At 40.0% G+C, this 144,179-nt stretch overlaps 5 protein-coding genes across 5 annotated transcripts in view; 3 read left to right on the forward strand and 2 right to left on the reverse strand.

The window, feature by feature from the left end:
- LOC149274120 (RNA polymerase II subunit A C-terminal domain phosphatase SSU72-like) overlaps window positions 1-2,073 on the forward strand; it is a gene marked incomplete at its 5' end in the record, with an annotated part of 2,124 nt that extends 51 nt beyond the window's left edge. Inside the window, 3 exons of the mRNA XM_089505798.1 lie at window positions 1-112; window positions 1,110-1,228; window positions 1,972-2,073. The exon at window positions 1-112 is cut by the window's left edge and continues 51 nt beyond it. Of these exons, the coding sequence (XP_089361924.1) occupies window positions 1-112; window positions 1,110-1,228; window positions 1,972-2,073 (333 nt within the window). The remainder of the gene's footprint in view (window positions 113-1,109; window positions 1,229-1,971) is intronic.
- A 6,132-nt stretch (window positions 2,074-8,205) lies between these two features.
- Window positions 8,206-35,556, forward strand: LOC149274121 (transmembrane protein 240). The gene is made up of 4 exons (XM_089505771.1): window positions 8,206-8,262; window positions 8,529-8,635; window positions 27,496-27,704; window positions 35,408-35,556. Exons 1-4 carry the CDS (start codon window positions 8,206-8,208, stop codon window positions 35,554-35,556), a joined length of 522 nt encoding a protein of 173 aa, XP_089361897.1.
- Window positions 35,557-47,029: 11,473 nt separating this feature from the next.
- Window positions 47,030-67,890, reverse strand: LOC149274122 (ATPase family AAA domain-containing protein 3-B). The gene is made up of 16 exons (XM_089505797.1): window positions 67,701-67,890; window positions 65,566-65,642; window positions 65,143-65,244; window positions 64,980-65,039; window positions 64,398-64,467; window positions 63,388-63,553; window positions 63,237-63,306; window positions 58,739-58,894; window positions 58,131-58,187; window positions 57,126-57,251; window positions 55,945-56,069; window positions 55,246-55,297; window positions 54,597-54,667; window positions 52,104-52,271; window positions 51,581-51,689; window positions 47,030-47,209 (listed from the first exon to the last, which is right to left on the reverse strand). The coding sequence occupies exons 1-16, from the start codon at window positions 67,888-67,890 to the stop codon at window positions 47,030-47,032; spliced, it is 1,779 nt and encodes a 592-aa protein (XP_089361923.1).
- A 365-nt stretch (window positions 67,891-68,255) lies between these two features.
- LOC149274123 (uncharacterized) lies at window positions 68,256-73,250 on the forward strand. The gene is made up of 5 exons (XM_089505772.1): window positions 68,256-68,311; window positions 70,622-70,755; window positions 71,382-72,240; window positions 72,515-72,688; window positions 73,085-73,250. The coding sequence occupies exons 1-5, from the start codon at window positions 68,256-68,258 to the stop codon at window positions 73,248-73,250; spliced, it is 1,389 nt and encodes a 462-aa protein (XP_089361898.1).
- A 1,437-nt stretch (window positions 73,251-74,687) lies between these two features.
- LOC149274124 (von Willebrand factor A domain-containing protein 1-like) lies at window positions 74,688-92,302 on the reverse strand. Its single transcript, XM_089505773.1, has 6 exons — window positions 92,197-92,302; window positions 84,471-85,034; window positions 81,224-81,505; window positions 77,473-77,745; window positions 76,846-77,115; window positions 74,688-74,698 (listed from the first exon to the last, which is right to left on the reverse strand). Exons 1-6 carry the CDS (start codon window positions 92,300-92,302, stop codon window positions 74,688-74,690), a joined length of 1,506 nt encoding a protein of 501 aa, XP_089361899.1.
- Window positions 92,303-144,179: the final 51,877 nt, after the last annotated feature.

Below are 144,179 nucleotides of genomic sequence, written 5' to 3' on the forward strand. Positions count from 1 at the left end.
CTCGACAGAAACAAAAGAATCAAGCCACGACCAGAGAGGTTCCAGAACTGCAAAGATTATTTTGACCTAGTAATTACCTGCGAGGAAAGAGTATATGATCAAGTAGTCGAAGGTAAGAATCTACTCCTTTTTTTTTTTCTTTTTTCTTTACGTAAAACAAAAAGATGGTATGATATTTTGTGATTCTTTTAATCTGACAACGCGGTCAATTCTACGGGGCTCTCCCCACCAGGCTTTAGTACAGGGTGTTACCGTTTCCAAATTAAGGCTCCATTCAGAATTTAATGGGTGCCCTTCATTATGGGAACTTCTAAGATGATCTGTATGTGGTCCTCAAATACTACACCTTGATATTTTCGGGATAGTATATGTCAACTGTGCTAGTGCGAGGAAACCCCAGAGCTTGCACCATTTAGATGTGCTGTAGGTAAGTTGCAGCATAAAGGCCTTATGTGACATTGACATAAAATATCCTGGAACTGCATAACATTTTCAAAGAAGGCATTTTTCTTTATTTGCATTTAAGATGCACATCTTTATAATCAATCTTCTCTTTTGTAACTACTGTGGTGGCCCGACTGCTCTTCATTGGTTGATGCCAGACAAGACCCCTACCGGCGACCAATAGAGTCCATCATAAAGACCTTTTAAAATCCTGGTACCAATGGTCTCCCCAGGCCAAGTTGCTCAGAGGTGTACCCTCTGCCCTTTCCCAGGGAGACTAAAATCCCCATTCCTCCCAGGCCAAGTTGCTCAGAGCGGTTGTCTGAGTTTTAAAGGTCTGTAAAAGCGACTCTGTTGGTCGCCTGCAGGGGGCAGCTGCCCTTCATTGGTTGATGTCAGAGTAGCCCCCTGACAGCGACCAATAGTCACTCTTACGAACCTTTAGAATCCTGGTGCCAAAGCTCCTGGTAACTGTTAGTGTTACAGAGAACTAAGAGAAAAATAAATACGAAGAACATACATGAATATTCGAAGTGCCCCCCCCCAAGACAAACATGAAGACTTGGCAGGCGACCAAGTCCAGTTTTAAGATGTTGAGCATATGTTATGCTTTAAGTATAAAAATGTTCCTCTAAAATGAATTTCCTTTTTTCCACATCTGGCAGATTTAAATTCTAGAGAACAAGAAACATGTCAGCCTGTTCATGTGATAAATGTTGATATTCAGGATAACCATGAAGAAGCCACCCTAGGAGCATTCTTGATTTGTGAACTTTGCCAATGTGTAAGTATTTTTGATCCACAAATAAAATTGCATTAAGGGAGTTTGTCAAGGTTTTGACAGTTCTGGTTACCGTAAAAAGAATAGTCTTTTTTTTGGTAAGGTTACTAGCTGACGTTACAAATTACTGAAGTTATATATTTTTAAAAAGAGATGAACGGTTGTAATTACATTTTAATAACAAAATTCCTCATAATGCATTATGGTTAATTTGTACTTTCTGCTGTTGGAGGTTTGAAGATGCTGTGGCCGAGTTCTTGGTGGCATTTTTAAATATATTGCCTATTTGATGTAGTAGGTGTTAGACTGCCACCAGCTGGAGCATTGAAGGTATCACAAATACTTTCTCCAATTATTATTTTAAGAAACTACGTTTACCAGAAAAAAATTGAATTATATTTTCAATTTATTTGTGTACTTTTCCCCCTTTGGCTCTTACTTGGAATTACTCTGGGGAAGCTTCCAGGTCAAAACATGTAGTTTTTCAAAGTTGGATAACTGACGCCTGCAACTATTACCCCGTTTATGCTTTACAGTTAAAAGCATGCATTTATGGTCTCTTAAGGTGTCATCATAAGGACCACAGAGTAAAAGCTGCCTGCATTGTTAATGTAGAAACCTAAAGGATGGGGCATCAGTCACCCCATCTAGGTTTTAGAAATGCAATAGGAATGTCAAGAGACCGCGTTAAATTACTTTTGTGGCATTTTAAAATCTATCTTGTACTCCTTTTTTTATACCCCTAGATACAGCGAACAGAAGACATGGAAAATGAGATTGATGAACTGTTACAAGAGTTTGAGGATAAGAGCGGTCGGACCTTTCTTCACACTATCTGCTTTTATTGATGGAAGCCCTCTCTGGCCTTATGGAATGCGACTATTATTTTCATTTACAAGAGGGGAAAACTTTTTTTTTTTTCATCCACAAAGTGTTTCTTTCCTTCAGGTATTTTGTCCAAAAGGCAGAGATGTAAAAAAAGAAAATATGTATATATGGCAAAGGAGACCTAGACTTCTACAGATACATAAATCAGGATTGCTTAAAATTGTGGAGGATAATGCCTTTGTCCCCCCCCCCCCCCTCTTTTTACTTTTCTTTATGTATGAGGAATTTATGTTGTGGTTCAATTTACTTTTTTTTTTTTTTAACCCCTTTTTGCTGTCAGAAGAGCTAGCAATATGTTGATGGACCCATTTAACGGTCAGTGTATGGGTTAACACTGACTCAAAAGGCTGTAAGGCAGATCAGAATATGAATATTAATATCTGTAAAATAATAGGTAATAAAATGGAAATATATCCAATAAAGAGGTGTCTTTCTTTTTTTATGATATTGGTATTCCCTTTCTGCTCTTAGGTTTACCACTTGTAGATCAAAGAGCCTCTGATATATAACCTGCAGTGTTTAATACATTTGCATTGTTCTACATTTAAACTCTGTCCTCACTATACTTTAATGTAGCCTCTCAGCATGGACACAACTCCTGGTCAAGACGTTTTTTGGTCTAGTTGAGTTTGTAAACTTCACTTTGCTATGCATTATAAAATACCAGGCCTGTTGAGTGTCGAGTATCCAAATGCAGAGCTGGCCCTGTATAACGCATAGTTAAAAAGATGTTAGAAGGTTGTAGCTATAGCTATGCATGATGCAAGGCCAAGTCAGCCATTCTTGCAGGGGAAATTCAACAGTGCTGGTTCTTCATACCCATTGAAATGTTTCAACAACCCAGTATCCGCGCTCTGTGTTTACACCCCACGGTTTGCTTTCATTCATTACCCTTTTAACTTTGATAAATTACACTGTTGTGGCTGTTAGCAAAATTCAAGCAGGTGAATATGTTTAAGCAACCAGTAAGCAGGGTGGAATGGCAAGGTGGAAATGGGGATAGCCTGGAGATGCTTTGAAGATTTGTTTAGACCCCAACTCATTTTGTTTTTTCTGTGACCACCACATGTAGACTGGCAACCAGGATTTTTTTTGAAATAATGTACCTTCTGGTAGAATAACTTACAAATTGATTTTTTATTTTTTTTTTATCAGACTTTTTTGTGTATTATAGTTTTGGCTCCTTTTGTAAGCTTGTCTTTTGTTTTCAAATATCTGTTCTAAAGCAATTAGACCAGATGAACCTAAAGTAAATGGCTGAATTCCATTAAGGTAGAGAGGAAGAAATTGGGTCATCATATTGCAATTTAGAGAAGACTATTACACTTGAGGGATTACTAAAGCAAAGATTCGTCTCTAGATTGTAAGCTTGTTCGAGCCGGGCCCTCCTCACCCGTTTCTGTAAGTCAAATTGTTACATACTACTTGTTATGGCCTCTACGCATTGTACATCACTACGGGATATGATGGTGCTATATAAAGCAAATTACTATTATGATGAAACAAGGGGATACAAGTTTTTACGAAGGCTTAATATTTGTATTTAACCTCCCTCGTATCCCCCACTTATTCTATACTAAGAACATGACCTTACAACAGGTCGGTAGTGCAAAGTTATGGGATAAGTACACAAACCGCGTGCAATCTAATGCCATTTCTTTAATAGCCAGGCAAGAAAGCATGGTTATCTCTAATGAACATCGAACAGGGGAGGGCTGGCAATATTGAATACGGGGGGTCAGGCCCAGCCACGTGACTGGAAATACATTATCGATACATTACAAACATTTCTGTGGAATCTTGTATCAAGCTATTGTATGGATTTAAATTGCCGCAGGTTTCAGATCTTTAAAAGGCTCGTCTCCATCATGCCGCTCTCCAAAATAGTCATCTGTGAAAATTGCTGTAAGTACAAAAAGCTTTATGCCTGAGAAAAGTAGCCGCTGATTGTGTATATAAACTGCAAACAACTATTTTATAAATTGTTAGTCCTGTTTCTGTGTGTTCATAACCTAAAAAGTCGCAACTATCGGCTCTATTACTTTACAGCAGGTATTTTGGCTGTCCAAAAATAATCTCGAGAGAAGACGCACAAAAAGTGTTTTTTTTTCTAAAATTGTTGAAAAAGTGATGTGTTAGTGATAACTTTTTATTAAATAGATGGATTGAAAAGAAAAACTTTACGGAGGCTATATTGTAGGAAGATGAAAGGCTTAAGAGTCTTTAAACTCCAAATCTTTTAAGGCTGTTTGGATCTAATTTGGTTCAGTAGAAACCTGCGTCAGTTTGCGGACTAAATTCCACTGTTAGAATTTTTAAAGCAAAAAGTGCTGTTTGCAGGAGCACTTAAAATTTTGTGGAAAAGAAAAATCAGTACATAAGTAAATGCTAGTGCTTCACCCTAGTCTACTGCTTAAGGACCCCCCCCCCCATGTGATTCCATGTACGTTTTAAGGTTGTATAATTGAATGGAGTTGCCTTCCAAAGAGGGGGGGGGGGAAATATTCCCACAAAACATTATTAAAAAATATAAAATTCAAAGAACATGACCAAAAAGGACATACAGTCATATGTGGCAGAGGAGCGGAAAATGTGGCTGAGATTCCCAACGATTTGACGTAAAGTCTTTCTCAAAGGGACAACACTTTACTCATGACCACCTGAAGGAGTTGACACGTTTAACAGAGATGCTTTGTCTTCATCGTTTTGTGTTAGTTTTTTTTCTTCCTCTGGCTAAGTAATTGATGTCGCCTCTGTTTACGGAGTTGGACATGTTATCATATATATATATATATATATATATATATATATATATATATATATATTTATTTAAATGCCTATACTTGGTTTCTGGGTGCCTAGGCTGGATCATCATATTCAATGTGTCAACTGATCATCTCAACATCTGATTCATTTTCATGTAAGACAAACAAATGGGTCAGACAGAAATGGCACCTTTCCATTTGAGCCTCAGAGTTTCTGTGGACAACAAAGGATAAGAAATTAAGGTAACTTGTCAACAAGAGACAAACCTGAAGCCACGTTGCCAGACATATAAGTAGGGGTATGGATATCCAGCTGAATTCACAATATGTTGTCACCAACGCAACTGTCAGTCTTCACCACAATGGGACCAAAATGTCTGAGCTCTCATGGAGGCCATGGCAGTTTTTTTTTTATCTTATTTTATATATAAGACATTTGGCACCAAACGCACAGCATACTGTGTGTGTACATTGTATCTACATGTTAGCTCGTGACAACGTTTCTCCCCTGAAGCAATACCTTCGTGCGTGTGTGATGTCGCCAATAAATCCAACACTACCATGACATAAAAGCATACATACATGATTTTACAGCTCAGACACTTGGTACGTTGCTTTCTGGAAAATAAACGTATCTGCCTTATTACTTCTATGGCCAATTTTCTCCTTCGCCCATGTTAGCTTTCTCAGTTTCATGAGTCCCGTTATATTCAGTATCCATTTCAAGCTGCATGTTAGTCGTTTTCTTCTGTGACCCCCCACAGCTCTTTGTAGAGTAGTTAATGTAGCAATTCAATGTTTTCCAAGCTTTTTTCAGTTTGAGGCTAATTGATTCATGATGCCTCTGAAGAAAACATTGTTGGCCTCCCACTGACTTGTTTTAGATGTGTCTGGTGTTTCACCGGTGCTCAAATAATTTTGCAGCTCCTGGTCAGTTTTGAAGGAGAACTTTAGTGGGTTTAGAGAATTCATCAGCACTACATCTCGGCTTTTTTGGCTAAGGTCAAGTGAGTATCTGTGGGAGAGGTCCTCGGTCCTCCGTCCTCAAGGCCGAGATAGCTTGGAGCCCTGATCTTCTTAGATCCCCCTATCCTTGGTCCAGGTCAGGGCACCAGAATGGAAGGAGGGCTTGATCCAGGACTGGAATATCCAACAGGCAAATGAGCAGCTACCAAGGACCCACTCTTCCACATACACTAAGCCCTTTACTCATTGAGTGAGTGTCAAGAAAAATGAAGGCATTCAAAATAAGGAATAATGTCAATTCCCCCACAGTGAGGGAATTTAAACATGCATGGGATAGGGATATGGCTCCTGATTCTGTGACGAGACCAACGCCTGATTAAGGTTTCAGTGTTTATAACAAAAAACATGGGCGTACTAGACGGGCCGAATGGAGACAATTTGAAGTTGCTAAATGGAAGGGCCACATGACTAAAACATTTCAGCTTGACAAATTAAAGTTGATAAAGCTTACCCCTCTGGCATTGAATGGGTTACTAAGAGTAAAACTTGCCATATTGTTCTTACATTGCAACATTGAATGCAAAGTCACCTCTAAAGAAGGGATGTATCACATGAACTTAATAGGGTTACTTCACACTCATAGGGACAAAAGTAATAAGAACTGCTTGGCCCATCTAGTCTCATCCTAAATCCAGGAGTCATACTGTAATAGAGGTAGAAGGAATTAATATATTTTATTATTAATTTGCTTTTGTTATTGGAGAGAATTGTGCAGCAATATCATGGAATTCTGTCCATCAATAAAATGCAGCTGCAATACTACTTTACAGCACAGGGGTCAGTAGAGGGCAATAAACTGCACCATTTACTGAGCTGAAGTCAATCACCTTTCATCATAACAAGAGGCAGGAATGGCAAATTCAGAATCTGCTTCCTTTGGGAGTTTTCTGACATGTTCACAGACTGATAATTCTTCTCTGTACCCCACTGTTCACTCACACAATCTTACTCACCCTTTTCCCATGTACATTGTTATTAACCTCCTACATGCCAGAGATACCAACAAGACAAGGTGCAGAAGTAATTTAACAAGCCCATGTGAATTTAACTCTTAGTGATCAGAAATGTAAAATATCTTTCCAATAAAACACTGCTGCCATATGTACAGAGGACACTGCTAAATGTCTATACATTATTGTTAATAAAAGCACACTCAAAGATTCCATGCTTGCATTAAATAAGCTAATACATCTGTCAGCTCAATTGGTCATTTGTACTAAAATGTTAGTTGCTTATGTTGAATCACCCCCTACCAACCCCTATCATACACACCCCCCACCACCACTCTGTGCACCAGCCAGGCTTACACTCCTGCCTATACAGGTACCTATTGCAGCTTGTTTTTTTAAGGGTCTGTGTCTAGTGGGGGAGTGATGGGAGTTGTGCTCTGCCAATTTTGCTTTCTAGAGAGGATTGTCCAGATGCTCTGCATGCACTTAAAAGAATGGCTGGGTTTTATTAGCATTGTTGAGTCAGTGGAAGCCCAGGAAGAGCTGCATGGTGCAGAATATAAATGCAGAGGCTGCAATGTCAGAGAGTGAGCAGGGCGTGCATTCTCCCCACATCACGTTTAGCTCTCTAGAGGGGACACAGGACTTCCATCTCATCTCTGTGCAGACACCCTATATATGCCTTTAGGATTTTTTTTGGGCTGGGGTTGGAGGGGGGAGAGAGGCTATTAGGAAGTGATCAGTCGTCATGACGCCATGGGAGAGAGATGCCCCACTGCTTAACAACCTCTGCTTTGCTGGTATACAGATAAAAACCTCGTGTTTTGCAAAGAAAATCGTTGCATTGTTGATTGCTCATTTTTAAATAATATTTATGTTTTTTTTTTCAATTAGCAATTGATGCAGAGAAGGAGTGTTTGCAAGAAAAGCAATGTGACAGTCCTAAAATTGAAAGAGAGAGAGAGAGGAGAGAAGGAGAGAAGGAGAGACAGAGGGGAGGGCTATAGTTGTCACATTATTTTATAAGGGGGGTTCGATGAAGAAGGGCAATCAAGACCTATGAGACCCCCATACTCCCCTAAGACCATAACAAAAAAAAGAAAAGGGAGGGTGGTCTATATTAAATCTTAAGGGGAAAAAGGATATAGGAGTCTAGGGCTATATACATCCATATGTACATATAGATACCTGGAGCCTGTGGTCCTGCTTCAACATCAAGGATTGCAGCTTTTTGGGGGGGAGGGAGTGGGGAGATGACCAATTCTGACCTTTGCGGAGAAGAGGGAGGCAATAGAAGAAGAGAGACTGCTTTTGGGGGGAGAATAGACACAAGCCTGACAATCTCATATAAATGCACATGAGCGCAAACACCATGATATTTATGATTCTGGGGGCGTCCGTTGTTATGGTAAGAGACCATCTCACCTCCCTGGCATGTTCTGTATTATTTGTAGCAATGTCTATGTGTGCGTGTCCTATCTGTATGTGTGTCTGTGTATGAGCGTGTGTCTGTGTGAGTGTGTGTCTGTGTGTGTGAGTGTGGGCTTTGTGTGTGCTTTAGTCGAAGTGGCAGCATACTGAAGATTGTTCCAGTCTTTTAGCAAGCAAACTAGAGTCAATGTTTTATTCCATCATCTAGAGCTGACCAGATGCCTTGGTTATGGGCTCTTACAGGCAATAGCTTGCTTGATGGACATGAACGCTCTTTTGGATCGTTTTCACAATTACATCTTACCGCATCTGAGAGGAGAAGACCGGGTCTGTCACTGCAACTGTGGGAGGTGAGTGCCCCGATTTTCTTTCACCCCTATTTTTTTTAATTGTGATTATACTTAGAATGTTACCGGAGATCTCACATTCCAATAGAACGTTCACACTTCAGCACCATGGACAGCTCAGGCTGCAAACCTCCCTATCCCTGCAGAAGGCTTGGGCTCGTCATACACCGTGAATATTGTAAAAACCCCAACAAACCTCATCTCCTATGATTTTTACATTTGGTTTTAATGATTTTAGTCCAATTGATTGCTTTTACATGTCGGGGTTGACTCCCAGAGACCATATGAAAGGGGCCTGCAGGGAAACTGAAAGGGTTAATGTTGATGCGTATTTCTCCCACTCCTTGATTAACATGTATTAACATAGGGTCCATGGCAAACCCAAAACAATAGTGGTGTAATAAATGAGGGAGCACATAGTCAAGGGGATGCATGTCCTTAGCAGCTTGCTCTATAACAGCTATAGCCAGGGATAATGTCATAAGCCAAAAGAGAATGTGAGATGCCATCATATAGTAAACCATTCACTTTGAAGGCTAGATACAAACAGTGGCAGCTTTTGGGCAACAGGGCAAGTGTCATGTTTCAGGATTCAAAAGCCTTAACACACTGATTAGGTGGTGAATGCTGGAAACCCTTCTGGTTCATCTAATATATCTTCTCAAGGGAATGTAGACATCCCAGTAGAATGTCCTCTCCATAAAGTTGTATTCTTTACTAGAATACAACTTCAAAAATGGAAACAAGGACTGGCACCATCCCAAGAGACCAAAAGAACAATTACAGAACTGTATAGAGAGGCAGACCGCTAATAAAAGCCAACAGTGCTAAGATGATTGCTTTGACCCATCAAATGAGGCTACTTAGGGCTCTCCCATGGTGAACCTTACATTATTCTAGAATGCAGAATAGATGTTACTTGTATTCTCTATTCTGTGGACATGTTCAATGTGAAGTACAAATAGTACTTGTATTTCTCCAACATTTTGTACATTGCTATGGCTTCTGGATTGCTGAAAACAATTAATTCCCATTTTCTAATGTGAGAGAGATATGGGTCAGATTTTTCTTGAGAGGAGAATATCAGGGTCATATCAGAACTCCAGAATTATATTAGGAAATAGTTTATTGGTAGAAGGAGAGATATATGTTATGTTTTAACTGTAATAATGGAGTTTAGGGAAGAACGACAGTTACCGGGTTTAATGAAGTCATCGGCACTATACAGTCTATACGTTACATTTTACTTAAGGAGCAGTGAAAATCAGCAGGAACATTAAATTATTTACAATATATACATTTAACAATAACACATCATACGATCTATGGGTACTAAAAGACAAGAGGGACCTGTACTTGTGAGCTTACAGTCTATTTGGTGGTGGAGGGGAATGAGTCAGAAGGTGAGGGGTAATTTAGAAGCTGGGAACTTTACATTGAATAGGAATAAAGCCATTTTGTATAATAAGTAAGAAGAGTAATTCTGGTGCAAAATGTAAAGATAAAAGATATGGCCACCAGCGTAAACAGTTTTTTGGTTGTTATGGTGATTTCACTACAGCTACCACTTTACATTAGATTGCAGAATGAAACATACATTCTGTTTTTATCTGTAGATTAATATATATATATATATATATATATATATATATAAGAAAGGGAAGAAAGAGGACATTCCAGGACTAATTATATTATATTATATATTATATTAGGATGCATTAAGGAACTCAATGTTTCAGTCCCACCCTGGTCTTTTGGCAAGAGACATATATATCTATATATCTATATATATCTATATGTATATATATATATATATATATTCAGTATATTCAGCTCGCATACACGTTATGTTTTAAATTTAGTCCAGATATTTCTTGTTCATACCAACTTAACCCTGACGGTAGAAAACATGCAATTTGATATTTTTAGCCTCAGATCCAAAGCTTAAGCAGTCGTTGGTCTCGTCTTAGATTCAGGAGCCATATGTCTATCCCATGCACATTTAAATTTCCTAGTATTAGCCACTGGTACTTCTGCTGGGTGGTTGTTCCACTTATCTACCACCCTCTTAGTAAAATGTCCCTCTAGCTTTAGAATCTGACCTCTTGTGTTAATTACTAGTGAAGTTTTTCTAATGAACTTGTGGTTTACCCCCTTTGGTGTTTTTGTAAAGTGTTCCTTCATACAAATCGTGTTCCTGCCTTGCAAGGGTTTTATTTAGAAGTCCGTGAATTGAGATAATCAGAAGCTTAAATCCCAGGAAACGACAGAGTGCAACTCAGGTGCATTTGGACTGAACCCAGCAGCGAGTCAGTCCTGATGACTCCAGATGACTTCTGTCCGGACTCAGTAGCTCAACCCAGAACTCAATGCAGGTGATTTAGGGCAACTCTTAGCACCTTGTATTAAATCAGCGGTTATCCCGCATGCAGCAGAGTCCTCCGAGATAACACTCGGTTTCAGTTTAAAAAATAGACAATAAAACATAGAATTTGACGACACATAAGAATCATTCGGCCCGTCTAGTCTGCCCCTGATGTAAAGACTGAGACCTTAATCAGTCCTTGGTTTGGTCTTACATTCAGAAGCCATATCCGTATTCCATGCAACCCCTCACTGTATTAGGCTCAACCACATATGCTGGAGGGTTGCTCCACCTATCTACCACCTCTCAGTAAAGAAAAACACAATACATAAATTTACCATTATCACCATTATCATAAATTTACCATTATGATTAAAAACTTATTTCTTGGAAGGGTGTAAGTATTAAATAGTAATAGGAATGATGTTACAAATGTTGCATTTTATCAAAAAAGGGCCATGCAAATGGACCAAAAACGTATCAGACAATTTTTCATTTCATTTTTGGGCCATTTGTTTTTGGACAACAAATTTCATTGCCCTTTTTGTTCAGATAAATTCATTGTTACTCACCTTCATTCACTCCCCCACACTCTCTCACACTCTCATTCATATTCTCTCACACTGTTATTCACTCACTCTCACAATGTCTCCCTTTCTTCTCTGCCGACTATTTCCATGTCCCTGTCTCCTTTCCAGCAGCTCTGCTTCTTCTCTTGCCTATTCTCGTTTTCCTGCCTTCTTTCTTCCCCTGCTTCTCCGCGTGTCTTCTTTCTTCGTCCACTTTTCCGTAAACCAGGCCTCCTGGAGCACTCCTGCAAAAGTCCTTCTGATTTGAAGGAACAAGGGAGAGACAGTTCCCGTGGCTCCGCCCTTTAGCGGAAGTACTCCGAGAGGCTAGAATAATGAAGACGGATTCACGGAGAAAGAAAAGCGTTTCTGCACATTTCTGTTTGGTTGGGGTCCCTCCTCGTTCTCAGACATTCGTACCAATTGACAAAATTGGCAAATTTCGCTACGATTAAAATTCGTACAAATCCGAATGAACACGTCTACCTTTTTTCGGAAGGGTTAGTGCTTGTTACCAGTTCTGATGTGTTCATCTCAGTGCATGCGGTAGTAAAGCCAGCTTACTATGGTACCGGGGTAGGCAATAGCTCCTTTCTAGAGCCCTGCCGTCAAATTCCGATTGTGATCTCTTTTGTCTTTAAATATTTAAATTTATTTGATTAATATATTTAATCTATTGATACATTTTATTTATTTGATTGGATGGGATATGAGTCATACCTCAGTTTATACATCATTTTCAAGCATAATTGTCTCAAAAGCATCTTTATGTGCAGCCAGACTGGTTCTTTATATACCAAGTAATGTATGGCAGATGGAATTATACTGTTTTAATGGTAGTTATGGTGTTTTATTGTTTGATTATCCTTTTCCCTATAACATTTGGGATCACTATATAAATAGGCATTTGAACTTGCGAGTGCTCTTAGAAGTCAACACGGAATAGATTGCGACTTTTTTCAGAGCCGCCATGAAACCCCACGTAAAACTAGGTAATCTGTTTGTAATTGCCAGGTCCTTGAAAGATGCATAGTGAATATAACATCAGAGGAGTTAGATAATGAGTAAAGATAGTAACGATGTTGGCTTTCCATCAACTGAATCTGGATCACACCAACATCTGCAGGGGAAGAAAAACTCATTTTTCTAATGGCGTTATAATGTAGGACACTTAAAAATAACCACTTTACAATAAGAAAAGCCTGAAACTCGCAGCACAGTGATCTATAGAAGACGAGGAGATAATTGCTGGCTTCAAACATCTGTTACAAGGCAATAGTAATAGAGACTTTTATGAAAAGCACTCACCCATTCACCTTTATCCAAAGCTGACTCATAATTATTTTCTAATCCCAAATCTTTCTGTAGGCAAATCATGCAAGCTGAAAGGTCCCTTTAAATGGATGTGGGGTACCCCTTACAAATGCATTGGTCCCACCCCGCAATAATTGCCGCGCAGGAGATGTGTTTGGCCAAATGCATCCCCTGACGCATTGCGTACTTACCGCCAGAGAGAGAGCGTTCCGAGGGGGGCTAATGAAACCTCAAGTGCGCAGGTACAGAAAGTGCTCCCATTAATTATGATAGGAGTGCATTCCTGCGTCTGATTGGCTGTTCGATGCTGAATATGCCCGGCCGAACGCTACACCAGCATAAAATATCCAGTCGTCAGCCGCACTTACATCATTGGGTGGCCGCTGGCCTTAAAGTGCCTGGGCCGCCTTGTCATTGCCAGTCTGGCCCTGTCCGTAAGGTAAGTATTTTTTTTTTTTTAAATATAATTTTTTTAAAAAGTACATATTGAAGTACTCACAAAGTACCTTAGTATGCATTGATTTTGCTGAGGCTGCCTGGGACATTAAACTGCCCCTTTAAAGATTTAGATTGGAACTCATTTAACCCCTGATTGTCAAATTAAATTACAAAATATTGATAAAAATGCAGTGATGCATCTCTGTATTTATTGTTAATAATCATCGATTTGACGTGTGTCTTAACTTTAAATTATGAGATCAGCTTGCTTTGGGCTTTATATATTTAAATTAGTTTAAGGAGTAAGGGATGCTGTTATATTGCAGACCTTTCCAGTTTATGAACATAAAGGCAATTTACATATAAGAGCTTTTTACATTAATAAGATACACTTAAATATAGCAATATTTTGAAGTAAGGTGGGGGTCTGGTAAAAAACAAGAAACCTTTTGGCTCAGAGACTGTGTGTAATTTGTTAACATTCAGCTTCTGTATGAAGTTGTGACAAAATTCTGTATATAAAGTCTTTGAATTTTTTGTTCCGTGCCTATACCGGAGACCACCTTGCTTGCACACAGGTGGGAGTGCTCACTGGCAAAGCAGTTTGTCACAGGTATTATTCCATGAACACTCATATTGTTTTGATCTGGTGAATGATTTTTAATAATATCACGTTATAGGGATAGGATCTGAAACAAGTAGTCCCATACAAGCCCGCAGGTTAAGTGATTAAATGCCCCCGTCTCGGTGGCCCCCTGTCCATCTGCCCTGTTTGCCGTGGGCCAGTCCAGTCATATTTTTATATTGATCCAAAAGACCTCTGCTGCCTTACACTGAGAAAACAAGATACAAGTCCTCGTCTTTGGTAAAATGGACAGCCGCCATATTGAATTTGAAGTAGGCCGGGGTTACATGTGACAATGTAGAGTACATATAGAGAGGTTAACCTATTTGTTACCTTTGAAAAATAAACCATTTCACTTAGTTTCTAATGTTAATAAGATCAACATATTTTACAATATTAAAAACGAGGTAAAATTACATAAGCTTGCGGTACCTCAGAGGTCTCTGCTTCAGACTGGGTTGCGAAATGAAATATTATTTACGCCCATCTGTTTATTCGTGTGTGCTAATAGAGTTCCCAAAAGTGCAGCTGCTCTATTGATAAATGTCAAGTTTTCTGACATTTAGATAACCTCTAAAAGTTACCGGAGATGATACAGTAGAGCCTTGCCTGGTATTTCATGTGTGTACAATTCGTTCTGGCGCAAACGTGGTCTTATCACCATAGCAACCAGTAGAATGGTCTGAAGAGCCATGAACATTCCACTGGTTATGGTGTTAAGAAGACTTAAAGCATTGCCCCATAATCGTTAGATTATACATAGCCCCCTGAGAGGTGTTATGGGTGATTTATGAATTGGCTCGGGAGAGCTGTTTGATTGTGGCCAGTTATTCTTGGCATCTGTCTACGACGAATTATTGGTCCATGGGGCCACATAATAACAAGGGGCTGCCATAATTATATTCATTTAATGGCACACGCTAAAATAACGGGCTTAAACTGTGATACTTAAAATGGCTTTCTGGATGTTCTGCTGGGAAACATATCTTGTACCAACTAACTCTGGGGCCACCACCTCTGAGATCTACCCCACAAAGACTTCTGTAGCAAAAGAAGGGTTAATAAAGGATGGTGCGCCTATTGGATGTTTATTCTGCACACTGGTACCCACATTTATACACTAGCCTCTAATAGGATGAACCGGAGGTGCTGCACACTACATGCTTTTTGATTGGCTGGCCCTTTAGATGCTGCTCTTGCATGAGTCAGCTTTTCAATTCCATTTAAATTAAGACCTGGTTTCTGGGTTCTGAAAGGCCATCGACCAGTCCTCCATTTTTAATGAGGGGTCTTTAAAAACAACACATACAGTAGGGCTATAATGTGATCAGCCTAGCCATGCATTTCTTTCTTATGTGTAATATGTTTTCATTTCTGTTTTTTATCCACGTACACTATAAGGACAAAAGTATTGGGACACCTGACCGTTACACCAAAAATGACTTTTATGACATCACATTCTAATTACATAGAGATTAATATTCCCTTTGCAGCTATAACAGCTTCCACGGGAAGCAGCAGCCAATTACTGTAGTTTTAGTTAATTTACAGATTCTGATTGGCCCTAATCTACCGAACGTGTACGTCACAGGGCCAATCTTCGATCTTAGATTTTGGTGGTGGCACCAGGCATGGGTCCTTGGTTTGAGAGCAACACTAAAACTGGAGAACACAGTTGAGGTCTCCAGGTATACTAACAGGAGCTCAGGTTCAGCAAACAATCGAGGCCTCAGCTTTATCATTACCTTTGTTTTTACCCCGCGAGTGTCCGTGTCACTTTGACTGACATGCCTGCAGCGAAACTGAAGACCAGTTCTATCGGCAAACCTCAGAATTGTACGTTATTGGCAAATGTGACAGCCCTAAACTGATTGAGGACAGCAGTGGGCAGCCTATCTTCTCTTTTACATACAGTATTTGTTAATATGTCATTTTGATTGATTTGCCTATTTAGAAGCAGGGCTTCGCTGTACATAAAACCATAGCAACTCTTTCATACACTATTGTATAAAAATACAATATAAATACAAATTTAAAATGACCCATTCCAATTAAAAACATAGCTTTCCATTTAAAATCGGGGGGATTGAGATTATCGCAATTTACTGAAATGTTATCACTGTTCCCAGGGCCGGAATAAGAGTATCATGGGCCTGGTGCTGAGGATTTTGTGGGCCTTTTATGGAAATAAATAAAATAGGCAGAACAGACAGAATCTTAACTCCTCGGCTCCTCAAGGGGCAGCTGCCCCTTTCGCCCTGCGTTAAATATTTGGATATATTTGGACACCAGCCCCATGTATTGTATCACGTGGTCGAGCTTTTGTGCCCACAAGCCAAACTATCTGAGCCGCACTATTTACCATCCAAATAGCTATAAATCATTCTTTTTATTAAATTGTTTCTTTACGATAACAGGATAACAGAATCTTAACTCGTCTGCATCCATGTGTGCTGGATAAAGATGACATCAGAGCTTGGCAGATGTATGAGATAGAATTTTATGTGATGGTATTGGGAGTATATCCATACACTAAAAAAAGTCATGAAACACCTGAAGCCGCAATTTAGTGCCACTAATCCTTTTTTTGATAAAATATGTAGATTGAAATAGAGTAAATAACACAAAACCTTTACTTTTCCTCTCGCTGATTTCTGGGACTAGAATGTTTTGTCCTCTGAAGGACAAAGTCAGGAGGGCGTTTCATCTTTGGATAAGTAAAAATTCAATAGTTCTATTTATTTCTACAGTATAAAGATGGATAAAGATGACATCAGAGCTCTGCAGATGTGTGAGATAGAATTTTATGTGATGGGATTGGGAGCTCTGCCACACCGACACCCAAACACACACGCCAGGACAGGTTCTGCCACACCAACACCCAAACACACACACCAGGACAGGCTCTGCCACACTGACACCCAAACACACACACTAGGACAAGCTCTACCGCACCTTGTCACGAGGAACTCTTCTGTGAACCCGCCCCCTCAAACGTCACATCAAACGTTCAAAGCGGCAGCCCGGCAATGAATCTCAAAGCAGCCAACGTGTCTAATGAAGCCACACGAAGGCTCCTTTGAACTTCGCGGCCGGGCGGCAGCTTTGAATGTTGGTCTGACGGCCCACCGGACGGCCCACCGGACGGCCCACCGGGAAGGGGCCTGGAGCTGGGGCTGCAGCTTCATCAGCCCTGACTGTTCCAGAAAACAGGGTTAGGGTCTAAAGTCACATTATCATCCTACGTTAGAGGTATGACCTGAATGGACCAGAACAATGTACTTTACCTAATTAGTAACCACCTTTCTCATCCTGGTAAAGACAAATGTTATTGATGTCCCATTGCCTGATTGAATTGAGTTCTATTTTTGGACTATCCATACTATGTTCCTTTGCAATCTAATTAGTTGAAGAACAGAATAAAATGTATATTTACCAAACATCAAATAATATTCTGGAATCGAATGGCATAAAGATACAACCATGGCCATTTTTTCTATATAAAAGCACAATGTTTCTATGAATGTCCTGCATAACTTGGTTCTTTCACACTTCATTTACATGATACTAGCACAGCTATGATAAGGATAGCATACCTCCTAACAGTGCAAATGGCCAGAAGGATGGTTGGAAGCGTGGCCGAGGTCTTACAAAGAGTTTGTATGATGTATAACAAACAGGACTAGTGTATTATATTATTTTTTAAATTATTTTTTATACACATTATTGTGAATGTTAGGACTGTAGAACCCTCATACCCTGCAAACATTTTGACCTCCAAGAAAAGAGAAAGGATATGGGGTTGGGTACTGGGTTCATTACCAAAAAAGCTGAATAGGGTGAAGAGGTGCATGTTCTCCTGTGTATTGTTTCTATCTAAGGAGAGATAATGTGATGAAAGTCTGTCTTAGACAGTTGTATTATAATACATGTTATATAATTAGCTTTGCGATCACGTAAAAGCTCTTCATTAGTCTTAGTGCCTATTTATACTTACAGAACTCCCTGGTTACGTATATTTCCTTTCTATCTATACTTCTCTGATTTACATATAATAACCATAATGTACCAGATATTCGTTGTGTGATGTTGAGTTTTTTGATTGCTGTTTAATCGTCAGCATTATTTTATAAAGCATGAAACAAAGATGTAAGGAGAAGTGCCCCTGAGCTCTAACTTAACTTAAGATATCTAATATGAATTTAAGAAAAATATTTAAAAAAATTAATGCTTTAAAATAAATAATAATTTAATAATAAAAGAATAAACACTGCTGCATCCACCGAGGTCCACTGTTGAGGTTCTGCAAAAGAATAATTGACGCCTTCCCCGGCTCTTTGGTAACTAATCAAGTTACTGTACATATACATCAATGCAATGTTTGGTGTTGTAGGCGTCATTAATACCTTTACGTTCCATTGCTGTTAAAAAAGGGGAACTATGAAATATTGATCAGGTATTTACGTTATATTTAAGAGGTGTGAGCACATGTACGTAGCAGAACTTCATTTTAATTTAAGGGGTTTTATCCCTCAACTGCCCATTTAAAGATCTATTCGGGTTTAGCACCATAACATTTGATTCTGTAAATGGCATTATGGCACCCAAAGAGTTAAACAGCTAAGTAATATTTCATATTAATATTAAATGTAGTGCATGTCGGAATAAAGACAGTGGTTTCGAGTTCGACCACACACACACACACACACACACATGGCATTGGTCTCCGGGGACCGAACAAATTAAAAGCAAGTATTAACCTCATAGTATTTAAATAACAGATCAATAGTTTGTCTACGTGTTGCGTGTGTTTGAGTATTTTTAGAACTTCATCATCAGCTTTGCTTGGACTCGATGTAGCTCGTTGAATTTTTCCCAAGCACACAGAGAGACCGCTTACATATTTATAGTCTTTAATAAGAGGGGCTTGGTTTCCGAAATGGTTCTTGGATGATGTTCTTGGATTGACTAACGCTAAAAACATGAACTGAGCAACATAAGCGCAAGGAGAATGCATGTAATAATGTCCTGCAAAATTCTTATAAAAAATATGTTGCTTCTTCATTAAGAAAAGATATTGGTCAAAGAAAAGATGGAGTTTTTAGCCGAGGCTGATACCTTTTTTTGGGGACGACATGAAAAAAAGGTATCACGTTATCTTCTGTGACCTCATCAGAAGAAATCATCTCTTAGGTTCCATAGCCTTTTGTGAAATTTTTTTCTACAATGTATTCCGAAGATGAACATGCAGAAGGTATTAGAAGGTTCATGTTTGTTACTGTGTCATAGAGAAAAGTAGAGACCGATTAGAACCTTTTTTGGAAGTAACAATTGATTTATTAATTAATGCTTTATTCTTCCATTGTATCCAGTTTGATAATTGGATGATTGGCATTCATTCCTGCTGTTTCTGCCCGACCCCCTGTAGCTCCATCTCCACCCTCTACATTCCATGAAGATTGCCTAAAGAAAAGCGGCCAATGATTTACTGCAATGTCAGAGTCATTCTTCCTCCTTCCCTATCTGTCTTCTGGCTCTAATGTCATCAATCATCCTCTTCTCTCGTACACTTTTCACAATATTGATCTCAAACACAGACCTCTAATAGATCTAACTACTGTCACTATCTCTTGAGTTCTTTTGCTTTCCAGTCCCACTTTTTGAGTATCTTCAATGTTCGGTTCTTTGTGCCAACCTTTGCCTGGTTGTGTTTGTGTATAAGATTAAGGTCTCCTGATACAGCCAATGGACTTTCAGTATTAGCTCTAGAATTGGTGATGCCAATGTCGCATCACCAATGTTATCTGAACCATGATGGGACTAAATTTATCATTAAACTATTAATGATATAGCTACTCAGGACTTTTCATGTGAAAGTAAGCACTAAGAAGACCATTGTGAGAACATTTTTTGAACCATGATGGCAACCACAGCTGGAATTATGACCCGTGAATTTCTGATCAAGCTGGTAGAATTGAACCTATCTGTCCGGACACAAAGTATCCCTCTGTCTTCATAACAAAAAAACAAAATGTGGAATCCACAAAGTAAAAACATGTAAAAGATATTGACAATATTAAAAGCAAACCATCATAGGGCGTTTTTGGTTATTGGTTTGTGGTCGTAGAACCTGGTGAAATAGTTTGCAGTAGGGGAATTTAACTAAGAAGAGTATATGTCATGGAGTAAGGAGACGTAAGAGAAAAAAAGAGATTTTTTTGTTTCTACTGATATCTTCAATCTGATACTCCCATTTCCTTGTATATTTCATAACTTAACCATATTTGTTGGTTGCAGACTGGGGTAGACTTTCCAACATCTAGGAGACCATGTAAGTATGTTGTTGAATCAAGTTTAAAATGGTTAGAAAGTCAACACCAGTTGGAACATCTGGAATTTTAATAATTTTTTTGCCTTTCCGTTATCCAATTTATCTAAAATTGTGTTTAGCGAGCACTCGGAAACATTCACTCATCTGGCTAAGATGCAACTTATACTGTGAAAATTCAATTGTGAAAATTGGCACAAAGAAGTCATTTTCCTGATTTAACGCCAAAATCTTCTTCTGGGGGGAAGTTGATCTTTTTTGAGAGACATTTAGAGAGGTGAACAGAATTATGTTTACCGGCTTGGATGCTGCTTTACTGATTCAAAGAGCAGCCAGTTTACAAAACTAATTGATTTCAGAAAAAAAAATATGTTGAGTAATGTAGTCAGTGTTTGAAAATGACTAAAACGATATCCAAAGCAATGAATTCAGCTTTAGAATCTATAATTCTAGATTCAGGAACTATTACTTGACTTTTGCAAAATACTTTAGATGAAGCAAAAGTAACATAGTATCTTAGCCTCCAGCTGGACATTTCGCTATCCCCACCGTGATTCTTTAAAGCTCCGAGGGGTGTTAAAACAGGGAGAAAGGGAGCAAAAGGGCCATACAGGAATTGTGAAGGCTAAATGATCCATGGCAATGTACAGTATAAGTTTCATATATCAGTGAGGAGTAATCAATAATCATAGTGTGAGAAATACAATAAGGCGTAGGAAAGGGGAAAGAACCCACAGGCACAACTGGTCAGAAGGGGCGATCTACACAATTGTATTCCAATTTAAAGGGACTATCTAATCAGTCTACTGCGGTCAGGTATTGCAGAATATTTTAAAAGTGTCATCAGAGTAAGTTTTTGGTAGGAAGGGTGTCCTTAGAGATAGCAAATGTTCCTTAAATGAATAAGTATGTTATGATGGTTGACGTTAGACCCTAATGTTTTTCTGTAAAATTTGTCATATGAGCTAGGTATGAACTTCAGCCCAAACTTGACAGATCCTTTGACACGGCCATCACGCATGTTTGTAAGAAGCAGCTAAGCATCCATTATGGGAGCAAAACATGTGTTTTATCTTCATGGACAGGACCTTGTATGTATTTAGACTTCTTATTTCATGACACATCCTTTACTACTTATTAGGAGAGGTTAGAGAGGAGGACACCTATTTGGGAGACCATCTACTTGTAACTGTATAGGTTTATTATGAATTTGAGATACTAGGTTTTATGGTCAGGGGTCAGAGGTGAGGTGCCATATAAAGAAATTGATTGTGGATAACATAATGTATAATTAAAAACATTGATAAAAACTGCATTTAAAAAAATACAAAAACAAAATATTGTTGTGAAAATATCAATAGGTGAGGATTTTGTCATTTTTTTGCCGATATTTCGGCTGTTAACTCCGACATGGGTTGAGCAATGCCTTTCAGAGCAAATTCGCTAGGTTTCCAACCCCTCAGGCTCTGAAAGTGTTAACACAATTTCCATCTATTTAATGCTGTTAAGCACAGGACCTGTTCTATTGCTGAAGGTGAAATCTTCTTTCTTCGAGTATCAAGGAGATGACCTTGGCTCTTTCTGCAATCCTATTGATGAACGTGTCTCCGGAGGCGGTATTCTATTGACCTTGTATATATTTATATGCCCTTGAATTGGTCGTCATTCAAAATCAAGATACATGATTTTGCCTTACTTACCAAATAATAACAATTTCCCATTCATTTTGTTTTTGACGCCCATCCGAATTTCAATCTTCAGTTCCCGCGTTGGTGCAGTTTTATTTTAAATTTTTTATGTGAAATATTTATAAAAAATGCACGTTTACACTCTTTGATTGTAAGGCTATGAGACATATCTATTCATAAAGATCAACTTAAGGACAAAGTAAGAATTTTTAAATAATCAGCGAGAACAGTCATTTGGTTACCATGGTAATTACTCAATATTTACTACTCTAGTCCAAAGATCTCCCATTATAAGATTGTATAAGGTTGCACAGTTTCATGCACAGTATATATATATATCCTTCCCCCTTATGAAAGTGAGGAAAGGGGGCACAGTCATATCCGAGAGGGTGCTAGCTGTGCATGAGAATGGGGCTGGCCCCATGTAAATGCAGTCATGGGGGTATTTATTGAGTACAGCTGGGGCAGCAGTGGCAAAAGAAAATACCATTCACCCCACCCAAAGATCAAAGGACCAATACTGACTCCTGGTCTCACTTAGCCAGACTCGAAGAGTTATCGGGCGTGCTGATCAACACTGAAATATCTATTTTACAACCCAAAAATCAGTTCTGTCTCTAAATCAGTTATCCACTCCCCGAGCCTGCAAGATTTAATTATCAAAATATTCAGCAAAATCTGAAATTCACTCTGGCCCCCTTTGCTGATTCTTGAGGCATTTATGGATCAAGATTTAAGTTAAAACGTTTGGTTGTTTTGTAGAGACGTGGATGTCACAGAGTACTACAAACACTGTTTAACCTTCATAATGTTATAGCTTATAAAACCACCATTCAAGCTCTCCGCCATGAATGATAATATTGGATAATGCAGACAAGTTTGTACAATGTTTCTTGAAAGACACAACCTGGCTTCTAACATGAACGAGACGAAATTAATCTGAACATCCTCGGCCTCTAGGAAAGAATCGGAGGATGCTATAGCTTGCCTGTAATGTGATGTTTTAATTTTTTTCTGTCGCTTTATGATGGCACAAATCTTTTGTAATGGGGTGTTTTGTTATGCGGTATGGAAACTCTCAGGGACAGAACGAGGGTTTTGTGAAGCACACTGTTGGCTCTGTTCTCAGAGGGTCAAATCCCCGATTGCCCCCCTGGATCCGCCTAAGCTAGAGGCAGCTCAGCCAGGCACTGTCGCCATCTGTTCCTGTAGACCATCAAGGAATGGTGGATGGCTCAAGGTGATATTATTCCCAACCGACATCAGTTTCCTTCTGTGGCTTCCACTCCTGGATGCTCTGAACTGACTCTGGAACCTTTACAGCATTGAACATCAACTTAAAATCGCACATTCAAAATATAAGCCTGGATAAAAAAAACCTTGTGATCTCTCTACTCCCTTTGCTGACATGCCAGGTAGCTAAAGATTAATCTTTTATCCAAAAACATATGACTTCCAGATCTTAGCTCCATTGTTACAATTACACAGTTCACAAAAGAACCACCTTGTAATGCAGTTTCATTTAATGCTATTTACTTCATTAGCCAACCTTAAACTTAATATTCACGCCTCCTACGAATCTCGCAAGCGGTGTTGATCAATGCACATGTGTGGTTGTGGTATCCGGAACGTGGAAGCGTTCCTTCTTCTGGAACACCTGCTGATGACACAGATTTTAAATTAGTGTGGAAGTCCAATTTATTTTGTGTCAAGAAAGGCTGGATTTTCTTGAAATCAAATAAGACAGTTTCAAGGGGAATTCCAGCAGAATAAGGGACAGGAAAAAGTATTTGGCGGCACATTGACAGCATTCCCACCAGGAAATGTTATAATTAATATAGTGAGGGAATTTAAACATGCATGGGATATGGCTCCTGAGACTAGATGGCCGAATGGTATCTTTACATGCCAGACATCAATAAAAATCAAAAGGAAAAAACACAGTCGAGGTACAAAAAAAGTATAGGAGACCTCACAAGGTTCCTAAATGGTCAAATAAGTATAGGCCAAATTAATCCCATACACACTCAAGATTAAATATAAAAAAATCTAATATTTAGTTTGCCAATGTTTTGGCCACACAGGGCCTTCATCAGGGCAAGGACAAAAAAAATCTAGGCTTTGGCAAATTAACAAAATACTGAATTTTTCCATATTTAATCTTGAGTGTGCATGGTATTTATCCTGCCTATATTTAGATGGCCGAATGAGTCCGATCTGCCGGCAAATTCTATGTTAATATTAAAAACATTTTATCCAGATCAGTGACTTGCATTTTTAGAGAAGTAGTTATCCGGTTTCTCCCACATTTTAGACCATAAAACGTATATTTTGTCGATCCACGCCATCTTTAAAGCCTTTTTATAAAAGGTCAAACCCAGTAATATTTTACTACAGGAAGTGTTCATTTGATAATTATACTGTATCAGTTAATTGAAACATTCCAACATACCCGCAGCTTAACAAATATCCCCAAAAATGGTAAAGATTATATTTTTGAGCCAACATATTATGGGAATCCTAGAATTTGGAATGCAATTTAGCCAAGTATATTTTATTATTATTATAAATTTTACATAGCATTGATATATGTAGGATATATAGGATACAATATAGTTTGAAAGGGCAACTGATATACACATTTATTTTTACACCCATTGCTTTCCAATTAGGCTATTCTACACCTGAAATGGTCACGGTGGAGCATTATGAAGAGCAAACTGAACACTTTGTGTAGTAAAATATTACTGGAGTTGACCTTTTATAAAAGGCTTTAAAAATCCCCATAAGATTCTACTTTTCTGTTGGGGGAAGTGTGGTAGCCCTTGCTGGTTGCCCCCTCCCTCAGACAACATTTCTAGTGGTGTTTCCTTCTGTAGACTTATACAAAAGGCCCTTAGGCCCGGGGAGGAATGGTGTGGGTTGTACATACCTTTGGGGCATATGGCCCCTAGATGATGAAGATCGGGGGATCCGGTTACAGGCATGTTTGGTGTCACTTTTTTTAAATTTTCACAGCAAAGCACTGAATCTCGAGGCTCAAAACAATTCCACATTGAACTAGTTGAGTTTGATGGTTTCATAATAATATTTATCCCATTACTCTCGGACCGCTTACATGTTCAGTGTAGGCTTCTGGTGTTGAGTCTGCCCCACTGCTTCACCCCTTGAAAGCTTTGCAATGTGTCGAAGAGGTTTATGGCAGAAGACCTTATTTGAGTACATTCCTAGGGACATCTTGACTATGGCCTATTTTGTGGTATGTGTCCCCCTTCCACAAGCTTATGGGGTCAGGGGTAACAAGACCAGTGAGGCATTGTCCTGCCACCAAAAGAGATCTCTGTTTTCTGGCTCCCTCCTGTATCAGTTTACACAATTACCCAGATATTAGATTGTGCTATAACACCCACGCTGTATTTTTTAGAAGCAGAAAGCACAGGGTCACCAGGATATGGTCCTTAGGAACCCCATCATGGTCACAGTTGGATCTCCCCCCTATTGTTAGTGCCGTGATGATAGACCCAGTGGTCTCTGCCGCAGTAGGAGATATACCTCCTGAAGGGGGGGATTCTGTCACCTGTTTCTGTGCATTGCAGACAGGCTCCTTCTGTATTCTATCATCCTCCTCATTGCATTCATCTCATCCGTCTCATGTTAAATAGCTGGTACTGCAGGTGTGCCAGATTAAATTATCTCTAAATCTATGTATGCTTGAAAATGCTCTTTATTTATAGAAAATATTTGCGTGTTTCTGATATGTGTTTATGCGAAGGCTTGAGCTTCATCCATATTCAGGCAGGTGTCGTCACAGCCTATGCCATAGGAATCCTGCCGCGTAGAGGTATCACATGCTCCGCATCACCCCGTCTACCTGTGCATTCTGCTGCATTGTGTCTGCGATGCTGCAGTCATGGATACAGCACTTTATGCCATTAATCCCCTGGTAAGCAAATACAGAGATACAAAAAACAGTCCTGGATTCACAGGAAGCAGACAGTCTGCTGTAACACATGCACACCGGACCATTTACATTAATGGTGGATAATTTAATTGTATCCCTTTGGGCACTACAGAAACATTCTAATCTGATGGGACTGTCACAATCTGGAATCTATAGAGAAAATAGATAAAAAGTGTATTATGTGCACAAATGCTTGCAATGTTTAGTGCAGGGTAATATGGCGCATGCATAGAGCTGGTGGACACTGATCCATAACAAAAGTCACATAGTGTTTCAGGTGGCTAAGAGATCTACTATCACTCCTAAGGGCCAATAAGATCATCTACTAATAGATTTTGAGACCATTATTTTACTTTGTAGAGCAGGTGAAAATGAATCCCTCCAAACACTAAATGATTTTAGCACTTGAGTTGTCAAATTATCTAGTAGACTTATACAAATATACCAAAATGGACAAATTTTTTGTTTTGTTTTTGGTCCATTCCTTTATGGACAATTAATTCAGTTTCCTTCCCTTTCAGTTCAAACAAAATTTAGAGGGCTTTTTCAATTCAGAAACAAAATTCATTGTCATTCACACCCTCACACAGAGTGTGTCTTTCACTCTCCCTCACGCTCTCTTTCAATGTCTCCACCAACCACTTCCATGTCCCTGTCTCCTTTTCTGCAGCTCAGCTTCTTGTCTTGCCTCTAGTTGTTATTGCTTTCTTCTTTCTTCTTTCCTCTGCACACACCCTCTCCTCCGATTGGAGGAACAGGGGAGAGGCTGTCCCCATGTGTGCTGTGGCTCCACCCATTTCCAAGTTTACTCCAAGATGCCAGAATAATGATGGCGGATTTGCGGAGAAAGAGGAACCTTCCCTTCCTCTGCGGATCTGTCTGCTTTATTTTGGCCTCATGTAGTACTATTTCTACCTGTAAACGTATCTACATGTTTAGCCTGTAAGGAGTAGTTACCCATCTCCATGTTGCTACGTATTTACATTAACGTTTACTTGTCCAGACTTTTTGATGTATTCAATATCGAAATGTTCTATCTCTGTTTATCACAAAACAACCATGTCAGCTGTAGACCAGATATGGTTTTACTGCATCCCTTTAGCATACATTTACCACGAACATCTCAAGTACTATCCAACAGCCTAAATTGAAGAACTGAAATCTATGCCCCCTGCGTTAAATGAGAAAGATTTCAAGAACCAAACAACAACTGCACTTAATTGGATGCAAAATGGACTCTGAAATACTAACGACATAAAAATACGGCGGAGAACTTCCTGCACGTGATGCAAGGAAAACTGATCCTTGTATGCTTACGGTTTATGTTTTCTGCTATAGGTAACAGTTTTACAAAAATATTCTAGCTGGTCTACTTACCTGGTGATAAATTTCCCATAATGATGACTAGAAATACAATGGAAAATGTATCATTGATTACTGTCAGCGCAGTTCCTAAAAAAATTGTTTGAAATAATAATTGATGGTAATTGCAGGTGTTAATCTTTTCTTATCTGAACTAAGAACCTTCCTTTTCTAACATTGTTTTCTTTTGTCTCTGGTCTCCACCTTTCACAGGTACCATGTTCATTATGTTATCCCGTACGACGGAGACCAGTCAGTTGTGGATTCGTCAGAAAATTACTTTGTCACCGACAATGTAACCAAGCAAGAGATTGATCTGATGCTGGGACTCTTGTTGGGGTTTTGTATAAGCTGGTTCCTGGTCTGGATGGATGGGGTTCTGCATTACGCAGTTAGGGCATGGCGGACCAGCAGACGATACGGTAAGTCATTATCAATGATACTGGAATGTTGGCGCGCAGTGCTTGTACAAAGAAGACATTCAAAGGTGGCAAAGTTGGTAGCTCCCATTGTGCAATGGCGAAATGGTAAGAATGTAAAAACTCACAAATACTTTGAACATTGAGCGTTAAAGAACAAGAATTCTAGAAAAAACAAACACATGGAATCTGTCTCAGACTCCCTCCTCTGCAAGTCTTCAAGATCTAGTATGAGTGCAGGTGGACCAATTAGTGTCTGGAGTAATCAAGGTGCACCTGGGCCAATGAGTTGAAACATTGTGGACTCCTGAATAATAGATTGTAATAGATAGCCATAGATTGTTGGCAGAAGATCATTTAGAGACTGGGTAAAATGTGAGAAAAGCTATGCTAGTCAGCAGGTGTGTAGATTATCATATGGTTCGTTTTAAATACTTCATATTTGAACACAGTTGTATTGGTTTTATTCAAACTTTGAATGCCAGAGGAATATGTCTTATATGTTAAGAAGTCTATAATATCTTCCTAATCAACCAAAGCCAATGTAAAAAGGGTTTATACACAAACAATGCTTTTTATCCTAATCTGACATTGGTATACTGCGTCGGCAGCTGATATGCCAGATACTGCGGCTTTCCCTGCCAACTCCACTTCCTATTGAGGTCTCCAGGATCCTCGGGGAAGAACTTGGAGTGAGTCAGGAATAGCTAGAGAGAGTTGTGTTTGTTAGAAGGAATCTTGTTGAGAAGGGCCGATGGGCACGTCTGGAACATACAAAAATCAAGACACTGCCAATTTCAAGGGCATGTTGACATTTATTAATGTTGATAGCTAAAGGTCTCCGATATGAATTGGTATTACAGATTTTGTTTTACTGAATATATTGTTTTTTCAAGCGGTGACATGCAATGTGGTCTAATGCTTTTGCATCGCACCATATTAAAAGTACTGGCGCCTCCTTCTAGTTAATGATTCAAGAACATGGAGTCGTGACTCGCTAGTAGCCTTTTATTGGGCCAACATAGGAAGATAATGTAAGTTTTCTTAAATTTATGGTCCCTTCTTCAGATTTCCATCCACCTTTGAGCCTCTGAAAGCTATTGCAACTCCACATCTTTTCTGTATTGAGCAAATAGAAGGCACCACCTTCAATCATTTTTTCTAGAAAAAAATATAACTATGTTTCTCATTCTAGAAGCAGGGCCGGACTGGGACTGAAAAGCAGCCCTGGAAAAATTTGGAGACCAGCCCCATATAGTTTATCTCACGGTGAAGCTCTTATACCCACACGCACCCCTTATACACACCCGAGTCACACTATGTGCAATTCTTTTTATCTCATTATTTGTATTAAAATGCCAGAAAGCAAAAGTGTTAAAAGGCCCTAATAAATTAAATACATTACACATAATAGGATCAAAACATTTACTACTGCGAACATTGTTAGATGAAAGAGTTCCATTTTATTTAGTGGAACAAAACACTGATCACATTATTCTTCACGATATTCTGGTAAGAAACTTTTATTTCTTTATTAATTCATGTAGACTATTTTTTTCCATATTTAATAAAAGCTATGATTGAGACATATTTGGTTTTTATTTCCTTTCATTTGACAACCTACCCCCGAGTTATGCACCTCTGCCCCCAGGCTTGCCACTCTGCCCCCCTGATATGCCTTCTAACCCCCTATATGCCACTCTGCCTCCAGAAATGCCTTCTAACCCCCTATATGCCACTCTGCCATATAGGGGGTTAAAAGGCATATCATGGGGCACTCTGCCTCCAGAAAAGCCTTATGCCCCACTATATGCCACTCTGCCTCCCTGATATGCTTTATACCCTCTCTTTATACCCTCACTCTGCATCCAGAAATGCCTTATACCCCTATATGCCACTCTGTCCCATGATATGCCTTCTAACCCCCTATATGCCACTCTGCCATATAGGGGGTTAAAAGGCATATCATGGGACAGAGTGGCATATAGGGGGGTATAAGGCATTTCTGGAGGCAGAGTGGCATAAAGGGGGTTAAAAGGCATATCATGGGGCACTCTGCCTACAGAAAAGCCTTATGCCCCCTATATGCCACTCTGCCTCCCCAATATGCTTTATACCCTCCTATATGCCCCTCTGCCCCATGACATCCCTTTTAACTCCCTTTATGCCACTCTGCCTCCAGATATGCCGTTGACCCCCTATATGTCACTCTGCATCCAAAAATGCCTTATACCCCTATATGCCACTCTGGCATATAGGGGGTTAAAAGGCATATCATGGGACAGAGTGGCATATAGGGGGGTATAAGGCATTTCTGGAGGCAGAGTTGCATAAAGGGGGTTAAAAGGAATATCATGGGGCACTCTGCCTCCAGAAAAGCCTTATACCCCCCTATATGCCACTCTGCCTCCCTGATATGCCTCAACCCTCCTATATGCCACTCTGTCCCATGATATGCCTTCTAACCCCCTATATGCCACTCTGCCATATAGGAGGTTAAAAGGCATATCATGGGACATTTTTGTTTACTTTATATGGCAAGCCGATCCAGCTTGCCATATTAAATAAAAAATAATATATGCCACTCTGTCCCATGATATGCCTTCTAACCCCCTATATGCCACTCTGCCATATAGGGGGTTAAAAGGCATATCATGGGACAGAGTGGCATATAGGGGGTATAAGGCATTTCTGGAGGCAGAGTGGCATGAAGAGGGTTAAAAGGCATATCATGGGGCACTCTGCCTACAGAAAAGCCTTATGCCCCCTATATGCCACTCTGCCTCCCCGATATGCTTTATACCCTCCTAAATGCTCCTCTGCCCCATGATATACCTTTTAACCCCCTTTATGCCACTCTGCCTCCAGATATGCCTTTTGACCCCCTACATGTCACTCTGCATCCAGAAATGCCTTATACCCCTATATGCCACTCTGGCATATAGGGGGTTAAAAGGCATATCATGGGACAGAGTGGCATATAGGGGGGTATAAGGCATTTCTGGAGGCAGAGTGGCATATAGGGGGACACACTTACATACACACACATGCCGATTTTTTTTGTTTTTAACAAATACAAAAAACATTATACAGTACAAAAAATACATTATTTTACTCACCTTCTACTTCTCTTGACTTCCTGGTAGCTGCACACTGTTCTCCTCTATGCTGACAGGATGCCACTGACCTGACATCCGGTGCTGCAGCAGTCTGAGTGCGAGGGGGCGGAGCTTCCACCTCACGCTGCTCCCATCACTATGCAGCCATCAGACTGCTGGGAAAGTAATCTAAACGGCCGGTGCGTGCTGATGCCGCCGGCCGGAGCTACTTTAACACTTTTTTTTTAATTTATATGGTAAGCTGGATCGGCTTGCCATATAAAGTAAAAAAAAAGTATTAAAGCAGAGCCGGCCGGCGGCATCAGCACGCACCGGCCGTTCAGATTACATTCCCAGCAATCTGATGGCCGCATAGTGATGGGAGCAGCGTGAGGGGTGAAAGGTCAGTGCGAGGGGGCGGAGCTTTCACCCCTCACACTGCTCCCATCACTAGACGGCCATCGCACAAGGCTGCTGGGTGCTGATGCCGGCCGGCCGCATCAGCACCCAGCGGCCGCTTTGATTAGATTTCGGGAAGCCTGGGGGGCAATTGCCCCCCTGCCCAGCCCGCCCCTGGCACCGAGGGAGGCGTTCATTGCCATTTGCAGCCGCTCAGCGGCTGTCTTCATGGTAAGTCTGCCGGCCGCCCAGCCCACGGACCTTCCGGCCCACCGGGAAACCAGTCCGGCCCTGTCTAGAAGACACATTCTCGAAAAGCCAGCACAGTTGGCCATTCAAACCTGCAATTAGACATGTTGAGGGCCAGCCTTCACCATCTATAATCCGATAACACTGAGCATTTGCACATTAGTATTCTTGTATTCATTGTGTGCATTATGCATACTGATGGGTTGTTCTTGTAGAAGACTATTCTTCTTTATGAACGATCGTCCAGTTTTAAACGGCAGACCTAGAAATTCAGTTTCACCTAAAAGAAACCAATACAAACCAGGTGGTTCTAACACTAAAAATAAGCCACATGCACACCGCAGGGATAGCTCTACTATTTTCACCTTCCTGGGGCAATGTATTGTCACAATACAAAACTATGCTTAAAGGAGGCAAAGTTGGATTCAGGCTCTGGAAATATAGAACACGATGTAATTAACCCATGTGTTTTAATTCTCCCTGAGTGAGTTATTATGGCCAGAAAAAGTAAAAGTGCTAATATATCTCATTTAACACTACATCTTGTCTTACTTTTCACAAGTACTTAAATATGCAATTTATCACCGTGCCGAAGCTCAGAGCTAGAAGTGAGATAGAGTTGCCCTCTATTTACATTGTTAAAGGCACTTACGTGCTTTTAACCTGCTAGCAGAAGAGAATTCCATTTTAAGCGCATTGACGATAATTTTATACTGAAAGCAACAAACGACAAATGCTATAACATTTGCTTGATTTCGATAGGCATTACAAATGTGGATCTGTGTCAATGGACAGTAACTTGGCTATGTCTGTGAGCTGTTGGGACTCTGCCGGAGTTGACTAGGGCACTTTGGGCACTTTGGCCAACTTGACTACCTCAACTTTTTAGATGCTGTCGAATAAAATATTTGTTGCGCTCCAACACCAGAAATGTAACTATGCCCAGCCTGTGTTCACATGTTTTTAACAGTTATGTAGCATGTTGGTTGATTAATGCTACATGGGCATTACATAGATCAATTGAGATCCTAAGAATTTGATGAAACTCAATGTTATAGTCCCAGACTTTTTTTTAGAACCGTATCAGTGCTAAATTGCTACATGTAATCTCAATATTGCTGTGGCTAGACATGGTATAATGCCTGGAATGTTTATCATGGAGAGCCGCATCGGAGTTCTCTCTGCAGCATGCAGATTAGTTAGCGACCTTCATAATTCCATGTTACTAGGATGTGATCTGAAATTTCTCCCAGGCTTGAAAATCGCCGGCAACGTTGTTTTTGTATAGACCCGTCCATGCGCACATTTTTCAACATAAATCTAAAGACGGCATAAAATATAAAGCAAAGACTTGGTCTACAGATAAGTTTGCCAGATGGAAAAAAAATAAATATATAGGGTGAACGGAAGCCGTGCTTGATAAAGGGTTCAATTTAAGTAGCAATATTCTGTAGGTGTCTTTATCAGTGAACAGTTTAATAGGTAGAATTCATCAAAAAAGCACCAAGGTTGTCAAAGGACAGAATCCCCACTGATAGTATCTGGCCTATTAACACTTTCCAGCTTACTGATATCTGGTTAGAAAACATATAATTGATGGTGCTGAGAAATGTGTGTATTTGTTTTGTTTCATTTTAGTCTAAAACGTCTTGAAATCTGTATTTATGTTGATACTTTTTCTTTGTTGTGCAGTAGTTTGCATGTGCAGGTTTGTACTGCCTATCTTATATGTAGTGCATATCCCTGTTTGCAGTTTTCCCACTGATACAATTCACGCATGGAATAGCACAAAGAGGCACAAAACAATTTTCAATGGTGTAACATGGTGTTACTGACCTCATCAGCACCAGTGGCATCTCTGTAGATCATATAGAGGAGGAGCACATGAGATCAAGGGCTAAAGTAGGGGGCCACCTATAATAAGTACTATCCATGATGCACTATACTTAACTTTATTTGTTGGATCATCGTTGATGGGCAAGCATCATGTAAGGGAGCTTTTACCCAAGACCATTCTCCTTGGGTTCTTATATGAGGGTAAAAAGAAAGAAAAATAATATAATGTAGGTGGTAGCCAATTGGTCAGTATTGTACAAATCTTCTTCTATAACAGCCGAAGTATTATGAAAAATGCAGCTCAGTTCAGAGCATGGGCTCTTGGCAACACCAACCACTTCCACATGTGTGCCCCACATGTGTGTTACACCAATGGAACACATCAAGTTTGGACCTCACTTTGGAGCTCCAAAGCACCACTGGTCTCAAGCTGCCTCAACCTCAAGCCCGGAGGAGCAAGCTTTACATGTCACATTATTGAATGCAAAGCCTTAGCTCAATTTGTGCCTTTAGGAATGTGTTGGAATGGGTCACATTCATATTAAAGCTAAGTCATCCCTAGCCTTGCACAGAAACAATGTATAAAGATCCACACGCTGTGCAAGCCATATATTTTTGTTTTAGAGAGCCATGAACTATCCACCCTCCAACTCACCTGCCTGGGAGCTAACAGCCATTCACCAAAGGGTTAAACATATTTCACTTAGCCATAATAATTCAAGTAGTAAAAAAATTTTTTTTTAAAAACTCTAAACGTCAAGGCCATTAACCTTGGGGTTTTCCAAAGAGAAACCTCCATTATTTAGTCTTCCTTCAGGTATAGCTTTAAACCTTGGAGAAGGACGTCCATTCTTATTACTATAGAAGTAAACCATTGATCACAAGATCTTCAGATCTGTAGACCGATGTCTTTGAGGGACTAAATCTTGCATATCATATTAAACGATTTTGTAGGAATTTAGAGTAAATGTAGACATTTAGACTGTAGTCTGTTCCCTATTGCTCCGCTCTGATCGTTGAACCTCATGCAAGAAAACACTATCCTGCTCACCGGATACTAGAAGCGCTCGCATGCATATAGATGGACTATAGGACTATATGCAGGGTGCGCTCGCACGCATATATTAAAATGGCTATTTTTTCTAGTTTACAATTAAAACAAAAATACACAATCCATGCTCACACTGATGATATAATTGATCAGACATATTTCATGTTTTACCATTAAGATCAGAACTTAATTTTTTGCTTGCTTTTTTGGCTTTGCGTATTCCGAACATCAACGTTAAGTCAACTTTTCCATTAAAAAAAGACACCAATTTTTTGTTGATTTGGCCCATTTGTATGAATACTAGCACGTCCGTATGTTAATTGTAATATCACTTTAATGATAGCCATAGGCACAGGGCAGTTCTTTGTCGCAGTCACATAAACTACATTAAAGCGTATATGTTCCCCTCTTCGTTCCTGTATATATAATGGCAGTTACTGATTGTCCGATAGCTGTAAATGCCATCGCACTGAACAAGAGGACAAAACATCCCTGAATGTTTCGACAAAAGGGAGGGCGACGCAACACTATAATTACCTCCTTTGTTGATTTAGGTCCAGTGTACAGCTTTTGTTATATCCTCCCACCTTGTTTTCTGAGCACCTCATCTGCAGACAGCTAGAACAGACAATAGTCTATTTACGAACAGAACGGACAACTGAACAAAGGGGGAGTGAATATATTGAGGATTTTTATGATAGCTCCTGACAGCGATATGCACGAAAGGCCTTTTTTTTTAACATATACATTACATGTATTACATGTATGACTTAAAGGAGCAGTTTAATGTACTTGACAGCCTCCCCAAAGAAAAATGCATATCGACGAATGGTATGAGTTCTTTAATATGCATTCTTTAAAAGTTACAAAAAAAAGTTACTTCCCTTAAAGAGAAGCTGCAGCTCCCTACCTCATCCATCCTCGCCACTGATCGGCGGTAAGTTCATCACCTAGTTAAATGGGATTTTTTTTTACTCTGTCAAACGAGTTTAATAAGAAGGATTTATTTGATGTAGGAAACGTGATTTTACAAATACATCCCTTTCTAAAATGATTGTCCTTCCTTTCTGCAGACAATTCCTGGTCCTGGATTCCAAAGTTCTGTAACTTGAGGCATTTTCGGAAACGGCACCCGCGGCAATATGACGACACCAGTGGGAATATGGTTCACATTAAGCAGAAGCTGTATCATAATGGCCACCCGAGTCCTAGGCATCTCTGAGGTGCCCTCCACAGACAATATCCTCTAAAATAAAAGGGGATATGGGACTGTTCTTTCCTTTTGAGGAAAAAAACAAACAAACGAAAGACAGTGAATTCATTTTCCGAAATGGGAAGACAGTAGGAAAACAGTTTTCTTCCTTCATATCCTTGTTCTCCTACCTTTATAGGGTAGGGAAAGGACTCCATATAGAAAGTTGAAGGGATTCCAACTTTGGACCTTCATTCATGCCATCAGGCATCTGATTTTAGTTTCGAACTTCTGTAAATATGTAAAAGAAAAAAAAAATATAAAAAAGTGTCATTAACACTTCAAAAAGTGCAAGGTGTGGAAACCTCAAAATTTATTCTGCGTTTTGTGTGTATGTAGTGGTGGGGGAATGGGCAGTTGAGTGTCTTTTGTTGCATAATGCTGTAAAATTTGGTAGCACACTACTTTAAAAGAGAAACATGACTTTCTTAGTTGCTGACAAGTCTGTAATATAATTAAATTGTCTCCTTTCTGCCAAATAGAGAAGAATACACTGTACATCTTAGCAGGACTGCTAAAACATCTGGAATGATGGTCTTTAATGGACCATACCATCTTCCGTCCCACCTCCTCTTTGTGTTTGTCTAAGGGATCTCCAGCAATATTTTAAAGTGCAGTATCACTTTTTTTTTTTTTAACACAGAGAGGGATTTATAAGTAATAATACATTTTCTTGCTTAGCACATATTTTGGAGTTGCAGAAATATTGTTATAAAAAGTATCCTTTTCTTTGTGGGAGTCCTTTAATATCTCCCAGTGCCCGGTGGTACCTATGGTGCAGGTTGACCCTAAAGGCAAATTTTGATGCTGGAATTATCCTAAAAAAAACATTTACTTTGTTGCAGTCTTATTATATGTTGTTGAGTGACACTGCACCTTAAAATTGTCTGCTGTAACAATTTGTAGCAGATGTTTGCACTAAAACATAGGCCGTTGACCTCACTGCTACTTTTGATCTGGTTAAAAGAGAATTAGAGGAGGGAATATTCATGATCAACAAGTGTTTTTTTTTTTAAACTTACAGTTCTGCTAAAAACATAACCCTTGACGAATTTATTTAAGTATTTATTTAAATGGGTTTCTTGCATTCACTTCCTGTGAGGTCATGAAGTGGCTTGATGTCGACGATGACGATGATGATGGTATAGCTGCATGGGAATTTGGCAGATTTCCGTAGGACTTTGCATGAAGGTTCTCTGCCGTTCCATACACCCCTTTTAGGGTTTTTGTCTTTGATTTTAATATATATCATGATTTCAGTGGGGTTGTCTTGGATGTTTTGGTATGTATAATAGTACTCAGATGTTTGAAGGCCTGTCTGTGGTTGCATCTAACAGGGTTTCTGTGTACATCTACTTTATTTTCAATTCTTCCGTCAGTTTTTTGTTAATCACGTATGTGTGTCTGTCACAGAAAAAAACCAAAACATTGGATGAAAGCGGAGCTATATTTAAAAAAGTAGTGTTCTTGATTAAGTCATAAAATTTACCCCCCATGACCCCCATGGCATTGGGCCCTAGGCACTCGCCTCAGTTGCCTACAGAATATCTTGCCCATGACTGCACTTCTGAATATTCAGGCCATTAACCCTCATCATCCTGGACCACTTGTTTTGTGAAACAGCAACCAATTGCGATTGGCTGCCTCGCTCATTAAAGATGTTTGTGACCCATGGCGTTTCATACGTTTCATAGGAAATGGGGCGTATGAATTTCTGCAGATGAATGAGATCATTCTAAGAATATATGTTGACAAGTTAGCCACAATACAATTGCAGTGTAACCATGGAAACAATCTCAGCCTACCACTGCTTATATCTTATATGAGAAGAACATCAGCTTACTTGAGCAATTTGATTTAATTCATGGACCCTATAAACCGAAACATTCTACTGCATCCCTGTGATATTCTAATTGTTATATCATCGCCTTAATGTCTGCGGCCAATTCCTTTGTTGTCTTTTATCTAGCGTCATGTCCATTTAGTGCTAAACGTCAGGATTTAGGAAGTTTTAGCAGGCTAAAAGGGGGGTCGTTGTGAGATAGGATGATGTATAACAGGACAAAAAAACCTCCAGGTTTTTTCGTATAACTTGGAAGTGTAGGAGGTGACCAAATGGAGATACGTCTACGTGTAAACAAAGGGCCTGCATTGCCAAAATCTCCTGTTCCTATTATCCGCCGAAGAGTCAAAAAAGGCTGCATTGTGCCGTGTTTATCACCGCGCAGGCATGAGGTCGAAATCATTCAGCACATGCGCAGAGACATGTATGTGAGGTGGAAACATTTCACGCAAGGAGTGTTAGCTATAGCCATACATTTTAAAAATAGGATTTCTGGCCTATTTTATTTCCATTTAGTTTACTGAATTTGCATTAAAAGCGGATAAAGGCAATGATTAATTAATTGTTTAAGATAAGGAGATATCGGCAAATTCGAAATATAGACGACTACTCTGCTAAAATGAAAAAGTCCCATCCCATAATTTTTTATTTAGCATCTGAGGTACCTTTACATGCGACATGACAGATAAACTCTAATGTTAGTCGTTAGTGAGTACTTAGTGCCAGAATGCCGAGCACAGCTCCTTGTAGTATACAAATAGTATTGTTTCATCTCAGGGATCATGTGAGGTATTTCACGCGTAATATTGTTGAATTGCTCGCTTTAGGATTTTACACCAAGATCTGAATTTTTTTAAGGGTCAAGTTGCAGTGTAGTAAAAATGGAACCAGCGTTATCATTCCTGGGAACTTCCCAACGTGGACTCTTCCTCTCCTGGAGGTGTGGCTGCAATCAGGGGTGGGGCTAGCTGCATATACTGGGTGGGGCTAGACCCATTTAAATTTGAAAGGGTGGGGAGTGAGTGGGAAGTGGGCAGGACCTGGGCGGAGGAAGGGGCATTGTGGAGATCCTCGGCAAGTTCCCAGGTATGCTCATTGATTACACAGACTCTGGCTAGTATGACTTTATGGCCGCTTACCTGAGTAATGGCTAACGGTGCCAAGAACGTTTTCATCACGCTGCAACCATAAGTTCTCTCCATCCATGGAGTGCATCACTGCACCTGTACTTGTCCCGGTTGGTAATTTCTGTATTTTGTGCATATCTGTCCCGACTAAAGGTAGTGTTGCTGTAAGGAATCTGTACCTGCAAACGTGAATCAGTTTGTGTGTTAAAAGTGTGTCCGTGTTCGTTTGTGATGAGTTGTTCCTTCCTTGCAGAATCGTTTTGTTCATTTCATTTAATATTGGAAGGTCTTGTAAACCAATATATTTCCATCCTCCATTAAAAAAAAAAATAATTTGCACCTTAACTTTGTTACATGTTGCTACAGTTTACATAAATTGATGTTTGTAGTCATTGGAAAATTATCTACATTAGTTACATTATACTATTTTTTTAAAATATTGGTGGTTGAAGTGGGATTCTTTATTTTGTTTCCAACCTGTAGACTGTTGATTGCACATTAATGAACATGATAACTATTTATTCAATGCCAAAGGTTGCTTTAGCATGCGATCATGTAATTATATGAATACAGACTCTTCTTACAATCATTGATCCGATTTTCACTACAGGTGATTCCACATAAAAATCTTCAGCATATTGGGGACATGATAGTTTTAAGGGCAGCTGAACGCTCTTAAAATCCGAGTACATATCAACATACCGTATGCTACAGTAATGACGTTTATGGTCAGTGGTTATGACGGTGATTTTTTGTCTTGTGACATTAAATCCTTGACATCCCAAGGTGTTTTATATGTTTTGCAACAGAACATGTAAAAAAGAAAGTGTGATGTTTTTTTGTTCAAATAGCCAAATGGAATAGAGCACTGTGATTCAAATATTAACAAACCCTTCCTCTAGTAGGGGGGATACCCAACCAAGATATCGAGCAATCTGGCAGAGGAGAAGTTTAAAGAGAATGTATGCAACTTTTGTCTTCCAAATCCAAATATGCATATTGTGGGAGCTTGATGTTGGCTTCTCATAGGGCCTCAAACACCTACTCCATTACCATTAGCTACTGAAGGAGAAATTATTAATAATAATAAAATAAGTGAACCAAGTCTTCAGGAATTGTAGAAATGTAATAGACTTAAGTTGTATGTAAACTCAGTTGACAAGTGTTTGCTGGAGAAGTCTTGTATGAACTGCTTCAAAAAAGGTTATTTCCCAGATATCATATTCCACTCAAACATGATATGGTGGCCAAGCAGTAAATACTGTACATGACCCCTGTATCCCAAAAAGAATAATCTGTCAGCTCAGCCACCTGTTGAAATCGCAATTATATATATATATATTATTCTACCTCCTCTTAGTTTCTTGGATACGAGGTGGGCTGCGTGCGCATGCATCTCATCTCACTGGGCAGCCATAGTTATTGTTTCTCTGCTGTCAGAGATTTAATAGGAATATATATATATATATATTCAAAATATATACTAATATAATGAACAAGGGATTCATTCCCATCCCCAATGTGACATCTTGACATTTTATAATGATACCTGCATTTTAAGAAAAAAACAGGGTCTTTGGGCACCCCAATTACAGGGATCCCCTCCAATATAGACACCAAGATGAAATAATGGCTAATATTCTTTAAAATAAAAGTTTTGCTTGTATTCATACATGATGGGCCCTGTGGAGGTTGTATCAGAGTTGCAAGTGGATTGGTGACTACCGGCCACAGCAAGCAGTTAGGGGGGGGCTCTGCCATAAACTCTTCTTAGATTAAATAGAACCACGCATTTAAAGCAAACAATTCTAGAAGAGTTCCAGGTGAGGAAACTAAAGGCACATGCTCATGATGGGGTTTCTGGTGGCTTTCGGTAAAAGTACCTAGGAGACTATTAAATTCGAATGTATTGAGCTGTTCAGCTCATACAAAAGATCATAGACTGCAAAATGTTACATAGTGTTCATATGGATACAAAATGTTCATACAGAGCACAGACTGTAAGTGTATTAAGCAAATCTAGTAACATGCGGTCTCTGGCACACCATCTGCTGTGGACTACAGCTTCCACGAGAACCATCTAGCTGGCTCAGCATAATGGAAATCATAGTCTAGAGCAGCTGGAAGGCCAGAAGAAGCCTTTCTCCTCTAAGCCGACTGAGTGGGTTAGAATTCAATGAAACACTTGCCTAAAGAACAGTTGTGTTCCTTTCACAAGTGCTGTATGCATTTTTCATCACAAGAGGTGATGACCTTTCATGGAGCAATAGAAGTCTCTATCCATGTAACCTATTTCCCCCCCATTCTGGGGCATACAATTGCTTTGATAGACATAAATAAATTATGTTAGGTGGCACCTAGTATTTATTGTCTTGAATTGTAACCACCAGAATGTTTGAAGGTTCTATACTTAATAATGTAGTCACTCACTTAAGGAAAAACAATCTAACATAACATACTAAGGAACTCTGGAAACTGAAGTCCAACCAAGGACACCTGAAGGGTAGCTCTACCCATTTCCCACATGGATCTGACAACATCACCTAGGTCCATCTACTTCAGACTCACCCCGTTGTCCTCATGTCACTGACCGTGGCAATGTTTCCAGGTTTGGTTTCTGCCATCAAACGTACATGAGATCCTTTGTAATGATGGCCACGTGGATGTTGATGAAAGCGCAACTTCTAATTTTCTAAATATATTTATTTTCATAGAAAGAGGCTAACGAAGAGTTGAGTTTTGAAACCATTGTGCCTCAGTTTGGGTAATGGTAATGGACATAGTTTTTTTTACCCCAAAAGAATTAGAAAATCAGGTGTCGCTCAGTCTTTGAGCTATTAAAAAAAATACAGAGGTTTGAGAAAAATTGGTCAAAGATACATCACGTAGGAGAAAAAAAATATTCTTGATAGAAGACAATTCCTTCTTGATAACTCTGGTGCATTATTATTATTGAGCCACTGTTTTTCTTTTTTTATGCATCTTGATGATTTCAATGCTTTATCTCGTAGTGTTTACAAATGAAATACAATTTTGGTTTTTTTTCTGAATATATCATGAGCTTGTTAATAAAGTCCTTGAGGATGTGGGTTTCCTTCCCGTTGTCAGACTGCTTTCTTTACCTTTAACCATTTCAGTTATAGGTGAACTCCGATCATGAAATGAGACACTATATAAAGTAATATGTGTAATGCATGTATGATATGTATTTGGGGGAACAATAACACAACCACTGGGCTATGTGTTTTTAACCATGCTTTTTCCATAACTTCCCCTCCGACTCAAGGTTGCCATATTAACATTTTTTCCCCCCATATCTAATTTTTACACGTTGTCGACCAACATCTATAAGGTGCTTTCATGCATTATGGAGATTTATAAACTTGAGTTCCTTCTGAGTTTATACATTCCACATACTGCAGGGCGAAAGTAACACGTCCAGTGCAGGCTCCATGTAGACCGTGGCGAATGATGAGGCTTCTAAAAATGTACCTGGAGGGTAGCGCTGCATACAGCCCTATAATATCCATAAGGGTCCCTGGTTCAAGGCACCATCTGGTTGCCCTGGTGTAGATTGCCGCTGTGCTCAAACGGATATTAACGCTAATGTTGATTGCCGATACGCTCAGATATTTACCATCCTCAGCAGCAAAAACATTTCCAGACACATCCATATTTAAATTCAGACATGTGTGGGCATTTGTGGAGCTTGGAGGGTTAAAGGGTGCATCTGTTCCTCTCACTTCACTAGAGAATGGGCCAGTAGCCATTGGCACAATTTGCGTTGCTTGTCCTTCATATTTTCTTTGATTTATCCCTCCTTTTCATCTGTAAATGTGCCTGCCATAGTGTAACGCAGCTGGCCTCTAGTCAGATAATTACTTACTAATGAGCTGCTTTGGATGGCTAATTATATAATTGTCTTTATTACTAAATGCAATCCCTACTTGATTGGCGTTGGGAAATTAAAGACCAGCAAACAAACTCCAACTTAAGCTCATTTCCAAAATACTTTTCGGTGACTTCTTTAAAGTCCTCGTTACTTTCTTTTATTAACCTTTGCGCTACCGGAAAGTTGATAGGTGCCATTATTTAGCGGCTCTTTTTTGTAATTCACTGGGACCAGATGTAGGCCTGTTAAAGGGGGCAATGGTGCCTACTGCCCCCGCTTGGCTTCAGGCCCACTTTGCTTTATTTTTTTATTTCGGAATTATTTTAAAGGGAAAGACTACATTTCAAACTTGGCACCGGAAGTACATCTCCCCTTAATATTATGCTATAAGCGAAGGTATGGGGGCATCAATTCCAGTGGCATTACAATAAAATGGAAGCGATGCCACAATAACAGAATTTATTCTTTGTGTAGATGTGCATTCAGGGCCGCGCTTCCTAATCATAGGGGGCACGAGACCCCCCCCAACGACAATTATTCACAATTTCTTAAAAACAGCGTACATTACAATCTTGATATCTGTATGTTCATTTGGCAGAGCTGTGAAATCCTCTTTTACACAGATTTGGAGGATTTCCGAGTCCGCTAGCACTTGCGTCCACATTTGCCCCCCCACTTGCGATAGTCGTCCCGATTCAGACAGCATCGCCAAATGAAGACAAATCTCTTTATTAACACCGGTATCACTCCTGGAAGCCTGGCCTTCAAGAAGCATTGCTCATCTAACCCCTGCGCAAGCTTCTTTGGCATGTCATTTCATGCCCCAATGGCTACTGAACGACAGATCTAGCTGGCCGGTGTGACAACACAAATGAGTCTGGCTCCCGTTTCCTGCAAAATTCATACCTTCCATATCTCTTTATAGCAACCCAATAATGAATTACTGCAAGGGGATCGTTTAACTCTTACAGGGCCGAATTTTACAGAAATGCAGTAAATGCACAAAAAAAGTGTTTTAATATAAATTAACAGTGTCTCATTTTTTATATAAACGTAGATGTTATTTCTCGGTTTTAGACATGAAGCCGCATTTTTGTGCACATGCTCAGGTTCAGTGAATCAGTAACGGGCCCGCACTGGCCATCTGGCACGGCGGGCTAATGACGGTGGGCCACTGGCCAGCATTGCCCCCTACTCACCCGATCTGCCATGGGTAACTGGCTGCGTGGGCATAAAGACGCATAAACCTGCGGCCCCTCATATCCTACAGCGAAGATTTTTATAAGAATTGAAAAATTATTCTGGTGCAAAGTTGTAAAAAAAAATGGCCTTATCGCTATAGCAACCCATAAAATGGCCCAATTAGTGGCAAAATAAAGGCCTTTTGGATTAAAAGGGCAAGTCATTGCTAGACGAGGAAGGTGCAGATGTGAGATAAAGCGTCTTTAAGACATTGCATGAAATGGAGGACTGCAATATATAAATAATAAATGGCGAGTTATAGGAGAGAGGGCCGTCAGACTCCAGACACACAGATATCTGCGAGACAAAATGTTAATTGTTTGGAACACTTGCGGATTAAAGAAAAAAACTGGCAGAATTATGGTCCGTGACAGCGTTTTACGCCCCCTAGACGAGAACAATTTACACAATGTTGGTTAATGCTATGACATCATATGATTTAAAGGCTGCTCTATAACCCTTTGAAGGCATTTCATCTCCTTACCTTTCCCCTGTAGTAAATTAAAGAAGATATTGATCGGTAGTTTAGCTTCGTCTGGTTGAACGGAAGGTGAAAATGTTGAAATCTAAGGCACTTTCTGACCCTGGCGGTCTCTACGACAACGTACGACAATCAGTTGTCTAATCTGTCCCATGATTAAATTCTTTCCATTAGCACGCATGAGTTGTTTGCATCACATAGAAAATATACATCAGGGTGTTTATCAGATTATAACATAATTGCCATTATAATATATTGCAGATCAAAGGAGTTTTCAGTCTTCCATTTGGTTTGTTTGCGATATGAATCCAGTTCTGTTCATGAATTTGTAAATGCCTGAAACGTCTGCCGTCCGCTCCGCGCGTATTACCCTGCGGTAATATAGATAAATGGGCTCTGCCGTTATCCATGCAGTTTTTATTTTTCTAGAATATTGACTTCTACGTTGTAATCAAATATGTTTACATTTGACAATCAATTATCCTGCAGTAACCCAAAAAGCAGATATCTACCAGACATGAATTTGTTGTTTCCCACCTTATTTGCGATAAACCGACCCCACTGAGTCTTAAAGCAGTGTAGCCCAACTTACGTTGGATAGCCTTAAACATTTTATACTCGAGAACCTGTATAATTATATTAAGCCGGAGTAGGGGGTCAAATGAAAGATCTTAAGTATGGCATCTGGCCCATAAGGACAGTAGGTGCATTGGGGTAAAGAGAGTGAAGAGAAAGCATGGAGTGGGGTCTCAGGAGACACCATGTCAATAGAAGAACCTTTTCAGAAGAAGACAGAAGACCAAGATCTTGAGCACTGTATACTTTTGTAAAATAGGCAAGTTACTTCTAGATGTAGAAGGCCCAGACGCTAAAGTAAAACAATTTATACATATATGGTGACAACTAGATGGTGAAACTTGAACAATGGAACCCTGTAGACGAGACACCACCCATGCCATTTTATGAAGCATTGCCTTAAAGCTGAATTGGTATTATTTTTAAACTTGGTGATTTGTGTGTCAATTAAAAAAAAATTTCAGTCTACATCTCAGAAGATAGAATAAAAGAAAGAATGAATTTAAGTCCTAGTCACATGAGCCTCCATATTCATCTCATCTCCTGTACGATAAACCCATGGATGTCCATCTCCATAACCGAAGGGTCACAAACACAGTTGGTTCAGGAGATGATACATATCACACCGCAACACCGCGATGTCTAGAATCCCACATTTCAGGGTTCAGTGAGTAGGATTTATGAAGATTCCAAGAGGAGTAAAACTAATTTCAGTAATACTTTAATAGAAGAAAATGTATTCCTTATGATTAAGTCTTAAAACCCTGGATTTAAAATCAGTCATACAGATAAAATGGGGGAAAATCTCAGCAAATACGAAGCTCCCGCAGTCCGCTCAAAACGTATGAGTCATGTTTCCATTCACTTTTTACAAAAGGAACACATGCGTTAATTTGTAAGTGGTGATCGCACTGAACTCCGTGCAAAATGGTGAAGATTAAAGACCGCGAAAGTAACGAGTTCAAAGAACTAAGTGTAGGGGCCCAAATCCCGATTACCATGGGCTGAAGCGTAAAGTGGAACACGGCCCGTAACCTTGAGTATTCTGTCCCAAGTGCTACGGCCATTTGCATTTCTGAATTTAAGGGCTGCAAGGGAGAGCTTCGCTCATTACCAACCATATTTCAGTCCTCACGCTGTGCCAATGGCTTCAGCCTTCATGAAAGATGGAGGCCATAAATCTCTCAATTTCTAATGTTTGTAAGGAGGTTTATGGCTTTTCCGGAGCGGTTGTATATTAGCTCCGCATTCAAACAGCCTGTAGTGTTTTATTTATTGGCAACCCTAATTTTAAAGATAACTTGTCAACCTTTTTTTCAACCCCTGTTGTAGACAGTAATAAATAAATAACTATATATATTTATAGCAATCGAGCACCATTTGATTAAACTTTTTTTTGATGAATGTAGTTGATTTTGGGAACACCATACAGGACGTGCGGACAAAAATAAATCATAAAGTCCGGATTGCAGTGGAAATAACCAGTACCGATTTTTATTGGAATAGTGTTTCTGGTTACTTCTCATATGACCGAAGCCTGCTTGATGCAAACACTCATCTATACTTTGGATATTGTATACAATCCCCATGTCACACTTTGCTTGATGCATCATATTGTATGCAATTTATAACAGATTTGTACCAGAAGCTTATTGTTAGACCAGCAAGCCATTTATTTGAGCCATACACAAGCAGCGCTGGCACGTCCTCAACATACGCCATTAAGGGCTTGGCTCTTGTTGCGCTGAAGTGGACGTTTTGCATCCGTGTACGGCACACAACATATTAAAGGTGTAGTGTCATTTAAATATTAACTGTTCTCTCTAGAATGTGTTTCTGGTGGCATTGGGGACACCAGCTGGATAACCAACATGGAACGATTTCCATGAGCAAGCTAATAATACCAAAAAAAAAGTCATGAAAAGAAACCAAATTCTTTCTGCTCCTCCAGGGTTCATTTTATTTTCCACAGCTTCATCCAGTTTTAAAACAAATGATCACGTGTCTTACAGCATATTAATTATCACGGTTATCCTAAAATAATATAAAAAGGACAAATGAGTTCAACAAGGAATGATAAGTGAAACGGTCGCAAGAATCTCCTGAGCACCTGAGCCTAGAACCCCGCGTTCTGGAAGCATCTGCCGTAAGAGGGGAGGTCTCCTTAAGGATCCTCGTCGTCGTCTTAATCAAGGCACAGGTTAATGCTCAGAGGCTGGCCACTTCACATCTGGACAGAAAGCTGAGGCAGTTCAATGGTCGCCATTGTATTCCTAGTAGTTTCAGACCGGGGTGCCCTCCAGGGGCAGGAGTAGAGGATTTTTTCCTGGTTCTTTGCTATCTTCTTTACCCTCTGCCTTGAGCCATTCCATCTTTTGCTGATGTTGCCTTATCGCGTCAGCCACACGAGCGTCGATCATCGCTTCAGTTAGGATACCATCTTCTGAGGCGTATGCAGCCGCCTAAGGAAAACAAAATAGGCAGCCGTGAGGTGGAAGAAATGGTCACTTGGCAGAGAAAACGGGTTAAAAGGATGACCATGAGGTGTTAAAAACACCAAATAACCCAAAAATCCTGAGCCCATGAGAACCTATAGAGCGATGACAGGCAATTACGATCTTGCAAGTCTGACACCTAATGTTCAACCGCTTAAAACAAGATTACAGCAAGTTTAACAGTAACGGAAGATCAAAGAGAGCTGCAATTATTTGCACCCTATGATTACAGACACACCTGCGACATACACCACAGAATCACAAAAACGCTGATAAATCCAAGCGGCGGATTATGTATCGTATTTGCTTACTTTACAGAAAAAAGGCAGGTTGAACATTCACGCCAACTCGCCCAAATGTACCACATTTCACCAAAATGTTCTTAATAATATGTGTCTTAACGTGCTATTTGATTAACTCAATAGTGTCTGTCCCCATCCATGCTTTTGAATGACAATATTTTGAATATCTACTAAACTAAAGCTAAACCCATGAAGCTTCTTTTCACGGGAACACTTTGGAAGCAGACCACCTTCCCGTTCCCAGCAGCAGGAACGCCATAACATTCTATATAGGAAGACGTTCGTTTGAATCCGATGTTCAATGAGGGTTACGTTTTAGTTGGAGAAAAAGGAATAGTCTTCTTCCTCCTAGTTTTTAAATTAAGGAATACACATTGTGCTATAACACAAAATTGATAACAGATTGAGAGACCCTCGTGGGTCCCCCCCACCCCTTAGGCTTTATTCACACAACATAAGGGATCCTTCTGTATGTGCTCCTTCTAGGAGATCTCGCAAATGATCTCTACATGAAAGCAGCAGACCCTTCGGAGTTGAATATAGGTGCGTGAAAGCACTGCAGTGTATCAATGTGACGCGTGTCATTTCACAGAGAAAGCACCCCCCCCCCACCCACTGCAGTGAACTAAATCGAATGCATATAGCAGGGGCAAAGCTTCTAATTAAAACACCCAGAATGCAGCGCCCGCCGTCTCCCAGAGATACGCTCTTCGGTTCAAAATGTTATTTGTGCGCCGGCACAAAATGCTAACATTTAAGAGGAATGTATGCTTCGGTTAACCATATGAGACCTGGAAGGTCAAGAAGACCCGCAAGGCATTGCCTTCAAAGACTTAAGAACCACATGTTCCTTATCAGAACGCCTTGGAAACTGGAAAGATTCCACCCAGGACCCGGTGGTTTAAGCGTTGTTAGGTCTGCCAGGTCGACGGCCCATCCTCCACCCAAACTGCTTTCTTGAGGGATTTTCCAGCATGTCAGCCGCCTAATGTGGATTAACGGGAAGGGGAGAGCTTGCCCTCTTTTCATCCTTCGTTGAAGGTTACAAGAAGAGAGAGGCACATTAAGAGGGTGCGGCACCGCGGGAGAAGTCCATTTAGTTTTAATAATAATTTTATATAAATTAGCGGATAAGAGCTTGGCCCGATACACTGCATCTAAACACAGCAGGGCTCGGAAAATCCCACGATAGAGAGAGACGTGGCTCGTAGAGTTTTAGATCTGGCTCCTACCCTTTTATTGACCTCTTTCTGGCTTATAAACAATATTAAGCCAACTACATGCCATCTTCTCATTTGGAGAGGGTCGCACACATCTGGCCACGTTATCCTCTTCCCAAACCCACCATACTTTGGGAGAAAGAGTAGAAACTGAAGATTGGAAAACGCGGGTTAATGATCAAAGGTGAAAGGTGAGTGGGTCCCAGAAAAAGGTTCCTGCGGATTTTATCTGAATGCAAAGTATTGCAATCATCCTTCATACTATTGGCGGCTGTATTGTAACCTCATGGGGGCCACCTTAGGTCACAAGCGAAATGTATTCAAAGACAACATTCCAAGCTGAAAATAGGTATGTTAAAAAAGGTTAGGATGTAACAGAAGGGTTAACAAACACACGTTAACCATGAAAGCGCCATGAAATATTAACGGAGGCTGAACCGGCTAATGATTTTTTTTTATTTTTTTTTAATGGCCATACTGCCAGCTGCAGAGAAGATGCTTTCAAAGAATAAGGAACTGCGGCAGCTGTGAAGATCGCAACATGCGCCTAATGCCTTAAAGCGTCTTCATCCCTCGCAAGTCACCACAGCGGCACCTGCATCCGGCCGCTGAATACTGCGATGCTTTGCGCTTGGCTGCTTTTCTGAATGACTTTCTAAAAATAGCCGAGCTGCGGGGTCCCTGCCTGCCGGCAGGAGGGGAGGAAAGCTGGAGGGATAGGGAGGGGTGGACTGGATGGGAAAAGGATGACGAGAGAGGAGAGTGGATGTCCCTGCCGAGCGAAAGCTGCTTGCGTACTGAACCCTGCTTCCGCGTCTCATTCATATTCATACGTTTTCTCCCCCCCCCCACGTTAACCCATTTCTGCAGACTTGGCTGACAAAGCAACTCTTTGTCCGAGCCGAGAAACTCCATACCCTTTAACAAGGTTACCCCCCCAGCGGGGACCGGGGGAGACGCAAGAATTCAGCGATATCGTTAGCTCATTCATCCGCACAGATTCTCCTGTGCTGGGTGCGGAGGTGGGCATTAGCTTCCTAATTTACGGAGCACCACTAAATAATTCATCAGAGCGGCACGCGTGAAATAGAAATTAAGTCGAATTATTCTATTATTTTCCTATTTACTGAAACCTTAACCAACAAATAAATAACGTCACAATACCTTTAATATACAGACATTACACGTTATATCTACACATACTCGCTCGGGGCTTTTACACGCTTGTATAATTTTCACGGACACTGCAGATGTCTAAACAGGCAGACCTGCAGCACAGCCGCGAACCACTCGGATATATTGCCTGTTCGGTGGACCCCAGGGGGTGCGGGGGTCCAGAGAGCTCTCCGTGAACACACAGGCCCTTTGAAGCCGGCGCTCATAATTTATTTATTACCGGAATACACAAGGTGTTTATTATCATTCAACGCCATATTTTATCACCTTTAGTTTTTACGCTCTATAATAAAAACTGTATCCGTATTAATATTTCTATTGTTTCTTTTTTTTTTTTTTTTTTAAGTTTTATTGTGAATTTTAATTTATAATTTATTTACCGGCTTTTAAAGACAAGCTGGCTAGCCCGCCTTCCATTCTCCGGATAATAGCCCCCCGAAACCCCCCATCTTGCAGCGGCACCTTGGAGCCGCAACTGCTGCAGAGCGTGGAATAAATTGCCTCTCACGGTGAACCGAGGCCTGACAAAAGGCAAAGCGGTCTGCGGGGAGAGAGTCGATGGAAATGCCTTCCTTCGATGCAGCGGCACGGAGCGGCGCCCCCCGCGCTCCGGCCCTCGCTAATGCAAATGGTTATCCACCCAGCGGAGATAATCAACTTTAAGAACAGCTCTGCAAAGTCATTTTCTGCAATTTGTCACACAGGCTGAGCTGCCGGGAGCTCAATCGGGCGGCGCGGGCGTTTTTTTTGCTCTAGTCCTCTCCCTTTTAACATTATTATGTCGTCTGCCTGTTTTACATTAGGAGGGGGAGAGGAACCCTTTGTAAATATCCAGAAAGTCACACAATTAGAGATGCTTGCTAGACTCTATCTGGATTAAGATTGAAGTTAACACAGTTTCAAAGTTTTAAGAATTGTAACGATTTCCTTCCATTTTATTTTATCCTGGAGGATCACAAACTAAGCTTTGGTGGAAAGGATCGTAAGCAGTTACCATTCCCTGCCCCGTTTTATTGAAAGGTCAAGGAAATTCCTTTAGAATTTTGGAGACGGTCAAACACACCCAGGATTTGACCAAATTTCGGAACGTATTCTCCCCCCCCCCCCTTTTTTTCGCCACCTCACATGCCCTCATATGTGTAAAAGTCTATGGAAGCGCTGAAAAACACTGTTTTGATCATGCAGCCACGTCCCTAAACTTAAAAGCCAACCATCCATAAAATGAATAAAAGACAATTCACAGGCATCTATTCCCTAAGAGTTTGCATTACGCCACTTTAGCCCTAAAACATGAATTTCAAGTAACTGTAGATCACAAGACATCAAAAAATGACCGGTCTTAACATACGCTGAGGTCGGGTGATACGAGACATGGAAAACAGTCATCGTATTTTCTTTTAACCCCCTTCGAGACCGTGTATCGTCAATGACGTACCTGGTCTGCTAATGACACGCGACCAGGAAGTACCAGGTACGTCCCAGTCTTGAAGGGGGTTAAAGTGAGCGGCCAGAGCAAAAATCGACTTCGCTCCCCCCCAGAGAATCCTGGTAATCATCCATAATACGGAATGAAGTATTATTCTGCGCCTCGCGTGAGGGCACGAATACGGAGGATCACTTTCTCGTATATTGGATCTTACCTGCCACGCGACTCCCAGTTTGGAAATCTCTCTCCCAGACATGCCTTTGGTCAGCTCCGCCAGCTCAGAGCACTTCTTCCCATAGTCAAACTGGGCGATCTTTAAACGTCTGGGGAAACGGAAATAAATATAATGTATTATACATTCAGAGCGACACAACACCGTGGGGTGTATTCAATACATTTCCAACACGTTTACTTTCCGCATGTCGGGAAATACAGAGCTTAAAGCATGCGGTGATTAGCCTCGGACATCCGGATTGACACAGAAAGAAGGGGGGTTCTAAGCGGTATGATGTCAGATTCCGTGTGACCTCAAAAACACACGCATACACACACACGTATACATTAGATACATTACACATCCATTTATACATAACACACATAAAAAGAGAAAGATGGAACAAGAGATAAATTGGGAACCTTTACACAGATATAATGTTATATTATAATATATAAACAAAGTAGCAGCTTGGATTTAGCGTCATATATTTGTATATTTGTGTCCCGATGCTTGCACTTACTGTTTGCCCTCTGATGCCGGTTTCAAGACGTATTTATCGAAATAAAGCCGGACCAGACGCTCTCTCTCCGCAAGTCCCGGAAGGTCGAAGTTGACGATCTCGTCTATTCGGTCATTTATGGCCCAGTCAAACTGTTCGGGCTGATTACTGGCCAACACCAACATAAACCTGAAGACGACCAAAGCAAATAGTTGGTTGCAAATAACACAAATAATACACAGCACCCCCCCCCCACCCCATAAGACGAGAGGTTTGTGATACCCATTAGCAGGTCAACGAGACCAGAAAAGGTGTAAAGATCGTAAGATTTATGGTTTAATACATTTATCATCGCAAAACCGGAGTAATTCAGAGGCAAAGTGCCGCTCGGAATTAACGGGATGACTCATGTTTTGGCTCGGATAAACGTGGCCCTTCTGACAGTCAATAACCGACGTATCGTTATCTCATCAGCGCTCTGCGGACTTTTACCCAACGCGTTCTCCATACCCGCTGCACATGCGCAGACTGCCTCTGTACCACCAGAGCATCTTTATTTAATAAAAAAAAAAAAATACACATTTTAAAGGATATCCCACGATTTAAAAGTGACCGCGATTGTAACGCCCCCCCCCCCTGCAGAGGAGTCAAGGCACCAGAAGGGGTTAAAGCTTTCCAATGAACTGCAAGTTGGTTTTACATCGCTGACCTCTGAAGTCAGATCCATTCGTAAAACATTTACAGACCCTCTAAGGGGCAATTCACAAATCTCCGTGGCAACCATTTTAACGGGGTACTGGACAGCCCCCCCCCACACTGCCTTCAAAAGCCACTTCAGACGACAGGCAATGACTTCCTAATAAATACATCCGTCCGTAAGCAAAGTGCCACAGATGAATATGAACACCCCCCCCTTGGATTCTTTTGTGGCTGGAACATACCTTTACAATAGGTCTGTTTTACAGGAGAAGTCCTACAGAGAAGAGAAGGTTTCGATACAATAGTTTCACCGGGTTCCCCACCATTATCTTTTATGTACTAAGTACCGCAATAGCTTACGTCGCTCGACGGCGGCGATGAACCCGAACTGCTCGTTAATCTTTGCTTTTCTGCTTTTAAACAATAAAAGAAAAGCAGATTGTGATACATGGCGGGGCGGCGATACTCTCTCTACCCGCAGGACCGCAGGTTATACCGCGCAGAACCTTTATAAAATGCAAATTATGATAACCAGCAATTCTAGACAAGTCCTGGTGCACTTTTATTAATGGAAAAGTCCAATCATAGACTGGAGGGCCAGACTATTTAATAAATAAGAGGGTAGTAGATAAGTGGAGCAGCCTCCCGGGAGACGGAGTAGCTCCTAACACAATAAAGGATTTTAAACACGTATGGGATAGGCGTACGGCTCCTGAATCGAAGACAAAACAAACAACCGATTAAAGGTCTTTACATCAGGAAAAAAAAGGCATCTGATCTAAAATTCTACGTTTTCGTGATGTTATAGGATAACGGAAAATATTTAATGTTAAGGCTGGCCGAGGACTATAGAAAAAAAGCCTTGGAGGCCATAGACCTCCATCTGGACTCCACATCGAGCGAATAAAGCCTTCCTGTTTGTAGAGCGGCTGATGGATTTAAAATTGGTTTACAAGGTAAGATTCACTCGCGGTATAAAAGGGGTAAGTCATCCGGAATGGTATCTGCCATCAATCACCAGCACATAGAAAACACTTAAATAAACCACAAAATATTGCGAAATCACATCAAACGCGCATCATCGCTGTGGCTCGCAGGACTATAAATGGAGCAAAATTAGATTGGGACGCTCTTTATTTGTCCGGTGTATTTCAGCGTCCACGCTGTGCACAGAATGTATGTCATTTTAATGAGCCGGACCATTAGCATTGCTCATTATGGGACAAAAAGACTTTATCACAAGACATTAATCTACTCTACAGGCAGACGCAGGAACGCGACTGCCGATTAACGCTTTAGTACCCTGGCCACGCGGCGCAAACAAGTCGCTTCTAGAAGCAACGCTTTCGTTCCGACAACAAGACCTCTACAGAGGCGGAATTGTATTGGATTCCATCCAAACCGATAGCAAATCAACACGCGGGGAATAAAAACACCCGACAGAATCTACGGTACAAACGGAATGGATGCAACTTGCAACGCTTGGCTTGTGCCATACGAGGGACACGCCCCTGAGTTGCGAAATATATTTTGATCTATACATCCGCCAGCATTGCATAGATAACTGTGCTCTTTGACCAGGCACGTCATTCATGTTAACCAAAGACTGCCACAAAGGAAGCGAAACGCAGCCAATTAAATTGAAAGAATGCCTCGGCAAAGCCGGGGGAATGCGCTTACTTGCCATGTGTGTTAATTGACAGCAACCTGGCTACACTTCCCATAACCCTTTCATAGCCTTCAGTATTGCCATCCAACCGTACATTCTACAAAAGATACACAACTCTCGCCACTAATGACAATAATAACGCTTACTTGTTACTCTGTTCTCCTGTTCGGTAGAGGAAGGCGTTTAACGTCGCTCTGAGATCTTCACTGATCTTTTCCTGGAAAATAAGAAAAAGCCAGAGGTTTAAATGCTTCAGTTGAGGACGGACATACTATGTCTCCAGCCCTGCAAAAATGTCCATTCAGGGCACTAAAGCCAGCGTTACGGGCACAGATTCTTCATCATGAGCCACGTTAGGGTCACATATGCCCAAACTAGAATGCAGAGGCATGTTTCTGTTTTGATCTATACATTTCAGACTATAAACAAATAATAAGCTGCCTATGGATCATGTAACATAATTTAGGAACAGCTACAAAACATTATGTTTTTTACTGAAATGAATAATCTGCCTGCTGAGCTTCATATTTAACCAATAGGATAAAGTCTGCCAAAGAGAATTGGTTACAGATTTTACAACAATCAACACCAGGAAATTCTCCGCTCAGCAACGCAGGGACACCAATTCTCGATACGGTAATCAAACTCTTCCAACCGGAAGCTGAAGTCTGTTTTATCAGGCATCCGGATGTGATTAACACGCAGTTCCCGGCATCGACTTATGTCACGGAGAGCAGCTCTCTGGCTATAAGGGGGGATTGAACCCGGGGTAGCTGGGAGAACACGAGAACGTACCGTGGATCGTTTCCTTAGGAAAGCATCAGCTTCATCCACAAACAACAGAAGGCTGCGGAGCAAAAAGTAAAAGCGTGTCACGATGATCTCCATACATGTCAAAATAATGCAAGTGAGCACAAAGACTTAGGGGAGGAAAAACAGGCGAGATGACATTCAAGAAAACAGGTGTATATTACACTCGCCAAAGACACCTGTTCTCAGGCAATGAGGTTCTAGAGACAATTAGGGTCACTCTGGGTTAGACAAGCTAATGCAGGGGCAGTTTATAACGGCAAGCAGTGTACGACATCACTAGACAAACGAGGGAATTAAATCTACAGTCGTTGTTACACCTCTTCCCCTGTAATATAGGAAACTTCACACCTCCGGGACGCGAATGCCCCAGTTCCTGCTGTAATAAGTGGGTCAGACTAATGCAGCAGAATGTAATCCGACATTACTCTATCTACACGCAGGCAGACACGACTCAACATGATGCCAGCATCAGACCATTCAGGACAGCAACAAGAAACGTCCACCCTCACAGCGAACTACAATTCCCATGATCCCCAACCACTTTGACAGTGGGAACTTAATTAGCAGCTAGAGAAGGTTTATGGGAATGGTACTTCCACAGCTGAATATTCCCATTTTGCTTTTCCTGGCACAACCACAGAATTAGAACTACCCTGTAATTTTAGACATGTATTTACTTACCCCCTCTTGCTGGTGTTTGCCCAGTCGAAAACCTTGTGCATTGCCGTAACACCTTCCCGCCCCATGGGGGCAACATCGCCGCCAGTCATGATGGCGTAATCCATGCCAGAATGCATGGCTAATTTCTGCATGGAAACAGAGCACAACCATTATAATTTTAATATACGTATAGCAAACCGTGCCGGACACATCGCAGTGCTCCAGGTTCTTTCTGGAAGGTAAAAATCAAGCCAGACAAGAAGAAGCGGCAGTCACATGGCCACTACCCACCATCTTTGTCTGTCTTAGACACTAATACAAAATGAAGATCATCTTACAACAGTTTTACGCGGGTGTGCAAAGAGCGCAGCGTATAACGCTTCATTTACTGCCAAGAAACATAACGGGGGAAGGATTCAGATCTTGAAAAGCATCCATCAATGATCTTGTTAAACATTATATAATAGTCACGGGGGAGCAGTCTCATATATCAACCTTTTGGGGGGGTGAAATCGCTATCAATCCCAGCAGGCAATGGGCTCTGTATGTGCGTGTGTCACATAAATACAGTCCATTTCTCAATTAAAGAGAACGCCGTGTTGAATCTTTAAGCGTGCTCAGCTAGGCTTGACCCACAAATCAATATTGGCCATCTTTGTATTACATGCATTACGCAGCAAGTACAGACGGCGCGGTTCATCACCTCTATTCATAAAAATAAAAACTCTGGCAAACAATTTAGCAGAATTTGTGTTTTCATAGTTGTATTTAGGTAGAATTTCCATTTTTTTTTTTAATTAGTTAGACATAACTAGCTTTATTTGTTGTGTAGTTTTGCAGCCACTATATATTTTAATGTTTGCGGTTAGAATCCTGAATTGTAAAAAATAATTGGGAAAATGTGGAGCCATTAACTACTTTTGTGCCAAAAACAAATAAAATTATATATATATATATATATATATATATATATATATATATATATATAAGTTTTTATGCATGAATTTTTCTATTACATAAATTTATTTTGCTCCAACCCTTTTGAGCGCTTTGGTCTAAATGGTCTAAAGCAAATGGACAGCCATCCATATCTGGTGAGAATTTACAATATCCCTTAAATAACAATGCCGAGCACAAAGAGGAGACCCCCAGCACAGTGACACCATCACAATGCAAACAGAAATGTAACAGTGACGACGTACCTTGGCAAAAAGTGTTTTCCCAGTCCCAGGAGGACCATACATCAAAATGTTTCTGTAAAGACCTTTATTCTTCTTTGTGTTTCTTGTGGCGATCGCAATGTCTCGCACTCGCTCCTCCAGTTTTGGCTGAAAAGCGAGAGAGAAAAAAAGAATTATCGTTTGCCTCCGGTTGGAGCGAACGTTCATAAAAGTTTTTCAGGCTTCTCTGAGCGGCATCATTGGTTATTTTATGGGGACCTTTAACCCATTTAATTACTTGGTCAGAGAAAAAGCAAAAATAGCCAAGACAGAGCAATTTGAGAAAACATATAGGATATGGATATATTGAGGAACATATAGGATATGGATATATTAAGGAACATATAGGATATGGATAGAGACAGAGAGAAAGGGGGATAGGAAGAGAGATCCATATATACACACTATATACATTATATATATATATATATATATATATATATATATATATACACACACACACACACACACACACACACACACACACAACCAAAGGTTTGGGGCCACCTAGCTGTGATCATGGAAAACAAGGACATTTCTAGGTGTAACAATCTAACGATCAATTAACCCTTTAAACTTAGATTAGCGAACACAGTGCCATTGGAACACAGGAGTGATGGGCGTGATAAAGGGCCACTGGAACACAGGAGTGATGGGAGTGATAAAGAGCCATTGGAACACAGGAGTAATGGGAGTGATAAAGGGCCACTGGAACACAGGAGTGATGGGAGTGATAAAGGGCCATTGGAACACAGGAGTGATGGGAGTGATAAAGGGCCTCTCTGTTCGCCTATAAAGAGATTCCATAAAAAAAAAAAGCCGTTTCCAGCTACAATAGTCATTTACAACATCAACCCCGTCTGCGCTGTATTTGTGATCCATTTCATGTTATTTTAACGCGCAAAATTAGCTTTTCTTGACCCCATACTTTTGACCGGTAGTGTATATATCACTGCTGACTAACAGGTTTGTATTCTGAATACTTACACTGAGAACAACTCCTTCAAGAGCATCTTGAATCTTGCTGAAAAGGCGCTTGCTGACCTTCAGGAAAGGATAAAACAAAATATAAATTCGGATTATATATATATTGAAAAGGAATAATTGTTTGACCTTTGCGTTCTATTCTGCTGTATAACAAGAATTGCGTGACTCACAATACATTTTTTTCTCCTTTCCCGGCCAGGTAATCAGTAAATGAAATAAAAACCTGTATAATACGCTGTAGATTTCAACATGTTTGTGTATAATCAGGAACTTATTTAATAAAAGGCATTTAACGTTGGCTTGGTTTATTTAAACCACAAGCCGGAAGTTGCGGGTCATGCACAAAACATATGCTACGCATGGCCGTGACATGAACAATTACAGCTGAGCAGAACACGCATGTAAGGCTTGTATGTACAGCCAATGCACGAGTAACTATCTTCCATGCGGGGAACTAGTTGAAGATGGCATATGATGGATAAAAGATAATAATAATAATAATGGAAGGGGAACCCAGGTGAATACATTAGATTAACACAATAGAATGAAATAAGTTATTTTGTTTAAAGTTAAAATAATGGGGTATTTCCCCTGAAATATCGTATTACCTTAACAGGATGCTTTGCTGCTTCGAGCACAGTGATACGCGACGTATCTCTAACCAACGATGGTTTTCCCAGACGGGCCTCGATGTACCGACCGGCAACCGCGGTGGTGTTCTTCGCCGTGTAGACACCCAACGCAAGTATGGTCAAGCCGGCAGCCTGCATGAGACAGATCATGGATAAAAGTCACCGCTCGCCGGCCCGACATCTTCTACAGATACGATACAATCCACACAACGTCTAATCATCCTATATACTCAGAATCAGATTGTATGCATTGGGCGACAATCTGGATTTTAAGCTCCGGCATCACCATTCTCATGTACGTAAAGCCGAACTGGAAGCATACTATTTCAGGCCCCCCCTTCCCCGTGACTTATGTTCCTTGGCTCGTCTGTGATGGAGAGGACGGTAAAACATCTCATTTTCTGCCAACGGGTAGGTGAACGAAGCCCTGTACTTCCGATCGCACCTGCAGGAGCTTGCTTTGTGCGGATATCGCACTTGGTCGAGAAGCTGACTTGGTGCCAGCCAACGTCAAATGCTCCATTTCAAAAGAAAAGACCTCGGCGCAGCCCGTTCGGTACTGCGGATCACTTCGATGAGAGTGTATCGTTAATCAGCCCCCTCTGAACATGCGACAGAAAACTTAAGTAAACAGGGACTCGTGGTAGCGCCGGGCTATAGAAGGGTTAAAACTTTGATATAGTGCTTCTTAAAGAAAGGCTAAATATTATTTAGCATTCTTCTGTTGAACAATGGAGCCGGCTACTGTTTCAACCAGATGAGTTCATTCGCTTTTACACAGGAGAGAAATATAAAGTGAATCCAAGTTGTACATGGCCAATAAGTTAAAGAATAGCCGCCTTCTCCCGGGGAGAAGCAATCACGCACTACTCCCAGGAAGGATCGGGCAGGAGGGCTGAAGTGACAGCTCCTATCAGGCAAGTGTCACCGGCGCCGGAGGAAAGCATACATAACTTAGCAGATAAAAGCTAAAGAATCCCCGCAGGACGGAGTAAATCACCGGCCACGGGCTCGACGGGAGATCACGGCCAGCAGAAGCCCTGGGCGGACACCGGCTGCCCTGGCAGGTAATATGTAAAAGCGACCTTTCCCCAGCGCTGCTGTAATGCAGACGGATGAAAAGCGAGCGGAGTCTTCCTTTATACAAAAAGGTTTAATACAGAGAGAGCCACAGGATGAATTGGGAAAGGAAGAACAATCCGTATCAGGGAAATGACCCGCAGAGCTGCGGCTGTACAACGGGGCAAAGCAGAGACACGCGTTGGGGTATCTTCTAGGGGATATCCCAGACGGACAGAAGAGCTTCCCAGAGTCTGCCCTATTAAATCATACGCAGTGATTTCAGACCGCTCCAGACTCCATGAACCTTGGATTATACGAGTTTATTGTTTTATATAGCTCCATCATATTCCATGGCGATGTACAGCGGGTAGACAGGCCATAACAAGCGACATAGAACGGGGGCGTCCAACCTGCAGCCATCCAGCTGCTGCAGGACTACATCTCCCATACTCCTCAGCCAGCCCCTTAGCTGAAAGAGCCTTGCAGCCGGAGGGCCGCAGGTTGGACGCCCCTGGTATAGAACATAATATGACTTGCAGAAACAACAGGTGAGCAGGGCCTGGGTTAAAGGAGCTTACAATCTAGAGGGAGTTAGGGTGTATTAGATAAGAGGTACTGTTGGGACAGACCAGCCACACTAGCGTAAGTATTGGAGGAGAGGGCGTAAGACGGGCGAAAGGGTGTTCTGTGGAACCCAAAGTGGATATCCCTAGCGGTCAGCTTTACGGAATGGGGGAAAGAACAGGGGGATCCGTTGCATATACACCATTCCATCCAGCTCCTCCGACGCTTTGAAACTACAGAACTACGCAACTGGGGGCAATAAAAATACACAACCAAAACAACCGGTGGGGATGGCCCCGCGCCGGATCCTTGTCCTACATTGCCTACAGGTCTCTTTGGCACGTACATCATTCCGGAGGAGACACCTGTGAGCTGGCAACATTTTGAGACCTAATTAAGTCCTTTTGTTGCACTGAAAAGAATTCCCGCTCCGGTCCTGGCAGGGGGAGCACGTTTTGCCTCGTCGTCAAGTCGTTTCTTTTTTTAAGCTCATATGGGAAAGGGGATGAGCGGAAAGCTTTTCATTTTGCATCAGACATCTGTGCAAGCATTTAAAAACGAACAATTATGCGCTCGTCAAGGCGAAGAGGAGATTTGTTTAGCAGCGGAAGGTTTTCCACGGACTCTTCAGCGACCGAGGGAGGGTATGTGAATCACAGAGAAGCCATGGGTTTCCACCGCTCAGGGGGTTAAAAGAACAAGATGAGAATTAAAAACTTCTCAAAGTCAATAAAAAACCTTCAAGGTCGCACTCGCATTCAAGCTAAAGTCATTAAGACGGGGATTTTCAGTGCATTATCTGATAGGGAGCCCGGGAACATATTGCCAAGCAGGTGGTAAGGGTTCCAAAACGGTTATTCCAGATATTCACAAACCCCAGGAACCGCAAACCGACGACTCCTAAATCTATTTAGTGTCGCCTGCAAACTTCCAGAACCCGAGAGGTCTTCCAAGAAACAAAGAACGTCAGCTCGGATATGGAAATTTAATATAAAACAAACATGCGTGTGTATATATAATATACATATATATACACATATACACACACACACACACACACATATATATAATATACATATATATATACACATATACACACACACACATATATATATATATATATTTGACTACTAAATTCTATATATCTGCAGCAGCCGGTGAATTGGAACTATAAAAGCAAGGGGATCAGGTCCAAGGACGCGACTCTGTTAAAAGACTGAAATCGAGTGAATCCCATGTGTTTAGGAAAAACAAAACAAAAAATATAAATAAATTTTAAAAAGTTCTGAACCTTCAAAAAACAGTTTAATCCGTGATATTAGCGAAACTCCTTCATTTTCCAAGAAACGGGACATAAAGCGGGTTCATTGTCAATCTGTTCAGTTGAAGTGAAGCCCAGTAAGGTGCTGCTTTCCGGAGCACTAGCAACCTCCTGTCTTTATAGGGCACATTCGTAAAATAAAATATCGCGTGTAACCATTCGGCTCTCCTTTTGGATTATAAGAAATCTGCCACTCAAAATTACATTTTTTTAAAAAAATATATACTCCAGCTCTTGCATGGAGACGTTCATCTACGGAATACCCCGAGATTCTACCTCGGCGACGATGCGTAACAGATGGACAGCTCCGCATTGCACTACGGAATCAGCCTGGCAACACGGCATCCCACCATGTTTACCTAATTCCCAAGCTGCAGATCCGATACCTGCAGATATCCGCATTCACACGCACACACACACGCAACTCCGCGGCTCCACCTAATGGCTGGAATGGAATATTACAGCTGATTCACATGCGCTCTCATTCTTCTCAACCAAAGTACCTGTATTGGAAGTTTCTACAAATTTATGACAATATCCAGAACATAAGAGAAAATATTAAGCGCTTTTTGGTTGTGTTTTTAACATAAATACTGCGTTACATTATAACTACAGATTTCATTTCTGAACCTGTCCCTATTTGAGGACTAATTCTAGTAACGGCGAGCCAGAGGTCTATAGCTTGTTTCACAATATCATGATTTACAAAAAAAAATAAAATTCCTCAATACATAGAAAATAAGAAATATATGACTTTCCCAACTAATGGGCAATTTCTAAAATCATCCCAAGTACCAGTATTCATTCATGATCATCCTGTGTGCCTTACTAATTCATTTCTGTTAATATGTCTGAGAGTGGTGGGGAACAAAGTACTAGTTTCTGTCCTGATTTAACTCAAAATTAACGGTTATTTTGATGCTCACTACATGGACCAATATTATTTACCAAATTTGTAAGCCCTGCAAATATTCTAACCTTTATTTGCACTTATTTTAAGCTTATATATTTATTTTAAAAAGTTAGCACGTTGAGCATCGAGTCACATTGATACATAACAAATCTGATTCCATGGAGGGTTCTGAATAGAAATTCTGGGGGCAGAGTGGGCAATGTGTAGTTATTACCATAGCAACCAACAGAATCACCAATGGAACATCCCATTGGCTGCTTTGGCAATAAGACTATTTTGCACCATGCTTTATTTTAATTTAGTCCACATTAATGCGGAGAAATCACCATAGCAACAAGCTATGCTTTACTGACTGCACAACATTGCATATAATTATCTAAACAGATGCACATATCCTAAAATGTCTCTTTCTATGGCTAAAATCCCCATAAATCCAGAGATTATCCCTAAACTCTAATGCATTAAGATGGCTTTTTGAATAGAAGCATTACTTGCAAAAGCAAAGATGCCGTTAATACAATAGTTTAGAAGAAAAGTAACTTTAGGGACAGAGATGTTAATCTGTGAAAGCTAACCTACAGGATTTCTGATCATTAAGCCGGTGGTGTACTCACTGCTGCGGTTACTTTGTCCCAGTCTGAGATAAAGGCACGGAAACCTTCTCCAAACACCGTCCCCGCAGTCCTAGAAGTAGACTTGTGCATTAGAAGCGCGTTCGCTGACACTAAGTAATATTCGTGACAGGGAAGCCGTTTCACTACGTACTTGATGGACTCCAGCACGGTCTGGCGATGCTCTGCAGCTTTCAGTCGGATCTGCTCTCGGATGATATCCGCGTTCTCTCGTTCCACCTTGGCGCGGGCGCGAGCCTCTGCCTCGATGCGCAACATCTCATTCTTATGCCGAAGCTCCATCTCATGCTCAACGGTCGCTGAGCAGAGGAAACGAGAATGAATCCAGTGGGACAAAAAAATAACATTAAAAAAAGAACTTGGGGAAGACGTACCCAACAAAATCCAACACTGATTATTTTTTACATGTTTTTCTGGGAAATCATGTCTTTTTAACATATGAAAGAGAAACGAACCACAGTTCAGTGACAAATCGCAGATCGCTAAACAGAACAGCCTTGTTGGGCAACTAAAACCCTGCAGCTGTTCCTGGGCTACCATATTTCATAATGAGATACTCTCGGACTGAAATAAAACTAAAGAGCGATGGAAGCTGCCCTCAAACATCTTTGAATGACCTCAGATGCCGATCCATGTGACAGACGTTTGCTGCAGGGATCGCTAGTTACACGCTGGCGATGCTACCCACATACGAGAGCCACAGTAATTCACGCAGGGGCTATACAGAGAATAGTACAGCTTCTACTACAAATGCTGCCACCTAGAGGCAGGGGAAGGGTACTAGAGTTTAGCAAATTCACAAACTAAAAAGCTGTTTGAATATTGCATTTATTTGGATGCAAAATCCTGAATTATTAGAAATTCTACAGGGGTAAAGTTTGGGTTTTTTTCTCCTCACTTAAAAAAAAAATGTTTTCAATCTCACACTTTCGTACAACCGTAGTAGGGATGGCAAAGGGATGCCGAACTGCTAGGTAGTGGAAAACAGTGACATTAGTAGCTACATTATAATGCAGTGCTGGAAACAAAAGGGTTAACGAACAAAACATGCACCGAGAGCACAATATATAGATCATTTTTGGGTTCTACTTTCATTTGGGGAAAGGGATCTTTTAACACAAGGAAAGCGGTCTAATGGTTTACCTCGACGCATGGCTTCTTGTTTCTGGACAGATTCCTCTTGTTTTTTTAAATTGTCTTCGTTCATCATTTGCTTTAAAAATAAAATGAATGGTTAGGTAACAAATATGAGCTTCGGGTTACTATGTGAAGCAAAAAAGGCACTTTTTAACACGAGATTCATAAATACACATTGAAGAAGACACACGGAAACGGACACACACAGGAGGTGGCATCAGGTCCGTATAACCCCAGGCTGCCCCAGACCAGGGCTAAGGAAGTTTGGTCCTTTAAGTCCAAAAAAGTCCTTATTCATAGTTTACGTTGGGGAAGCATTTATTGGCCAAGTAAATAGCTTGTTGCCGTAGAAGCCGACACAGATGCCTCTTAAAAGCTTTTGCTGCTTGTATGGGATTACGGAGGAAAACAAAATGACAAGATCTACTTAACACGCTTACTATACGAGAGAAAGCAGCCAATTCACGAAAATATTGCTTTCCGAATATACTGTATAAAACCCCAGTTTATTTTTATCATAACGTGCCCGATTAAATACCCTTTTCCTAATTCATATGGAGAAAAGTTTCCTACACAAACAGAACTTACTTGTTGGCGTAGCTGGTCCTCATATCTCTGCCTTGCCAGCTTGTCCTGGTACTGAGCTCTCTAGATGAAAACAGAAAACATAAGTTAGATGTTGACCCCAATCGACGTTTCCTGGTGTAATAAAAGCAAACGGCACAGTGAAGGATATGAGGATTTGACTCACTGCTTGGTTCTGCTTTGTTTCTTCATTTAAGGTTTTTCTCCTCTCGTCACCCTGCACGCGGATCTGTTCGTTTTTAATTTGCTCCAGGGCAGCGTCGTATTCCTAACAAACGGGGACAAACAGGCAATTAGCACAAAACGACAACACAAACAAAGGCTCCAATGTTAACGTGGAACATCTCAAAACTTCTCGTTCCCCTGACGGTTCCGCTGGTTCTTTTCCACACATATCCTTTGGGCACTCTGCCCAGCGTTTCTTCATTTTCAGGGGCATATTTCTTTTTAACTTATCGTACCCGTGGCAACGTCCCATTCATTTTTACGGGTTTTAGGAGAGCATCTCATACAGAAGCTACAATTAGCCCTCACGGCGGTCTGACGTTTGATATGTGGAAGGGAAGCGTAGTTTATATTTGCTTTTTACCTTAATTTTCGCTTGTTGTTCCAGATGAAGCGTTTCTTCCTGCATCTTCGCAAGGTGAAGAGCATCCTTGGCATGTCCTAAAAGATATGACATATGATATGTTTGAAGAGGACACGCCTGCCGTGAAGCGAACACGTCATGAACACGGAATCATAACGTCCGTCACTAGAAGCACTATATGCGTTTCTTTCCATACATTGGGCCACAACCACTCGTGCAAATAGAGAATCAATGATACACCTAAAGTTCGATGGACTAGAAAGAGACCAACGACATATCTCTATAGTATGTCTCGGTTGTGTGGTCTGTCTACTGTCTATTAGTCCTGTGCAGCAGCGACAGCAAGACCTTCAGCTCTCCATGACCTAGAAGTAGAAGCCGTGTAACAGCTGAATACTAACACTAAAGGGTATTAGAACACGCAAGTACACGTAACATAGCATGATGATGTATTCAAGCAGGAAAAATATTACCCCACACTTCAGGTATATCATAAAGTCAACGGGAACTCTCTGCATGATGTACATTAGGGACAACTTTTAATGAGCTCCAGAAAGAATGCTTTTGTCCCTTTTTAAAGTATGATACTACGACAATCCAGGGTTTTGTTCTTCTAAACATTGTATCCGCTGATCTGGAAGATCTACATTTGGGAAATAATTCTGTCTTCTGAAGAAGTCGCCCGTCTCTAACTTTGTCATGTATGATTTAACATGAAGCAGAAGGTCATCGCTGAGAATGAATGATGCAACACTACGTAAATGCAGGGACATCCGACTATGGTCTCAATGGTGTACACACACACACGCAGACACACACACACACAGGAATGTTAGAGAATACATAGAATCAGGTATTAAAACTTTAGGGAGGTTAGAACTTTGGTCCGGGGCCAAACTGTTTCAATTTCGACACAAGCCCCGTGACCGTTTATTTAGTGATGTCCCCATCGGAACCTGAAACGAACAGAATGCTTTCCCAATATATTCACAAAGATGGGCATTTATCAGCCGATCGTTTACAGTAAATGCCGGAACGCAAAGTCATTTATCAGGACTGGTGCAGAAAGACTGCGATATTGAACATTTATGGATTCCTATTAATCTATCATTTCTAATCATTGCATCAGAACCCTCCATACTGCGCTGCGGAATACGACGTCGCTATAGAAAACAATAACAGTTTCTGCTGGCTCAGGGCACACCAAGGAAGATTTAATGCATTTCATTCACAGAGAATTTTATTTAAAAAAATAAATAAAAATATCCCCTGGCAATCGAAGCATTTAGGAAAGTAAATACCCTGCGAACACAACCCCCACATGGGACAACTGACAGCTCACAACCCCTTCAAGGACACGCAGGTCAACTGCACTGGGGCAACGGCATCTCCATCTAACATTACGACTAGTGATCGTGGGGTGTTATTAACCAATTCACCACCTGGTATACAGAGCTTTGATGAGAGTTAAGGGCGCCGTGGCAAACGGTGTTATAACGGGCTGTACATACTACAAAGCTTTTCCGAAGTGTTAAATTCTAAGCTCTGGAGCAGTCGCCATGGAAACCACTCTAACATTCCTTCTGACTGCACCACATTTAGCACTTTGCCAAAGGACTGCTCTTTATAAAAATGGGTCATTGCGGGGTATTTATAAACACCAAATACAATCGCCGCTGCAGTCAATACGTTACTTTTGATCACACATTTACCATTTTGCCCCAGAATTGCTCTTTGCAACCCGACAAGTCAACCAGTAACAGTGAAATATACAGTGCAGTACTTAGTTTTTACTCTAGGTTGTGTAGCTCTGAACAAGCAATTCAAAAACTATTCAGTGTATTATTATTTATTGTTTTATATAGCGCCATCAAATTCCATAGCACTGTACAATGGGTATTTCTATAATGTACGGTTTAGATCCTATCAGTGCTGTTACTACATGTATGAGGTATATACATGTATGTCTGTGAATGCCTGTGGGGGGCACATGTAAAAAGCATGACATGTAAACCACTGGCTTATGCAGAGAGCAGAATGACATCACTGCCTGCCTCATCAGCGAGGTAAAGCACCGCCATTTACCGATTGTAGCACATTTTCGTTAGAGGAATAGCTCCCCATCCCCCACTTACGTGACTGATCGAGCTCCCTGGCTGCTTTAGCTGCTCTCTCCAGGCCGGTGGGGTCAAAGTTACTCCATTTGTCCTTGGGTTTGTTTTTGTCGCCCCCATCTCCGTCACCCCCGGGAGGAGGCGGGGGTATAGGTAGACCGGGGATATTAGGGTCCGGCTGCCCCTTGTTGAGTCCGAATAACCATGACATGTCTGCTCGTGAGGTGGAGGTGACTAGATAGGAACACACAGCCTGCGCTTCGCCTCTCACTGACACACGTGGGTTGACAGAGCAGCTCCACGCATGCGCAGTAACCCCGCAGCAAGGTCACTTTCCGTACAGCCATCCTGAGCAGTGACGTCAGGCAGCAGATCGGCACACGATTGGTCCTGCGCTTACCGGCATGGCAGGGCTCAGAGGTCACCCACTTGCGACAGGACGGGTGCTCAGCAAGGTCAAAATAAGTAAAAAAAGCGAAGCTTCTTGACGCTTGCTGACTTCGTTTGCTTCCGCCTAGCAACGCCTTGTTTGACTCCTCCTTTGGTTACTAAGGAGAGAGAGGCAGAGAAGGCAACATGGCTCAGAGAGCAGAGGGAACGTTTATCCTGCATGGGAGAAAAGCAGCACTCAGGTAACCATTGGGCATTAAAGCACCGTCTGTATGAGGGGGTGGGAGATACTGTACATGTGCTTACTTATATCATGTATTGGCTTCTAAAAAAGAAATTGTAAATAAAGACCAAATCAGATTTGCTTTCTCCATTCATTAGTACAGTATAATGAGGTATGTGCTAGCAGATTCTAAACACCAATCACTGGGGATTATACTTATATCTCATATTAATGCGACTGATTTCTCTGCAGAGCTGTATTCTAATGACACACTAAACACAGATTGCTAAAGACTGCAACTCCCATAATGCCCAGCCAGAGGTTCTACTCAAGAGTTTCTCTGATCACCATGGGAGTCTTTTACCTGGAGTGCTAGTGTCCCCATTGCTTAACTCTTTGTGATCAGCATGCAGGCTGAGCACCATGGGAGTTGTAGTCATCAACAACATCTTAGAATTTACCGATATCCCTATTCCTCCAACCTGCTTATTTAAGATGGCTTTAAGAGTGAATTTGCCCCCATTATTACTTAATCTCTTGGATCAGAGGTCTGCCCTCGTAGTTATCAGGAGAGGTAAATGTATAGCTTTGTCGGCTACGGCTGTGAGTCTGTGTATACTTGGAGACACTATACAAATACTGTAACACATAAACACCCCGCATAAACACCCGCTTACATTAATATTGAACGTCAGACACATAAACACTCATTTTGATTTTAAGAATCTCAATAGTAAACTGCACACGATTCAAATAATTTAACTTATAGATACTTAATGAACTTGTCATGTCCTGATTGCCCATTGTACAGCGCTGCATAAATCAATAAATAATAATTTACATTATTATTGCAGACTTACATTATTTTTTTTAATAGAAATTCCCCCACGTAGAACAGCAATAATAATGATTTGGGGTAGTTTGTAGGGAAGTTGAACATCTTGGACCAACCCCAGTGATCCTCTCTCACAAGAGTTGACTTAGTAATGTATAAAAGTGTTCTGGAATCTCCTACGAACCTCGGAATACACCCCTTACTATTTACCATTCAGCCCGGGTACATTCTCGCCCGTTTTTTTGATGTCCAAGCTCCTAGTAGGCGAGGCTGATTGATGGCTGTACATGAAAGGTTGTTGGGAAACTGGTATTAAATAAGCAAGTGTGTCCGTCGTGTATCATCATTGTCCGTTACGTGGGGCATCCTTTGTCATAGAGCTCATTGTAACTCAGTCTAGTAATGTTACAATGTTTTATGGTCTGTGTTTGTAAACAGCCTCTGTATTATTATTATTATTATTATTATTATTATACAATTTTCACATATTCGTTTTGGGAAAGTTTCTGTGTATACCAGGGCTTGACAGATGTATATAGAACTTAGTGGATATCCAGAAAATGGTAAAAGTCAGGCTGGGATACCTTTAAAGGAAATAATGTAGGAGCCAACAGTGACATATTAGTAGCCATGATCACCTGATTTTTTTCCTATGGCTATTAGCAAGCTTGCTAATTAAAGCCAACTAGATGCAGGTTTTTCTGGAGGCAATCTAAGCAGATCAGTGTTATTATATTGGGAACATATCCCCTAAATAATGCAACGCGCAGCAATATGACAAGGAAGGAGGACAAGAAATAACGCCAACTACGTGTTACTAACGCACGGCTCTTTTTTTGTGATTTTGCAGATAATAAGCAGCTTAGTAAAATCGCAGCATCCGTGACGTCTGGTCTGGTCTGGTCACGTGAACATGATTTCTCTTACATAATGCTCCTAAACACGGAGCCTTATAAACCACGCTTATCAGCTAGAAACGACCGAATTGCCATTTAACCGATGAAATGATGCGAGGTTGCGCATGTGTTTAGGATTCCCAGTAACCATGTTCCCGTGCCGCTCAGACATGCTACTAATCCTAGTATCATGAGGATGGTTGGCTGTGACAAGTGGGATTTCATTATAGGATAACCCGTTGTCATGGTAACCATTCCTGGAGGCCCACTTCAGCCTCCGTTACATAACGGGATCAGTACTCGTATTTAAAAAGTAATGCAACGTCTATTAAGAGAAGAACTAGACTGCGCGGTCTTAAAGGGGAAGCAGCAGCACGTTATTTTTCTTTTAATTATACGATAATAAATATTGTCGGCTTTGGGTTAAGCGCCGGCTTTGCTTCATTTGTCTGTTGCCGATGAATTCATTTAAAATTAAATCTTGTTGAACTTTGGCGTGAGGGTGGCCCACGTTGCACGGACTCTTACACCAGTGATGTCATTTCTTATAGTTTTTATTGCAGTATAACAGTGATTTTTTTTCCCCTGATTTCTCTAGAGAGAAGCCGTATGAATTTTTGAGCAATACCCAAAAAACGACAAGCAGTCACAATCTGAGCTTTCAAGGGCTTGCAAATAATCGCAGGCTTCATTCAAGCCACAAAGGACAATCTCTACGTAATGTAACTCACGGTAGGTAATGGGCTCGACGTAACTGAGATCCCATAACGTGAAATAATCTTCTTTACAGGTTTACATAAAAATATACAATTAGACGGCAGATAAGATCCATTTGACCCATCTAGTGTGCCCAATTTAAAGACTCAGACCTTAATCAGTCGTTGGTCTCGTCTTAGATTCCGTCCCACAAATCTATCACCCTGCTGTTCTGACTTCTTCCTTCCTTTGGGGTCTATGTAGGCATGGGGTCCATGAATGGCTTTATAACTATATTTTTGTGTCTATTATTTAGTTTAAATGAAGTCTTCCACGTTGGATTGGAATATGTAATTTCAACGGTTCTGTTCTAGGAATAGTTTTGTATGTGATTGATCTTGAAATACTAATCTTCCAATGGTCTCATCACCTCATCTTGGTTGAGTCCGTTATTGTAATGTTAAACAAACTAGACTATGATGTCATTCTGTCTGACTTCTACTGTTGAATGTTCTACGATGTTTCCATAAACTTGGCGGAAGTTTGTATTGTATGAGGCAGAATGTCGTAGTCATAAAGGTTGGTTCATGGTGGTAGCATGGCATGATCCGTAATATTAGTTAGTGTTTGGGATGAGTTTACCAGATTTTGTGTTCCTCTAGGATCGTCGCAGTACACCAAAGAGAATCCCAGCATCGATGACTTGGAAGATAATCTGAGAAAACTCAAAGTTCAGGTGGACAATTTGGCCTCAAGCCTTAATCTAGAATATGAAAACGAAGCAAATTCTGCCAGTTCTGCAGATACATCCACACCCCATTGGCCAATGCATACGAACAGCACAGCTTACCAAAAGTATACTGATGGCAAAACACCAGACTCAAATTGGTTTCTAAAGCCCAAACATTTAGAAAACTCAGTGGAAAACTGTTCTGTCCTGCAGAGCTCAGGATTGCCTTCATTTTCAAGGTCATCCTTGTATCACACTACAGGAATTCTGAATAGTGCATCTTCGGGTATCTTTTCCGATTCTCCAGGAGTAACCCCCTTAGACACTGCTTATAGTGAAGCCATGCCTGTCAAGCTCGGGGCACCACATGTGATTGGAGTCAAATCTCTGTTGCCTCCAAAAATCCCTGTGCGTCCTCGATCCCCAGACAAAACACAAGCCTCCATAGTGAGAGGGAGATCCGAGTCCCTCGATCGTTCTCATTCTTTTTCGCCCTCTTCCAAGAAAGCACGATGGCTTAGATCTCGGTCACAGTCACCAAAACCAATATGGCGGCCAAATTCTGCAAAGGCTAATGCCTGCAGCCAGCCACCACCGAGACCAAGGTCGAGTGGGAAAACATCTTCATCCAACAGACAGTCACGCTCACGTTTATATAGACCTGGGGCTTTTCTCGCAAGGTCCTTTACACCACCAAGGAAGACGAGGAGTAATCTCACTTATTCTTGGAGTCCATACAGCATACCATCAACAGCTGTATCTTCACCAAGCGCTGAGGAAATCAGTGAAAGGTAATTGGTTAACTAATGTTTTAATGAATTATAGTTCAGGTTTTGGAATCATAAGACTGTTCTAAACAGATGGTGAGATGCTTTCTTTAGTAGCAGCATTGAAACCCATGATATTGTTGTTACGAAAAAGACTTTTAAGTGCAGAAATCCTAATCAAAGAGCTCCAGAAATAGAATCTAGAATACTACAGGAGCGGGATACGTTTCAGAACATTATTTATTAAGGTGGGTAGTTGCTTCTGAGTTTTTTAACTGGGGGATGTGCCATGTTCTAGATTTCTTCGGACCCTGACAGAGAGAGATGTTGGCATGTCCTTGGTAGAAGCCTCACCGTATCAGCAGGAACTGGCACGGCTAAAACTGGAGCGCCTTCGTGTGGAAGAAGAGTTACTACTTGAGATTAAACGACAACAAGAGCTGGAGAGAACAAGAGGCCCCAAACCTAAATGGTGAGCTTGACATTTAACAATCAAAAAGAACCAGATTTTTAAACTACCTCCCCACTACTGAAGTGGGTTATTTTTTTTTACGTTATCTTGTTTTTATCAGTTTTTAATATTTTTTTCAAATAAATGAAATAAAAATGTGCATTATTTCAGCTTCTTAGTGCCTTGCATTGTATTTATATGGGTGCAGACACGGCGCCATGTGACCCATACAGTACCCAGTTGCTGGGGGGGGGGTGGTATGCTGGGATTGCATGTATGACATCATGTGAGCCTGACCTACCTGGTTCGGTTATGGAACCAGTGACGGCCCTTTTTACCGAAATCACCTAAATAAGGAGAAATCCTTAAACCATAAACAGAAAATAACAGAACTACCCTATTTATTCTGTTGTTCAGGTACGAGATGAAGAACTCGCAGTTCCACTATGAAGCACGTAAAAATAACGAGCTGTTGAAAAGCAGTAAGCATTACCAGTCAATTTACGATTACCGGCAAGATCTGGCTGCTGCATCCAGGGACTTCCAAGAACACCTGAACATTACACATTTGGAGCCCGTGTAAACTGGCCTAGCACTGGGTATGTTTATTAAGACATAGGTAACCTATGTACATGACAGCTGCCAGTTGAGTGTTTATAATGGCGAACCTTTTTATTTCTTTGTAGGGCGTATCGGCTGAATGGGATCCCTTAGCTTCACCGAGTCCTAATCTATGAAGAGCTTCTGAGTGCAGCTACATTCGCAGAGTCCAGCTGCTGGTCGGCATTCTCATAGAGATAATATAATCTCTTTTTCAGCGATCAATTTGCAGGTCGGGAGTTTTGCCTGAGTTAAGTACATTTTAATGAATTTCCCTGTTACAGGTTTAGTGACCAGGCCTCTCCGCCACCCCAATTTAACTTTTCTTTCTTATGAGTGTTTGTGTGTATGTGATGGATAGGAAATAATATATAATATTAATCGGATATGTGTGTATTTGTTTCTTTTATTTTAAGTGTGTTACTGTATTCAGGAACATGTCAATGGCAGCGGATCAGGGTTTACCATTTGTGGTATCGTAACACACATTGTGTAACACAAACGCTTGGTAGTACTTATATTGTTCCACTATTCACTACATCGCTGCTCTTACATCAGACGAAGGAAAACATTTACTTAATACATTGGTGTAAGCTTTCAGAATCTATGGACTAATCAACAATAGTTATATAGAATTAAAGTTGTAATGACTTTTACTTGCCTGTACTGTTTGGTCAAAAAGAAGTGTGTGGTATAAATGAATAAACATTTACGGCAAAGCTTTTATTCATGCCAGTCCCTTTAAATGATGGAATAGCAACATTTTATACAGAAGATTTTACAACAATTCCAAATACTGTGCGGATCCCATACAACCTTTTGCTTAACCCCTTAATCACAATGCATTGTTTTTAATGGGTTTAAGGACAACCTTAAGGGGTTAAAGAAGGTGTCAGCTGAACCTAGTGACAAAGCTGTTTTTTTTTTAAACAGAAATTTTACAAGTATTCTTTAAAAATGAACAAACAGCCCCAGCCGCAGGTTCGTTAAAAGCTCACTTTTATTCCATATCTGATTTCTGTATTTAGGTGATTTGTCATTTTATTAAGATCTCTATAATAAAAAAAATGATGATTTCACTTTGCCTGTTTCCTATGGCCCTTTTGAAAAAAAAGTTCTTTTTTATGAACTAAGTGTGTTGTCTGTCCCGCTGACCCTTTAAATGCTTTATTTTTTTTACCGTCTAGGCTGCTGTATTAAGATTGTATAGCTTGGATGAGAAACATTTATGTACGGGAGGAAAGTTTATTTCAAAGGAGAAGACATGTTAGAACACAGGGCCATAATCTTAAACTAGAGGGTCAAATGCTTAGCTGTAATGTAAGTTTTAATTTACTGAGAGGGTGGAACTGCCTCCCAACAGAAGTGGTAGAGGTTAACACAGTAAGGGTTTTTAAAAATGCACGGGATAGGTATGTGGCTATTCTGAATCTAAAATAAAGCAGGGAAGAAACAGGCAGACAAGACGGCCAAGTGGTTCTTATTTGCCGTTATATTCCAGGTTTCTATTTACAAAGAACTGGACTTTTTATGCAAAAGGAGGAGCAAACTCTAGGGCATATCACACACACACGGGCCCTATACAGGTAGATTCTTAAATACAATCACGGGGGGGCAAAGTAACTCCTAATTAGGACAATCGGCCAGTCAGAAGATACTAAAAAATCATTACACCTCCTCAAGTCAATCCTCCAGACTGTTTCGTATCAAAGTCAGCCGTATGTAAACTTTTGACCCACTGATATTCTGATATAGTGAATTAAAGCTGAAATAATTCTGCCGGAAATCCAATTGTTTTAAAATGACCTCTGATCTGAACAGAGTAGATGCCTTAATCGACTTGACAAAAGAAATGTATGGAAAACATAAAAGGTTGAGTTTGAATGTCTTTAGCCTAGGTGTAAACTCGTGGACACACATAGATACAAACATACAGATAGTTCTACAGTAATAATGTGACAATGTTGCAAAAACAAACTGTAGCTGTTTGCTTTCCACCTTCATCGCTACCAAATCAATTAAATACTGCGTTAAAATAGGACTCCCTGCCATGCTAATGTAGGGTAAGACATTTATTTATTTTAAATAATTGTGACCAGACAATGTTAAGGTGTTGATTTTTATTCTCGTTGTACTTTGTAACAGTCTCCTTGTTAATAATTCATTTTTTGGGTGAAAACAACAATACTTAAATACATCATAGTTATCTTCCTTTGACAGTGTATTTTCTGGGTCCATATCATAGATGGTACTATATCCATTTGGTCTTTCTACAGACCCACCTAAAGGTTTGCTTTCCCCGACCCGACACTAACGGAAGCCTTGTTTGGCTGCCCTCAAGTAGTACATGCATTTCATGATAACCAAGGTCCATAATTAAGGTTTGTTGTTCAAAGTGACCCTCTAGGACACTAGGTTCCTTGTTGCTCTAGTGGGTATCATTCTCAGTCTCTCAAAACCAAACGCAAAGGTCTCTCTCTGGCACCCTGAGATACGAAATGCGTAAACTCTTCCAACGTGCAGACTCGGCATCTCAGTTACCGCTCACTTGCTACAGTCAAGTCTGAATGAAGGTTACAGAAGACACTCCTAACCCAACTGAGGATTTGAGAGGCACGGGGCTGTCTTCTGAGATCCGGCTCTGGAGTAGATAATTGTGGTTCTCTCGCATGGATTTATTAACTCTGCGGTCTCGGATATCCTCCTGCAGAAGTTGCTAACAAAAGAAACATTGTTCAGATGCTTCTCATCAATAATGTACATATTTATACAAAGTATCTGCCCCCCCTTCCCTTGATGATGTTAACCCAAATAAAATGAGGTAATAAAACGTGTTCTAGTTATTAAATTTGCAAAAGGCTGTCAAACATGGTCATTATTTTTGTATGAGTTGCCAAGGAACTAATTCACATTGTTACAGGAACACTTCGGTTCCTAAATGCATATTTTTTTTATTGCGTATTGGTTTCCATTTTGCATGGTCTCCGGGGGAATTTACCGCTAAACTACATGCCGGTGGCTACTGCTCTGCGAGTTACGCTCCAATTTATTTTTATGGGAGCTGACCTTGGATACGTTCATGTTAAACTAACACGCAAACAGCTTTTTTCTTCAAACCCAAATAACAAATGAATGCATGGATCGATTAGAATGTGGTAAAATCCCAATTCTCATTGTGTTAGAATGTTCCTTTAAGCACTATTATTCTACTTATACTTAATATAAGCTATTACAGTGCAGCGGGCATTGTGTGACGTTGAATGCATGTAAACTGTAAGCAGCCTACAGATATCAGACCGAGTGGTACCAATTTTGCATAGAACCCAGGCACAAACCGAGTCAAGTCCAGAGGAAGGCTCACATCTTCTGACCTGAGGGGCAGTAATAGCTGAGTGGTCCCCCTGCCCCTTGCCCCTTATTTGATTGATAATAACTTCCGGTGATGTGTGCAATTACCTATTGAGATGAATTTTTTGTAAGGAAATGAAGAGAGTCGTACTTTAGAGGTCTGCTGCTGTTGGACTACAAGTCTTATAACCCTCAAAAATACCCCTTCCAGCACTGGTTCTTTAACATACCTGGATGTATGCGGACTGTCCTGCACAGGCTTTTCCCAGCACCGTTCTTATAGATTGGCTTCACACAAATCTTGTTGGTGGTTCCTACTGCCATATCGGTAAAAAGCACATTGTGAGTGTGAGGAGCCACGTTGACCACCGAGGTATTCCCCGCCTGGCGCCGGCACCTCACGCGATACCCCTGTACATCTCCTTCTGCAGAGCCCCATGTGGCCTTTAGGCTATCAGAGCCCAGATCATCCAAATGCAGGTGACTCACTTTGGCATCTTCTGTTAAAGAAACCAGAAAAGGACATCACTGACCTTAAAACAGCACATCTTACGATAATGGGACTGGTTATTTAGCTGTATGTGGTTATAAATGTGTCTATAGTCCCTATAGGGTTAGGCAACTAGAAGTCCTATACCAAGGGCTCAATTTGGGCGACCAGACACTACTATACTGCAGCCGTTCCATCATAAAATAAAGTGGAATACCGTCCCAAATTAGTGGTGTATGAAGAAATAAACAAACAATGTGAGTATTCTGGAGACTTTTCAAAGAAGCTTATACGATGCCCAGCTTGATGTTCAGCGTCGTTTGTTGTTTTCTGTTATAAATTATTCTGTTTTGCCCCAAATACTTACTCTCTTCTGTGCAAGCGATTGCAGATAATGCCTTTTCCCCTCCATGTTTAAATAGGGCAGCTACAGTGACCAAGTATGTTGTGTTGGATTTGAGGTTCTCCAGGACAGTGCTGTTGATGGCGCTGTCCACCTTTACTTTGTGCACCGTATTGCTTGGAAGCGGACCATACTGGATTTCATAGCCCGCCACGCTGTCGAGGTTAGGACCCCAGCTTACCCGGAAACTGTGTGAACTGGGTTCCGATATCAGAATCTGAGTTGGAGTGATTTGTTCTGCAAAAAGTAAAAAAAAGTCATTGTCTGATAAGCATTTAAATGTTTGAACTCATTACCTTGAAACTTACAAAGTCTGTTCTTTGAGAACTTGGTGAACCCATCGAACAATTCTCATATTTGGCTAGTCAACTGCAATGAGGGCTTGATTAAGAAATTGGGCTCTTGGGGAATTTGCTATAAGCAAGATAATGGTATGTTCAAGCAGACAACTTGGAGTACTTGCAGAACATTTTGTGTAGAACAAAGCATAGAATCAAGTAGGGAGGGATCCAATTTAGTTCGGCAACCACTTTGGTCTTAGTTGAAACTGAAGTCCACTTTTTTGTACCAATACCTACCTTTTATTTGGACCAATGCCGCCAGTAGACCTCACAAGTGTAAGCGCTAAGCATACTGCAGGCATATTAACTGCTAGTTATTATTATTTATTGTTTTATATAAAACAGGACATGACAAGTAGCAAATAATAGAACATATTACAGAAACAACAGGTAAGAAGGGCCTTACAATCTAAACGGCGCTAACCTTTTTGCCCAGGAGAAAGTGCAGAGATGGTTGTCAAATGGGGAATGGGTAGCAGAATAACAAAAATAAATGTGAAATATTATCTAAATATCTTTTCCAATTCCACGTGAATCAATATAAACGTATTTACCATTTGACTAAAGTAAATTAAAGTTTGTTGAATCTGTCTGCTGGCTAATACATGCTGCAATTTTGTATCTGTAGAGAGAAATGCAACACTTCCAAAGAACTGAAAAGGGTGTAAAGAACTGAATATTTGGCATTACTCTTACAGAAAAAGGAGCAAAAAAATATTAAACACCCAGCGTCATTATATTAGAATAATGTATCTCATCTCTATGATGTGTTACACTTACCAGGAAAAGTGGTGACCCGTATAGTATGTGGTTGGACAAACTGGACACTGGATTCAGGGGTAAGTGTGACCCGATAAGTGGTATCAGGGGTTAGGTTATTTAGGATCACGTCAGTCTCATCTCCGGGCAAATTCTTCAGCATTCTGTGTCTTGTGTCAAATTCTAGTGCGTACTCCAATAGATAACTCTCCCCTTTAGCTTGTGACAATAACTTTGGCCATGTTAGCCGAAAACTTGTAGACTTTATATCATGGACCCGGAGCGTTATTAATTTAGGTTCTGCGAAAAATAGACAGATGACATTAAACTAATAGCCCAATACATAAAATATATACATATGAGTTAATATCACTCGGTGGGAGGCCATAAGGAGCTTAGTGTTCTAAGGAGTTTGAAATTATTGGGATTGCTGAATATTAACAATCGATAAGTAGAGAAAACCAAGGAGTTCAAGAGTTTAAAGAAAAAAGAATAAAGAAAATTAGAAAAGAAAGAACATTAATCACAAAATAACCAACTAGGACACGCCGGGTATGGTGTTGCGTTGACCCAGCGGTGGTAAGACATCAAGCAACCCAAATGAACACATGATGGCTTTTAATGTACTTCATGGCGGTCTTGGACATCGTGTTGGACCGAGATCCAAGGCAGAGGGGAACAAGACAGATCAGGATATATTTCACGCTTTAGGTAACTGTTCAGGAAATGCTTAGTTAACTAAGGGAGCCAGGTTTTATAAAATGATAAAAGTTTAACGATCAAGCAGTCATTATTATATTTATTTATCTAAAAATAAACCTCAGTCTTGACGTCAGAGAATTCTCCAAGCGTTTATGTTACAAATACTGATTAAACACTTCCAATTTGGAAATGCATCCTCGCCCCGAGCACAACAGTTTTAAACAAGCTATAACAGATTGTACGATTAATATGTAAAATGCTAATTTAACAATAAAACCTGCTTTTTGTATTGTTCCGATATTTTGTGACAGGTTCACAGAAGTAGAGAGTATATATTTCTAAAAAAAACCATGTAGTCTATGTTTTAAGTATGTTAAATTTACCCGGAGAAGTGGTGACCAGGATAGTTTGAGGCCGGATAAACTGGACGTTGGATTTAGGGGTAAGCGTGACTTCATAAGTGGTGTCAGGAGATAAGTTACTCAGGACCACCCCAGTCTGGTCTCCAGGTAAAGTCTTCAGTATTCTGCGGCTTGTGTCTGATTCTGGCGCGTATTCCAAAAGGTAACGCTCTCCATTATCTCGAGACAACAACTGTGACCACGTTAGCCGGAAACTCGTAGCCGTTATGTCATGAGTCTGCAGAGTGATGATTTTCGGTTCTGTCAAAGAAAAGGGACGCCGTGAGTCTAAAAGAACAGTTCATACAGCATTCTAAAGAAACAGAACATAAAACTGTCAGCTTCATTCTACAGGTAAACGGACTATAGTCGTCCCATACAATATTTTCCCCCATGTTGGAGATCTGTTTACTCACCAGGCAGCGTGGAGACGAGTACGGTTTGTGGCCGGATAAACTGGACGTTGGATTGGGCAGTGAGCGTTACCAGATATGTGGTATTAGGGGTTAAATTACTCAGGACCACCTCATTCTGATCTCCAGACAAAGTCCTCCGTATTCCGAGACTTGTGTCTGATTCTGGCGAATATTCCAAAAGGTAACTCTCTCCTTCCACCTGAGACAGCAGCTTCGGCCATGACAGCCGCAAACCTGTCGTTGTTACGTCATAAACCTGCAGCTTTATTACTTTAGCTTCTGAAAAAAGGAACGAGATGACAGAACAAAACTTTGAGAATATCACTTTTTTAAGTCAAATGGAGTTTGGTGTTTTAATTAATCTAAGTTTCCTAGGACACTTTGTCACATGGACAGTCAGCTTTGATCTTCAAAGATTTGTTGCTTCCAATTTCCCCCCAGAAGCGTCTCCGGTAGATTATATCATGACCCCACCAGAAGGAATTTTTCAATGAACAGAAATATGGAGAGTAATATAATTTTTTCCCTCCCCTGCTCTGGAAACACATGTTCTTTTCTGAGTCCAGCGCCGGTCTTGAAACAAACCGTCTGGAAAGCTAATATGGCACATTTTAAAAACTATAGTTGACAATTTTTATGCTTTATCGCTTGGAGGGGGGGGAGACTTTGGTTACACAATATAAACGTGTACGCTATGCTTAAGAACATACCAGGAAGTGTAGCGACTTGTATAGTTTGTGGCTTGATAGAGTAGACGTTGGATTTAGGGGTGAGTGTAACACGATATGTCGTATTAGGGGTCAGGTTATTGAGGACCAACTCGTCCTGGTCCCCAGACAGACTCTCCTGTATACCGCGGCTTGCGTCAGATTCTGGAGTGCACTCGAAAATATAACTCTCTCTTTGAGACAACAGCTTTGGCCATGTTAGCCGAAAACCTGTAGCCGTGATATCATGAACCTCCAGTATTAGTTCCGGTTCTGGGGAAGAAAAGGAGAGTGAAGACACGGCAAGATTGTAAAAGCCCAATTTGAGTACAGCATAAAAGCCGTTTAATATTGTCCCGTAGCCCATGTTTGGGGTCTTCTAAACTTACCAGGGAGAGTGGAGACCTGGATTGTTTGTGGCTGAACATACCGGACGTTGGATTCAGGGGTGAGTGTGACACGATATGTAGTATTAGGGGTTAAATTACTTAGAATCACTCCGGTCTGATCTCCAGCCAAACTTATCCTTATACTACGGCTTGTGTCTGCTTCTGGGGCATATTCCACAATATAACTCTCATCTTTGGCTTCCGCCAACAGTCTTGGCCACGTTAGTCGAATACTTGTAGTGGTTATATCATGAGCCTGTAGCCTTTTTGCTTGAATCAGTTCTATGGAAGAAAAATACCAATATCATATGTACAGACAGTGTCGGATTAGGACCCTCTACAGACAGTATTTGTAATTTGTGTGACTCAACTGAGCACCCGCATCCCATCTACATTACCCATTGGATCCATTAGCTCACCATCGCCCCCTAGTGCTTGGGGCCCATAGGCACATACAATGCTAATGGACAATCTCCCAGTGTTTATTGTGTATGTGTACAGTGAGACTGTTGTGTATGTGTACTGTGAAACAGTTGTGTATGTGTACTGTGATGTGTCATGTGATCCTATGAATGTATCCACTGGAGAATGGATCTAAAATCTTGCTACAAAACATCAGGAAAAACAGAACTCAAAACACCGACTTCCAGGCACGGACAATACAACACATAAAATAAAGAAAAATATAAGACTATAAAAGATTGTATCAGGATAGTTTGATAGATAGATAGATAGATTTCACAATTTCACATAAACTTATTTTTCCATGTGTTTAATTTCAGAGTGAATTAACCGGTTGCATGATAAATATGCAGTATCCAGCTGCAGACACCAGATGGCAGCATTGCTCGTCGTACGTTAAATGTCTGCTCCGCAATCTGGCGAGCGCTACTGGTTGCGAATGCACAGAGTTGATACAAACTTACAGATGATATTTGAACATCAAAGCATCTGAACGTTTAATGCAAGACTGTGTTGCAAGATAATCAGCTGGCTTCCATTAAAAATATACAAAGTTGTATTTTTTTCCAGAGAATGCATTTTATATAGTAATTGGAATAAGCGGTTTCTGTCCTGCAGGTGTATCTGTTGCCACATCACCCTACAGAGCGGACTGGCCACCGGGCAAATGCCTAGTTGGCTGGTTAAGCCACATACTTACTGCAACGGGCAGTCGCTGGCTGGATACGTGCTTGAATATCAGATTGTGTGTGTATATATACAGTATATTCCACTGCGCTATATGGGATGTATCAACTTCAGGCTAATCACTTACTGTATTATAGTTGGGGAGGTGGGGAGGGGGGGTTTGTAATCAGATATGATCAACCCCTCTCCCCGAGTTTTTAACCCTGTTAAAATATGGAGGAAAATATTTGAACAGCAGTGTATGAGCTGACAGGAGCAGGGCTTTACCAGAAATGTGTTTAAACTCTTTATTCTGATTTTATTGGGGGCTTAGGGATCCTGAATAATGAAAAATATGGGTGGATCCCGGCGGATTGTTATGGAAGGCAGTATATCTTTAAAAACACGAGGCCTTCAAAACCGTAAAACTGTGCTGCAAATTGTGTTGGTCCAGTTCCATCTGTACGTCTGCCAATGCCGTAATAACCCCGTACCAGACATAATGGCAGGGCACATGACAGACTGCATTCCTGCGCAGAAAAACACCGTCACTATGGATCCGGTCCTTTTATTACACAAAGGTTTATGGACATACCTTCTGACTCAAAGGTGCCAGAAATCCTGATTATTTTATAAAAGTGAAGCTGACTACTTAAGAAAAAAATAGACTTTATATTAATCAATTGAAATGGTCCACATTTAAGAGACACTAATGGCCGCATTGCACATGTGAGCGCCGCAGAGACATTACGAGGTGGCCATGTGTACAGTTGTGTCGTCTCTTTTGCATAAAACATAGTTAGAAGCATGGATCCGACTACCTATTTCAAATAAATGTCATATGGTCTGGGTTCAACCTTCAGAAGAAAGAATAAAATGACAGATCTGCTAAGGTTTATTGCTTAGCATACTCAGTACAGATAATGTTGTGTCCAAGTGGAACAGCACCTTTAAAACAGACATGTGCTCCTAGCAATGCGTCAACAGATACAGAACATTTTCGATGTATGCTAATCTACATTACCACTGGCACCAAGATATAAAGGAACTCTCCCTTCTCTAGATTGTAAGCTCGACTCCCAACTCACCTTAAGTTGTAATGGAACGCACAGTAAAATCTTTCTTCACAACTGAGTTGGCAGTCGAATTAAAAAGGTCTCCAACAACTTTTTAAAGAGTGCTGTTCCATTGACACTTTTGTACCTAAATCTACCATTAGAAACATCATTCATGGTACTGCTGAATGTCCAAACCTTTCGAAGAAATATTCTTTCCCCAAGAAAATGTTTTACGTAGATAGGTTGTTATAAAAAAACAAACAAGTTTGAGATGCCAGACGGCTAGCCTGGGTCAGAATAACAGCACGCTCATTGAGACCTCCATACGCACATCAGCATTCACACGCTCGCTCATTCACATGTAAGGATGTAGAATCATTTCTATTTTTAATATTGGCAAGTATGATTTAGTGACTTAATGTTAGGCTTCTTGTCACCTTGGGTCATACAGTGACTCAGAAATGAATGTATTTAGCTTATGCAAACATCAGAGACTCTATCTCAAAAAGGCGCGTAGGCTTAGCTCTAAAGATAAACTCTACATCATAGCCCTATTCAGTGCTCTAGGTCCAGTTCACAAAAGCTTTAATTCATTTATACATTAAAGAACTGAATGTTTTAGGACAGAAAAAAAAGGGAAGATGTAAAACCTTCAAATATTAGGGTATTTACTAATTTATTAGATCGCCTTATACGACTTATATTCGAAGCATGGGAAATTGAAGGTTAAATTAATTACGTGAGCACCTAAACCTGCCTTTCAGCAGGTATTGGAATTATAACTGTACAGTATAGAAATGTAACAGCAAAATGACTTGGATATACACTAGTGTATTGTGAAGTACAAACATAATATTCTTAGGAACCAAAGCTATCAAAAGCTATTCTGGGCTGAAATGCTAAATATAGAGCGATCACCATGGAACTATGAGAACTTCCCCAGAAGTGCCCTTGTTGAAACGACTCATCTGTTTTTGTGATAAAAAAGGGAGGCTTACATGTTAAAATATAAATATTCTGTACAGTTTTAGTGATACCATACAGATGAACTACCAACATACCAATTATAGAATCTCTAAGTTCCTTTGTAATAATATGAAGGTCATCCACATCCACAAAGTGCAGGTGTTCCTCGGGTGGTTGGCTGGCTGCTTCTGACAGCTCCAGGTAGCTTCCACGGCCAGTGCTTACGATAAACACTGTAACACCCATGTCCTTCAGAAGCTGCATGGGCTGCGAGATATCATCAGTGGACAGGCCATCTGTAACCCACACCATGACTTTTGGGACATCATCCCTAGATCCAAAAGTGCCTGCAGAAAGGTTCTCGTTGACAAAGGAAAGGGCTTTTCCCGTATTTGTATCTCCCATACGTTGTTTTACATCCTGTATCGCTTTTTGTATCTCCTTGCCGGAGCCATGTTGGTCGAAAGGGAATTCTAGAGCAGGATCTGTGCTGATGTGAACAATACTGGCCTGCACATCCTGAGGGCCAAAGGTGAAAGGGCGCAAGAGATCACCAATAAACTTCTTGACTTTAGCAAATTCATAATAAGAAACGCTTCCCGAACTGTCCAGAAGAAACAGAAGGTCACCCTCGGAGTCTGGAACAAAAGTGTGGAGGTCTAGAAAAAAAGAATGGATTGAGGATTTTGGTTAACTTAACACTCCTTCATTGTTTTCCAAGTATATATACAACATCCAGTAAATTTTTCCACAATTTCCAAATTTTAAGAAAATAAGTAAACGATGTGTTTGAGGTACCTGTGCTAGAACTTTCGCTATGCTGGACTATTCCATGCCCTTCCATAAATTCCACCACCTACACACCATAATCAGTGATATATTAAACAGAACAATGTTTGCTGTTACTGTTAATTCCTCAAAGCAGATACATAATTCATATATAATGTGAAAGATTTTACACAGCTTTCTATAGAATTTTAAAGGTGCTTTTCTGTCTACTTTGTTAAATTCAACTCTTTTATAATTAAGGGCATTTTTCTTTTTTGTTTTGCTACAAACTGTTAATTTTCTGCCAAGTATTCTTATTTTCATTCATATACAGTGTTGTAAAGTGTAGGTTTTGGAAAAAGTGACATTGACGTCAAAAGGAAATTCCATTTTTTATTAAAATTAACTCCCCCACCAAAAAAAAAGGAGACCGTAAGGGAAATGCAGCTACTCAAAGCATATAGGTGTTAAAATAATACTACCATAATTTTAAATAATCTCATTCATTATCAGCGATAACAATGCCTCATGTTTTCTTTAAATGTGGGTGAGGCAAAAGGTCGGAGGAGCATCTGTTATCTACAGGAAAACCACGCTTAATATCTTTCATTGGCAGGAATGGCCGTGGACTTCTCTCCACATGTACTTTACAGCCATCCAAAGAGGATGCGGAGAGACTGTATATCACTCTATGTGATTGTGTTTTTTATTATAATAGAGAGTGGGCATAAATTATATATATATATATAATTTATATTATCTTATATTATATCATCTATTATTATATTATATTTTCTTATCACTCTGTTTATACATTTTTTTTATTATTGATGTTAATTGGGGTGTATTCAAGGAGAGCACTTTAGGTGCTGTTGGAATCATTTTCTTCCTTTTTTTCAAGGATCTGAAGCGATGAATACTTTCACATATACACATTCTTTAGTTATTCTTATAATAAGGTGGAACTTGACGAATGTATGCTTTTTTAAAAAAAAATTATAAAAAATAAATTAAAAAAAAACATATAAAATGCTTGATGGGATGAATGGTTTTACCAGTACAAGCAAGAACTCATCCTTATCCAAACCCGGGGCTCATAAAGCAACCCCACCCAGGAACCAGTAAAAAGTGAAGACACTGAAGGACGTGTCAGTCTGCCGGCTGCCTGGGAGGGTTATGTTTTTCTACACGCATTATATGTAATTAACCTAATCTGTAAAGCACTGTAGGTTTTATAAAATAAAGACATGACATATGTGTTCAATGATTCCACCAATTAAAGGAATTATAACTTGAGCATAGAATTCAATTTCCTCTCCGTCTTTTTAATAGTTGTCTGGATATTTTTTTATAAAGTTCAGCTTATAATAGGTACCCTAAGGGCTGTATTATGAAATAAGTATTTAAAACTAAACATTCCGTTTCCCATAAAACTTTTCTATGATCCTTATGACTGATGGTTGGGAACGAGAATCCCAGAATTAGCTTTTTCGTGATTCATTTAAAATTTTATTGAGACCCAGAAGAAAAAGGATGCATTTTCCTGATACATAAAGTCTTAGTTTCTCTTTAAATCATTAATAGTTTTAATAACTATGATAATTTATGATCTGTTTTCTTTTCTATAAGGAAAACATACGGTGTCCGACAGTTTATCGTGCAAAACAACACAACAAAATAATCCCATACAAAATCTATGACTCTAATCCAAACCCAAATGGACTGAAACTCAATAGCCCACAATACACCCTAAAGGTAAAAAACTCCATTGATGTTTCAGTCTGATTCCAGTCACAAGTACAGCCAAAACTTTAAATGCAAAGCTAACCACTGCTACACAAGAACAACCCTAAATATATATTTTTCTGTGAACCTCGAGGGTCTCATGCTTCTCGAGTCATTGCATGAAAAACTGTGAACGGTGCTCCAAAGGTGGTAGGGCCAGAGTGTATACAAGGGCCGCAGTCTTCCTCATCTGAGGAGCCATCTCTACTGGGAGATATGCGGCCCCTTCCATCCCTTCAAGGCTGAGGCCTAAGGAGGGCTGTATTTTCTAAGAGGGGACGCACTGAAGTCTTCAAGCAGGGGTAGCAGCCAAAAAGCACAGTCACAAAAATCCTGTCTCCACTATAGTGTTTTCACGGAATACCTAATTTAATTGAGGAGAAGTGAACAAAAACTTGACATGAAGGGTCCAAGGTATGCACAGTGTGATCACTGGCCCATGCATATGAAGTGAACAATGTGTCGAAGCAGCGCATAAAAAAAAAAGTAGATATTTCATGCCCCCGTTCATTCACTATGACATATTTCCTATCCTATATTTTTACGTAGAACCCAAACATCAATCTTTTCCTCTATGATTCAAGAACACAGAAAAATATTTTATTCCACTCTATCTGAACGCAACTGTACAAAACACCTTGTTCTGTGATTGTAAAAGATTCTAATAAACCTCAATTAAGAAATGGACCATATATAATTATTGGTATAGGCAATAGTTCAATGATAGGCTTCAAGGTTTCCTTGACCTTAAAATATGGAATGAAGGATTTGCTGAACAGGCATTCTATAGATAGGATAGTAACTTGCTAATGCAGGGTATAGTTGTAACTCTAAAAGGGCATTACAGTGTGCGTACAGCCACCACCTAAAATAGGGTTTCGACGTGTAAAGATCTTAGTGAGCATTTTTACCCAATTAGGTGAAGACCAATAGACTGACAAGACTGACATCATTATTCAAACCGTGTATATAAGTTAAGGCCTTGGAGAAGCATAGGAGGAGAGGTAGAGGGGAGATGTACTTGCCATCCACGGACTCTTCACGTCCCAACACTCCCTCCCTCCATCCTCAGGAATGCATAGGACAGATGTCATGAACTAAATTCCTCTCCAAGGTTTTGTAAGACTTGTTTCGTATTATTTTTGTTATCTTCTTTTTATATTCTTCTTCTATTTTTGTTCGTATTAAATGTTTTACCTTTGTTTGCATCTAAGTGACTCTGCCTATTTTTGACGCACATACATTTATATGTGATCCAATTATTTGAAGTTTTGTATTGGCCCGTATACATTTTATTACAGTGATGCATCAGATTCTTAGAGGCACATCAATAACCAAGCAGTATTTCGGTAAAAAGAATTGACAACCAGCTGTGCTGGTGATTTATAACCAAAACTTCAAGATACAGCACAAAACGCTGATCTTGTATTACAATTTAACACTTTATTGTCAACCTAGAAATAAATGATGGCTCTGGAGTGGCCACGTCGTACATTAAGTTTAGAAAGAGAAAAGATGTCATCTACATATACCTCGCATGTGATTTTAGGCACTGTCTCATCGTCCTGCCAAGCAGCCCCACTGTCCCATTTTCGGGGATCATAGGCCTTTACAGCTGCCACTTGGCACTCCGGGTAAGGTAGGTGGGTGGCCTGCTTACTCCTGTTTTATATTGACAAAAACCATGCCATACACCCAACACAGTTTTCCTGATTTGGAAAATTTAAATGTTGCGGAGTATTGTCATAGTTTTTGCCAATATTAAACAGAATTTTCTGCCCATATTATGTTTTGAGTTTGTTTGATTTAGGAATACATGGTAGCAGGGCCAGCCTGGGGAGGACAAGACGGACGTCCTATCTCAGATCTTACATATATGTAGTAGAGGTGAGTATGGTTTAACTATCTGGTTCAGTGGCATCCAGGGTCCCTTAGTATCTGTTTACATGGGCAAAAATCATGAAAAATAAAATAACAAAAGTACAAAAGTACTCATTATACAAACAGCATGAATTTCCCAGTGTAGATACAAAAAGGGACCTTTTAAATATTAATGTGTTCCATGCTGCACAGCATTTGTGTGAACACCTCTCTTAGTAGTTTTGACCTTTAATTAATATTTATGGATCAACATGAAAGCCCTTTATAGCTTGGAACATGAAATTGTTTCTCTAAAGGTCTCATTAAGGAACTGATAATCATACTTAAGCCACTTTACCACAAATAAGAAGACATTTGTACAAACCCTCTAGCTGCATCATTACATTCTTATCATATTGAAGAAAGTTAAATCAAGCACATAAATAATATCAGACCTTCAAGAATAAAATATAATCATTTGGAAACTATTATAAACTCTCTTTTCTGTCTGAGAGTCAGCTACTAGTCTGGAACACATCGGCACAACGGGCAAATGCCTGGTGGGTCGCTTGTTGACATGACCACATAATCACCCAATGAGCAGAGGCTGGATATGCCTGGCCGCACGCTATGTTGGCAGAAAAAGTAGCATGCGGATGCGTATATGCAGCTGTCGGCAACACTGACACCGCCAGACGGCCATCACCTTAAAGCGCCGGTACCATATGACCATCGCCAATTCGGCCCTGCAACTGTAGGATACACTGCTTCCAGAAACTTATCTGGAGACGATAATGGCCCAGTTCAAAGTACCTAGACCTAGAGCACTAGGCTCGTATGGGGCCCCACCACAAGATTCTCTCCTATGTTAATAAGCCATTGCGTGTAGAACGTGGAGCTAGAAACCTTTCTGGTGCCGCAAGCATTTCTACTGTAGAATCATCGTTAAAAAGCTACGACTAGCCGCGGTGTAGACATTAATACAGTGGATTACATCTACGGTTTCTATGCTTCTCAGTGAGGTGTGACATTGTATCAACAAGTGATTAACAGTGTAACAATGCACTGCCTGTTCTTACACTCACTGAATCTGCTGATTTATCGGAAGGAATGCCGGCTGTGTTCCTCTAAATTTGTTTGTAAAGCTCCAGCAACATTACAATTTGATATTTGCACAAGTGACTGAGATGAATGTGTTTATTCAAAGGGAACCATTTATCAACATTTTACGTAATGTTATTTAAATGCTTCTGTTTAATTTATGTGCTAGTTTTCATGAAATTGTATGCTGAAGAGGCAGATCAGTTGCAGGACAGCATTCCCAATTAAATCAATTTCTCTCATTTGACCGCCCGGGCACCTGTGACCTATTTACCTTCGGCATTGCCCTAAACCTAAGCCAAGGTAGTGCCACCTGCTTTCCCCTGTGACCACCTCTGTTACTGCTGAGCACTGGAATATGACATCATAACTTGGCGCTCCATCTTTTAAGGATATGCGGAGATATTGCTGACATGGTACAGTCCTCCATAGTGTTAATAGACTGAAGATCAGTGATCTCCCTTTTAACCGGTCTTTTGAACAGTGGTGCTACAGGAAGTCTGATTGCCCAAGAGGGTGATTGGCTCACTCTTAAGCAGCAGAAGGGCTGCTGCCCATGGACCTACTAAACTAAGCCTAGTTGGCACGCTGGAACTGACCACCATACCTGGGTACTCTCCATGTTTTGGGTGAAGCACCGCTTCTCCGGGTAACTATGGGGAAAATCCAGGTCACGGGAGCAGCATCACAGCATTTATTTTTACCAACTTAAAAAGATCTTATAAAGTAGAACTTTTTCAGAGTATTCCTCGAGTAGATCTGTGTATCATAAATGAAGAATACCCCGTTCTAGGTGTCAAAGTCTGAACAGTGAAACAATTACATCAGGTTTTAAGGACAGTGCCCTCCAATCCACCTGAGAGTACATGATGTGAAAACGTGATCCGTACAAAATGACAGTAAAGCGGGAGCTGAGCTACGCAAAGGAATTTGAGAGATGTTTTTAAAATTATATAAAATATACGGGTTCGATTGACGGGAGGAACCTTCAAATGAAACTTGTTATGAGAAAGGGAGAATCTAAAAACGTTCCAGCTGCAAGCGTTTGGACTTTTCCGAATGCCAATAATACATTTCCTCTACAAGTGAAAAGTACCCTTCATTCAGCGCTTGTGCTGGCACGCCTGGAATACAAAACACATTTGTCTCTGTGGCACAATTACTAGCGGAGCTAACCCTTTCCCTGCCATACTGGATTCCAATATCATGGCGTTTTTTTAACCAAAACTGTAAATTCTGATTAACCGTTTTCTTTCGATTTTCACTTGTTAGTTATGCTTTTTAGAAACAGGTATTTTAAACTGTTTTTCCCAATACTACTGGACCCATGAAAGAGACCTTTCTATCATGAGTCCAAATGTCTTGGGAGAAACACAGTTAAAAATACATTCTTAAAAAAGAACAAAAAGAAAAAATGTTCTTTTTCAAGTAATTGTTACCAATTCTTTTTCATCTGGAGATCAAAATCCATCACCTATAAATCTAGAAATAACTATTTTGTTTATCCTTTGAACGGGAAATTTCACAGCTAACATTTTTATTTCACGAGCAAAGAATGCGTCCAATTTCATTATGGATTTTTATATCAGTAAGCATTGTTCCCATTAGATCCCGTAGAGCAGAATGTGGGAGCTGTCAACGCATTTCACCGCATTCTGTATTCCATGGGTGAACTATAGTCAATGTGGAGGTATACGTTCATTTTAATTTTTTTACTTAAGTGGAATAAGAGAGATAATTATTAAAAAATAACACACAAAAAATAATAGCCATAGTTCTATATGGAGCTCTATCTGTCATATGGACATCTGAATAGTGTGCGGCTAACACTTCTACTGCCCTGGCAACGTTATGTCTACCGAGTAAGTATTGGCTCCTTGGGAGTCTCTCACACTTACATCAGATGTTACAGTTCCATTCATTAGCTTAAGGGGCTACCTTTTGCTTCTCGCCATAATGGACCAAATTCACATTAAAAAGTTTTAAAACACTAAATTTTGAAACATTTAATAGAGACTCATTTTAATGCCTTATGAAGAATAAATAATACGAACGGGACAAAATATTTAATTTAAACATGTTAAATATGTTTGAAGCAGATGGCTCATTTAATGGCGAAATTGAAATCGTATCGGCTTATTGGTAACTTGTCAGTAATTACCTACACAAAAAAAGCTTTGCTTAAAATACAATCAGGACCTTCGCTCGTGAGTCCAAATTCCCACCAATCACTACACAGAACACATGCTATATAGACTTGGTTAAGTTGCTGATGCCTTACTAATTAGGGGCATACTACAGACATACCGGGGAACTTCCCAGGGCAGGCTACCTGTAGCTCTCCCTCTTCTGGAGGAGTGGCTTTGTGAAGGGGTGGAGCTAGTTGCACAGAGGGCGTTGTTCTATACGGCATTTAGTGGTTGGTGGGGAGTGTGGGCAGGGAGTGGGTGGGTTGTGGGTGTGGCCAAACATCACATCTCTGCCTGGAGAAAGAAAACACTGACCCAGAGACTCTGGGTCAAACTTGGAACGTCCCCTACCAGGAAAGTTTCCAGTTTTCGGTCACACTAGGGGTATCCTTTAAGTGTGGATTTCATTGGCTGATGTATCTACATGGATACCGTCCACAGCGGACTGATGAGGCGGATGAAGGCTGAGATGCACGCCATTGTTTGCTGGGGATAAGAAATATGTCTTGTATTGCAGGCCTGGACTGCCATAATGGAAAAGTCATCTAATATACCCAAAGTGATGTTTCATTTATAATGACAAAAATGAGACTTTTGGCATTTAAATTAATAGGGACCGTAAAGCAATCCTCTTCTCGGTGAGCCAATTTTATCCTCAAAAACTGGATACATTTGTGTCAGCCCAAAAGAAAAAATAGTCTTTACTTGAAGTTAATATATCCTATTGGGACAACATAATATGTAAAATTGCATTAGCTTCTGTAATCTCAGCGATTCCATCTGAAGAAAAGACCTCTGAGGTCACGAAAGCTTATTAAATGTTACATCTATTTTCTACTTCTAGCCTCATTTGTACTAAAAATAATTAGTAAAAGTTTGATTTAAAGAAGTTCTGTATTCCCTTGGCTGAATATTAGGAAAATGAAACTAAACAATATATTCTTGTCTCTTTTTTTAATAAAGCCCCTGGCATACTCATTCTTACATTTATTTTCAGACTGGATGGCACCCTAACATCTCTGTCCGCGGACAGATCAACAATAGCCATATTGTGAAGTCATTAAAAGGCTTGTATCAATCTATTTTAATACAACAGCCAATAGGATAGAGAGCTGCAATAACCCTTTAAGTACCAAAGGCCTGAATAATTCTTATCATAATTATTTATTATTTGTTGATTTACAAGTGAAACGCTGCCAAAATCCTTGTAGCCCAGGAGGTAAAGCTGGGGTGGCAGCCCTTCCGTCCCCACACCTGGCAGCTCTTTCAATGAACTCGATCGTTATGTTCATATCACAGATCTTAGCCGAATTAGTTAAATAGAACGTTAATGAACAGTGCTTTATTTTTTTTATAATGGGAGGAAGAGCCGCAGAGATGTCATTTTTACAAAGAAAAGCAATACATCTTTACATGATGATAACTACAAAAGAAAGAACAGAATATCTCTTTCATATTTTCAAATGTGATTTTCCCAATGTCAAAATGATATTTATTGCTTTGTAATATCGCAGAAGCACCTGGCTACTGGTGCCATGTAACAACTTTATCTCAGCTCAGTTGATATACTCTGAAGAGTCTGCCTGGAGGACGGAATTATTTATGATGTAATCAGGGATTACTGCAGAATAATTCTACAGAAAGCGAGCTGCTGGTTCATGGTAAGAAAGTGGCCACGAGTGCGTCGGGAGTACGTTGGACCGGCCGTCCGGCACGCTGTGGAAGAGTCTGACGGGCCAGTGGCCGAGAGTACCACACACCTACCTACCAAGAAAACTGGGTGCTTCAGTGCGCGTGACATTTAACGGCCGCTGGCCTTAAAGAGCCAGAGCTGCTTTTTATCCCCAGTCCTGCCCTGATAATAGCAAAGTGGGTAAATAGGCTGGGTTCAGGAAAAATGACTTATTATTTGTAAAGGAAGAATCTGTATTAAATCGAAGGTTAAAATTAATTATTTAAACTTAAGGATATAAAATATTGCCTGGCGCATTGTGTAGCTGTTCAGAATACACTAGTCGATTCATAGATATATGCTTCTGTAGTATAAATGATATCATAGTTTACGGTAATGTATATGGTCCGTCTACTCTGCCTAATCTTAATTATTCCACAGCCTTGTTTTAGATTCAGGAGCCAAATGCCTCTCCCATGCATGATGACATTCGCTCCATGTATTAGCATCTACCACTTCTGCTGGGAGGTTGTTCCACTTAGCTACCACCCTCCCTTTAAGTGACTTTTACACCTCTGGATACCTTGAAAGTCTAGAACACCTCTTTGAGTCTCAAACTGATATTCTACAACCACAGAACAACTACACTGTATAGCTGTTGAAGAGTGTCAGATAACACAAATAACAATGATATTGACCTCAAGGCTCATATCAATTTACAATGACGCTGTTGTTTGCTTAGACTATCGCGCCTCCCATTTAAACAGACAGCGGTGTTTTAGAAATAAGTCACATGTGGGGCACAGATCAGTTTACTGAATATTTAAGACGATGATCGTTGGGTACTGATTGAACTTAAATGAATTTTCTCATTAATAATTTTGTCCATTTATTTACCTGTCACCTGTCAGTACAGAGGGAAGTTTATTTCAGAGGAAGAGAAATATTAGAACAAGAGGTCATAATATTAAACTAGAGGATCAGAGGTTTAGATGTAATGTTAGGAAGTTTTGCTTGACTGAGGGAGTGGTAGGTAAGTGGAACAGCCTCCCAGTAGAACCGGTAGAGGCCCATACAGTGAAGGGATTTATACATACATGGTATAAGCATAGGGCTCCTGCATCTAAGAGAAAACCGAGGACGGATTTAAGGCAGGAACAATTGGCAGGCCATGTTTCTATGTTTCTAAGCGTGTTTTTTACCTCTTTTTTGGACTACTGTCTTCTAATTAGGGGCAGGTAGTTTATGATGTTAGGGCTACAGGTTATGACTCCCATGGCTTCCAGTCAACCAGCCAAGAAGCTAGAGGAACCTCAATGCAATCTCTGTCAGCAACAGCAAATAGGAAGCCTATCTCTCTACTATAAAATTGCTTTGCAGACTATCCAAACATATCAGCAAAAAAAAACTACAACTTTCATATAAAAACTGAAGTTTCACAGTTTTTTTAAGGCTTTAGTATGGGTCAAGTTTGTAAAATTAAATTCACCAACACTTATTATTACTTATTAGTATAAACGGCAGCAGGTAGCTGTCCAGCTCTAGTGGAACTGCAACTTTAATTCATTATAAAAATATTTGATTTAATGTGGCATGCTGGCTGAGCATTTTGGGATTTTAAATTCTACAATAAGTAGATATCTGTCTAATTCCATATTTAGTGACATATATGTTTTCAGGTTGTATGATTATTATTATTATTATTATCCTTAATACCTGGAGGGGGTCTTTTTCATACAATTGTGTTCTTATTGTAATGGTTTCATTGATGATCTCATAAACTTGTTGTTTGTATTTCTTCTCCTCTGTTCCTGATCTGCAGAAAACTTCAGAGTTTAATGAGCAACTCTAAGTTACAGACATTTAAATGAGCTTCCTGCTTAGCAAACACTCCCCTGGTGAATTATTATAGGTGAGTGACTCCTTCAAAAGCACATGTTACACCCCCCAAAAAAACAGTTACCCCCAGTTAGCTGTCTACTCAAGAATAAAACCATGCCTTATACTGGTGATCATTATGAATATATATATATATATAGAGAGAGAAAGAAATGTAATTCCACTTGATCTATATTCAAATTACATCAGAATGTAAAGGAAAATGCTACCCTACTTTTATATGCTACCCTCTGGCACCCAAAGGGTTGATTTCTAATTCTGGTTGGTAATCTGCTGATTTAATCAAAGCCCTTGGATCATATTTCTTGTGGATCTGTATATTCCAGGTATTTGTAAAGCTCGGATTACACACAGAAAGGCATTTTATCTGTGTTAGTATACTGGGCTGGATCACAAACCCAAAGCAATAAGGAAATCATTAGCTATGCAGAGATAGACACTTACCTTCTTCTGGGATGGTCTGTCCTAGCACAACCAGGAGCAGGGAGTGCAGGTAAAGTACCAGGTAGACAATCATAGCAGGTCACAAGTTGGGTAAACCAGTCTCCAGAACTTTGAGCATTAAATACTTATCCAGAGCATCATCCCAAGGGGCTTTGGAGGGGGGATTGTACAGATAAGTTTGTCTACTTGTCTTTAAGTTGGAAACCCACACTCCTCCCCAGAAGCTGTAAATGTCCTGCCAAGAGGAGGTTCCAAAACTCAGTTCTTCTGCAAGGTTCTCATGGATGGCAAGTTTAACCATGTAAGGCTTGGGCTGTGCTTTTCTCCTTGCTGAGCACAGGGAGTTGGCATAGGTTCCTCCTGAGAATAAGAAGATCTAAGCTCATCCAAGGCTGTGTCCTCTTGCCCCATGGGTTTAAGAAAGCCGAGACTGGCTAGTAGCTAAACTTGTGCACATTTGGATTCCTTTACACACCCTCTGTGGACTCAGCCACCAGGGAGGGCAGGGAGCCTCCAGGTCCTACAGCTCTCTAGTTAATAAAGAATGAGAGACCAGCCCTCACTGTCTTAAGTCATGCAGTGATGTGTGATTTCAAAGTACAGCAGCTGTATAAATATGTACAAACTTGCAGACACAGAGCTCAAACCAGGGCATGCATTATACGATGTATCTAGCAGTAACTTAGCTAAACATACATGTTACATTGTAACCAGGGCATGTATTATACTTTGTATCTAGCAGTAACTTATCAAAACATACATGTTACATTGTAACCAGGGCATGTATTATACTATGTCTCTAGCAGTAACAGATAAACATACATGTTACGTTGTAACCAGGGCATGTATTATACTCTGTATCTAGCAGTAACAACTAAACATACATGTTACATTGTAACCAGGGCATGTATTATACGATGCATCTAGCAGTAACTTAGCTAAACATACATGTTACATTGTAACCAGGGCATGTATTATACTATGTATCTAGCAGTAACAGCTAAACATACATGTTACATTGTAACCAGGGCATGTATTATACGATGCATCTAGCAGTAACTTAGCTAAACATACATGTTACATTGTAACCAGGGAGTGTATTATACTATGTATCTAGCAGTAACAGCTAAACATACATGTTACATTGTAACCAGGGCATGCATTATACGATGCATCTAGCAGTAACATATCAAAACATACATGTTACATTGTAACCAGGGCATGTATTATACGATGTATCTAGCAGTAACTTAGCTAAACATACATGTTACATTGTAACATAGGGCATAACTCACTCTTGGGCAGGACTGCTGATCATCTGTTAGGGTAATATAGGGGCAGATTTAACAAAAAGTCAATGGTGCCAGCACATGATATAGGCAATGACGAAACTTCTGTTAGTATGGTATTATTATATATAAACAGATTTGCTGATTTTTAGACATATTTGGTACGTTGAATCAGTGGTTAAACTTGTAATTTTTTTAATTAGTCCATATACCTGACAACCATTTATACACATGGCCATGGATTAAAATTTGCACTGCTGCTTTAAGGCCAGCAGCTGCATGTTGGATATAGCGGCTGTACACTAGACTCATACATTATCGCAACGGTGCGCGTTTGGCGCACTAAAGGATTAGATCTGACGCACAAGGGGCATTACATATATGCGGAGGCTTCATTATGCACCAGGCCACCCATTTTATGGTATTAATGCATTTTCATTCATATATTTAGAGCACACAGAGTTCGGAGCATTTTTCCGGTTCTATAGGTCACACAAGATTATTAGTCTACACTTTATAGCTACACTTTTTGGTGTGAATTGGTGGAATAATAATAATAATTATAATAATAATAATAATTATTATTATTATTGTGAATCAATGTCTGATTGCAAAGGTTTTGTGCATCGTTCGGATGGTGGATGATCTGGCTTCAGCGTGTGTATTATCCCATGTTACACGGTTAAATTCCACATGTTCCCTTAGCGGCTGCAACATTTCCACTGTCAATTCAAAATGCCTTAGCAGCTGCCCTGATCAGCTCAGTATGGGAGTCGTTCTCTTATTAATCTTTAGGAAAATGGTAATAATTTGTGTTATGCAATCTTTGTAAGGTTTACATGCACTGGAAAACACACTTAGTTATTTATTATCTGTCATACATTGGTTAAAGTCATAGGTTAAAAATATGCACAGTGAAACAAGGAGTATTTCATAGCAATTGATGGCACACGCATGCCCATTGAGCAGCACTTTATGGTCTAGTCCATAAATGCCATGAGGCGAGAGGGGCGAAGAGGCAGGACCCCCAGGCACTATTGGAAGCAATACCCCATACAGAGAGTATGTGTGATAACTTGCAAATAAACTGCAAAATATTGACTTTTCAACCGATAACAATTTTTCACTGGTGCTCCCTTCTACCGGGCAACCTGTCGAATAAAAAGGCCACAAGCAGCTTTACTTACAAGAAAACCATCAGGAAATGTACTTGTGAAGACGGCTGTCAGGTTTCGATATAGAGCCAATCTCCCATCCAGATAAGTCCTAATCTCATTTTATCGACTTATTTGCTTGAAGGGTTGTAATTGTTTGTAATATTTATGCCTAGCGGCACCTGAGATGCACATTTGGTTCTTTCTAAATTGCCATTGTTAAAAAAAACCCAGATGCCCAACTGTCTATAACGACTTTCAATATTCTTAAACATGTTTGCAATTTCAAGAACGGCAGTATTGAAACAGGGAAGTCTATTGACCTAGAATGTAATGCATGTGGAGGATTTAGCCTACATTATTCAAACGAACGTGACACCATGGAAGGTCGTTATCGATGCCTCTTTACTCGTTCTGGATTGAATGTCAATACCATGGGCTAATTAGTATTTTGCAAATCCATATATTTCTTTAAAATCATGACCACATATCTGTATATAGGAGGATGTGCAGAAAGGTATCCTGTAATAAAGTACTACCAGAAGGTCTTTGATCGAATGTATCCTGAGCCACAGGCTGGAATAAATCCAAATACAAAAAGGGCCATTAGATCAGTAAAAAATCCTACAAAATAATAATATAAAAATAATCAGTAAATGCAAGCTACCAAATATTGACAGTAGCCGCTTCCAAAAAATTTAGTTTACTATCCATTGAATTTTTGAATTATTTTATTTGTGTGCCATAATTCATGCACCTTTACACTTTGTAAGCTAGAATTGGATGGTGACTTCGGGCAGCTGGCTGGCCATCTTTTCTGCAGACATGAGACTTCAGCAGCTGTGACACATCTGAATGACGGTGTTGATGAGTAAGCAGCCGCCTGCTGAGGGTTATAAGTGTTACGCATCACATGAAAAGCAAACTTCGAAGGAGGAAAACCAATAAAGGAACCAGTATATAACCCCCCCGAAACTGGCCGAGCAGTGCACATGGCAGCGGAGACTCCGACCGCAACAAACCAGGAGTCAATCCATGAGCCGTGGCAACACAATCTTGTTGAGCAGATGCCTCTGTAAACTCAGTGCGTAAAAGGCTCAGGACATCAATGTTTGGTTACTATGTCTACTATTTTAGATTATATTATATGTGCAGAATATGGGGCTTTGGGATTTCTATTCCCAAAAAATTGAACAGGCAGCATTTCTGAAGGCAAACCATGGGGAGTGCTAAAGGAATCAAGGATCTGAAACACCTGGATTTGAAGTTGCTCTTAATCATTGCCATCAGATGGCATTTCTCGTCAGGGCCGCCCCCCCCCCTTATCTACCCTTCCTCTCCCCCCCCCCCTTGTACTTACCTTTCAGAAGTCCTGCGGCGAGTCTCCCTGTTCGGTCTCGGTGCCGGCTTGTAATGCCGGAAATGAGGAAATCTTCCGGCACTCAGCATTACAAGCCGGCACCGAGACCGAACAGGAAGACTCGCCGCAGAGGAGAGAGAGAGGGGCGCCGAGCGGGTACTGACAGCTTGGTAAGCGAAAACCACTCGGCGCCCCTTTCTCTCTCTTTCGCTTTAAAAAAAACAACAAAAAAACAAAGGGCTTGGGGCAGCAAAGTGCCACCCCTTCAAAAGTGCCTCCTGGAGCGGTTGCCCCACTCGGCTCCATTGTTGGGCCGGCCCTGCCAGTAGGCCCATTCCAACCTCTGAGTACTTTCTTAAGTGCCTGCCCTTATCCTATATCTAGCTTGGCCTTATGCCTATCCCATGCTTGCTTAAATGACTTTACTGTGTTAACATCTACCACTTCTGCTGGAAGTCTATTCCATGCATCCACTACCTTTTCCATAAAGTAATATTTTCTGATGTTACCATTAAACCTTTGCCCCTCTAGTTTATGGTTGTGTCCTCTTGTTGTGGTTGTATTTCTCATTTTAAATAAACTCTCTTCCTTTACCTTGTTGATTCCATTTAAGTATTTAAATGTTTCTATCATATCCCCCCTGTCACGTCTTTTTCCCAGGCTATATAGGTTAAGATCCTTTAACCTGTCCTGGTAGGGTTTAATTAATATGATGTATTAAACAATTAAATGGCCACTAAAAAAATGTAAGATATAAAAATACCATCAACATTAAATTGGATAATACATTTTTTTTCCAGCTCCTTTTATGACAAAGACAAAACCCATAGCATTAGAATGATCTTTAGGTCACCTTTCCCCTTTATTTTATTAGTATGTCGTTAATGTTTTGCATCAGCATGTGAGATGCAGAAGATCTATATGGCCCTGACATGTCGTATTCAACGTGTCAGGAAGTAATTGACCTTGTAAGTCCCTGGGGTTATTTTCACTCTTTCAGTATGGATGCATTGTTGTCATAATATTTGGCTGACTTTTCCTACTGGATGATCGACTGTCATTCAACATCACAAGTACTAAAAATGTGTGCTTCCAGAGGACAAAACAAACATTTGGTTACAATGTGTATCTCGGTTCTTGGAAAAAATGTCAATTTCATTCAAAAATGAGTTCCGCCAAAAACACACGCTAGCCATACTGCTAACAAATATATTATGTATTATGAAGTCTTTTATGTTAAAAAATGCTGATGATGAGCAGATCTCAGCATGCACGTGTGCACCATACTCAATACCCATTTTGCTAATCTGGTTATACATCAGATCCCCGACGAGAGATGTTCCTGTCTTGTTAAACATACCAGGAAGCCAAGTATAAGGTCAAAGCCAAAGATACTGCCCAGCCTCCCGTGGGGATCATGGGCTTTTTGGGGAGCACTTCTGATCTCCCCTGACTGGCTAAGAGAGGTGTAACAGCAGTGGAGGTCCATGGTCTTGTAGCCATGTTCTCCATTATAGTTTCTGCATGGCCAACTAGGGATGCTTTGAAGATGAGCACCACAAGGCTATTTAGATAAGGGGTCCACTTCTGGTGCTGGCCCTGAACCTTCCAGCCCCAACCCAGGTGCCCCAATTTTTACACCTGACTTTTTTGGGGGGTATATGCAAATCTAATTTTAAGTACTTCTATTTCAAATAACACCATTTTAATCTGCATAGTGTGGTTAGCCCCACCGATAGATGCTACAGTTGCTACATTATCTTCTTAAGGTGTTGAGGTTGAAAAAATATGGTTCTAAAACCTCACGTTTGCTACATTTTTCTTTGCGTTGATGTAGAATATGCCTATGGTAACATTTCTGCTTAGGGTATAGTCCAGCAGCAGTAGGGAGGACTCTTGGTCAACCAAAATATCTTTTATAGTCCCTGCTGGAAGGCATCAACAATCCATGGAAAGCTCAATAGGATTCCAATAGCCAATTGTGTCACTTAGTGCCCATCTGAAGATTAAATTATAGGCTGACATCCAATAGAATGCTTTACATTTTCCATATAAGTCATTGTATATGCTGATGTCACTTTCCGTTAGCCTAAAAAATGTAAAATAAAAAAGCGGATTATGGGGATATTGGAAGTTTACTATTTCTTTATTTCTCACAAGGCAACTAATGAGAAACAGAGGACTCAGACTCATTGCAGAAGCGAGTGGAAAAATATATATGAAGCTGATGGTACGAGGCTTCCAACGTTTTCCATAATTAGAATGTAATTATAAAGAACCATTATTAATGGCAATAAGGGACCTGCATGGATTATACTGCTCACAGCTTGCTTAAAGACCAGCTAATATACAAAATACGTGTGAAAATTGTAAGAAAGCACCATCATTGCTAAAATCTGTGAATTAATGCAGATTAATGGACAGGTCATTATCTACTATTAGTTTATTTATAAAGTGCCAACAAATAACTCAGAGCTAAAAAAAAAATATTTTTAAAATCATTATCATATCAATTATAATATTAAATATTAAATTATCATTGTACTGTATTAGAATATGTTAGGGTTTTAATTAAAATATTAGAATGCACGCGACTGGCGCATGGTACATGAGGGGCTGTAATGTTCTAAAATAATAACAATAACATTGTTATATATATACAGTATACAATTACTGTAAATGGTAACACTACATGATGGGAGGGAGAACACCAATTCTTCTCCTCTGGTTTCCCAAAAATGAATTTTAGATGCAGGCTATGTTTTTGGTTTTTTTCTGTAGCAATATTGATTAGGCATTCTTGTGCCATTATATGTATTTTAGCTTGTTGTATGTGTTCTATGTACATGTATCTACATATCCTAATTCTTTTGGGTCACCAGAGTTTAAAGCCATGCTTAATTTTATTTCTCAGAATACGAGAAACAGGGCCGGCCCGACAATGGGGCGAAAGAGAGAGAAAGGGGCGCCAAGTGGTTTTCGCTTACCAAGCTGTCAGTACCCGCTCGGCGCCCCTCTCTCCTCTGCGGCGAGTCTTCCTGTTCAGTCTCGGTGCCGGCTTGTAATGAAGATTTCCGGCGCTCAGAATTACAAGCCGGCACCGAGACCGAACAGGGAGACTCGCCGCAGGACTGCTGAAAGGTAAGTACAAGGGGGGGGGGCGGCAGGGATGGAGGGAGAGGAAGGGTAGATAAGGGGGGGGGCGGCATTTTAAAATTCGCCCCAGGCCTTGGGCCGGCCCTGCCTACTGGTTCTTATCTGCGGTCACTTTCTATGTTTCTATGTTTCTATTAATAAATAGACACAATGTATTTTTGGAACAGTTGTATATTGTACAAATGTCCTCTGCACTCAACAATAGATTGAATTTCTGATTGTATAATTGGGGGGGGGGGTGTAGGATATGTCCAGCCACAGGTCACATATTGTTAACTCATAATGGTAACAGACAGATGGGATGTGTGTTCATGTCCTCAAGTATATTATTTATCGCTGAGTGAAGTAACTGCTAATTAACATTGCAGAAAAGTGAGTAAAACAGAGAGGAAACTGAGATCATTTGTTTAGCTTTTTCTTGTTAAGATTTAACACAGACCAAGTAGGAAAAATACCACAATGGTTTGTCCAACAAACAAAAACATGTATTTCATATTTGTTTCCATTCTCAATAAAGATTTTTAAAGAAAAATAGTAGAGAGGCGGCAGTCCTCCTGCTGCCAAATCGGGGGACAGATTGCCCCCGCGGGTGATCAGGCCCCCAGTGTGTGGCTGCTCAATGGGCTTGTTACAGAGAAGATTCCCATAGAATGCATTAATAGGCCCTTTCGTACCATTAAGACAGCGAGCGCCAGAATATGACATCATACCCCGGCACCCTGTAGTGAAGGTGGTGGCCCTGGAGGTTGTGGCTGGGGGGTGCTGCCCTGGGTCAGTCCTAGGCCATACCAAAGGTAAATACACCACTATGTAGAAGCCTGACGGCCACAGCCTTTACCACCATTGAGTAGTTTCATTGTTAGAATGTCACCACCCCACTGTGTGGCTTCTTTCACTGATTTATTTTTGCACCTTTCAGATGTTTCATTAACCCCTTAAGGACAATGGACGCTCCCAAAACCCATTGAAAACAATGCATTTTCAGGCCGTACATGTACGGCCTTTGTCATTAAGGGGTTAAACAAACTCAATATATATTCTAGTCCAAGTATTTTAACATTATTTGCCTGTTACTCACTGTGTATAATACGTCTAGGCTGTGCTACCAAATGTCCCAGTCTGACTCCTCATGTATGAACCCACGGTTTGTTATTTAACTTTAGTCATATGCCACGAATCGCGACTGTTTTGCTTTGGAGAATGAGAAAGGAATTGTGTTTCCTGCAACAGGACCCTGAACCGAAGTATTATCCTATCTATGTTGTGAGCTCACGTAAAGATGTCATTGTTTCATTTCTAAACCCTGCCCTGTGAACGTCTCCGCGGGAAGCCCAGATACTTGCATCGAGCAGTGTATGGTTAGGGTGTGTTATTAAGAAGACGGTGAAATAGGAAGTTCACAGCTTCCCTACATGATGGAAACAGGAAGCATCGACTTCAAAATTTTACCTTAAAATAGAACGGCTGTTTAAAAATATAAAACTACTTGAGCCCATTAAGGAAATTCTTGTGACTAACTCGGTGTATGTGTTGTTGTTAACACTGTGTCCCTCATGTAAGAGGTAACAAAAAAGCTAAACACAATAAGTGATTATCTTAGACAAGTCCTACCAGCTGCTAGACATGGAGTCGGGCAAGCACATGCCTCCCAGTTAGTAACATTGGTGATCCTGGATGCTGTCAGCCTTCTCAATGCCATCCGGGCAGCAACACTCATGCCACCTCCTAGGGGGCAACTTTCCGCAGCCATGATTACAAGAAATAAAAAGACGCAGGGCATTAACAGGGCTGCCCTTCTTGATGTCCATGGTCGAAGGAGGTTGCGCAACATTCATCTGCGGATTGGGAAAGAGGCAGAGACCTTAGAAAATCTGAAAATAACAAGAGGATTTTTTTTCCTCCTTCCATCTGTTGCTTAATACAGCTTTACAGACAGTTCCATAAGGCCAGTAAACGCCCAAGCATGAGAAAAGAGAGTCATTTTAATTTCCATTATTTTATGCCTATAGATTCAGAAAAAAGTATGACTGTTTTTATTAATGAAGTACATTTTTTTCTAGAGAACAGCTGGATATTTGACATAAAATTTATTCTAGCAAAGCCAGTTGTGCACATTTCTTTTAACTGCCAAGATGTTGCTATGAAACATGTATAAAATATAACAAGGGAGGATCACAATTCATTTGGATGGAGCCCAAACTTACCTCTCTTGGAAGAACCGTATACAATGAAGAGTATGCTCGTTGGGACAGACTGCAATATCTTGAATTGGTTATTTTTATTTGTACCCACTATTTCTTATATATGCATTACTCCTGCCGATCTTCCTGCCTTTCTGTAACAGATAATAATACAAATAACAATAATAGATTTTTGTACATTAAAGTGGGATAAAATGTGAAAAACCTTTCCAGTGGGAGTTACTGTGGACATAAATTAATATAAATTATTTATCAACGCTCAATAATGTCATTCTCAACTCTCTCTGGGCGTTCAAAGGTTAAAAGTTCCTGTTGAAGAAAAGTCCACATATTATTCCCTTTAGACGGATTTATAATTCCAAACAAAGCAGAAGCTGACTTAGCTGAGTGTTTTGGACAACTCTGCCCAAATTGATAAAAAATTTGTAATGTCTTTTGCCTCTGGAAGTGGGGGCAGATGTTGTTGCAGGAGCTCGGGCAGAAATTCCCCATGTTGTGTTTTGTTGGTCTTGGCCTACATTGATCCAGCTGAGACCAGAAGCTGGCTCAGAATGTTCTTGGCGAGCCACCACGTTGTGGGTGTTGAGGAAGCAGCGGAGAATCTTCTAACTTGTTGCTGTTGCAATAATACATCTCCGAACGTATCATTAGTATGTTTGGAATCAAAAACATTTGTTACATTTTGTCATTTGTTGGGTAAATCAATCTTCTTGTGTTTACGATTTGGAAAACCAATCCCATTTTTTTTATATTAGCTGCCCTTTGTATTTTGCTTACATATTGAATGAAATGGGACATTTTTACTCATTTATATTTTTATATACAAAACTTAAAATCAGGGCCGGACACATAGGCAAACTAGGCAGCCGCCTACCGTTCTAAACTGGTAGAAGGAACTGCCAGAAGGTCTTTCTTATGTCGCCAAGGGAAGGGGAGTGCCAGAAACCAAGTTTTCTTAGGACAGCTAGGAAATTATATATACTGCGATCATATGTCTCTTTTAATTATGCAGGCACCCTGACAATTAGTAGCAACACGTAGAATTTATTATATCAATAATAGAAAAAAATCCAATTGCATTTTTTGGCAGGTACCCTGGTAATTTATGTCTATGAGACAAATGGAGGAATATAAAGCAGGAAGGAAAATTACCATAAAAATCAGTGATGCTCTGTAAGCTAATTGGTAATGCTATAGCTACATAAAGCGGTTGGGTTTGTTTTATGCATGTAACCCAAGACAACAAATCAATCCATTCATATCGGGATTCATAGGCGTCTCCATTGGTCAGTGGCAAACAAATTTATGTTCAAAATATGTCAAAACATATTTAAATAATGCTCTTTCCAAAGAATGTATCTTCCAATCAAGTTCTACGCAAGCAAAGATCTATTATATGGGTGGTTCCATCCGTCTATATGAACCATGATCCCAGCTTGATCTATTTCATAGGTTTAGGAGATCTGCCATCCTAGGCCAAAATACATCACAAATGTGGCAGTATTCCTTACTCGTATTTCTTTTATAACATTATTTTTTTTAGCCATGTGTCTATGTGGGTGATTTATTCTTCAGAACATGCAAGTTATTATAAAAAAAACTTTATCTGTGGAAAAATGTTTGTTTTTTCAGTTTTGACATTTAGCATTTAAATGAAAAACAAAATGCAATCAAAATCGAAACATTCAATAATAATCCCCCATTTCAAAATATAATAACAAGTTCGGCACTCAAGCCATGCACATAAACATCTTCTGGCTTTGCTTGTTATGTGTAAATGACTTAAATTATTGTGTTTCTTGTAAAAAAAACCCACCCTCAGTCTTTGTTATATGAAAAAAAGGAAGCAGAACAATCAGATGAAATGAGACTGTTTTCCGGGCATTATAGGTAGATGATCCTAGACAGGACATTCTTAGGAGTCTTTGTATGATTTGGAGTTTTTCCAATGACATATCAGATCCAGAAACATACATTATGGGAAAGATATTATAGTCTTCAAATTCAGGACCAAACGAGAAACATTTTAGATCTTCTGTATGTCAACTGACTTATTGATAGAACAACAAAGAACTATTTTTTTCACAAGGACTAGACTAGTCCATCTAAACTTTTCTCCAACAATATGTGGGTGGATACTGAGAATGGCTAAAAACAAGCAAGGTAACAATTAGTTGCTTGATGTAGGACACATTGGAGAAACGTTATACATAGAGTGGAGATCTTTACCCACATCTGGAATCAGAGGTTGAGCCTCTGCTTTTGTTTGGCTACTAGGAAGTGTAAGGTGCTAATTTACTTTATAGCGAACATGTAAAGCTATGCAAGATATATTGTATCTATATATATAACACAAGCAAATGATGAAGGTCAAGCAGGTCCAAAGAGACAAGGACGGTATGATTATCACATTGGTTTTGGATTATATCTTTTGGATCACATTAGGTTTCCGGAATAGCTGATAACAAAAATCAATTATGAAGAAGTTGCTGAATTTTTGGGAGCCAAGTCAAGAGTAGAAAAAAATGAAATATAGACCCAAAATGTGTCAATGACAAACATCTGTGTCTTTTAAAAACAAAGTGTAAAACTCGTTATGCTTAATTAATTGATTATTCATCATAATAAAGAAGAATGAACCGCACAAAAAAAGTGGAAATTGCTGTTTCATTCTAACTGGCGTTCATTGTATTATGAATTAAATCGTTTGACTATTACAATCCCTGTAGGTCATCACATCTCTTTGGTGTGTTACATTTATTATTATGTTGTGTCTAGACAAAGTTTGTTGCTCCAAAATGTATATGAAAAAAATGTACCGGTTTAAGTTACTTTACCCCAATTAATTTCTAGGTTGGAGTTGTTTTAATGTAGTATTTGTTAGAAGTTCAGTCCAGAATACACAATAACGTTTAGTATGCTGTATATAAAACTAAGAAAATATAAGCAATGATTGGCTCGAGACTGAAGATATTTGTATACCTTATCTGTGTTAAATATTTCAAATATTTTGTATGAATAGGCTAAAGTTGTCCTATGCATTGTTGATTTTTAAAATTATCAATCTTTTGGCCACATTCCAGGTTTTTAACATGTTTATACATGACTTCAGGAAATTAATTGTCAAAATATATTTATAACTTGACATCTTGGTGAGGCTTATTCAACATTCCTGTGCCCACCTACACTTGCCCTGATTCAATAATAGAGGACAAAGCCTCAGTATCGTCATACATGGGGCGAGTTTCTATGTCGCCTGCAAGAAAAAAAGAAGGTTAAAATATAAAGAACAAGAATAATGAAGCTCACAAAGTCAAAGGGAAAGGGGCGGACTAAGAGGTCTAATAAAACTATAAAAATATGTTGAGAGAGAAACTCTTTTTACCTTACTTTATTTTTTATACATTTATTTTGCCATAGCTGAGTCTATAAATCTGTCAGTAGTCACCATGGACAGTTATAGACAATGGGTGGACATCTGAACAAGTTTGCCACTAAAAGTATATTATTATTATTATTATTATTATTATTATTATCCTTTATTTATATAGCGCCAACAGTTTACGCAGCGCTTAATACAATACATAAATTCAAGGGATATGACAAGACAAGAATTGACAGACTAAGACAAACCGATACATATAGTTTATGCAGTCAATTAATAATGAAGAAAAATATGCGTGGGATAAAATGCGATCCCCTGCATATTAGAAGAACTTGATTTTCTGTGACAATCTTTTGCCAGTTGGTTGGTATCCACACGTATAGATCTATAGATCTTCTGGTGGTTCAAAAAGCCAGACAGAGTAGACTTGGCTGCTGTGTATTTTAATGATGCTCCTTAGTTTATCTCTTAGCTCCTTACAGTATGTTCACACATAGCTTTTGCTCCAAAGTCAGGAAGGTCTGGTCCAAGCTGTGTGCGCTCAAACGGAACCCACCAGCTAAAATTTGCCAAAATTCTAATTTTTTTGCTAGAAGCCTTGCCAATTTAAATCAACATTGCCTTCCAAGAGAACTCTGTAGATGAATAATGTTATAGCAGTCAACAGGCAGAAGTTCCTATCAACATTCTATACTGTATAACTAACTTGACTTTCTAGAGGTCTAAGCATTATCACAGGGACCGAAGGATCTCAGCATGATCATTTGGGCAGCTTTATTCTTATACCCAGTTTAATGAGGAGGTAATTATGAAAATCTAAACTGGCCCTATTGGCCTCCAGTTAATGAAAGGTCACATTTAAATTAGTGGGAGTCTACACAATTCTTGTATCCAATCTGCTTAACCAACAAAAACCATATTAGCCTCTTCATGAATGCTAAGCGCTGACTAACTAGAAACGATTAGCCACACAATAGCAACATAGAGCATTCTTTGGATACACAAACATCCCGCACAAATCTGTCCCACAATCACAGGCTTTAAGACCCTCTGGATACAGCGAGGAATACAGAGTGAAATACAATGGCATTCCGGAGGGATAAGATATGATCTGCTCTTTCAGAGTATGATATCAACAGCACACACTGTACAGTTGCTTTCTCTTCACATCACAATTTATAGTTTCCATAAAACAAAAACTGTATTCTTCGTTGAACAGAGGATATCTGTTCTCCTATCGTCAGGCTTTTTCGAGGGCACTTTGAACTTTTTTACTTTTTTGTTTACTGCAACTTTTCTTTCCATGGCACAACAAAAAAGGAGAATGATTTTTGGGCGAGGTCAACGGGTTTTAGAATGATTGACTTTCGGAGGGGGCATTAGTAAGTGTTGGTAGGAAAATATTAACAAGATCTAGACACAGTAAATGTTCTGGGCAAATTAGTGTATTGGCCATTGGTCCTTGGCATGCCTCTCTCTGGCAGCGAAATTATTAATCCTTCACAAGTCATTGAGTTGAGAAAAATGGGTGATAATCTCATTTTTGGATCTTGCCATGGGGGAAGATTCTTTCATTTGGTTTAAAATTTGCGGTTGATCTGATTTATTTATTTTGTCAAACGTTCTGAAACGCATAACACCCGGGGAATAGTAAAGTTTCAAACACGCCATGGTTTGATCTGCCTTCTGGAAATGTTCACATGTTTTCATGAAAAGACATCCCAATAGATTTTTAATGAATACTCCCACAGCAGCAGGCAAAGCGAAAGAAAACAGAGCATGTGGGAAGTTAGACAGGTTTCTAATATTTAACGTTTTGGGTAATGAGCTTGTGGTATGTTTGATCTTTCTCCTCCATTTATAAGAAGGTACACATTGCGTTCTTCTGATGATAATCCTAAATGTTTACTTTTACTCTGATAATGTATACAAGTATCTGAGATCTCCTGTCTCGACCTGCGTTACGAAGTAGCATGTTAAGAGGGAGGTGGTATATATAGGTATGAATAATGAACGTCTGGAATGAGAAGTATTAGGGAGGTGCTGCTGGCATGGTTCCTACAAAGATTTTTCTAATAAACATTAAAACTTATAGTATCACGAAACCTTTTTTTTATCATATGTGTAGATTTAATGTCTTGAGGTATGTTGGCTTAAAATGCTTACAATACCCAAAAAATGCCACCAATAATAAAAAGAATAAGTGGATAGCTTGAATTTTATACTACAAGTTTACCTAGACCGTGCCTGGCATCTTCTTACCCCAGACTTCTGCCTGTAAACTTACCTACATAGTACTTTCAGCTATTGACCTTCCATTATGATCCAAGGTCAAGGTGCATACAAGAATTCTCAGGGTTTCCTCCTCTTTTTCCCTGGCTTCTAAAATGTTTTTGTTTTTATGCCATAGTCGATTTGATATTTCTACTTATATATAAGCAGTGTTTTGTTAATTCTGTACAGTGATAGGGAAGGTTTTAAAGGGTTGGGGGTTTTTTTTGGTCTAAATGTCTGCCTTTTTAAAATATTTTAATAAATATTTTTTTCGAAACACCTGTAACATTTTGCAGGGAATTTCTTACTTTTCTTAAAAACAGTAAAGATAAACAGATTTGGATGTGGGTTTTTTTTTTTTTTTGCCTTTACGCTTTCACGTGACACACAATCACTGTGTATTATGTCTCTGTCTCTAATCATTTCATACCATAGCAAATCCTCTATGAATATCACGAGCCAACATCTGTAAGGGTTTCCGTGGATCTGTGGGTTTCTTTCGACATATTTTGCCATGGTCCCAAACACATTAGGATTTCAGAAATTATTTTAAAAAAAATTGCAGAGTTCCAAAGTTTTTTAATAAGTTACAGAGAATTTTGGCATCAGTGGCTAATCTTGGCTATTAATATGGAGAGATTTTCATGATCTGGACCATCTAGAAGGTGGCTGGTATATCAAAGAAGACTTTATTAAACAAACCTGCAAATCCACCTAGAACCTCCCACCGGTTGTAACCCTTATCTTACCACCGCATTAACCCCCTGGATATCTGTCAAGCTGTCGCCCCATAGACTGACAAACTCCACATACAACTTCCCAGAATTAGAATTTAAAAGGGAGGGATGAGCAACCCCTTGTTAAAATTGGCTTTCAAGGCCGGGAAACCTACCCCCAACTTCTCTCCCTAAATCCCTAATTCCTGCCAAAAAGCCTACACGCCAGTCAAGGCTCACTATAGCCCATTCTGGCCCCCTTGTGGCCTTCAATATATTCTTAATGGGTCCACTAAGCACCTATTGCTTTTATGCATCTTTTGCTTCAAAGCTGGTCTGCTCACCTCAGAGGGAACACTGCTGAAGACTCGTAATTTCATAAGCCACTTCCAGCTATCCGTTATTTTATTCCAATTACAGTGTTGTCTAAAGAAATGTAATTAGCTCAAATTGATTGGAGAACTGCCATCCGAGGCCCTGTGGATGGAATACCCCTGCGAGCGAGACTCTTTGACTTATCATTAGTTCATAATAGCTTTTAACACGCACTGGCAGCAGTCTCTGAGCCTTCGTGACAGATGCTGCCAGCTGTTTTTGTCAAACTCATTTTCTTCCTGTTGAATCAAGGTTTGAGCTCACTTGGTGTAAAGTGGGAAGCCATATCTTGGTATCGGGATAATTTTAAACCTTTGCTAAACAGGTTTGTTTGTATTGGCTCCGTAACAAGGTGTGCAGCTGGCTGAGAGCAGGACTGTGGGAGATTTGGATGGCTTGGCACCTTGGCTCTCGCATACTATTTAATTGAGAAAACACCTGTTGTCCCTGGGAAATGCGCCAGAAACAAACAATAAGTAGTGGGTAAAAGTAACTGGCAGTGGTGGAGGAAGAACATATTTTAAACTAAAATATGTTGGGCATCTGCCAAGTGCATCTTAAATTACAAGGCCGATAGTTGAGAAAGGGTTAATTCCATGCTCTTTGACCTCAACTTTTATGCAACGCTACACCCAAACGCCGTCATATCAAATCGCCTTTTTCAGAATCGTGATGACATTTGGCCTAACCTGATAATAAAATAATACTTTATTAACCCCTTAGTGACAAAGCCCGTACATGTACGGGCTCAAAATTCATTGTTTTCAATGGGTTTAGGGACCGCCTATTGTCCTTAAGGGGTTAAAATAATAAGTAAGAATGAGGCTTCCTGGAGCTGTCCCTCCTCTGGGGGGAGTGGCTTCACAAGGGATAGCGCTATGGGGGCAGGGCTAACCATGCGTAGGGGCAGCACTATGCTCAGACAGCTTTTAGTAGGTGGGGAACCGGAGAGGAAGTGGACGAGGAGTGGGCGTGGCAAAACAGCCCCTGCTCTGAGAAAGACTAGACTGGCCTGGAGACCCAGGGAAGCAGCACTTTACTCAGAGACTTTGGGTCAAACCCGTAGATTTCCCAGATATATATATATATAGATATGTTTGTTCTACTCATGTCGATAAAAGGCCACCTGATAGCAAACCCTTCTCACCTGCCTTTGTGTGCTGCATGGAATATGCCAGGCATAGTGATGTAGAAGATACTGTGATATGACATCATACTGTAGTACTCTCTACATCTCCTACTTAGTACAATGTGTGTTTCGAGAAGCTGTAGGAGACCTCAGGGCATTAAAATGGTTGAATTAGGGCAGCCAGGTGTAATTAATTCTCAACACCAGCCACCATTGGTATTGCTGAATTCCTTTAAACAAAAGGCAATTTGAAAGATAGCATTGGTGGTGAGAAACTGATAAATTCCTCTTTTTTTATTGATTGCCCATAATCTTTATATGAAGCAAGGTGTCATAAAAATGCACCATGTTGTTCGAGCGCTTTAATAAATTGGTCTCAGGCCATTCAGATTGCAAATCTTGCACTGGGTCAAGTTAGTGCAAACAGAAACTTTGACTTTATCAATCAATTACACACTAAAGACGCTTTAGGATAAACGGGAAAAGAAGCTGATCTTGCAGTCTTCTGAGTTAAAGATGATAGTACGGGAGCCATACAGCAAGAAGCATAAATTGACAACTGGGCCAGTTATGCTGTATATATTATACTATTGTCTATCTTAATACAATATTATTCTAAGAAGTCACGATTTGCAGCAATGTGTACAAAAAAAATCGGATTTTAAGTAATTATCAGGACAAGGTTACATTGTATGAATTATTAGGGACGGAACCTTTTGTGACTGCCCCATGCTCTGCATTTTAAAGTCCAAACAACAGAAACCATGACATGATGCAGAGGCGTATCTACTGAAAATAGCGCCTATGGCAAGCACTGAAATTGCGCCCCTGTCCAAATATCTAAAACCCATTTACTAGCCCCTGCTGCCCATATATATATAAATATTAGTCCCTGCTGCCAATAGCAGGTATAGATCAACACACAAACCCAGATCAATTGAAATTCACTTGTGATCTCAGCACTGAAGGTATATATCAAATATACAGAATCAGACATACAAGTCCTGTATTTGCAGGTATACAATAATGATATATGAAACGTAGCATCGCAGGTATAGATCAAATAAATACATGGAACCAGCATTGCAGGTATTAATCAACTGAATAAGACATATTAACCCTGTATTTGCAGGTACACAAAAATAATGTATGGAAACATAGCATAGCACATATGGATCTACAGAATAACACAAAAACCCAGCTTTGCAGGTATAGATCAATTGGAATTCACATAAAAACACAGCATTAAAGGTATATTTAAAACCCCCTAAATTACAGGCATAGATTACAGGTTCCACACCCCAAAGTCAGCCCTGGCGTCCACACTGCCCACATAGAACCTGACCAGCAAATAGCCCAGCACAAGTCAACTTTGTCCCCAAACAGCCCGGCCTGTGCCATCTTTGTCCCATACACACCCTGCCTGTGCCATCTTGGTCCCCAAGGCTCAAACCTCCTGCTAGTGCCAACTTTGCCCTTCCACAATTATAAATCTATGATACACACAAACACTTTTACAGTCACTCACTAATTCACACTTTAATTCAGACAACTCATCCACACATTAACTCATGCACTCCCTCATTCACCCAATGCATCCACATATTAACTCATGCTCTCCCTCATTCAGACAATTCATCCACACATTAACTCATGCGCTCCCTCATTCAGACAACTCATCCCCATATTAATATGACGTCGTATTTCGGCGCTCAGCAGTGAAGCAGCGGGCACCTGCGACCGGCTTTTAAACACTGTCTTAAAAAAGACAGCGTTTAAAAGCCGCTCGTTGGTGCCCGCTGCTTCACTGCTGAGCGTCATTTCATGCTGAGCGCCGGCACCGGGACGGAGGTAGAGGCCTCGTGGAGGAGAATGAGGGGCGCTGATCGGTTGCTAGGCGCCCCTCTCTCTCCTTCGCACCAAAAAAAAAAAAAAAGACCGCGTTTGAAAGCCGCTCACTGGCGCCCCCTTCAAATGGCGCCTATGGCAGGAGCCATAGGTGCCATACCCTAAATGCGAAAACATTTGCACTAATTTTCCCCCAAAATTTGAAAAATAGAAATGTTCACGGACAGTGACTCTGCCTGGTGTTTCTGCGGTCTCATGCGTCGTGATGTTAAGTTCTCGACATAGTGTTGTCGTCAGAGCCGGACTGCCAGCAATGAGTTGGCCTTGGTACTTTAGGCTGGCGACCGCCTGGAGACGTACGTGCAGCCGACAGCTGGAAACAGCTTCTCATGCTCCCAAAGCGTGCAGTCTGGGATATCCAGCTGTGGCTGGACACTAAAGCCCACTGTATGTATATGATGATGCCTACTTTATTTTTAATATTTTAGAGTTTTAGAACTAATATTATGCATCCATGAGAAATTTCAAATGATAAACGGTATTATTTAGGAGATTATTTTGGAATGTTCCTATTACTGAGATCTAAATCAAAGTAAATAAATAAATAAATAAAGAGCTTAAAGGGTTGGAAAAGGTCTACAAACTCCTCATTGTATTCACTTTATTGTGGTTCCAAAAACCGTGTTGGAAACTAATCAATCTCTCCCACACAACCAGATAAAAAAGACCAATGTCAATAAGATCTAATCTTTAAGATTTTATGTGAGCTATTGTTCCATTTAGTACATAAAAGTAGGACTAAGTAAAATAGAATCCTTGTAAAAGTTCAACGAGTTAGTTTATCAAGCTGTGTCTTTTTTTTGAGAATTTTACAATTTATCGCAATAGTTGAATTCAGAATTTCTAGAGACGTTTTATACAATTAGATTAGAGTAACGCTGGAATCTAGTCCTGGCTTATTATTAAACTATGTTCTCAGAGTGCAAGACATTCAGATGCTTTTTTTAAGCAGGTAATAAAATGTGGATTCTTTATTTTTACATTATTTGAGTGGGGCCCCCAGTTTACAAGTTAACTGGGTTTAGCAGGAAGCCTGAAAAGCATAGAGAAAGAAATATGAGCTAAAATAAACTACTACAAAAAGTATAATAAACCCACTATAATAAATGTAATAAAAACGAATGAAGAAAAAAAAAAGATGCGAATACAAAAGAGAATCTTCCTATATAACGTATATATATATCCAGTATATAGTATAGATAATATTGCAAAACAGAACCTCAACTTGACTCTGCTTGGTAGAAAATGAATATCTCATATATCACATTAGTACTGCACGTGGAGTTTGTGACTGGTTAGTTAATAATCCAGAATAATCGGCCATGTAGCTCTTCGGAGTGCCAAAGGGTATGCAGCTCTGATCAAAGACACAGGTTCATTATTCCACAAGCAATATGTATACTATACAGAGTAAAGTACGTTCTTTGTGTATTATAAATCAGAACTTATACCCAACCCATGCTCTACCTGTTAAAAGAACGTGAATATTGTGTTTATAGATACATTCATCCAACCTACTCTTACTGGTCTTGGCTTGGATACTGATCTAAATCAAGAGAATTCCAGAATTCTCAAGAATATCAATACTGCATTGTTATCACTATGGGGATATGAGAATCACAGAGCTGATGCTGTCTCGGCATGTATCTTACCATTTCTTGTTCCCAATGGAATATCAACTGCATTTACTTGCCTCGCTCTGAGACATCGTTACTTATGTTTCTAAAAATAATATATGTGAAGTCTGATCAGTGGTGATGAACTACTGTGTCTGATTACTGTGATTGGTATTTCATGACATCTAGGGTAAAGATGTTGATCCAAAGCCATAATTATAGCTGGTAACCTGCCATAGTGTGACTCCCTTTTACAGGAGGTCACAATGTATGTAAAAAGGAAAATCTTTAAGTTATAGATGCCTCCATTCTCATAGTGGTCCAATGGTTAACACAGTGTCAAAGGTATAAGTGCTAGTGACAAGGTTTGTGGGTCTGTGATGTCAATCAGACTTTTGTGAAATGTTCATATAGCTTGTAGTTGCCTATCCCTGAGTTGACACCATTTCAGCTACAACAGAGGTGGATGAGTGTGGTGTGGAAGAACTTGACCTTCCCAGAAGAGTGGAAGCTGTTTTAGCTGCAAAGGAGGACCAACTACAGAATAATGTCTTTAGAATGAGAGGTCATAAAAGTCCCAGTCCATGGTCAGGTGTCCCAATACTTATGTCCACATAGGTTTAGTAAGGTGGGATTCAGAAAAGGTTCATAATGAGCCCCTGTTGATTTTGTCGACCACTTTGCCCATCCATGCCTTCACAACACATTGCATTTATTCCATGGGTGATGACAGTATGTAAGTATTGCCCCCATTGATTCAGGGGTTCTCATTCTTTGTGAAGTTTGAGACATATTAAAACGTGACCCTGGAAAATAAATGAAAATATGTACTCTGTTTCTTTAGACTGTGCTTTTCCCTTCTTTGTGTTAAACATTCTACCCCCACCATCCAATTGATTTGTGTTAAAGTCCACTTCAAACCAGAGTTATTAGTGATTACTCCAAATGCCATTAAAGTACTGCTGTGACTTTGAAGCAGGGAAATAATAAATAATGTACCGCACCTTCATAGCGGCTTTTTCCCTTTCATAAGATAAATAGCACAGGTTCTTGAAAGCATAAAGAACCATAAAACAGAGAAAATGTCGAGAGTGGATATTTTTTTTCACAGAGATTTGCTGTTGAAAAACCCCACACTTCTTTTCTAGAGACTAATCAGTTTCCCTTTCTGCAGTTTGCCAGAGACGGGAGATGGTATTTATTTATCTGCTGAAAGACATGTTTGCGGAATAACATTACACGTAGGACAGTATCGGTATGAGAAGTGACATTCTGTCTTACACGGTGATCTCATTGGTATGCCGCGTACAGCTTGTTTAGTCAAGTAAAGATAGGGCGAATTTCTAACATAAATACCTGCATGTTTGAAATTTCCGCTTTGAAAATTCCATTCATCTTGGGGCTTCACCCAGCATCTTAAAAGTATTATCCAAAGGCTCTAAGCGCTTAAAAGGTTTAACTTTAACCATTCCTAGTGGTGGTTGGACATGGGTCCAGCATGACGTTGAGATAAATGGAGGCCAGTTGTGGTCATTGATGGGGCGGGGAATGGCACAATGCAGGTTAACCTAGAAATGCGAGTGGGTTCCATTCACTGACGCTGGCTGGGGTAACCCAAGATTGGTTAATGCCTTGGTGGTTAATCATTTAAGGTATTCATATCTTATTATAAGAATTTTTTTGAAGATACTGAAACAATTAATTAGTGTAATGTTAATGTTTCATTAATGTTAATGTAATGTTTTTAGTTAGCTGAAATAAGTAATTTGTTTGTGTTTGTCTGGGTTTCTTCTTCTGTGGAAGATGGGGCTTCATTGTACTGGGAACGTAACATAAAATATTACATGACTAAAAAACGATGGAGACCTCCAGTTCTACAGATGAAGGATAGTTATCGGAAAAAACTGAGCTAAAACCATGTTTTTTGTCAGTGCTAACGTACATCACTATGTCTGTTGAGGTTCACCACAAATGTAAAGCTGAGGCATCTAGAGGGATACCTTCACCCCACCGATGATCCTCATGAAGGCTGAGATGTATGTCCACCCTCCCTTGACTTTGGTCTAGGAGGAAATGAAGGGCTGCATATTCAATTTAGGGGGAGTGCAGCTCCAGAAGAAGAAGATTAGGGACCTTAGAGCTTAGGGACACTTTTTTCTTCTCCACAGTACCGGCAAAAGCACAGTTAACCCTTGGCTTCAGAGAAGGAAAACATGTCTGGGATTGTTGGTTCGTTCATGGAGAATATGGTTGCCTTGCCTTTTTTTTTGACTCTGTAATGACAAAAGCCGCAGGTAACAGATGCACCAAAAGGGAAGCCGTTAAAATGCTGCCCGTTCCTGGTTGAGTTGTTCTCATACCTCTTCTTATACAGGGAAAGAGACATACTCTGTTTTGAATGGTTCTAATCTGCCATCATTTAACTAGCATGTGTTTCTTTGACCTGCTCATATATGGCTTTTGAGCGCAAAGAAAACCCCTTTTTGATTTTGAGTAACTTCATTGTGATTTTTTATTGGTCTTCTGCATTTAGTAAATAATACGTTACAGATGCACTGATAGTGTGCCTTCAAACTCCTCTCGAAGGGTTAATAAAAACAATATATATTACCGTCATTTGAGAGAAAAGATATATAAGTGCAAAGAAGTTTTCTCTTCCACTTTTACTGGGAAATGCGAACAAAGGAAAAATGAATCCAAGGTGCCTGTGAAGGGATTACAGAGCTGATGTTCTGCAAGTGAATAAATCTATAATCAGCTGACTGTCTAGCAGTAGAGACAGAGGGCAGGGGATTAAGAAAGGCAAGTAAAGGATAAAGACAATCCAAAGCAAAGGCCAAGTAACGGCATAAAGGTCAAACTAAGACCAGTCAAGATGGGACTGAATGGTGAAAAGGTCAAGAGGGACTGGAGTAAAGAAAGGGCCAAGAATAGAGACTTGTGTATAGGAAAGGGAATCACTAACAGAGAAAAATCAATAGAAAATTACCCAAAAAAACACATTTTGAGCATTGAACTGTGTAGGGGCAGAACTGGCTTCAGGTTGGAACCATCTGGATTGTGTGATGCTTTTGTTTTCCTCACTGCATAGGACATTTAAGCGGAGGCAATCGGCCTTTTATGAATGATTTGTGCAATTACATATTTTGCCAAAGATACCAAACCTGGCCAAAGACCACAGTGGCTATAGGACAGCCAATAAAGATGATATGGCCCAGTCAATGGCATGGCTGTTAAGCCAAAAGGGTGGCTGACATGTTGGTCCATGTTCATTTGTGCCGGTATATTTGTAATAAGGAGCTCTGTGAACCCACCATTAGAATACATTGTGCATTTTAACATTTGGTCCTTCTATTCCACTGTCCAATAGCAATAAGCATGAGAGGTACATTTTAATACGTGAATAGATAGAACAGAAAAAAAGGTATAATTCCTTTTAAGAATAGCATAGACGATTGTTACTATTCACCTAAATTAATTTACGGAGGTACTGACCTTTCTAACTGCACCCCTCTGGTATTTACATGGCTCCGCTGAAGCACAGTTTAGAACATACACCATCGTTTTTCCCTTTTGTGTTTTTGTCCAATATTCCATTTAGTGTGAAAAAGAGCCTCAAACGATATTCATTAAACTGCTTTAAGCAAAGAAGGGAACGTTGAAAATAAGCCTCCATTGTAAAGACATGTTTTATTTTTATGAAAGGTAATCATTAGAGGCATGATTCAAATGCAGCCAATAAGTAAAAAAGCAATAAACTGAAATGTATTGAAATGATAGAACGTTTCTTAAGAAGCTCCTTAGAAATATTTTTGTGCTGAAATTGGTTTAATTTTTACTCCTGCAAACGGCATTAAAGGTTTGGCGGAGAAGACATGATGACATTTTATGAGCATCTACAATTTCATTTTTTGTGAAGCCCAAGGTGCTCATGCTTCTCAGTTCGTCTGGTGGAAAAAATGTGATCTATGCTCTTCTGGTGCTGGGATTGTGTGGCCTCCTCCTTCCCTCCCAACCCGAAGCCTAAGGGCTTTCCCTGAAAGGAGAACCCAATGTAGTCTTCAAGAGGGCTAATGGCCAAAGGGCGCAACACCCTTCAGGACCCAGACTCTTCAGGACCCAGCTCCACTGTGGCATGTTCAATGACACAAAAACATATGAAATGTGTTTATGTGCCATTCCTGGCCCCAGCCGATGGCTGGTATTGTACGAAATCCCCCCATTACAACCAGCCATATGTCAGAGCATATTACATTTGGGGAGAAAAAAAGTGCTGAAAAAGGATCCAAGGTGCAAAAGACATGCTTACCAATTCAAAACAGCAGAGTGCAATGCGTCCCCACACAAACACCAACGTGTTGAGTGCCCCCAGCGGACCAAATCAGGGGGCACCTAATGTGTACATCGGGCTTCCTGAACTTACTTGATCTTAATGTCACAGAATCAAGTTTTTCCTCTCTTGGTACTCACTTGATCAAAGCCAAACTCCACAATCGTGTGTAGCCTCATAAACTATACCCATGAATGTAACAATACTCAGAGAAGTGGGCCAAAAGCAGTTCAAGAAATTTTCAATTAGATGGGTGTTCTAAATACAAATCATCTACAAATTAAAATTGTACCAGAATGCTGTTGACTAGTTGAAGGTGAATTTATTTACTAGATCTTCATCTCAGACATTTTAATTTACGTGGGTTGCTGGCGGCTTGACCCTGTAATCAGATACCAGTTCAAACTGTCTTTGAAATTGCTTAGATAAGACACAACTATTCTCCACAAAAATAATTCAGGATAATCCTTTTACGTTTCTGTAAGTAATACAAAGAAGTTTAAATTCCTCGTGTTTCTCAACATTACCCTACTGGGGCTGCAAATGATATATTAGACCTGCCACAATATTTTAATAAGCATCATAATATTCTTCCACATTCATTGCTTCTTGAAGAGTGATGTGTTCCGCTGATTAAATTTCTTTAAAAAAATATATTTTAAGTAATTACAGGAACGTTACCAGCCATTTAATTAGAATTCAATCTAACAGAGCATTACAACGATAGATGAAACAAAAATGCTTGTTTAATTGGCGGTGTTAGAACCTAAAAAACATAATTGCTTTGAATTCCAAGAAGATGGCTGGGTGGAACAGGTACCGAAACCACCCCACAAAGAATGTTCACGTAACATTGATGGTTTTCAAAGACAGGCAGTGGAATAATCTAGCGATAAGTTGATCCCAAAGCACCTATAGTTCAATGATGACAGGTATTGTCCAACCAGTGTCATTTATCTAGAGCAATATGTTGATAAAGGAGGACCATCTATGAAGATCCACGCACACTAACACTGGGGTAGTCTAGTGATCTGTCCAAGGTGCTTTGTAAATGGAGTATTTATAATTAAATGGGCGGGAAATCAACTAAACATTGGCAGAGATTGGTAGATCTTATGCAGGAATGGGTAGGGTATCTGCAAGTACCCTCTGCAACCCAAAAAATGCAACAAAAAACTTACAAAGCCAGACCCATAGCTCCAAGTGTTGGACCACAAGTGCCTTCAACATTTAGTCTTTTTTTTTCCAGAAGAAATTAATAAAATCTCTTCCCTTTTTCAAATTCATCCTCCTTCATTCGGCATCCAAATGCAAAACTTCAAAAAGTTCAATCCGCACAAAACCTAAGCGGGTAAATACACTTTTTATCAGCAGAAAACATCCATCCAGAGCTCATATACATTTGTCACGTTCTCCAGCTTCAGACATTTTACCCTCTGCTGAATCCCATTACACACACTATGTGTTTATAGGTGTTCCTTATCTAATCATCAATGTGTTTAAAATTATGTACAGTATAACCTAGGAAGTGCCAACTGTTGCTAGTTATGGAGTTACATGTCTTTATTTGAGAAAAACCTAAAAATTGGCACAATTTTTGTACCAACTCTGACAGCTGGCACATAGACAAGTCGAAGATTTGTAGATGCTTGTCAAAAAAAACGAAGACGCCGGCTCCCATCCAATAATGAAGACTTGCTGAGTTCATTGTTTTTCTTGAATACGCCTGAACCTGAAAAGGATTCTCAGTAAGTGTTAAAAGAATAAAAAAAACTTTGGAAACTGTCCACGATGATATCTGTGTAGACTTTTTAATAAGTAAAATTAAAGGTATAACCTACCAGTAAATGAGAAATGGCTAACCTTTTATTTAAGATCCCCACCATACACAAAGTATGGGATTTCATTTGGAAAAACAGCCAGACAGTATCCTTGGTTGCTTGTTCTTCATATTTAACAACGAGGACAAAGGGAGTCCCGTATCCACCAGGCTATGAGTGACCTGGCAGCAATTCACCTTGTAAATCCACAGTCTGACTATATTAGCTTTGTTTCACAGATTCCTTTCTCCCTTCATTCCTTCTCTCTTTTTCTTTTATGTTCAACATATCCTTTCACTGATCTTTTATGGTCTACTTGTTTCTTGAGAGTTTTATCACTGTCATTGTTTAGTTTGGTTTAATTGCTGATGGTGTCTTAATTTTAATATAAAAAAAAAAAAGCAAAATTATAGCGGGTTGCCTTTTGTATCTCGTGGTGTTTCATTCTTTTTGCCTCTCCTGTGACTGTTGAAAGCATGGGTCTCTCTTCCAAATCTAGTAAAGCCTGGTTTTATTCTGAATAAAACATTGATCTGAAGAAGATAACGTTACAAATCTTGATATATTAATGATGGCATATTTGTTTTTTAGCAAACTCTACAATTCATATTCCTCGTAATCTCAGAAACTTTATTCCCAGAAACAACACGTAAGAGACATGAAATTATTTGATTTGCATTCATCTATCCCAACTATTGGTATCATTCAGCTCCGTATCTTATAAATCTGTCGCTTTGCACAGATTCTGTGTTACCTATTTTTTTATCTTTATAATGAATTTACATCTATATATGAATTTTACAGCACAGAAGAACCATTCTGCCTGTCTAGCTTGCCCAGTTTTTATGCTGTAGTGGATTGCCATGATAGTGTAAACGGATGGCAAAAATGTGTTCTATGTAAGGTAAATAAAGTGTAAATGCATAAAAAGCACCCCAATTAAAAAACGTATATAATCTTAATCTTGCAGTCACGTAATCATAGATAGATAGATAGATAGACATACCTGGGAACTTCTGAGCTCCGGCTACCCAGAGCCTTCACTTGCGGGGGAGTTCCCCCTGATGTCGGTGGGAGGTCCCCTGATGTCAGTGGGTGGTCCCCTGATGTCAGTGGGCAGTCCCACTGACGTTGGGGGCATTACCCGTTCTTGACCAATAGATAGATAGATCTATCCTTTACATTTTTTTTCTTAAATCATAACAGTGTTAAAAGCAGTGGCGCATTCTGGGCTAGGGCCTGGTGCAGCAGGTCAAGGGGACATTACAAGAAGCCAATCACCCTATTGGACAATAAAGCTCCTTGTAGCACCATTGCTCAAGGAGTTGGTGAAAAGGGAGGTCACTGATCTGCCAAGTGACCCATTAACACTATGGAGGACTGTGCCTTTAAGACATGGAGCCCCTGGGTATGACATCATATCATGGCTCTGAGGACAAGGTGTGGAGGGGGTGGTTGATGCCAATGATTAAAAGGGGTTGTTTTTCTTAGTCTCTGAACCCTTTATTAAAAATATTTCAAAACACTTCATCAAGAACATGTTTTGTACCAAATGTCAGCACTTGATCAACATTGTGCAAAGCACCATTGCCCACTGATCCATGACACTTAAATTGTTTCTTCTGCATATTTTAATATTGTATGCTTTCTAGCTTTTTCTTTTGCTCTATATCTCACATTTTATTTATTCTAAACCTCATGCATACTACCACCTATATTAAATTACATTTATTCATAGAGCACCAGCAGATTCCATAGCGAGATCACAATAGGGGGGGACTGCAAAAATTAACAATAATATTAAATTAGACAATACAATTTGACAACCGGATTATCACACATTAAAACATGCTGGTGCAGACGGAAAAGAGGGCTGTTCATTTAGCTTAATCTGTTTACAGGGCGCAGTAGGAGTGTTTGTGGTCTTCATCTATGTCGGGTTTCTGTCGGGTTCTGCAGCAATAATCCTCTGGCTGTTTGTACCATGCTGACAATTACGCTGCCCTGCCTGGAGTAAATTGCAGTGATTATCGCGCTGTCAGGTTAAATTAGGAAAAATAATATCATCTTGTAACCGTTTTTTTCTGTTTCCCTTTCATTATTGATGTCTGTTGCAGGTGTCACTTTTTTTTTTTATCGTTTTTAGCGCTGAATTTTAAAGTGATTTCAAGCCCAGTATTCCCTTTTATTATGTGTAGTGATATCACTAAATGTTTGATGAAAAACAGACTTCATGGAAAATAACAAGTACGGAAAATGGCTTTCGTTTGTTATGCTGCAACAGTATCATCATCCCATAAAACAGTGGAGATTTCATGGCATACAGATCTCTGTTCACAAAGGGGCGATCGGGATGTCTAACACTTTAAGGGGCCCTTTAATAGAAACATAGAATTGAAGGCAGGTAAGAACCATTCGACTCATCTAGTCTGCTCATTTTTCTTGCTGTAGTGACTCAAGAAGTTAATCAGTCATTGGTCTTGTCTTAAATTGGAGATAGATTTTTGTCATTTGCTCGATACATCTATCTCAGCCAACTGTGGTGAGCGCTGTCTAAGACTGTCTTTAACACAGCTGCCAAGGTCTGGGCTTACCGTAGGGGTAAGACTGCTATTCCTTCCTCCCTGGACGTCTTCCAGGTTCAGGAGCTGAAGGTCTGTAAAGTGAGTTAGACGTCTTTCCAGTTTCCACCACAGACCTCTCATGTAGCAATTCCTTCTTCACCGCCTACATATGATAAAATATCTCAGAACCTGGCATCAGGGTGTACACAGACTGTGTTTTTTTTCCTTGGGGTAAAATGACCAAGAAACATACCAAAATGAAAACATTTTCATCTCTGTGTTCATTGTTACCATTAAAGGGACAATGTGGCATTCGTAGGGTTTTCTGTGCATTTTCGACCCTGGAAAACCACACTTATTCGGAATTCAGAACACTTACATGAGTTAAAATCAGTAATGAGTGGATATCTTGGATATACAGTCCATAATAAAGGATGGTTCAATAATAGCAATTATGGACAAAATTCCCTGTTGAACTTTGAAGCATATTACAGTAGTTTGTTATTTTGAGATACCTTTATTGGTGCTATCAGCACAGTTATGGCACCCATTACAGTAATATTTCATTTAAAGCATTTAACATTATCACAATGAAAACATTTGAAGATGGAGCATGCAGAAATGTACAGTATATGGATAATATTTTGTTAGGAAAATATTAAGACATCCTTTCATTTTTTCCATTCTACTTCTGTGCTCCAGTTGAAATAAAAGTAATTTCTGCAGGAGGAAAAAAATATCTTCAGGCATTTTGGAATGTGAAATGCAAAAAAACATCCACAGAGGGCATACAAAGAAGCTAGGACTTCATGCAGACTTATCCATCTATATTTAGGGAAGCTGGCACATATCATATTATCAAAAGCTATACATTGTGCACTGTATTTTATATGTTTGAAAAGATAGTCCATTCTAGTTTTCCAATTTTTCCCCGCTCCAACATCCACTCTCCATTTCCCCTTCTTTGTCCAAACTATTGGCCTAGTGTGTCTTTTGCCAAGTAGGGACATGTACGGAGCGGATCACTCTGTACATGTCCCTACTTGTGAAATTAAGGATGATATTGTGGATACCCATGTACAGGTTCTGGCAGGAGAGTATTGCTTCCAGAAAGAGGACGTCTTGGTCAATGCTGGACCACCATCAAAGATCATTTCAATGTTGTTATTGTGTAACCTCATAAAGCAAGTCTACAAGCTTCCATGGCCACATTAGCCATAGATCTGGCGGGACTTTTCCTAACCATGTACATATAGAAAACTAAGGCTCTTTATCCCCCATTGGAAAGGTTAAATGACTGTATGATTTCTCAGACAAAAACCAGAATAATTCATATGGCTCCAATTATGGTCATTATTATAACAAAGGTATTATATATTATTGTGGAGCAGTACCTGTCACGGAGCTGGCTTGTCCTTGTCAAGGCGACTGACTGCCTCCGCTGTCTTGTGCTCCCTTAGCCTGGGACAACACACTTTCCCCGGTTCCCCAGTCACTAGCCGAGACTCAGTGTAGGGTAAAACCAAACGAAGACTGATTTATTTTAGACACACAGAGCTGGATATATCCAGCAAAACACACATTAACATAAAACAAGATATTGGGACACAAACCTCCCCCTTAATCTGCCTCTCAGAGACAACAGGGGCAGTAACGGGATTAACAATACAATAGGGGGGAGACTGATTTATACAACATTAAACATCAAAGAATGGTGGTCACTCCCTGGTGGCAGATCCTGGCTGTCTGCCGGAGATAATCCCCTCAGCCAGTGATGAGAAGATACTGCTGGGGGTAGCCACAGAAGTCTCTACAAACCCAGGGCCCATAGTCAATAGGGAGGAGGCTGGCAGTCAGGCTTCTCCAGTGGCCCCAGTGATGGAGGCTTCCGTCACAATTCTTCCCCCTCCGAATTGGACTGACATAGGATGAGACCCCAAACGGGTTGACTCCGTAGTCAGTCAGTTTATTTGGTCCATTAATGCCCTCCCAAAATTGTTGCTCCTGCTGCTGCTGGGAAGATGGGCCAGCTGCGCCATCTCCCGGGTACCGCTGGGGAGGGATGCCTCCTGCATCCCCTCCCTGGTGCTCCTGCTGCCGTTGAGGAGGGAGTTCAGGTTGATCCGGTCCCAGAATTAGGTTCTGCCGCTGGGGAGATGGACCGGCTGTTCCACCTCCCTGCTTCTGCTGGGGGGGCGGGTCGGCCGCTGTATCTCCCTGAATTCCTGCAGCTTTGGTAGGTGCTGGGCAGAGGCCAGCGATGCTCTGCCCTGTTGCCAGCACTTCAGCTGGGGTTAGGGCATCTTGTGGGTCGGCCTGCCGCTGGGGAGGGAGGGCCGCTTCCTCCGCTCCCGGACATGTGAGCTGCCGCTGGGGAGAAGGGCCGGCTGCCGCATCTCCCTGGATCCCTGTAGTGATTGCAGGTGTGGGGCAGAAGCCAGCAGCGCTCTGCCCTGTTGCCAGCTCTTCAGCTGGGACTAAGAGATCTGGGCAGACTGCCCAGCATTCTGAGGACCCAGGTGTGGAGACTGCAGTGTTACCCACCCGTCTTGGGTTAACATCCTCAGACAATAAATCAAATAAATCCCCAGTCTCTGGTTGTGGTGTAAAGTCGCGCAGCTCCAGTATTGGATCTGGATTAGCTGTCCAGCATCCCTGTGACTCAGGGGTGGAGACCGCAGTCCCATCCACCCCGCCTGGGTCAACATCCTCAGCTGACCACTCAATCACATCCACAGAATCCACACAATCCCTGGACACTGGGGCATTCTGTTGAACGCGTTCGAACAGTTTTTTATACGCCTTCTCCAGTTCCCACTCCTGTGTAATTAAAAAGTCTAAATCACCTTTAAGTTCTAGTGCATCTGGGAGGTCCCACTCCCTGAAATCCCGGATGTCCTCAATCCGCCACTCCGCTGTGCTGCCGAAGTCCGGATCCTCCTGAAGACTATCCCATAATAATCCCAGGCCACCGAAGTCATAGCCCTCTGGAGAACATTCTTTCGCAGTTCCCCAATATGCTTGCTCTGTATACCACTGCAGAGCCCTATAGTGATCTTCCAGCTCTACCTCCTGTTGGACCAGCTTGTCCAATTCGGATACCCATTGCTCCTGGGGTTGCTGTCCCAGGAAAGACATCCGTAGTTCCCGCTGGTCTCTAATCTTTTGTTCGGAGCTTGGAAGACACTGACCCCGGCGTATAACAGCCCTCTGCCATACTGACCGTCGAACCACTTGCCTCAGGTTCTGGTATTGTTCTGTAGGCAGGGCAGTGGTGTAGCAGGAGAGGATGACCCGCAGCAGCCCCTGGAATTCTGATACCACATCCATGTCCTCGTCAAGGCGACCGAAGTCTGCCGTCCTGTCGGTTAATCCCGGTAGAAAGTAAGTGTCCCTCGGACTAAGAAGCAATCCCACCGCTGCCACCAATGTCACGGAGCTGGCTTGTCCTTGTCAAGGCGACCGACTGCCTCCGCTGTCTTGTGCTCCCTTAGCCTGGGACAACACACTTTCCCCGGTTCCCCAGTCACTAGCCGAGACTCAGTGTAGGGTAAAACCAAACGAAGACTGATTTATTTTAGACACACAGAGCTGGATATATCCAGCAAAACACACATTAACATAAAACAAGATATTGGGACACAAACCTCCCCCTTAATCTGCCTCTCAGAGACAACAGGGGCAGTAACGGGATTAACAATACAATAGGGGGGAGACTGATTTATACAACATTAAACATCAAAGAATGGTGGTCACTCCCTGGTGGCAGATCCTGGCTGTCTGCCGGAGATAATCCCCTCAGCCAGTGATGAGAAGATACTGCTGGGGGTAGCCACAGAAGTCTCTACAAACCCAGGGCCCATAGTCAATAGGGAGGAGGCTGGCAGTCAGGCTTCTCCAGTGGCCCCAGTGATGGAGGCTTCCGTCACAGTACCTATTTAGAGCTAGATACAGTAAATGTATGATACTTTGGCACAAATAAAGAAAATCTCTTGTTTGTTTGTTTTTTAAAGGAAACAATTATTTTATAAAATGCTGTTATCAGCCATGTGCAGTAACTACTGGCAGATAAGGAAGTTGTCTAATCCATCTACCGCCAGGAAGGTCCACTATAGTTCCGGAACCTTATCAGATAAGAGGGCTTTGGGAGAAAAAATATATATAATTCCTGGATTCCTGGACAAAAATGAATATTTAGTAAACAAACAAGGTTAGAGTTCCATTGCAATAATGATATAGCAGAGTTTATGATATAGGAATTCTATAGGAAATTGGCTAGATTTACATTGTAGCACCTTGCTGTCCAATGCATTGGTATATTTATGTAGCTGATCCCATACAATTGATTTGATTTCTTTTTTTTTTATGATTATGCAACACATAATATAAAATCAATGTAAATATAAAAAACTAATAAGAAAATATATTAGAAAATCAATATCTGGAGTAGATGAGCCCTTGCTCCAGGATCAGGCAAAAATGTGTTTGCCTGTAGAGGACTTTTTCTAAATGCAATTTTTTGTTGTTGTTGACTCATGAAGGGCATATCCTGTGATTTTATTTCAAATTGGATTATTCTGCCAAGTGCAAGATTCTAATTTGAAAGTATAGCATATTTTTCTCAAATCCCCTTTCTCGATAATTTGCATGCTTTTGATCATATTAAACTGCATGCCATATTTTAAGATATGTGAATGGTGTATTAACCAGTGAATAAATGGTGTTGAAAGTTATCACTCATGTGAAAAGTTGCAATTAAATTGAATATATATATATACGGAACCGTGCAAACGTTTAAGGCAGGTATATAAAATTCCTGTAAGGTAAGAATGCTTGAAAAAATAGACATGCTATTAATGTCAGAATCGGTCAGAATTAATTTCCTTAATACTGAGAAGTACAGGCAGATACTTATCAATCATGCAATATTATCAAGGGGGCATCTGAACTATATTGGGGATAAAAAAGAAGTCCTGGAGTGTGGCAAAGAAGCAACAAAAGGCCTACATATGATCATTTTCATGCACTTATTAACTAATAAGTGGACTAGTAGCTCCCTTGTGTGGCTCATGATAATAATATTAAAAGGTACAAGTTACTATTTGGACACAAAGTAGTCTACTGCATCTCAAGAAATAAGCATACAGGGAATAAAATCTCTGCAAAATCACAATTTCATGTCATATATTTACCCTTTATTGTGCCATCAAGTTCAGCTACACAACATCCAAACCCAATGGGTTTCTGCCAACTCTTTGGCATAATAAATGATCAAGATGTTACAGATATTAATAGGAGTGCAGCGTCAGATTTCTCCGTGAATAAAGGAAGGTAGAATGGTGGGGCTAATCCCAATAGGTAATAATAGGAGTAGGCAAAGCTAAGGCAAGGAGTAGGCAATACTAGCCATTATTCTGCCCCGCATAGGGGATCAAAAGCTGCCTCGGTGGTTGGATAATCAGCTCGTATTCTGGGATAAGCCAGTAGACTTGTATCTTCCAATCTTTAAGATATAATCTAGGCTCCATGAGCACTGTGTATTTTAGGAGCTATCTGGTTCTGCAGCTGCAACCCCAACATCTTTTGTTGCCCCCTGTACCTAACACTACTGCTTACAGCCTACACTACATACGCTCCACTGACATTTTATTTGAAACCCCTCCGTAAACATGTCTGGTCGTATTTTCACCTTTACAGAAACATGCAGCATTCCGCATGGAAGATGCCGCATTATGCGCATGCATTTATATTCCGTAAGGGTTTCGCCTTATTTATTGTTATTTGCTTCCTCGGCTTCCTATGTAATCTGCATTTATCTCTCGTTCTTCAATAACTGAGATCTGTTTGATGCACAAGGATGCAGAGGAAAGATATAAATATATTTTATTGCTTCTATAAATACGGTCATTTCATTCTGCAGCTTAAATATAGTAATTGACCCAAGGTATCATTTAATGTCTATTACCATTTAAAAGTAAAAGTTATATTTTGCCCCTGAAGTGTTGGAAGTTCACTAGTGGCAAAGGTAGATGCACGCTAAGGGGACGGAACCACCTACCTTTTAATGAAAAGCCTTACGTCTGGAAGACCATTGTTTAGGGGTTATTATAAACTTAGTATCACAAAAGGGAACCACTACAGCATGACTGTCCTACTAGGAATCTGAAACCAAGTGTCACTAATGTGACTTTCTACAGATGCCATAATGTTCTTCTACGACAATGGAGTGGCGCAGGTTAGCTACATACCGGTACATCAATAAAGAAATGTGAAATAACTTTGAAATCAGCTAAATCTGTCTAAAAGGGAATTCCGTTGGGGCAATGACAACACTTATTTACTATATATTCTCTGGAAAGCTGCCAGTCTGCAACCTGATTATGCAGATGCAACAATTGCCTTACTGCTGGCACAGAAAACATCTCACATGAATTCTTTTGTTGGTAAACAATTTCGCTTACAATCAATTTTTTCACAGTTATTTATTTCTTTTTAGAAAGACTCTGTATTGGGTTTTATAATAAAAAAAGAGAAACATAATAAGAAAGCGGAGTTGAATAGATCTTGCCATTTCTTAGTTTCTGTAGGCATCTAAAATAATGTGATCCAGCTGAAATTGTAGTTATTGTGTTACCAGCCTACCTGCATACCTATAATACAAGGTCAAAGTTTAACCATATCTATAATACAAGGTTAAAGGCCATCCAGACTCTTACTTAGGGTACAGGAAAATTAGGCAGAGGTCTATTTTAGATCACAGTGGGGAACAAGGTTGGGACTTTCCTCACCGATATACATGGCTAGCCCTGCCTCCTAATGAAGTTAATCCCACCCCTTATGAAGCCACTCCCCCTTAAGAGGGAGGGCCTCAGGTAGCCGGAGTCTAGAAGTTGACGGTCTCAACTGCTCAGCCCAAGCCATGCTGGTTTAAGGGTTCCAATGGCATTTGATTGATCTGTCTTTTGTAATGTGTTAGAGGCGCTGTTCCAACTGAATTAAACATTAAAAATATACTTGCTGGCTTTATTGAATGTCTTTTCCCAGAAATCATTATTTAGCTTTTTAATTTTTTACATAATTGATATTTTGTTACTGGGAGCACTTAATAGCCATGTGACACTAAGGTAGGCAAGCTGATAGGCTGTTGACATAGAAACTTCTTAAAGGTTTCTGTGTGATTAAACCGTCAGAGGGAAGAATAGAACAAAACATCTGAAAAGGAGAGAGTGCAATTTTTATAAGTGGAACAGCACCTTTAAAATAGTGGGTTCACAGGGAAGAATATAACATGGTAAAGGGGGTGGGGAGGTCACCTTTGTAAATAATACATTTGAGGATGGCCTTGGTGCCTTCTGGAAAATAAAGTTTCGAGACAAGACGTTCCAGAACTTATAGGAACAAATGAAAGAAAAAGATAACTGATGGTTAGATTTTGGGACATTTAGAAATAAGCTGATGCCAAACATGTTCAAGTCTTAGCACCAAAATGGCAAAATTAAGAATAGATCTAATGGAACAAAGTCAATTTGGAGACCACAATCAGTAGAGTAGCAGAAAAGGAATCAGCGATGTGTCATGGCATAATTACCAACAGCTGTAAGTAATGAACAGCTTTTAACGTTAGCTTTTAGCTGCCAGTAATTAGAATGAAATTGTATGCAATGGTTGGATAGAAATGCTTTCTGTAAAATGGTTTCAGCTTCAGCATTCAATGAAGACAAAAATGCCCTCCAATGCCCAATGTAGCTCTTAAAATAGTTCACTCTCTAAACCTTTATATCACAAGCCATGTCCTAATCTTAAACTTTTACTAAAAAATGCAACCTTTTTTTCTGTTACTGTATGGAAAACCTTCATATTTTCAATGCCTGTCACATCATTGGAACAAAGTATCGATCTTTTTGTGCATGAGTTCTTTCACCTTCCCCCTGACACACATGTACAAATGAACACTATTGTACAACAAAATTGATGGCAAGCTGAGAACGAAGAAGGGTGATTATTAATAGAATATCGATATATTCCGTATATGTAATAGTTTATGAATAGGACTGACGTGAAGGGCAACATAAGATGGAAATGATACTTGACCTTTAAGAAATTAGAAGAAATACTAATTGATCAAATAAGCCGCAGTGATGGTAGGAAGAGGGTTGGTGGGACAACTATCAAGAATAGCGCCATTATTGATTCAGCTGGTTAATGAGGAGATAATTGTGGCCACAGATCTTCAGTACGGGCCATAAGATATGTGTATTAGCTGGTCACAAATAACAAAAATGCCACCTGAAGTTCCACTAATGGAAAAAGAACTCTAAATACATGTCGTGTCAGATGTCCTGAAACAGCTGATCATTTTCCGAACATCGTTTTTGTTATGAAGTTTTGCTCTTAGCATGGTGATTTTATGGTTAAGGATGAAATATGTTATTTTCTGGGGAAATGGTAATTAATTGAGCTACGTGAATGCGTATGATAAATGCAAATTTGGATCTGTTTCTGATATATGTGATTTTAAAATGAGTTAGCTGGTGTGATTCATGAGTCCATGACATAAATTGAAGACCATGGACTAGCAATTCTTTGGAAAATAAAGGATATCTGTTAATATAAGTAATAAGTAATATAATATCTGTGATGCTTCCTGCTGGGCAGAATTCAGTCCCGAAAGCTGGTTTTCTGGTGATAAATTCTTAATCTCTGTAATTCTTGGAAAACCTTAGCTTGTTATTGAGTACACTGCTGGGCATCTTCTTGCATTCTAATTTTATGTTCAAGGTTTAGATTAATGACTCTTAAGTGAGGAGTGAAACCATGCAAAAATGAACTGACAAGAAGTCAATAACTTGCTCTGTGATACTGGGAGCGATGGGTTAGAACCAATACATGATATATATAAGGCTTGAGGTCTGTAGCTGATGTAGTGAATGCAATTATTACATACAAGAGAAGTCTCCTTCCCGGGTTTAAGGCACAGAGGATCCAAAACTAACTGTAAAGCCAAACTCAAAGCTTTCAAATTAGTTATTTAATATACTATTAAATATTTTTGTATATTATAGTTTAGTACATTATCCTATTAACCTATAAAAACCTAAATATCTAATAGTCATCCCTAGTATGTAAGAAAAATTAAAATAATTAAATTTAAACTAGTAGAACATAGATTGGCCTTCTAGACATTGGAGCTCATGGAAGTTACCATCTTAGCCTTTCTAACTAAATGACGTATTTGTTCTAAAGTACACCCGTATCTGAATTCACTGTTAATCACGGTTCACAGGCTTTGGGTTGTTTGGAAAACTGTATAAAAGTAGAACTGAAAGTGAAAACTTTTACCCACACCTAAAAACCAGCAGAAAGTATTGCTAGTATTTTGCCCCAATGAAACTTCCATAGAAAAAATTCCCAGCGGAAGTTTGTGTTTCTTTAGGTTACGTTGGAAAATAGTACATGGTCATGTCCAGGGTTGATCTGGGGACGACGAGGTGGCACTAGCACTTTTAAGCCAGTGGCCTCCAATTACATGTGTGTGAATGAAGGCTGGATATGGGTGGCCAGACACATTGGCTTGGTGTGCCAGATGGCCCATCCGGGTCTGATCATGCCAATGGCAAGAAGCTGCCAGTCTCAGCGGACTCAGGTGAAAAAGTGAAGTTTCCTTGGTGACTCCCAAGGGGCCATTTTTCAGCTGTTTACCGAGTTCTATTCAATGGATTGCTACATGGAAATTGTGAGCTTTTTTCTGTTTAGATGGAACCACCGCTCACTCAATTGCAAAATTTATTTTTAGTAGGACAGTCACTGGCTTAATGTTATGGGTCGCATTGGGATAGAACTTTGATTGCCTGATTCACCGATGGTCTCATCATCTTCCTGCCCATGTGGCAAGTTTCCTTACTATCGTGTCTAGTGCGGAGCGGTCTCACTTTATTGCAAATCTTTTAAGAAAATCCAACTGATTTATATAATTTTTATGATGACTTAACTTGGAAATGTTTTTTTTATTATAGGTTACATCAATAAAAGTTGAGTTTATATTTTTAATATATAATGCTTCATAACGACTCAAAACAAACAGACACAAATTAGGAGTTACAGGGAACAATACATGTTTAAAAAGAAAGGTGAAGATAGCTTGGTTTATGCAGCTCATAAGAAAATGTCAGTGGGTAGAGGTGTCAAAGTTCCAGTCTTAGAACCTTCAGGATAAAACAGATGCTAGCATTTGATCATGATAAAACTCTTAAATATTGCCCCAAACTATCTTTTGAAAGGTTGACTCATGGAAAACTACCTTTTGATGTTCATTTTTTTTCCAGCCATAAATGATAAAGAAAAACACATTTCACGTGTTCCAGAATTGCACTCAAATCTCTTTATAATCCCACCATTTACTAGATTTGCTAACTTGGAGTTTTCCCACCTGCAATACAAAGCCAGAAACACTGATAATTGTGAAGATTGTTTGAGGTTTTCTATTGATTTCTGTGTCAACAGAAGCCTGAAAACAGCACAGGTTGGGGTCCCAGTGGCAGAAAGCAGATTATCAACAACATTAATCATTTGCTAATTCATCCTTCTGCATTAGCACAATGAATTGCTTTCTCTTGGTATCTAAATGTTAACCCTTTGTACTTGTTTCTGACCATTCCCGGGATGTAATTATCCAGTGGCAGTATGCCTTTAGCATATTCTCAAATATTCTCAGATAAATCAATGTCTTTTTTTACCAAGTCTATCAAGTTCAACCTCGCGGTTGATCCAGCAGATGTTCCTTATTAAAGTCATTTTCAGTTGTGCTTCAAAAACAGGGGAAAATGTATTTTTAACCCCAAAACAGCATCTGATTTCTCTCTGGATCAGCAAGAGATTACTAATCATGTCCTTATGTATATATATATATATATATATATATATATATATATATATATATATGTGTGTCTGTTTTCTTCTTTGCTAAAAAGTAATCACACACATATTTAATAGCACAATATCTACTTGCCATAAATACCATTGTTTAATATTACAAAACATTACAATTAAATGTTTATTCAACACAGATGGAGATTTTAGGAGTTAACATTGTTGCCATATACTCTAACATTCACTTCCAGAATGCTAGAGATTAATATGAAAAATATCCTGTGATTATGCAAACATGTAATCTGTTGGGAAAACATGAATGTTATGAAGAGCGTAGAGCTAGCGAGCCCGGTCTCAGACTGTGACAGCTGGTTTCCGAGTTATGTTTTCTTTAGATTACTGAAATTATTCTACAATCCACCTGGAATGTTTTTTGCAGAAATTCTGTGGAAATTCCTCAATATCTTTTTTAGATCGGTTTAGATAATGGTGCTTTATTGCCCATAGGGAGAAAAATGTCCAACACAAAAAGTAAGCATAGTACCTTCCTGTAAGCTTTAATGCTTATCCGGAAATCTTACTGCTCCAATGAATTAAAGACATTTGATATTATAATGAACGTTACCTTGGCTCAGTCCTGACAGACATCAAATCCCTTAACACAATATTTCACAATTAGCTATTCAAAGACAAAGACTCGCAGAACCATCTTGTGTTACTTAAATGCCTTCCGTCAATCATCGTTCAAATAAAATATATTTTTTGTGTTCGGAATAACTTAATTATATAAATAGCTATCATCAGGTCACAAAGTCACCTAAAAAGTCTCACCCCACAACTATAACCACATCCTTAAAACCAACGTTCCCCTTGTTTGGCCATTTGAAATATTGGGATATTATACATAATATTTCTATTTTGACATATTGCATTGTAGATAGATTTAGTAATACTGGAGCAATGTTATAATTTACCCACGTCCATTTCTGGGGGGGGAAGGTAGCTATTAGACTTGCGCATTCATATTCGGGAGAATGTTGCGTTGTCATTGTTCAAACTGAGTACCGAAAAAAATAAAATGGCGGCAGGTAATGGCATTCGAAGAATCTTCGTTTCTTCGTGTTCGTCTTTGTAAATACCTCCTAGCTAATCTCACTGGTTCCTTCCCCCCATACAAGTCACTGCCTCTAGCCTACCTTGTCTATGTAGTATCGCAGGGGTTAATGGGAACGTAAGGTCCGTAAGAGCGACTCTATTGGTTGATCTCACGGGAGGCCACTGCCGGCGACCAATAGAGTTGCTCTTACAGACCTTTAAAATCCTGGCGCCAACTGTTACCGCATTTACCCCGTATTAACCCTTCCTAGAAAACCAGCAGAAAATGAACGAAAAGACGAACACGAAGAACGTACACGAATACTCGCCCAAAACGAAAACGTGAACGAAGGAATATTAGTGGAATATGAAGGGTTTTGTTCCCGTTTAAATACAAATAAAAGCCTTTTTCATTTTATTCCTGTGTGGACTGATCTACCTATTGTATAAAGAGACTATGGGAGCCCTATTCTCATTCTTACCTAAAACGTGGCTCCCATATCGACTATACATCTTGCAATAATTTCCGGAAATAAGTCCCTGGCTAATGCCTTTCACTGCTTGTAGGGGTCTGGAAGATCTGGCATAAGTCAGGCAGTCTCATAAGACTATAAAATACGGTAAGGGAATTTAGGAATATCGACAATGGCCATAACTTTCCCCTCCGGCGGGAATTGAAAAAAGAAATATAACAGCTTTTTAGTCCGGGAATGGAGGTGCGAGATGGGTCAAATGGTTCTTATGTGCTATTTACACCTCTAGCTATTGAAAATCATAATATTATCCTTACTGTTTTGTTTAAGGCATCCCATAAAATTATTCTAAATCAATGAATTTTGCCAAGATATAGCCTTTTGCTTTAATTCATGGGTTTATTAACACGCACCCGTAAGCATTCCTGTATTGATCGTAGAATGTTTTCTCTTTTTTATTTTTCGCCCATAATAACCCGAATCCTGTTTAGATGCACAACTCTACACTATTAATAGACTAGGATTGCAATAGAATAGCCAAGAAATAAAACGAAATGAAATTTAGTTCACCAATGCTTTATAACTGGCATAGAGAAGAATACAATGTAGCAGAGACATCTTCTCTACATGTTTCTTGAGGATACACAGAGCGGTGGATGGGGTCAGAGGAGGCAGATAGGGTCTCACGTAACATTTAAGGAGACTCATTTAAGGAAAGTTCCCAGGAATGGGTATGGGTAAGAGGAGCTATCATTGGCGAAACCTTATCTAAACCATCTGTTTATTCTGTTTTGGTAGACACAAAAAAAAGATTGGTGTTTGATATAGATGGGCCCACAAACTTCCCAAACTTGACAAGTGTTGCCAACAGAAACATTCCCCAACCTGTCGCCCGATGGCATGAGAAAACGCATTCTATATTTTAAATATATTTTAAATAAATGCCATAAATGCTGCTCCTGCGACCCGGAGTTTCCCCCATGGTGACCCGAAGAAGTGGCCCTTCAGAAGAAGTCTCCGGGCAAAACCAGGAGAGTTCCTCGGTATGCTTCCGCCCCATCATCTGGTTTTGTCTGTATGGAACACAAGCTTTTGTACCGCAATTAATATGTTGCCATGCCAAAAAAAAACCAAGATGCCAGCAACGGCCAACTTTTTGACCCATCGTTAAATAAATCCAGATGTTCTATCATATGATGTTCTAAGAGTCAAAGCTCATAAGGAGTTAAGGCCCAACACCTGAGATCATGGCAGTCTTTCATTGCCTAGACATCATAAATGTTTAAAATAACCAAGGACACAGTTTTAAAGAGTCCCTGAGCTCCAAGCTGTAGACATAACATTTTACTCGGAGCGGTTAAATATTTATTCAAGGCAGTGTTTACTCCGTGTCCCACCTTATATAAGCATTTCTCTGAGGAATGCTTATCGGGGTCATTTTGCCTAAGATTTCAACGAGCAAATAACACGGAACTCGAACATCCATCTTGCTAATACTCCACAGAAAGGGATACTGCACGTAGCAAGTAGGCAAAAAAAATGCAAACAACACTAAAAACTGCTAAAATCTAATTTTTTTTTCTTGTATAATTCCAAGTAAATGCCTATAGATTGCAAATAATTCATGTGCTATAATATAATGCACAATACATAAAAAAAGTATTATTGATACCATTAGCTATTTTTTTCTTTGTATTTTTTTTAAATTATTATTAAAATAATGTAATACCGGTATATTATTAGAACTGGACAATTACACAAAAATGCACAAGTATTATTTATACCATGAGTTATTTTTTTCCATTTTCCATTTTAGCATCTTTTTTTTTTATGTATGTCGTGGGAGGTAATTATATCAGCTTTCAGAGACGGGCTGATTGTTACAGGAAAATTATATATTTAATTAATTTTTAAGGCTGGGTGCATTCTGTATCTGTAAAGGGTAACATTGAAATGCATGGTCTCTGGGTCTCTTTATGTACCTTATGGACCTTATGGACCCTATGCATCTGCATCTTGCAGCGAAATACAAAGCTATCTGTGAAACAGAGCAGTTTATACTTATCTTTTAATAATACAACCTAAATTGTCCAAATATGTAAAACCGACCAACTTTGCACGGCTCTTATTGTACATTGTTAGGAAGATTTGTAGTGTTTAAGTGGATTTTTAAATGGTCCCTTGGGCATGTGCGATCACCAGAAATGACACGTTCTTACAGTACCGCGGAAATGAATACCTGCGCAGGCAGGTGAAATGCCAAGTGTTACTTTGTGTTTTTTTATCTCTTGGCATTTCGTCTCCGCAGTCGAGCTGCTCTCTCATGTCACTTTCATTATGTCACTTGAAGGTCTTACTAATTGCCTAAACAAATGCTTCACAGAGTAATGAATCTGTGAGACTAACAGGTACAATGTATGTAGAAAAAAAAAAAAGAAAGACACGCAAGCCATTACCCTTGGGGACTTCTGATCCTGTCACTCACCGTATACACTCACTGGCCACTTTATTAGGTCAATTGCTTGTTGACACAAGTAGCTAATCAGCCAATCACATGGCAGCAACTCAATGCATTTAGGCATGTGGACGCGGTCAAGACAACTTGCTGAAGTTCAAACTGAGCATCAGAATGGGGAAGAAAGGGGGTTTAAGTGACTCTGAACGTGGCATGGTTGTTGGTCCCAGATGGGTTGGTCTGAGTATTCCAGAAATGGATGATCTACTGGGATTTTCACGCATAACCACCGCTGAAGGCAAAAGGGGGTCCAACCCGGAACTAGCAAGCTGTACCTAATAAAGTGACCAGTGAGTGTAGATCAGGTAGTATTAGAGGTAATACCAGGGCTGGCAACACTAATGACGTGTGTGTGTGGCTGGCAACCGGATATGTGTGGCCATGTGCTACGTTATATGCTTACGTAGCGTGTGGCATTGTGTATGCAACCGCAAATTTGGAAAGTGGTCTTATCTCCATAGCAGCCACTTAAATAATTCAGTCAGTATAATGCATTCCATTTGTTTCCACGGCGATAAGACCACTTTTCAAACTTTTTATACGTCTGTATTTGTCTTTAATCTTTCCATGCCGGACTTAAAGGAATAGTCACACATATCTATTTTAGGTTGATACATGCTTTTAGGGTTTGAAAATATGAGGGCTCATTTTATTCTAGTTTATATGTTAGTTTTTATTGTCATGAAAATAAAAAGTACAGCAGACAAGATGTACATAAGGATCCGTGTATGAGAGATGTTAAGGCTATGGAGTGTAGCGTAAACACAATTCTTTAGGGAAACACAACATTATATCAAGTTTTGCTTTGCAGCGGGTTGACTTTTTGTGATTTTTGTTTTTGATTTGCTCATTTCTTTTTATTACAAGAAAAACACAATAGACAGCATAGCTTCCGGGCATAGCGTTATAATGTTACCTGCTAGATCTGAGCTGCTGTATAAATCTCCAGTGAAAATATTGCATTGTTATCGAGACAAAAGCTTCGGGCAGCCAAAACCGAAAAATGAAAGAAAATCAAGCTTGTTCACATTAGAAACAAATTCGTCCCTGGTGGTGGGATCCTTTGAGTACACAATCTAATCATACGCAGGCCACACCTTATGTGCCATTGGCCATTAGCAAAAGGCAACTCCAATCCACATAGTGGTGGTGACTTTTACTCCACACGTAGTGGGAGACGCATCAATGGAAAATTACCTCTACCTGTCAGTAGCATCTACCAGGCCCTCCTCTTCTGCCAAGTTAAGAAGTCAGATACCAGCATGGTGACTGATTGACTCGCATGGGAGTTGGAGATCGCATCCCATTAGAAGACACCAGGAACCAAGATTGAAGATGGTACCAAGTAGGCTCAATCACAACTGAAACCCCTATTAACCCCTATAGTCATGCAGATAATTAGTTAATGTGTAATTAAACCCATCACTTTCTGTTTTGTGACCATCTTTCCAGATACTCATTGGCCTAACTGAACATAATTCCAGTGGAGGTTCTATTGATGCTAAATCGAATGGTTCTGTATTGATTCTAAAACCCTATATGTGGACATACTGTTAGAATGTTATAGTAGGAAACTTGGTAACCAGAATGACGTGACTTTTGGACTGAACTATAATTTCCTTATAACCCTGGCCAAATTATCAAGCCGTATGCCCTTAATTTCTTCTACCGAGAGGAAGCATCTGTTTCTTAACAAAATATGCTTGACTTTGTTTACTGTCATGCAATTACATTTTACAAACTGCTCATGTATTAAGCATTCAGACACTTTCCTGTTTGTACATTAAATATAGGAAGAATTCTGTAATTATTAATGCGGAGAAGTGTTTGTCTTCCTCCCTTTTCATATCCGGGAAAAAAACGCCAGCAGATTTCAGTCAAGAGAAGAAAGGAGGAACAGAGCCAAAGTATTTCCTTCTCTGATACCTCTCGATGCTCTGGCTGCAGGTGACCTCTCCACCACTTGAAGAAACCACAGCACAAAATATGAGCTGGATGGGTCAGCCGAAGGGCATTGTTGGAGAATGAAGAAAAATATAACATTATTCTCAGTTTCAGATGGTGTATCTCAAATACAACCCTAAGGAGAAAGCCCATCAATTTTGGCAAGTAAAGCTAAGTGGCCCCATTGGTCCCTTGCCCCCCCCCGAGGAACTTATATGTGAACTGCTACACATATGTACACACTCACATTCACGAAATTACACAAACTTACACACTCATGCTAACACACATACACATTCATGCTTACACATACATACACTTAAACACTAATGTTAACACACATTCCCACACTCACACACGTACATTTACACACATATGCTTACACATTTTTACACATACACATCCAGCTATGCTTTTACCGCTTTGCACCACTGCAAATGGGCCAGTAAAAATCAGATCAGTCCTAATTGAAGATGACCACGATATGAATGGGTTTATAAATTCTATATTTCAGTTTTTGGTGAATCCTTGTATTTCAATGTCCATGCTATTCTTTATTTGTGAGATAATGTCATAAATTAACGAGATAACAATCATGCTTTTAACTAATATAAAATTGACAGTGTTCTTACCGGAGAAGAAAATAATAGTTTGCTGATGTCATTAAGTTGCAAATATACAGTGGAATTAAATCTTTGCAATGACAGTTAATTAACATATAATTAAATGTGGCAGGAAGGAAATCTGAAATAATTGCTGTTCTGTGTGGGCAAGGGGGCTAAGTTTCATGTTTTCTTCAAGAAAATAGTCCTTTATGTATTTAAATTACATGATAACAAGCGCTAATTACTGTGCAAATCTAACAGATATCTCAGCGTATAATGCATTCTTAACTGACTCTACATTACGGATTCTGTAGTATTACTTGTATCCTGCACCCATTAACTCATTTGGTTCCAGGGCAAAAGACAATCAGCGGTAAAAAGAAATGGTTGTTAACAATGAGTGCGAAGAGCGCCCACTTGTGGTGTATGCTATAATGCCAATCATTCCCTCCAGCATTCACTTATGTATTGGACTTATTGTAGTGGAATCACTAAGAGTCCGGCACTGCCATGTAGGCAAGCTGATTCAGATTAAAGGGTCACCATAGAAGATTAAAGGAGCAACTCATACAAATACAACATAGACAATAAAATTCATTTGGTGCCTTGTAAAGAAAGCCAGTTCTAATACTTCATTTACTCGAAACAAAGCAGTTATCCCAAGCTTGCAATACTAAAAATACCTCTTTTCATTTACATATAGGATATTCCTCCTAGAATTTTTCTTTGCAATGCTTTTCACTGAAAATGCGAGATATTACTCAAAGTTCCGCAAAAAGCTATTCATGGGTAATCTGTCATCTTTTCCGCTTTGTCATTCAATCATTCCTGCAGAATGGGTATTACTTTGCGGAAGTCATAGTGATTCCAAATAGATTGCTCCAGAGAAAAAATGTATTTTTAACCTAATTGGTTTTGTTAGTGACAATATAATGGTTTTGCAGGATGTGTAAATTATTGTCATCCAACTCTGCAAAACAAATTAAATTCAATATCTTAAGTTTAAGATGGTTACAAATTTCTGGTCTCCATATTCCAGGGACACCTTTTTTAAAGGTATTCCAGGTGAAACTATGTAAGGATATCCGACCCACCAGACATAAACCCACCTAATCTTGCAATGAGAACACTTGGATTGAGCTCTGTGGAGAAGGTCATCTTCTATTGATGCTGCTGGGTTCTTGCTTTGTGTTGACTGGAAACATCTGAGCTCCTTCTAAACCAGTTCTTTATTCACTAGCCTAGTCACAAAAACATGCTCCATCATACAGCACGATACTCCTAACCCCAGACAAAGAGTTGTGCAACTCA

The sequence above is a fragment of the Sceloporus occidentalis genome, unplaced genomic scaffold, assembly GCF_023333645.1.
Source record: "Sceloporus occidentalis isolate IW3139 unplaced genomic scaffold, rSceOcc1.0.p SCAF_346, whole genome shotgun sequence".
NCBI classification, from domain to species: domain Eukaryota; kingdom Metazoa; phylum Chordata; class Lepidosauria; order Squamata; family Phrynosomatidae; genus Sceloporus; species Sceloporus occidentalis.

Bases quoted from the DNA above. Each gene is read 5' to 3' on its own strand.
- LOC149274121 (XM_089505771.1), top strand. From the start codon at position 8,206: ATGCACATGAGCGCAAACACCATGATATTTATGATTCTGGGGGCGTCC. The intron at 8,263-8,528 runs GTAAGAGACCAT...GGGCTCTTACAG, and splicing joins TGGGGGCGTCCGTTGTTATG to GCAATAGCTTGCTTGATGGA. The intron at 27,705-35,407 runs GTAAGTCATTAT...TCCTTTCTGCAG, and splicing joins GCGGACCAGCAGACGATACG to ACAATTCCTGGTCCTGGATT.
- LOC149274122 (XM_089505797.1), bottom strand. From the start codon at position 67,890: ATGTCATGGTTATTCGGACTCAACAAGGGGCAGCCGGACCCTAATATC. The intron at 58,895-63,236 runs GTGAGTACACCA...TGTCTCATGCAG, and splicing joins GGGACAAAGTAACCGCAGCA to GCTGCCGGCTTGACCATACT. The intron at 52,272-54,596 runs GTAAGCGTTATT...GGTCGTCTTCAG, and splicing joins ACAGGAGAACAGAGTAACAA to GTTTATGTTGGTGTTGGCCA.
- LOC149274124 (XM_089505773.1), bottom strand. From the start codon at position 92,302: ATGCCGTATAGAACAACGCCCTCTGTGCAACTAGCTCCACCCCTTCAC. The intron at 77,746-81,223 runs GTAAGTTTAGAA...TACTTTTTGCAG, and splicing joins CCAGGTCTCCACTCTCCCTG to AACAAATCACTCCAACTCAG. The intron at 77,116-77,472 runs GTAAGTATTTGG...TTTCTTTAACAG, and splicing joins AATCGCTTGCACAGAAGAGA to AAGATGCCAAAGTGAGTCAC.
- LOC149274123 (XM_089505772.1), top strand. From the start codon at position 68,256: ATGGCTCAGAGAGCAGAGGGAACGTTTATCCTGCATGGGAGAAAAGCA. The intron at 70,756-71,381 runs GTAGGTAATGGG...GTGTTCCTCTAG, and splicing joins TCTACGTAATGTAACTCACG to GATCGTCGCAGTACACCAAA. The intron at 72,241-72,514 runs GTAATTGGTTAA...GCCATGTTCTAG, and splicing joins GCTGAGGAAATCAGTGAAAG to ATTTCTTCGGACCCTGACAG.